Source organism: Argopecten irradians, chromosome 2, assembly GCF_041381155.1.
Source record: "Argopecten irradians isolate NY chromosome 2, Ai_NY, whole genome shotgun sequence".
Taxonomy (NCBI): Eukaryota; Metazoa; Mollusca; class Bivalvia; order Pectinida; family Pectinidae; genus Argopecten; species Argopecten irradians.
In genome coordinates, this window is record NC_091135.1 from 55,250,927 (window position 1) to 55,395,105 (window position 144,179).

At 35.7% G+C, this 144,179-nt stretch overlaps 6 protein-coding genes across 14 annotated transcripts in view; 2 read left to right on the plus strand and 4 right to left on the minus strand.

The window, feature by feature from the left end:
- Positions 1–746: 746 nt before the first annotated feature.
- Positions 747–15,230, minus strand: LOC138315994 (carboxypeptidase B-like). Its single transcript, XM_069257450.1, has 12 exons — positions 15,117–15,230; positions 13,058–13,140; positions 12,711–12,786; positions 12,086–12,222; positions 11,636–11,720; positions 10,235–10,333; positions 9,258–9,371; positions 8,236–8,346; positions 5,162–5,285; positions 3,985–4,187; positions 1,181–1,265; positions 747–984 (listed from the first exon to the last, which is right to left on the minus strand). The coding sequence occupies exons 2-12, from the start codon at positions 13,132–13,134 to the stop codon at positions 791–793; spliced, it is 1,305 nt and encodes a 434-aa protein (XP_069113551.1). The 5' UTR covers positions 13,135–13,140; positions 15,117–15,230; the 3' UTR covers positions 747–790.
- A 13,491-nt stretch (positions 15,231–28,721) lies between these two features.
- On the minus strand, positions 28,722–88,005 carry LOC138315995 (protein MTSS 2-like). 5 transcript variants are annotated; one of them, XM_069257453.1, is made up of 16 exons: positions 87,584–88,005; positions 79,602–79,663; positions 66,102–66,175; positions 65,345–65,429; positions 63,090–63,181; positions 62,277–62,357; positions 61,945–62,102; positions 60,890–61,045; positions 59,130–59,273; positions 53,074–53,196; positions 44,012–44,417; positions 43,575–43,702; positions 39,894–40,007; positions 37,472–37,655; positions 34,849–34,974; positions 28,722–33,814 (listed from the first exon to the last, which is right to left on the minus strand). In XM_069257453.1, the coding sequence occupies exons 1-16, from the start codon at positions 87,650–87,652 to the stop codon at positions 33,072–33,074; spliced, it is 2,745 nt and encodes a 914-aa protein (XP_069113554.1). In that variant the 5' UTR covers positions 87,653–88,005; the 3' UTR covers positions 28,722–33,071. The 5 variants fall into 5 exon arrangements, with proteins under 5 accessions (XP_069113554.1, XP_069113552.1, XP_069113555.1 ...); XM_069257451.1 differs by having other exon boundaries at positions 53,074–53,199; XM_069257454.1 differs by lacking the exon at positions 39,894–40,007 and having other exon boundaries at positions 53,074–53,199.
- An 8,578-nt stretch (positions 88,006–96,583) lies between these two features.
- Positions 96,584–112,433, minus strand: LOC138315996 (protein VAC14 homolog). Of its 2 annotated transcripts, XM_069257458.1 has the most exons (18): positions 112,235–112,433; positions 110,248–110,398; positions 108,874–109,041; positions 108,441–108,503; positions 107,456–107,563; positions 106,909–107,018; positions 106,629–106,735; positions 106,195–106,333; positions 105,778–105,972; positions 105,168–105,294; positions 104,872–104,937; positions 104,168–104,457; positions 103,432–103,606; positions 102,814–102,932; positions 102,478–102,557; positions 101,972–102,128; positions 101,523–101,677; positions 96,584–98,714 (listed from the first exon to the last, which is right to left on the minus strand). In XM_069257458.1, the coding sequence occupies exons 1-17, from the start codon at positions 112,339–112,341 to the stop codon at positions 101,530–101,532; spliced, it is 2,310 nt and encodes a 769-aa protein (XP_069113559.1). In that variant the 5' UTR covers positions 112,342–112,433; the 3' UTR covers positions 96,584–98,714; positions 101,523–101,529. The 2 variants fall into 2 exon arrangements, with proteins under 2 accessions (XP_069113559.1, XP_069113558.1); XM_069257457.1 differs by having other exon boundaries at positions 96,584–101,677.
- Positions 112,434–112,628: 195 nt separating this feature from the next.
- LOC138315997 (uncharacterized) lies at positions 112,629–122,615 on the plus strand. Of its 3 annotated transcripts, none has more exons than XM_069257459.1 (5): positions 112,629–112,731; positions 113,836–114,090; positions 114,929–115,126; positions 115,560–115,694; positions 118,465–122,615. In XM_069257459.1, exons 2-5 carry the CDS (start codon positions 113,839–113,841, stop codon positions 118,591–118,593), a joined length of 714 nt encoding a protein of 237 aa, XP_069113560.1. In that variant the 5' UTR covers positions 112,629–112,731; positions 113,836–113,838; the 3' UTR covers positions 118,594–122,615. The 3 variants fall into 3 exon arrangements, with proteins under 3 accessions (XP_069113560.1, XP_069113562.1, XP_069113561.1); XM_069257460.1 differs by having other exon boundaries at positions 112,637–112,748; XM_069257461.1 differs by lacking the exon at positions 115,560–115,694.
- A 1,074-nt stretch (positions 122,616–123,689) lies between these two features.
- Positions 123,690–132,002, plus strand: LOC138315999 (glutathione S-transferase omega-1-like). The gene is made up of 5 exons (XM_069257466.1): positions 123,690–123,846; positions 128,558–128,663; positions 129,381–129,600; positions 130,083–130,212; positions 130,527–132,002. Exons 1-5 carry the CDS (start codon positions 123,735–123,737, stop codon positions 130,769–130,771), a joined length of 813 nt encoding a protein of 270 aa, XP_069113567.1. The 5' UTR covers positions 123,690–123,734; the 3' UTR covers positions 130,772–132,002.
- Positions 132,003–134,314: 2,312 nt separating this feature from the next.
- LOC138315998 (uncharacterized) overlaps positions 134,315–144,179 on the minus strand; it is a 44,304-nt gene continuing 34,439 nt past the window's right edge. Inside the window, exons 2-4 of one of the 2 annotated variants that reach the window (XM_069257464.1) lie at positions 139,059–139,433; positions 135,876–136,092; positions 134,315–135,559 (exon numbers count right to left, since the gene is read on the minus strand). In XM_069257464.1, the coding sequence (XP_069113565.1) occupies positions 135,381–135,559; positions 135,876–136,092; positions 139,059–139,433 (771 nt within the window). In that variant the 3' untranslated portion in view covers positions 134,315–135,380. The remainder of the gene's footprint in view (positions 135,560–135,875; positions 136,093–139,058; positions 139,434–144,179) is intronic. The other variant, XM_069257465.1, reaches the window with a different exon arrangement.

The window sequence follows — 144,179 nt, forward strand, 5'->3', positions numbered from 1 at the left end:
TCTTCTAAACCTATCGTGCGTCAAAGACAGTGTATTGTTAGAGACTCTGTGAAATTATTATTGAATAAAATGTGACCGATATCCCTGCTGTCGAAAAATATTGTGTCGAGGTGTTTGCATTATCTGAGCTAGTTTGACGATATTTAATAGCTTCATAGAATCTCCAACAATACACTGTCTTTGACGCACTATAGGTTTAGAAGATGCATTGCTTTTATGTCATAATTTCAGCCGATTTTCATCTTGAAGCGGGCGTTTTTGCATTGTTTTTGTGTGCCCGATATCACTTCCGGTGACGTAGGTTGTCCCCATTGTACAGAGACTCATATGAAGCCTACAGAAAAGCAACGCCCAACTTCAAAGTAAACCGTTTTTTATCAAGCTACATGTATTTCTTTTTATATGTATCATATGACTTATATAGGTGGAGGATAACCATACTGCTAGGTTTCTTGTTGCTACTTAGACGTTTTCAATGTCGACTTCATTGAAGATAGTAATCGATTTCAGAGGACGTTTTTAACTCCATCCATATAATCATATTCTAAGTATTAGAGACATTTCATACATTTGACTTCGTTAAACAATCGTAAACTTATAACTATTCATGATATTGAACGATTTTTTAAGTTTCAGTTTTATTTAAAGCATCCATTGTAACGTAAAGTGCAAGCAACAAATTTAATTGGATTGTTCTTATAACAATGTCTCAAAACAAATTGCTTATTATGAAAATAGAACAAACATTCAAATAAAACTATTTAATACTATCTGTATAGGCATCAAGCACTTAGAGACTGTACTTTTGAATCAACTCCTTAGCCATAGCCTTGACGCCCGCCCATATTTCCTCACCGGAGGACTGAATGTAACTTTCAGGAAGAAGGAAACCATAACGGCCAGTATCTCCCATCTCTACTGTGTAGGCATACTTAATGCCTGAGTGGCCCTTGGCGTAGTCGTCAGCACCACCAGCCGCGGCATCTGTAACACGACAGCATTCATTGATTTCTAGAGACAAAGTCAAACAAATTGTAAAGTTACAATAAACTTCAGAGATGTCACTGGATTGTAAGGTACACGTTCATTTGCCTGAAATGCCAACTAAGAAAGCTGTCTTGATCAGAGTGGACAAGACTGATCACATTTACCTTAGAAACATACAATATCAATCACTTACACAAAACAACTGTGTCTTCTCCTACAGTGTAGCGATGTCCATGTGTATGGTAGATGGCGTTAGCAGCGACACGGCCGAGGTGATCCTAAAGAGGGAACGTAGCATTACATTTTCCTAATCTAGGTTTGACAGTTATTAAGTCCAACGTAGACACAACCAATATATTCAAACCGACATTGTAGTTGGAAAGTTACGAAAGAAAACTTGATATTATTAAAACATTGATAAAATAGGTATTTCATGGATATGATACATTATTAATGCGATAATATTACGATATTAGGAAAATTTGCATTTTATTTCATTTCTTTATTTTCCTTATGAACCTTTATTTACCTTAAATATGTTGTAATATATACAGTTTCCTTTACAAAACTTCTACATTCTTTGTAATTGTTGTCTTGAGAACTGATATCTTAATCTTATGGGAAATGTCACCACCTTGAGTATAAAAGTATTTTTGGGTTTGGTCAGTCTTATTAAGCTAGGCTTTTCATATTTTCTTTAGTACATAATCCTTAACAGAAAATTATACATCTGCTATTTACCGAAAAGCTCAAACCGCAGTGACTCTTCCGGTCAGTTCTGACACCGAGAACAATTTTTATTGTCCGAGAATTAAAACAAGGTGAGCACTTGCAATTAGTCCCGGTCAAAGCCATTAGCATGACGTAACAGTATTAGTGACGGGTTGAGTTGAAATATTTGGGCGTAAAACCCCAGCTTACGTTTGACCAATCAAAGTTTTGTCATTGATATTTGTATTTTGAGTTAATTTTTATTATCCAATCAAATTCTCGTCTTTTCGCGGACAGTCACGTTAAAGTGTCTCTAGTGCCCAAATTCATCACTTCTCTCTGGGACAGAATAAAGACCACAGTAAACTTAATCGGCTGTCTCCTCATATTTTACAGGTGAGCATTTTCTATTTTATTGTATCTAAAACATGTACATTATTTTATAAAGTTTGTAACGTTAGCCAATATGCATCAATACTTTTTAGTTATTTTGTATCACGTCTCAAGAAAATACAATAATATATTTGAAATGTTAAATGCATTATATTTGACATTGAATGAATTCAGATATGATTTTTATATATTTTTTAATGTAACTTACAATGACCGTATATAAGCGATCAGTCTACTGATTTTTTCCGTATTATCTGTTTTTATGCACATGTTGTGAATGAGGAATATTTAGCGAAAACTATATCAAATGCTTTGCAAAATTTATTTGTATATCACGGCATTGATTATGCATCAAATTAAATATTAGTAGTGTGCTACCTACTCTAAAAGTATAGCTGTTCAGAGTTATCGCCCTTTGGTTAAATGCTGCATCAGCAACTGTAAACATGGCAAGAGGTTTCAAAATATCCTTTATTCACAACTACAGATATTCTGTCCTTGTTCGACATGTATTTCCTTGTTCAGGTACCTGTTTGTTTTATGCGTAATTGATTATAACCTTCTGAACCTATGATTTATTCAAATCAACGCTTATTATATTTGAATACTGCTTTTCGCCCATTCACCTTTTACACATGCAGATTCTGATATCTGAAATAACCATTGCATTGTTAATAAGCTGCATATATAAATACTTGGGTTCAGAATGTTATTATATTTCTTGCCATACTTATTTTATGTGAATACATATTTTATAATCTGAAACTGAGGTACTGTCTTAGTGTCAGGTTTTGAATATTATAATACTTATGCTTTTGTTTGTGTACATATAACATTATCTTTGGAAATTGTCTTTTGTGAATCTAAAATCCTATTTTTCGAATACTTTATGAGCTTGAAACATTTTGTTAATCAGAAGTAAGCACATTCAAAAGTCAATTATTTCAAATTAAATAAACATTCACTATAAACATTTATTCTGTTAATGAGTTAAAATTAACTATTTTATCACAAGACAATTATTATGTTTTGTGTAATTCAAGATATTTACAATTCTCATTTTGTTATTTTGCTGAAGACTGAGGCATTAACAATACCTCTCACTGCAAGTGAACTCTACCACATCTAATTTCCCCCCATTTAAATATATTGATTATTCCCCTTTGTTCAAAGCTAAAGCCTTGACCTTTGAATTATTGTAAAGTCTCAAATTTAACAAGATCTTAACTTATGTTGGATTAATTTCAATGTAAATACAGCTCATTCATTTATTTTAATTCTACAATTGTAAATGTTCAAATAATCCTTATCATGTCCTTGTCCATTATTTGTAACTGACAATTAATCTCTATTAAGTCAATTGTCCATGTCCATCTTAATCTATAACTATGATGTTCTGTAATGATTTATATTTTGTATTATGACTTCTCTCTGGGACAGAATAAAGACCACAGTAAACTTAATCGGCTGTCTCCTCATATTTTACAGAAACTACATAAAATAAAGAACACCGAACACCAAAACGCGATAATATTACGATATTAGGGTTGTTCTAGCCCGCTAAAATAGTTACTTTTATATTATATAAAGGTAATATTGATCCTTATTCCATGGTGACACAAATGTAAGTGAAGAAACTTTGCGTTGCATGTCACAATTTGAATACATTGATTTACTCTACACTTAAAATACTTTGAAACCATCATGATAAAAATCCATGATTTTATTCCTTGGTGATATTGTTATATCTGGAGAGACTTGGTCAAGCATTATTGTTCTTTACAACGAGTCAATAAGTTTATTTATATGTTGCATTCGATCAATGAATTAACCTAATGACCGTAAGAATAATTGCGTTTCTGTTATTTGTATAGCGACTTAGCGATATCATACCAAATCAGCAGCATCAGGAGGGAGCTGAGCGGTATATCCCCAAGGATAAATCATGTACTGTCCGTAACTGTGGATATTTAGGTAGACTAAAGCGTGGGAAGCAACAGAGTCGATCGCATGCGCCATAGCCTGCGTTTCCGGTTCCGACAAAGCATGAGGTCCAGCGTAAGTCTCTTGACATTGGTCATAGCTTCCACCGTTTCCTGGAATTAAATTGTTTTTAAATATCATGACTGATCATTTTGGTAGTACCCTGTTTGGTTGGCTCCCCCCCCCCCCCTAAATATTTTGACAAATACACCGATTCTTCAATAACAATAATTATTATATTTTTCTTTATTATTATAAACTCGTGTCAATCATATACATTTTGTATAAGCATAGTTAGTATAATTCAACAATGCATCTTATAAAAGGATATAGATTCCAATGATGTGATGAATATCGATAAACTCTTCATTATACATCGCATTCAACTATTGAAGAGCCCATGTTAAAGTTAACGTTAACTCAAGAAAACTCCTTAAAGGCCCACTACCTTTCCGGAGCAAAATATAAAGGTTTTTTAAAAAACATTAATAACATCAGAAAATGCATACCGATGACCTAAAATAAGGTTACGACACCAAACATATGCAAGATTTCTTGCGTAATATATGAAAACAGTGGAGAGTCAATTCGCTGTTTTGCCGTCTGGCGCAGTGATAGTCAACTACCGTGCGGTATTTATGACGAAGGCGGGAAACATAATACGACCCGCGTTATGAAAATAAACATTTTATTTATTTTAATCAAAACGTTCAGAAGGTGATGATGAATGTAGTATTAACGGTAAGTTAATAATTCTGAAGACCCTACAAAATTATCGATCTTGTTTTACATTCCCATTTTAAGAATTAAAAGCCGTTTCGGTAAGGTAGTGGGCCTTTAACTTTATATTCGTCCTAGAAACTTATAGAAATGTTAAATTACCTTTGAGTAAGGAAATGTCCTAAATCTCTTTCATGTTTTTCTATGAGGAACTTAATTTACAGAGTTTCGTTTAAGATCAGCAATATTGATGGGACATTTATTCAGTACACACATTTTCTGGACCTGAATCCCTTTCTAACCAGTCTGTCCCGGTTACACAATCAGTTCCCAGTTTAATAGCCGCGAAAATCGATTTATTTCTCACCTGGATTCCAATGATGTCCGAAGTTCCTGTTGAGATCTACTCCCATCTCGTCCGAACCACATCTACCAAAAATTGAATGATGTGTTCCATAGCTACTCGCCATGTTCTTCCTCCACATACGATCCTGTAAAAAACAACTTTCTAGTCCTCATTTTGAACATGCTAATATTAATTTTAAGTGGTATTTTATCACGACTAAGGAGGAATTTCAATTTCCAAATATTTTATTGACAGAAAGATGTCAGTGTCAATTGGATTAGACATCAGGCGTAGCCTATCTTAGTCTTCTCCTGATATTGGTGGTACAAACAAATGATTATATAAAACATATATACATGGTGAGGTTTATGAAAATAAGGGGAGGCAACTCCTAGATGAGGTACGACATAACTTTTGATCATATTTATTGTAACTCCATAAATTAACAGTTAATTTTCATTTTTTTATATAATAACCAAATATTATCACATAATTCTAACTATACTTGATAGTATGTATATTTTGTGATATTGGTCCTATTCGCCACAACAGATACAGGCTATAAAGTCCACATGTGTTTAACACAATTAGCCATCCACTGATGGGCATCAAGAACCAATCTCACAGAATACACATATATTTGATTTGTGGAGTTACAACTATATTTGTAATTACTAGTGTTTACCCATAATTAGTTTCTTAGGAGTTACCCTACTTAAATATTTGATGATTTTAAAATAACACAAGAAAAGAAGAAGAATGATAATCATATTAACATATTAACAGAGAGACAATTCAACAAGAGATCCCAGAGGGATCTTGGCGCCCACCAAAGAATGATCTATGTCTGACAATGGAAAGAGGGATCTTTTCTCTGCTTTTCAAACTTTTGCAAACATACTACATATAAAATTTGAGACAGATCGCTTCAGTACTTTCTGAGAAATAGCAGTAACAAACTTCAACTATCAAAATCCAAGATGGCTCCTTGGCGGCCATCTTGTAAATCGATCGGTCCCAAATCGAAATATGCACAACTAGGGCCATAGAGGAACCTATATATGAAATTTGAGACAGATTCATTCAATACTTTCTGAGAAATAGTGATAACAAACTTTAACTATCAAATTCCAATATGGCAGCCTGGCGGCCATTTTGTTGACCGATCGATCCAAAAACGCATTATGCACAACAAGAGCCCTAGGGAAACCTACATATGAAATATGAGAAAGATCCCTTCAGTACTTTGTGAGAAATAGCGATAACAAACTTTAACTATCAAATTCCAAGATGGCAGCCTGGCGGCCATTTTGTTGACCGATCGATCCAAAAACGCATTATGCACAACAAGAGCCCTAGGGAAACCTACATATGAAATATGAGAAAGATCCCTTCAGTACTTTGTGAGAAATAGCGATATTAATCTTTAACTATCAAAATCCAAGATGGCTGCCTGGTGGCCATTTTGTTGACCGATCGATCCAAAAACGCATTATGCACAACTAGGGCCCTAGGGGAACCTACATATGAAATTTGAGAAAGATCCCTTCAGTACTTTCTGAGAAATAGCGATAACAAACTTTAAGTATTAAAATCCAAGATGGCTGCCTGGCGGCCATCTTGTTAACCGATTGGTCCCAAAATGCAATATGCACAACTAGGGCCCTAGGGGAACCTACATATGAAATTTGAGAAAGATCCCTTTAGTACTTTCTGAGAAATAGCGATAACAAACTTTAAGTATTAAAATCCAAGATGGCTGCCTGGCGGCCATCTTGTTAACCGATTGGTCCCAAAATGCAATATGCACAACTAGGGCCCTAGGGGAACCTACATATGAAATTTGAGAAAGATCCCTTCAGTACTTTCTGAGAAATAGCGATAACAAACTTTAAGTATTAAAATCCAAGATGGCTGCCTGGCGGCCATCTTGTTAACCGATTGGTCCCAAAATGCAATATGCACAACTAGGGCCCTAGGGGAACCTACATATGAAATTTGAGAAAGATCCCTTTAGTACTTTCTGAGAAATAGCGATAACAAACTTTAAGTATTAAAATCCAAGATGGCTGCCTGGCGGCCATCTTGTTAACCGATTGGTCCCAAAATGCAATATGCACAACTAGGGCCCTAGGGGAACCTACATATGAAATTTGAGAAAGATCCCTTCAGTACTTTCTGAGAAATAGCGATAACAAACTTTAAGTATCAAAATCCAAGATGGCTGCCTGGCGGCCATCTTGTTAACCGATTGGTCCCAAAATGCAATATGCACAACTAGGGCCCTAGGGGAACCTACATATGAAATTTGAGAAAGATCTCTTCAGTACTTTCTGAGAAATAGCGATAACAAACTTTAAGTATCAAAATCCAAGATGGCTGCCTGGCGGCCATCTTGTTAACCGATTGGTCCCAAAATGCAATATGCACAACTAGGGCCCTAGGGGAACCTACATATGAAATTTGAGAAAGATCCCTTCAGTGCTTTCTGAGAAATAGCGATAACAAGAATTGTTAACGGACGGACGGACGGAAGGACGGACGGACCACGGACAAAAAGCGATTTGAATAGCCCACCATCTGATGATGGTGGGCTCAAAAATTGAGTTTGGATAAGTCTCATTAGGCTGCCCATAGATTTATAACCAGAATCTGAAGTTGAAACCCAATAGTTCAGCTAGTGAGCTAGTGACTTGAATGCTAGTGGCATTTGTAGCTGGTGCCGTGATGGTTTAATTAATAATGATTTACCAGCGGCCTAAACTTTATTTTTGTGATATGCGAGTTGAACTGCTTAAACACTGTTTTACACCATATACCAAAATATTCTGTAAGTCGTACACGTTTGAAAAAAAAGACATGGTATCATGTTTTGGTCTTGCAAAAAGTTGGGGTTTTTTTTATCTTTGACCCCAAATCTTACACCCTAGTTAGGGAAATAACCCACCATTTTCTTTATAATAGTTCAAAAATAGTGTCATTGAATTGTATCATATGGCGTGATTGTATAAATTGTAGTTTATTTTACTACAGACATGAAAGGTACTTTTAGTCATTTTATTTTTAGATACTTGATTTAATTTCGCACTACTTACGCCACTTCTTGTGTATTCGTACCCGTCTGGGTTGACGAGAGGAACAAGGTAAAAGTCAAACTTGTCCAACAAGCTGGCGATGTCTGGGTCGTTATTGGGATTATTAGCCAGCTATAGCGAAGAAATGATACAGTATGTAGGTAAAGTTAAATTCGTCTAGTAGATTGGCTTTGTCTGATCATTATTAGGATAATTAGCCAGCTATATTCAACCGATAGGATAGTATTGAATAATACCCTTCCTGAAACGTATGTCTATTTAAAGATGCTCCACCGCTGACAAATGGTATTTTTTCACTATCAAAAACAGGAGCAGACGATTTAGTATTTTTCTTCAGTTACAAAAGTTACTTACTTAACACCTTTACCACCACTAAAAAGTTTGAGCTTCTAATTTTACTTCAAGTTAAAAATATAAAAAATAATTAATTGCATCCCGAAAAAATTCCGTGGCACTATATCCTATATGGAATGAAGTACTGATTGCGCACGCAACAAAGGCAAACTAAATTATTTTATGATATTTTTTGTGTTAATAAGACATATGTATACACGATTAAACACCAATCGTTGTTCAAATGATGAATATCATTTATGGTCTGTCGGCGGTGGAGCATCTTTAAACAATTTGTATTTAATAATCCTGACAGTATGGAAATAAAAAGCTTGAATATCAAGATTACTGCAATACGAAAGCCGATTGTGCTCATTTTTGAAGAAAAAAAATCGCGTAATTATGCAAAACTTTGGCGTTATTACGCGACATTTTTGGTGTTATTATGCGAAACTTATGTATATAATAACATTAATATCAAAATTATTCTATTTTTTATTTGAGAAGACGGATTATAAGTTTAAAACTTTTGTGTCTTATCCCATTTGTATATAATGTGCAAATAAAATATGTTTAAATCAAATCAAACTTTTAAACTATTAATATTTGTTTTATGGTGTTATACCACTCCGACTTTCATAATATATGATGCTAATGTCCTTATGTTATATATTATAAAATCATAATACCTGATCAATCATATAGAGAACCACGGCTGGAGCTATCCATTCCCGGGCGTGAATACCGCCATCCATAAATATACTCCTCTTGTGTGCTCCGCTGGAGGTTGTTCCCGTAGAAAACTGAAGTATATGACTTAATTATGCTAACTCTATAATTCATAATCAGGTACAATCTAGAATCCCTTTTTTCCTAATGGTAACTCAACATATAAAGATATATAAAGATGCAGTGCATTTGTTTTCTTTATCTACTTAGAGTGTAAATGTATGTGTTGACAAGTGTTCAGGCTGTATTTCCTACAATGGGGATCTATTTATGATTTTATTTTTCTTTCCATAGAGGATATTTAAAGTCTTCATCTGGTAATCTGCCATCCTTATTTCAACTAATCAGAGAGATAAAAAAAGTCGGAATTAAAAAAACAATGGATTTGTACAGGGTTAATGAAAAAGACAGGAAAGCACGAAGTAAGTTGTCCCGTAAAAGTTAGATGACAGCACACATATCTAATAACTTTTTAGACAAATGTTTAAACTAGTAAGATTTTCCATGCCAATATTTCACTTCTTAGGTAAACTTGAACATGAGTTCATCAAGTGCACATAACAAATGATTTGTAGTCATGGGGAATATTACTAAGGCCAAAAAATAATATGTCTGTTTAGGGTTACCCGACCGACCCTAATTTCTTACCCCCGACTTTTTTTTCCACTTTGTACGAAAAAAAATTAAAAGTCGGGATTTCGATCTTAGACTCCGGTTCCGGCCATTATTTTAGAGTGAAAAATCCTCTCGACCTTCCGACCCTATTTTTTGCCAATGTAACCCTAAACAGACTTTTTTGGTCTAATTGAAACGGTGGATACTACCTAAACAATTCATACAAGGATAGCAATTACGTACGCCTGCACTATTATTGATTTACGTCATTGTTTGAGGTGTCTGTGCATCCCTGCCGACCACGAGGTGGTTAGCGACCTACCCTGATGAGGTTGATAGATCTGCCCTGTAGCGAAGTCCCCAGCTTGTAGACGGTGGCGTGGCTGTTCGAAGCTGCGATGGCACTCAAGAATCCATTGATCTTAAAACAAAGGTTATGTTAGGTTAGGATTGGTTTTATATCAGACACCATTTTCATTTTATTTTCATAAAAATAAAGCAAATAAAAAAAAATACAAACAACCTCAATAGATGCTTACATGTACCGTATGACCCCCCAAATATGAAATAATGGACATTAAATCCTTGTTAGATCGGTGTCATTGGACTTGTGGAAACCCTGAGATAAATTTGACAAATGCGGGTAAAAGAGCTTTTGTAAATATTAATTGTTTGAAATAATATAAATTACTATATCATATGGCATTAGTGTTCATTGGAATCAAGATAACGAAATGTTATATATCTATTTTCTTTAAGACAGCGTATGTATGCTTGGCATAAAAGAATACATTTATAATGCTTCGGTAACGTTCCCTTCCGATTAGGCTTAGTACTCCCGGCACGATTTTGAGCCATTTTAGCCCGGTTCCCGGTTGGACACCGAACATGGCCGGCCGGTTGTCGGGGCTCTCAAGCATTATCGGGGAAGTGCCCGAAAGGTTTTAACTCGAAGTTAAAATCTCTCCGGTGTCCGTATATTTCCATAACCGGCCAAATATCCTTCACACATTGTTTAAGTATCGTCCGATATCCGGTCGGGAATCGAGCGGCAATCACACCGCCCGACATTCGGCCGGGCCTGGTACAACTATCGTTCATTATCCGTAAGATATCCGTAAGATATTCGTACAGTGTCCGGAGAATAGGCCGGACATCTTATGATAATCGGCTGATTAGTATTAGATGCTCGGTCGGTATTCACTGCTTCGTTGTCCCTTAAAAAATCTCTTTGGAAACAGACGCCGTGCGTACCGCACAGCCTCCTTTTTCTGTAAATGACATGCGACACATTTTTGACCGGTATTGTCCGATGTCGGGAAAACAGCCAAAACCAGCGGTGTACTCCCGATTACCCCATCGGCCGATCATTGTGATCCAAGCATAACTGTCAACGTGAACTGAAAATATTCACTGTAACTGAATTCGCTATGTAGATGGAACTATAAACAATAATAACCAAGATAAATCGAAACTTTACTGTATGCATTAAAACAATCTCATTAAATCATATCTTGATCTCCACGCCTCTCCATCGCCATTGACGGAACAGATTGGTATTAAATATTTCACTATTTATACAATAATACATTTACACACGGAACGTACTGTTGACTGCTATAGAGTCTATTTCAGGAAATGGTCGACATCCCTGTAGCTCTTCATAACATTAGTCGCTGTAGGTTTTGAGGATGAGATAAAGTTGTGATTAGTTTAAACAGACCTGTGCGTACGAGTGGTAGTGCTGCATACTGATCATCCCCGCGGCTCGTTCTTGGCGATCACTGGGTTTAGCTTCGTCTATGATGCTGGAAAACAAACACGCATCCATACTGCTGATGCCAGTTTGTGAAGTATTAAGAGATTAAGGGGACGCTTTATTAAGAAAATTAAACATCCTTGGTAACTTAAGCTTCCACTTTTCGGGGGGAACAGAATATCTCCTTCAGATTTTATTGCGTCGACCGTTAAATTCACTAACAGTATTCATCAACAAATGGCTTACAACTACCATATACAAAGTCATGTATCGTAATCGCGGGGTTGATTTTTTTTTACAATTTCTCGGATCCGATTCATCCGCAAATTACGTTAATATATTCTTTTGTGGATTCAAAAACACTTCTCTAATTAGGGCAACATAACGAATAAGCGGCTATACGCTGAGTCTTACGACTGAAGATCTTGGATCCAAACGCTAGTGTCAGCGCCTAGGAGTTTCAGATCATTGAGAACGTCAGTGATTTGATCAGGTGATACCTGGATGTCAAATGTTCCATTCTGGTGTTTTGGGTGGTGCCAGAAATCTAACTGGAAACAAGAGTAAGAAAATTATGAGCTAGAATTTCACTGCGCCAAGAGACTTTGGTAATGATAACCACATTAAAATGAACATAGCTTCAATGTCTTATTTCAAGATAGATTGTTCTAAATGCGTTACCCCGAATACCAGCAAGTAAAACTAGTACACAATCAACAATCTTACACAAATATTTATCCCATCATTAGAAGTCTTTAACATAACGTACTATGCTTGAGATATCTAGCCGCCATATTACTATATGATAGGATGTTAAATTATTTTAATTCAATCACAAGGAATAAAACCATTGCGTTCTCTGCTGAATCGACGAATCAAGAAAATTTAGGTCAAATTTCTGCCAATTTTCAATCTGGAATTAGAAATTGTTGACAACGGAAAGATATGAAAATTACGTTTAGCACCATACAGTATTGATAAAGAAATATTGTATTATCTAATTTATCAGAGCGAAAATGATCAGAAATTACAATCTTACATTGTACTTCTCTCCTAATGCTTCTATATTCTTGAAATTTTCCAGGAGATTTGGGAAGACCTTCAAAACCTGATGACTGAAGAAATAATCAAGGTAATTTGAATTCATAAGTCTACTTCAAATGTATATACTGCTAGAGAAGACAAAAGTACATTTTACATTGCCTGTTTTCATTATAGCGTTACCAATACTTTTTATGACAAAATAGACAACTTTAACACGACCAAAAGCGCTATTGAAGTTTAGAAGGAGAACTTCCAATCTTGTTTCATCTACGTAATTTATGACTTTATTTCCTTTGTGAAAAATTCTAAACAAACAATGTGGCTCATTACCAACAAACTTACCCATCATAACGTTTCTCTCTCGACTCCGGTCTACAGCTCACACAGCCGACTAATAGAGCCAGCAACAAAGTCTTCATAATTACCTAAATAAGAAGCAAACAGTCTTCATATTGATATTGACCTAAATTAGAGACGAACAGTCTACATAATGACCTAAATTAGAGACGAACACAGATCGCCATCAATGGTCAAAAGGTCAAATTCGGTAACATCAAGGAGACATCGATGGGTAGAGTCTAGGATATGTGATAAAATATGAGGAAACAGTAAAATACATGTTTATAACAGATACAGAGGAGAAATGAAAACATGGTTGTAACCTAAAGGGCGTCAAGGAGACAGAAGTTGCATGAACATGTCGAGTATATGCCCAAACTATCTTATTTAATTTAAAAATCCCATACACGAACCATCTTCATCCCAGAAGCAATGAAGTATATTTCAAAATTTTCCTTATCAATAAGTAAAGTACGAATTACATTTCTTAGAATAAAACTTGTTTATTTGCTTCCCTAAAAATACTTATTTTGTTTTACACATAAGTATTAAATAATATTTTGACATTTGACATTCAGTTTTTGCCACAGATTACACATACATGGGTCCAGAATCTTCATTTACAACTTTGAAAATCGCACACCGTAATAGAACGTGTTGAGTATAGAAGAGAAATGCACACAAGTGGCACCAAAGGGGGTATTGTATCGTATAACTACCATGTTCAATGTAGTAACGAGTGGTTGTTTCAATTTCATTATTCTACTGCCTTTGGGTGGGTTATCTGTTCCGTTGAAAACTCTGATGTTTTCATCGCAAAGTATATTCCTCGATACAAAGTTTCGTCTTTTTAGAGTCTTTCAATGCCAGTGATGCCTTGAGGGAAAATGATAGTTGATGGCAATCCAATTGGAATTTTGAAAAAAATGATCAAACGAAACCATCAATTAGGGCATTTTTCAGAAGCAACCAAATCATATTGTTATGTATTTTACAGACCAATGAATAGGCCCTCCTGGGCAATTGATAAATACATTGTAATTACCAATACATATCACACGGAATATGGCTTTATGAGGCGAACGTAGTAGCCCTTTCGGTCCATCAAAGATGTTAGGGGTCAAAGAACGCCCTTAAGGATTATCTTAATTCTGCTCGTGATAGATACCTCTTCTCAGGTCTTTCGAGATTTATCACATCCGTTGACAAGTATTAAAGATATTGAATTAAAATCGGTCTTCAGCTTCTAATAAGGTTTTGACACGATTTCTGAATTTTCATACAACTTCTCTTATTACCTAGTTATATGGTCTTTAGTGTCTCCACTGCTGACTTAAGGAATTCAAAAACGAAAAAGAAGCTTTATTTTGTAATTGTTTTCTTAAGAACTAATTTGTTTGTGTTCTTCCTTTATTAACCCCCTAATATGACATTTACGATTATGTTCTATGATCAATGAGAGTACCACTGCCCTGTGATGTGCTATCAACACCACGTCTCAAGATAAGCCATCTGTACATTTCTCTGGGCTTGTACATATTGTAGCTAGTTCGCTATGTAATTTTACGTCATCATATGCAAACGTACATTTTACATTTTAAGTTGTGTATTGTGTCCGTGAAATTTTACTTTGCGGATTCTAATATAACAAAATAAAATGTCTAATAATATGAACCACTTTATACCATGTGACGGCTATTCTTATATACTTAAAACACACAGTGTGAAAACGCTTATACATCGGGGATACCAATGTTTAGGCCAACAAAATAATTATGTCTGTTTAGGGTTACAATGGCCAAAAAATTGGGTCGGTAGGTCGTAAGGATTTTTTTATGAGATCTGAGATCGAAATCCCGACTTTTATTTTTTTCGTAGAAAAGTGGAAAAAAATAAGGGTCGGGGTAAAAAAAATAGGGTCGGTCGGGTAACCCTAAACAGACATTATTTTTTGGCCTTATCAAACGCCGCTTAAAATAGTCAACCGAAACAATTATATAAGATACAATTAAAATTCATAACAGGATTTAAATGAACTTGAAAAGCATAGGTCGTGTCTTACCGTCTCGTGAACCGGAGAGTCAAAGAGAGTTATGCAGTGGCGCTATCTTATCTTCGAGGACGTAATAACTTGTGGCTCACCCATCTGACCTATGGTAACGTGTGCAAAATATACACAACTCCAATCGTTCTGATAATATTCTTCAGTGTTGTTGAAAAGAGTTCCAATATTTTTTACATTTCGGGAAGCCTTTCTATGAACAAGTTCCTCGGAGTATTCTTACTGCAAATTTTTTTCTTCTGAACATATTTATTTTCTCACTTTCTCATTTCTGTCTCCAAAACTCACATGAAAATTATAATATTCTCGGAAAATAAACGAAGCTTATCATCAAATATGTTCCACATTCTTTACTTGTATCTAGTACCCAGTATTCCTTCCAATCATTTTATTTCAGTTGTTATTTTTCAGGCTTCGATTCTGGTTACTTTAAACAGTAAGCACCTTTAGCTCAATGACGAGTTAAAGAATCACTGCAACGATTTCAATAGTCGAGGACAATTCATAGTAGCAATTTAAAAACGTCCCAAGAATCCGGCAACTTTAGAATGATGAAACAAATTACAGATGAATAGCTTTAGAAGGGTTGCATGGTGTTTTAAAAGCACTGACAATCCCTTGGCGGCAAAAAACACAAAACAGTTTTATGGTGTACCTGAAAGTACTGATCATTTCTAAAAGGTAGGAGGGTCAAACAGCTGTATGGTACATGTAGTGGCAAAAAGATCCTCAAAACCACTGGTGATACCTCAACGGAAGCCGGGGATGTAAAAGCGCTGACAATTCCTAGAGTGGTAAAACAGCTGTGTGTCTCTCAACGAACGGATATAGTCTTGAAGGGCGAACAAATGTGCTGGGTTCCTAAAAGTACTAGTAAATTTAAGAAGGATAAAGCAGATGTATAATATCCTTAGAAGTACTCACAATAATTCGCTATAACTTTCCAAGATTTATCAAAATCCTCAGAAGGTGAACAAGTTAAATTTGATGGATAGAGTCAGTACCGTATGTAGGCCCAGTCCTGTTGTAGTGATACAGTCAATAAGTGTATTACCTATAAAACTGTAGTCTGTGTATCACCGTTTGTGCCATGGGCAAAATTAATGACTATTAGCATGTAAGGTTTAGTATAAGGAGCTGTATGATTGTTTTAACAAAAATCTAGTTATAGATTACGCCGTGGGTTGTTGTTTTCTAAGTGTTATTCGACTGGTGACTGATATGATCTATCAGTAACGTCAGATAGCGATCGAGAGAGAGATGTACAGCCGGAGGAGTGATGGCAATATCTAACGTAGACCAGGATATTACTTCGAGGATTAATTATTTACGCCAGAAATTATTTAGACCAATGTTATCCTGTAATCCTTTCATATAAGTTAAAATAACAGTCATGTTTAGCAAAGTAGGTCAACCGAATACATACAATTATATTCTTGAATTCGATTGAACCCTCGATTTGCTGTAGTTTTAATGTCTACATGTTGATGATGCTAAAAAATGTCAATGTTATATCAAATATTATTAAATACAAGTTTAATAACCATGTAAAAGTTTTAATCATCACTACCGACAATGTAAAAGTTTTAATCATCATTATCGACCATATAAAAGTTTTAATCATCACTACCGACAATGTAAAAGATTAAATCATCGCTATCGACCATGTAAGTATTAATCATCGCTACCGACCATATAAAAGTTTATATCATCACTACCGACCATGTAAAAGTTTTAATCATCACTACCGACCATGTAAAAGTTTTAATCATCACTACCGACCATGTAAAAGTTTTTATCATCACTACCGACCATGTAAAAGTTTTTAATCATCACTACCGACCATGTAAAAGTTTTTATCATCACTACCGACCATTAAAAGTTTTAATCATCACTACCGACCATGTAAAAGTTTTTAATCATCGCTACCGACCATGTTAAAGTTTATATCATCACTACCGACCATGTTAAAGTTTTAATCATCACTATCGACCATGTAAAAGTTTATATCATCACTACCGACCATGTAAAAGTTTATAGCATCACTACCGACCATGTAAAAGTTTTTATCATCACTGCCGAGTATGTTAAAGTTTTAATCATCACTACCGACCATGTAAAAGTTTATATCATCACTACCGACCACGTAAAAGTTTCATATCGTCACTACCGTCCACGTAAAAAGTTTTAATCATCACTACCGACCATGTAAAGTTTTAATCATCACTACCGACCATGTAAAAGTTTTAATCATCACACTAACCATGTAAAAGTTTATATCATCACTACCGACCATTTAAAAGTATTAATCATCATTACCGAAATGTAATTTTTTAATCATCACTACCGACCATGTAAGTTTTAATCATCACTACTGACCATGTAAAAGTTTATATCATCACTACCGACCATGTAAAAGTTTTTAATCATCACTACCGACCATGTAAAAGTTTTAATCATCACTACCGACCATGTAAAAGTTTATATCATCACTACCGACCATGTAAAAGTTTTAATCATCACTACCGACCATGTAAAAGTTTTTATCATCACTACCGACCATGTAAAAGTTTTAATCATCACTACCGACCATGTAAAAGTTTATAATCATCACTACCGACCATGTAAAAGTTTTAATCATCACTACCGACCATGTAAAAGTTTTAATCATCACTACAAACCATGTAAAAGTTTATATCATCACTACCGACCATTAAAAGTTTTAATCATCATTACCGATCATGTAAATTTTTTAATCATCACTACCGACCATGTAAAAGTTTATATCATCACTACCGACCATGTAAAAGTTTATATCATCACTACCGACCATGTAAAAGTTTATATCATCACTACCGACCATGTAAAAGTTTTTATCATCACTACCGACCATGTAAAAGTTTATAATCATCACTACCGACCATTTAAAAGTTTTAATCATCATTACCGATCATGTAATTTTTTAATCATCACTACCGACCATGTAAAAGTTTTAATCATTGCTACCGACCATGTAAAAGTTTTATCATCACTACCGACATGTAAAGTTTTAATCATCACTACCGACCATGTAAAAGTTTTAATCATCACTACCGACCATGTAAAAGTTTTTAATCATCACTACCGACCATGTAAAAGTTTTTAATCATCACTACCGACCATGTAAATTTTTAATCATCACTACCGACATGTAAGACCGACCATGTAAAAGTTTTAATCATCACTACCGACCATGTAAAAGTTTTATCATCACTACGACCATGTAAAAGTTTATATCATCACTACCGACCATGTAAAAGTTTTAATCATCACTACCGACCATGTAAAAGTTTATATCATCACTACCGACCATGTAAAAGTTTTAATCATCACTACCGACCATGTAAAAGTTTTTATCATCACTACCGACCATGTAAAAGTTTATATCATCACTACCGACCATGTAAAAGTTTATATCATCACTACCGACCATGTAAAAGTTTATAATCATCACTACCGACCATGTAAAAGTTTATATCATCACTACCGACCATGTAAAAGTTTTAATCATCACTACCGACCATGTAAAAGTTTATATCATCACTACCGACCATGTAAAAGTTTATATCATCACTACCGACCATGTAAAAAGTTTATATCATCACTACCGACCATGTAAAAGTTTTATATCATCACTACCGACCATGTAAAAGTTTTAATCATCACTACCGACCATGTAAAAGTTTATATCATCACTACCGACCATGTAAAAGTTTAATCATCACTACCGAATGTAAATGTTATATCTCCGACCATGTAAAGTTTATCATCACTACCGACCATGTAAAAGTTTATATCATCACTACCGACCATGTAAAAGTTTATATCATCACTACCGACCATGTAAAAGTTTTTATATCACTACCGACATGTAAAAGTTTTTTATCATCACTACCGACCATGTAAAAGTTTTATATCATCACTACCGACCATGTAAAAGTTTTTATCATCACTACCGACCATGTAAAAGTTTTAATCATCACTACCGACCATGTAAAAGTTTTAATCATCACTACCGACCATGTAAAAGTTTTAATCATCACTACCGACCATGTAAAAGTTTATATCATCACTACCGACCATGTAAAAGTTTATATCATCACTACCGACCATGTAAAAGTTTAATCATCACTACCGACCATGTAAAAGTTTATATCATCACTACCGACCATGTAAAAGTTTTAATCATCACTACCGACCATGTAAAAGTTTTTATCATCACTACCGACCATGTAAAAGTTTATATCATCACTACCGACCATGTAAAAGTTTATATCATCACTACCGACCATGTAAAAGTTTTAATCATCACTACCGACCATGTAAAAGTTTTAATCATCACTACCGACCATGTAAAAGTTTATAATCATCACTACCGACCATGTAAAAGTTTTAATCATCACTACCGACCATGTAAAAGTTTTAATCATCACTACCGACCATGTAAAAGTTTTAATCATCACTACCGACCATGTAAAAGTTTATATCATCACTACCGACCATGTAAAAGTTTATATCATCATCATAGCTACCGACCATGTAAAAGTTTTAATCATCACTACCGACCATGTAAAAGTTTATATCATCACTACCGACCATGTAAAAGTTTTAATCATCACTACCGACCATGTAAAAGTTTATATCATCACTACCGACCATGTAAAAGTTTTATCATCACTACCGACCATGTAAAAGTTTTATCATCACTACCGACCATGTAAAAGTTTTATCATCACTACGACATGTAAAGTTTTCACTACCGACCATGTAAAAGTTTTAATCATCACTACCGACCATGTAAAAGTTTTAATCATCACTACCGACCATGTAAAAGTTTTAATCATCACTACCGACCATGTAAAAGTTTTAATCATCACTACCGACCATGTAAAAGTTTTTAATCATCACTACCGACCATGTAAAAGTTTTTAATCATCACTACCGACCATGTAAAAGTTTTAATCATCACTACCGACCATGTAAAAGTTTTAATCATCACTACCGACCATGTAAAAGTTTATATCATCACTACCGACCATGTAAAAGTTTTAATCATCACTACCGACCATGTAAAAGTTTTAATCATCACTACCGACCATGTAAAAGTTTTAATCCATCACTACCGACCATGTAAAATTTTTAATCATCACTACCGACCATGTAAAAGTTTTATATCATCACTACCGACCATGTAAAGTTTTAATCATCACTACCGACCATGTAAAAGTTTTTATATCATACACTACCACTACCATGTAAAAGTTTTAATCATCACTACCGACCATGTAAAAGTTTATATCATCACTACCGACCATGTAAAAGTTTTAATCATCACTACCGACCATGTAAAAGTTTTAATCATCACTACCGACCATGTAAAAGTTTTATATCATCACTACCGACCATGTAAAAGTTTTAATCATCACTACCGACCATGTAAAAGTTTTAATCATCACTACCGACCATGTAAAAGTTTTAATCATCACTACCGACCATGTAAAAGTTTATAATCATCACTACCGACCATGTAAAAGTTTTAATCATCACTACCGACCATGTAAAAGTTTTAATCATCACTACCGACCATGTAAAAGTTTTAATCATCACTACCGACCATGTAAAAGTTTATATCATCACTACCGACCATGTAAAAGTTTTAATCATCACTACCGACCATGTAAAAGTTTTAATCATCACTACCGACCATGTAAAAGTTTTAATCATCACTACCGACCATGTAAAAGTTTATATCATCACTACCGACCATGTAAAAGTTTTAATCATCACTACCGACCATGTAAAAGTTTTAATCATCACTACCGACCATGTAAAAGTTTTAATCATCACTACCGACCATGTAAAAGTTTATATCATCACTACCGACCATGTAAAAGTTTATATCATCACTACCGACCATGTAAAAGTTTTAATCATCACTACCGACCATGTAAAAGTTTTAATCATCACTACCGACCATGTAAAAGTTTTAATCATCACTACCGACCATGTAAAAGTTTTATATCATCACTACCGACCATGTAAAAGTTTAATCATCACTACCGACCATGTAAAAGTTTTAATCATCACTACCGACCATGTAAAAGTTTTAATCATCACTACCGACCATGTAAAAGTTTTAATCATCACTACCGACCATGTAAAAGTTTTAATCATCACTACCGACCATGTAAAAGTTTTAATCATCACTACCGACCATGTAAAAGTTTATATCATCACTACCGACCATGTAAAAGTTTTAATCATCACTACCGACCATGTAAAAGTTTTAATCATCACTACCGACCATGTAAAAGTTTTATCATCATCACTACCGACCATGTAAAAGTTTTATATCATCACTACCGACCATGTAAAAGTTTTAATCATCACTACCGACCATGTAAAAGTTTTAATCATCACTACCGACCATGTAAAAGTTTTAATCATCACTACCGACCATGTAAAAGTTTTAATCATCACTACCGACCATGTAAAAAAGTTTAATCATCACTACCGACCATGTTAAAGTTTTAATCATCACTACCGACCATGTAAAAGTTTTATATCATCACTACCGACCATGTTAAAGTTTAGATCATCACTACCGACCATGTAAAAGTCTATATCATCACTACCGACCATGTTAAAGTTTAGATCATCACTACCGACCATGTAAAAGTTTTAATTATCGCTACCGAACATGTAAAAGTTTATATCATCACTACCGACCATGTAAAAGTTATATAATCATCACTACCGACCATGTAAAAGTTTTAATCATCACTACCGACCATGTAAAAGTTTATATCATCACTACCGACCATGTAAAAGTTTTAATCATCACTACCGACCATGTAAAAGTTTATATCATCACTACCGACCATGTAAAAGTTTTATATCATCACTACCGACCATGTAAAAGTTTTAATCATCACTACCGACCATGTAAAAGTTTTAATCATCACTACCGACCATGTAAAAGTTTATATCATCACTACCGACCATGTAAAAGTTTTATCATCACTACCGACCATGTAAAAGTTTTTAATCATCACTACCGACCATGTAAAAGTTTTAATCATCACTACCGACCATGTAAAAGTTTATATCATCACTACCGACCATGTAAAAGTTTTAATCATCACTACCGACCATGTAAAAGTTTTAATCATCACTACCGACCATGTAAAAGTTTTAATCATCACTACCGACCATGTAAAAGTTTTAATCATCACTACCGACCATGTAAAAGTTTTATATCACTACCGACCATGTAAAAGTTTATCATCACTACCGACATGTAAAAGTTTTATCATCACTACCGACCATGTAAAAGTTTAATCATCACTACCGACCATGTAAAAGTTTTAATCATCACTACCGACCATGTAAAAGTTTATATCATCACTACCGACCATGTAAAATTTTTAATTAATCATCATTACCGACCATGTAAAAGTTTTAATCATCACTACCGACCATGTAAAAGTTTTAATCATCACTACCGACCATGTAAAAGTTTTAATCATCACTACCGACCATGTAAAAGTTTAATCATCACTACCGACCATGTAAAAGTTTTAATCATCACTACCGACCATGTAAAAGTTTTAATCATCACTACCGACCATGTAAAAGTTTTAATCATCACTACCGACCATGTAAAAGTTTTATATCATCACTACCGACCATGTAAAAGTTTATATCATCACTACCGACCATGTAAAAGTTTATATCATCACTACCGACCATGTAAAAGTTTTAATCATCACTACCGACCATGTAAAAGTTTTAATCATCACTACCGACCATGTAAAAGTATATTAATCATCTACTACCGACCATGTAAAAGTTTATAATCATCACTACCGACCATGTAAAAGTTTTAATCATCACTACCGACCATGTAAAAGTTTTAATCATCACTACCGACCATGTAAAAGTTTTATATCATCACTACCGACCATGTAAAAGTTTTAATCATCACTACCGACCATGTAAAGTTATATATAGATTATTTATCATCACTACTACCGACCATGTAAAAGTTTTATCATCACTACCGACCATGTAAAAGTTTTATCATCACTACCGACCATGTAAAAGTTTTTAATCATCACTACCGACCATGTAAAAGTTTTAATCATCACTACCGACCATGTAAAAGTTTTATCATCACTACCGACCATGTAAAAGTTTTTAATCATCACTACCGACCATGTAAAAGTTTTAATCATCACTACCGACCATGTAAAAGTTTTAATCATCACTACCGACCATGTAAAAGTTTTAATCATCACTACCGACCATGTAAAAGTTTTAATCATCACTACCGACCATGTAAAAGTTTTAATCATCACTACCGACCATGTAAAAGTTTTAATCATCACTACCGACCATGTAAAAGTTTTAATCATCACTACCGACCATGTAAAAGTTTTAATCATCACTACCGACCATGTAAAAGTTTTAATCCATCACTACCGACCATGTAAAGTTTTAATCATCACTACCGACCATGTAAAAGTTTTAATCATCACTACCGACCATGTAAAAGTTTTAATCATCACTACCGACCATGTAAAGTATCAAACCGAATGTAAAGTTTTAATCATCACTACCGACCATGTAAAAGTTTTATATCATCACTACCGACCATGTAAAAGTTTTAATCATCACTACCGACCATGTAAAATTAATCATCACTACCGACCATGTAAAAGTTTTATATCATCACTACCGACCATGTAAAAGTTTTAATCATCACTACCGACCATGTAACAAAGTTTTAATCATCACTACCGACCATGTAAAAGTTTTTAATCATCACTACCGACCATGTAAAAGTTTTAATCATCACTACCGACATGTAAAAGTTTTATCATCACTACCGACCATGTAAAAGTTTTCATCACTACCGACCATGTAAAAGTTTTATATCATCACTACCGACCATGTAAAAGTTTTATCATCACTACCGACCATGTAAAAGTTTTAATCATCGTTACCGACCATGTAAAAGTTTTAATCATCACTACCGACCATGTAAAAGTTTTAATCATCACTACCGACCATGTAAAAGTTTTAATCATCACTACCGACCATGTAAAAGTTTTAATCATCACTACCGACCATGTAAAAGTTTTAATCATCACTACCGACCATGTAAAAGTTTTAATCATCACTACCGATCATGTAAAAGTAAAAGTTTATATCATCACTACCGACCATGTAAAAGTTTTAATCATCACTACCGACCATGTAAAAGTTTTAATCATCACTACCGACCATGTAAAAGTTTATATCATCACTACCGACCATGTAAAAGTTTTAATCATCACTACCGACCATGTAAAAGTTTTAATCATCACTACCGACCATGTAAAAGTTTTAATCATCACTACCGACCATGTAAAAGTTTATATCATCACTACCGACCATGTAAAAGTTTTTAATCATCACTACCGACCATGTTAAAAGTTTAATCATCACTACCGACCATGTAAAAGTTTATATCATCACTACCGACCATGTAAAAGTTTTAATCATCACTACCGACCATGTAAAAGTTTTAATCATCACTACCGACCATGTAAAAGTATATCATCATCACTACCGACCATGTAAAAGTTTATATCATCACTACCGACCATGTAAAAGTTTTAATCATCACTACCGACCATGTAAAAGTTTATATCATCACTACCGACCATGTAAAAGTTTATATCATCACTACCGACCATGTAAAAGTTTATATCATCACTACCGACCATGTAAAAGTTTATATCATCACTACCGACCATGTAAAAGTTTTAATCATCACTACCGACCATGTAAAAGTTTTAATCATCACTACCGACCATGTAAAAGTTTATATCATCACTACCGACCATGTAAAAGTTTTAATCATCACTACCGACCATGTAAAAGTTTTAATCATCACTACCGACCATGTAAAAGTTTATATCATCACTACCGACCATGTAAAAGTTTTAATCATCACTACCGACCATGTAAAAGTTTTAATCATCACTACCGACCATGTAAAAGTTTTAATCATCACTACCGACCATGTAAAAGTTTTATCATCACTACCGACCATGTAAAAGTTTTATCATCACTACCGACCATGTAAAAGTTTTAATCATCACTACCGACCATGTAAAAGTTTATATCATCACTACCGACCATGTAAAAGTTTTAATCATCACTACCGACCATGTAAAAGTTATATCATCACTACCGACCATGTAAAAGTTTTATCATCACTACCGACCATGTAAAAGTTTTAATCATCACTACCGACCATGTAAAAGTTTTATCATCACTACCGACCATGTAAAAGTTTATATCATCACTACCGACCATGTAAAAGTTTTAATCATCACTACCGACCATGTAAAAGTTTTAATCATCACTACCGACCATGTAAAAGTTTTAATCATCACTACCGACCATGTAAAAGTTTTAATCATCACTACCGACCATGTAAAAGTTTTAATCATCACTACCGACCATGTAAAAGTTTTAATCATCACTACCGACCATGTAAAAGTTTTAATCATCACTACCGACCATGTAAAAGTTTTTAATCATCACTACCGACCATGTAAAAGTTTTAATCATCACTACCGACCATGTAAAAGTTTTAATCATCACTACCGACCATGTAAAAGTTTTAATCATCACTACCGACCATGTAAAAGTTTTAATCATCACTACCGACCATGTAAAAGTTTATATCATCACTACCGACCATGTAAAAGTTTTAATCATCACTACCGACCATGTAAAAGTTTATATCATCACTACCGACCATGTAAAAGTTTTAATCATCACTACCGACCATGTAAAAGTTTTAATCATCACTACCGACCATGTAAAAGTTTTATCATCATACACATGTAAAATTTTATCATCACTACCGACCATGTAAAAGTTTTATATCATCATAGACCATGTAAAAGTTTTAATCATCACTACCGACCATGTAAAAGTTTTAATCATCACTACCGACCATGTAAAAGTTTTAATCATCACTACCGACCATGTAAAAGTTTTTAATCATCACTATCGACCATGTAAAAGTTTATATCATCACTACCGACCATGTAAAAGTTTACATCATCACTACCGTCCGAGCATGTAAAAGTTTTAATCATCACTACCGACCATGTAAAAGTTTTAATCATCACTACCGACCATGTAAAAGTTTTAATCATCACTACCGACCATGTAAAAGTTTTAATCATCACTACCGACCATGTAAAAGTTTTAATCATCACTACCGACCATGTAAAAGTTTTAATCATCACTACCGACCATGTAAAAGTTTTAATCATCACTACCGACCATGTAAAAGTTTTAATCATCACTACCGACCATGTAAAAGTTTTAATCATCACTACCGACCATGTAAAAGTTTTAATCATCACTACCGACCATGTAAAAGTTTATATCATCACTACCGACCATGTAAAAGTTTTAATCATCACTACCGACCATGTAAAAGTTTTAATCATCATTATAGCTACCAACCATGTAAAAGTTTTAATCATCACTACCGACCATGTAAAAGTTTTAATCATCACTACCGATCATGTAAAAGTTTATATCATCACTACCGACAATGTAAAAGTTTTAATCATCACTACCGATCATGTAATTTTTTAATCATCACTACCGACCATGTAAAAGTTTTAATCATCACTACCGACCATGTAAAAGTTTATATCATCACTACCGACCATGTAAAAGTTTTAATCATCACTACCGACCATGTAAAAGTTTTAATCATCACTACCGACCATGTAAAAGTTTTAATCATCACTACCGACCATGTAAAAGTTTTAATCATCACTACCGACCATGTAAAAGTTTATATCATCATTACCGATCATGTAAAAGTTTTAATCATCACTACCGACCATGTAAAAGTTTTAATCATCACTACCGACCATGTAAAAGTTTTAATCATCACTACCGACCATGTAAAAGTTTTAATCATCACTACCGACCATGTAAAAGTTTTAATCATCACTACCGACCATGTAAAAGTTTATATCATCACTACCGACCATGTTAAAGTTTTAATCATCACTACCGACCATGTAAAAGTTTTAATCATCACTACCGACCATGTAAAAGTTTATATCATCATTATAGCTACCGACCATGTAAAAGTTTTAATCATCGCTACCGACCATGTAAAAGTTTTAATCATCACTACCGACCATGTAAAAGTTTTAATCATCACTACCGACCATGTAAAAGTTTTAATCATCACTACCGACCATGTAAAAGTTTATATCATCACTACCGACCATGTTAAAGTTTTAATCATCACTACCGACCATGTAAAAGTTTTAATCATCATTACCGACCATGTAAAGTTTTAATCATCACTACCGACCATGTAAAAAAATTTAATCATCACTACCGACCATGTAAAAGATTTAATCATCATTATCGACCTTGTTACAGTTTTAATCATCATTACCGACCATGTAAAAGTTTAAATCCTCGCTACCGACCATGTAAGTTTAAATCATCGCTACCGACTATGCAAAAAGTTTTAATCATCACATCATCACTACCGACCATGTAAAAGTTTTATCATCACTACCGACCATGTAAAAGTTTTAATCATCACTACCGACCATGTTAAAGTTGTTATCATCACTACCGACCATGTAAAAGATTTAATCATCATTACCGACCATGTAAAAGATTTCATCATCATTACCGACCATGAAAAGATTTCATCATCATTACCGACCATGTAAAAGTTTTAATCATTAGGCTATTGCCGACCATGTAAAATTTTCAATAATCATTAACGACCATATAAGTTTATACCGACCATGTAAAAGTTTTAATCATTAGGCTATTGCCGACCATGTAAAATTTTCAATAATCATTACCGACCATATAAGTTTAATTCATCGCTATTGACCATGTAAAAGTTTTTATCATCACTACCGACCATATAAAGTTTTTTTTTTAAATCTTTGTTACCGACCATGCAGAAGTTTTTGGTTTGTTGACAATTTGTAAATCTCGATCATTATTATCATTGTTAAAGCTTTCCTTGAAAAAAGTGTACAATCGTTTTCGTTCTTTAAAGATGCTCCACCGCCGACAAATGGTATTTTTTCACTATCAAAAACAGGAGAAGACGATTTAATATTTTCCTTCAGTTACAAAAGTTACTTATTTTACACCATTACCAACATTGGAAAGTATGAGCATCTAATTTTACTTCAAGTTAAAATTATGAAAAATAATTAATTGCATCCCGAAAAAATTTTGTGGCACTATATCCTATATGGAATGAAGTACTGATTGCGCATGCACAAATGGCAAAATAAATTATTTTATATTATTTTTTGTGTTAATTAGACATATATAAACACGATAATACACCAATTATTGTTCAAATAATGAATATCATTTATGCTATGTCGGCGGTGGAGCATCTTTAAATGGTTCTACGAAAATGGCAATGTAAAAAGGCTTATATGTTAAACAAGAATCACGGGAAAAAACAATTTCAAAATGCTCCAACATAGTGTGAAATATTTTACTAGAATAAACATCCTGATCCTTACAAGGGGGTTACATACAAGTAAAACACGTCACAGACATACACTGTATAGCTTATTACCAGGGAGACGGCTCCAGGCGCTCACCAGGGAGACGGCTCCAGGCACTCACCAGGGAACAACATATACAGAACATTATTTTGTTTTCTGAGTCAGGTTTAAAGATTAAATAGAACAAGGACATAGTCATTCAGATCCCCCGCCAATGGAGATATCAAAGCTGAAGTAAGTTTGATTGTGGAGACTTATGTGTATGGAAGAAAACAGGAAAAAGGAAGTTGAGCTAAAGAAAGATGGAGTATAATTCAAGTAGAGCGGGGCTGCAATTGTTGAATCAGGTATACAGCCTTGACATTTATATTAGACTATATACACAAAGATGGGTGGAGTTTTGCAAAGTAACATTTACCATTTACAATGATATTTTCAGCAATGTTTCCATGGTAATGGAAAAAGTGCAAAAAATGATAACCTAAAAATAGCAAAAGGTACTACTAGACCATAAAAAGAATGTGTCTATGAAGTTTCATGGAAATATCTCTGCTGGTTTTAGAGTTATGCTCCGGAAATGAACCTGCTACAAAAATATGATATTTTCAGCAATGTTTCTATGCTTACAGAAAAAAGCACAAAAAGTGAAAACCTAAAAATAGCGAAAGGCACTACTAGACCATAAGAACAATGTGTCTATGAAGTTTCATGGAAATATCTCTTCTGGTTTTAGAGTTATGCTCCGGAAACGAACCTGGTACAAAAATATGATATTTTCAGCAATGTTTCCATGGTTATGGAAGAAATGCAAAAAATGAAAACCTAAAAACAGCAAAAGGCACTACTAGACCATAAGACCAATGTGTGTATGAAGTTTCGTGGAAATATCTCCACTGGTTTTAGAGTTATGCTCCGGAAACCATTCGTACGGACGGACAGACGGACGGATAGACAGAACCCATTTGTATATCCCCCGCCAACTTCGTTGGGCGGGGGATAAAAATTAGACTTGAAGAGGAACTCAACGGGTCAAGTTTTAGAAAAACCTTCTTATACTCCATGAAATAATATTAGCTAACAACATCAAAGAAGCTAATTACACAATTTGCTCATAATTTTTAGTTTTTTCCCCGATCAAACTTAAAATCATAGAACCAACAGAAAAACACCTTCTATAAAGCTTGAGAAAAACAGTTCTCAATCCTTTCACGAAATACTGACAGCAAGGTTCAATTCTAAAATATCAAAGATGGCTGTCTATTGCTCATATTATTTTCTAAAACTTAAAATTGACTGACAAAAACGCACATATGGGAACGTTGTTTACCTTGCCTATATAAATATCTTATTAAAGTTTGAGAGAAAACTAACTTGAAGTCTTCTCAAAATAGTTGTAACAATGATTTTTATAACAGACGAAGGATGCAAAAGGCAATTTGTATAGCCTGTCATGATTGGCAAAAAATAGACAATATAACATATTTCTCAGCCAATCAATATTCTCTTCTGAAAATAAAACTGACAGCAAATTACTAAGTTTCGATTACTTTCATGCATTTCATAATATACAACTGTACGAGTAGAATAAGTTAATATAACTTATCTAATATCGATAAAAGAGAAGATCCAGGAAATATCTTGTTTCCCCAAAATGAAGATTTTTAGATCCAGGAAAGACTTCACTACGTCACTTTTCTCTCGCTTACTCTAAACTCTAGAGCAGCGGTAAGTGAAGTTATGAGACGTCCAAGTACTTTAAGAAATTATAAACTGTCTCAATGTCTATAGATGGATGACAGACTGTTAGAAGTAAGGCAATTGGAACAGTCCAACATCCAATAGTCTTAAGTTAAAAAGACAGAGAGTAAAAACATAAATGCATCTAGGAAAACAATTAAGAGTAAATATCTAAAGTTTCAAAACATTTGCCTCTTTAGCTTTTTTTCTTTAAAATTTTTTAACAAATATCAATAAAATAATTGAAAATATTTCTAAAAGTATTTCCATTGGGTAATGAAACATCTGGTGTTTGAGGAGTATCAAAACAAGACATCAGTTCTTAAGTACAGATAATCTGATTGTGCAGAGGATTCTCATATAGCTATAGGATATATATTCAACATGTTTCCATGGTAACCGTTTTTGTGACAAAATCCATTGATGATTATAGATTATTGAACGGTAACAAAAGTCTTGATTATTGATTAAGCATACCTAGAATAATTTGTCAAATTTCCAAATATAGTTCATAAATAATTTTCACTTTTCGGGTTTTTCTGATGCTGATTATATTTAGGGGACTTGATAGATATGTTTTTTGTTGCCTGATTCAATATTGTAATACATAAAATGAATACAGGTTTTTGTATGTAGATGATACCCGATACATCACAGTAAACACAAACTAGTGAAACATACTGTAGAAAATTACCATTTTGTCTGATAGGAAAGGAATGTAGAAATTATATCCACAGAAATTAACCAACACAAAATTTTTATCCTACAATGAATAGCATGAAATATAAACGACATGGCGCCACAATGTTCACAAACATTTGGAGACTTCAGCTACTATTATGGACATCACTGTTTATTTTTACACAGATTGTTTAAGACCTCTAATTTCAATTCACAAAAATTATTTTAAAGCAATATTTTAAAAACAAAGTTCACCTTAAAAATATCCTAACAAATATAATATCATTGCACAATGTAATTATTGAACAAAACACAAAAAAAATGTCTTGTAAAATTGAATCACACGTGAGAAAAATTCAGGAAGAAACTGTCTGAAGAAAGTAGAAAGCTGTATTATGCCAAATTAGTGCAAGCAATTCATTTCATACAAACACAAAATTGTCAACAAAACCAAGGACTATAAAGAATGGCACAAAAATGTAGTGGTGGAGAAAAATCAGTACTGACAATCGCTGTGAAAGAAAAAAAAATCAGCCAATCAGAACCTGTCTAATTACCCTAGATAAATCTTGGCCTATCAGAACCTGTCTAGATGCTAGGGGCAGGTCTGTATGAGGAGGCAGGTTAGAGATATGTTTTCTCTGATGGGTAATTATAAATTGTGAGAAAAAAAATTAAGCCGTACGTAACACAATAACACACGAACACACAAAACTGACAAATTATTAACATGATTTGTCATAAAGCAAAATGGCTATGTACTTGTTGGCATTTATCTATATTTGTACTAACAATTGGATTAATTATGCATGATTAAACAAGAAAAACTGATAAGTCAAAAACTTATTCGGTCATAAAGCAAAATGGCTACCTTACAGCATTCCTTATCAAAACATGCACATCAAGGATTCCTAACAATAATAAATAGTAGTAAAATACTTCAGATGACACTTAATTAGACTTTACTAATAAGTGGTAGACAATTAAATGTACATTATTTACAGTAAATACTCTGTATATTTTATCATCAGTCTCATTAAAACCATATGTTGCTTCACTCTCCCAGGAAATACCAACACTACCTGTAGGTCACCTCAGCATGACATTTGATCCTGAAATATTAGCCAATTATGGAAATCAGTAACTGTCTCCATTAGTCAGCCAATCAGAAGACAGCCAATCAGAAGACAGCCAATCAGAAGACGGTTTACAAGGTATACTTTGCATCTTTATAACATCTATATTTCAGGTGCTTAATTGTAATTTTCATTTCCTCAGAAACTGCTCAAATTCATTGAAAGAAAACCAGCATATTTTCAATACAAATATTAGGTGTAATGCTTAAAGCTATTGTGATAAACATTTAGATCACCTTGTCAACATTCCAAACACATTTATATATGTACTGTAGTGATCACTACAGCCATTCTTAAGGCGATGCTCTGATTTGTATAACTAAAGGTCATACTGAGACGACCTATGAGGAGTTGATAGATTGTGTATTGAGTGAAGTGTAGAGATGCATGAGATAAATCTTAATTAGACCACTTCTATCACTTCAAAGTGGTTCAAGGACATCATTCCTTTCACAATCTTGGGAGTTCATTCCAGTAAGTTACTTTTCTGAATAAAGGCTGACGACTTGTCCTTCTTGTATTTGAGAGTAAGCAAACGTTATAGTTACAGGAAAATGAACCATTGAACTGATGCCACACTGTTGAGTAAGCTCACCTAGTCAAAAGTACCTAAGTCAGCCAAAAGTTAAATGCCTTACATAGTTGCTGCAAGCAAGAAGGAGAGCCATCAATATATAAACCAGTAATCCTGGGCACGCATTATAAATTGAACACTAGTTAATATTTAAAATATCAGGTAAAAACATCATCACAAAGCACTTCCTATCCTAGCATTCCGACCCATCTTCAGAAGTCACTCGTCGAAGTTTGGGTCCAAGTTTAAGTTCTGACAATAAGGAAGCCCGGACATTTTCTGGATTTGATCCCTGTGGAGGGGGCTTCGGTCTAACAGGTGGGGGAGCACTATACACCTTCTCTATCTCCTCCAGTTCCCACTCTGTTGGGGGTGGGGGCAGATCTAAGTCTGTATCGGGTGGTGCATACTGTGGGGGAGTACTCTCCTGTCTCCTCCTTCCTGCCCCTGGTATACCAGGAGGAGGATTTGTTGGGGCTTCAGTCCCACCTACTTTTTTACTATGTGGAGCTCCAGTGGGTGGAGGATGATGTCCTCTTTGATTGTTGACGCTGCCCGGTGGCAGCGGCTGTGGCATGTGTTGTGAGGGCGTTGGTGGTGCCGACATCGTGATGTGCTGGTTACCAGGGGTAGCGTATGGATTAGCCTGAAGGTGGTGCTGCTGCTCTTGTTGGTGACGTAACTGGATACTTTGTTGTATCGTCTGTAGCTCAGCATAGGCTGGCTCGGCCAATCCCCCAGAACTGCTACTGCGACGGTGGCCTGCAGAAACAGGTTGGCCTGATTTGTCGGCCATATCCCGTGGTGGAGTTTTCCTCAATCGCTGCACCACAGGCGGGGCTGCAGCAGTACTGATTGAGGAGGAGCGACGTACAGGTGGCGGCGGTTTAGGAGTGTTCATTGAGGCGCGTCTGGCTACCTGTGACACAGGAATACCTGTAGGGATAGAAATATTTAGAAATCAGATCTTCATTGTCATTTGAATTTTTAGGTCTTGTAATGGTTGTTTATTTAACTATTTGTATGTATTTTTTCATTGGTTTAAAATGGAGTCGTTATTATGCTTTGACAGTTATGAATAATTGCTACTGAAGGAGAAAATTGCAGTATCTGTCTGGTATGCAAGTACTTGGTACCTGAATCAATGTTTTGTGATATCTAAATACTCTGTAACCAATATATTGTAATCTGACACACAGGGGACAACTCATGAAGTTGCACATCATGCCATTAGTAATCATCACAGTTAGATTGGGTTTGTCATGCTTATATAGTACTGGGGTATCTTACCATTGTTAATTCAACATTGTATATCAAAATACCTGGTGAAACTTTCTTTCTTCATTTCAGAAAGACAGTAAAGTATAATATTTTATAAACCAAGATTGAGCCCATTCTGAAAGCTAACAGGAAAGTTGTGCATGCTAATTAATTCAGAAGTATTGTAATCCCATCAACCAGACATTCTACTTACAACGGTGCTATATATTATACAGGGAGCTACATATAGATATTAATTCACTCATAATCATACCGCAATATATATATTCAGATAGGTTGTTTTTTCTGGCAAGAACTGATGAAGTTGTCTATCACTGATAAAAGATTTATTAATGATGTTAATTCAGCTAAAACACATAGATACCTGTATACAAATATTGAGATTAACATCTGCTATGTAGACAGGGTACAAGGCCTGTACTGTCTGTTATATTATCAATTTACCCAAAACCAATTAGTATACTATTAATGATAGTTATATATCAGTGGAAGGCCATGTTAAATTGTTGGTCCTAATTAATATAGATTAATGAACCATGTTACTTTACCAAAACTAAGCAACACTGTATTAGATTCAGACCTACTTTGATGGTACAGTGCGAGGCCTGAAACTGTGATTGATATACATTTATTGTATTAATTCATCCAAAGCCAGTAAGTAATACATCAACATATACAGAGATTCAGACCTGCTAGGGAGGCAGGACGCGAGGCCTGCAACTGTCTGTATACATTGCCCATCTCTGAGTTACGGGGAATGGTATAGTACTTCTCGATTTCCGGCACATAATCCTGTTCTGTTGATAAATCATAATCTGTAAAGGACAAACACACAGACAACATACACAAGCAAGTCAAAACGTGCAAAGAGAAAGAGAAAGGGGTGCAAACAAAATCAAAATACATCATGCATAGCAGTATACAGAGTACTCATATTCTGATTCTTAAATATTGTCGATAGTCATATTCAGGTGTGTGATCTAGTGAATATCATTCAATTGTCTAGTACACAAAGATTCCATTTCTAAAATCAAAGGGGAATAACTTTTGCAATTTTTTTTCAGATTGTAAATATATATATGTGTGATTTTTACACTAAGTTTCAATTGGCGACTCAATACAAAATTACCAGTGAAGGTGAGAATTGTTGATACAACCTGAAAATATTATTGATTGCATGCTATTTATTTTGTTATAAGTAGGATTCTGTGTAAACATATAGTATATTTACATTACCACTGCACAGATCCTATATGTTGCTACTAACCCCAATGTATGTTATTTTCCAATATTAACATTGGCAGTTAGGCTCTGGCGTACTACTACCACAATCAGAGTTCAAGAGGTCACAAAAATACTGGGTTTTAGTCAGTGTGAGAATTCACTAAAAAAATGCTAAAATATTCTTAAGATTGATCAATGTGAAAATATATTCTAGATAAAATATTTGAAATGGATCGAAGTGTTGTATCTATCTTTGTATATTTGGTTTGTTGGTAGGACTATTTCATCTACTGCTATTGTTAAATCGGTTGTTCAGGACAACAGACCGGAAACCAGTGCCACCTGGTATTTCCCGCCAAATATTAGGCTGTTCAATCGACTGTTGTTTTTCTCAGTACAGACCATAATTTAAAAAATTTGCAAATTTGAAATCTCTATAGTTTTCCTGAAAAACTATTATATGTGACAATACAAAGAAAACAGCTAGGTAGCAAAAGAAATAGTTGTCTATGTGTTCATATAAACATGTGACAATACAATCATAGACACTAGCTGTTACGGAGGATTACCTAAACTGAAATCAACATAGCATTTTATAACCTAATATTTTTCTACAGAGGATTAACTAAACTGATATCAACATAGCATCAGATAACCTAATCTTTTTCTACAGAGGATTACCTAAACTGATATCAACATAGCATCTGATAACCTAATCTTTTTCTACAGAGGATTACCTAAACTGAAATCAACATAACATCTGATAACCTAATCTTTTTCTACGGAGGATTACCTAAACTGATATCAACATAACATCTGATAACCTAATCTTTTTCTACAGAGGATTACCTAAACTGATATCAACATAACATCTGATAACCTAATCTTTTTCTACAGAGGATTACCTAAACTGATATCAACATAACATCTGATAACCTAATCTTCTTCTACGGAGGATTACCTAAACTGATATCAACATAGCATCTGATAACCTAATCTTTTTCTACGGAGGATTACCTAAACTGATATCAACATAGCATCTGATAATCTAATCTTATTCTACGGAGGATTACCTAAACTGAAATCAACATAACATCTGATAACCTAATCTTTTTCTTCGGAGGATTACCTAAACTGAAATCAACATAACATCTTATTACCTAATCGTTTCACAGATAAAACATCAGTACCATTCACGATAGGATGAGTAATAGAAACAGATTTAATTTACAATTATTAAATTTCAATCATTCTATTAAAAAATTTTCAATTTACTAATTAACATTTAGGGTATTCAAAACGGGAGTTTGATATATCAAAGCAACATGAGGCTTGATTTACTGTCGACCTGTCCAATAACATCAAAATATGATGTCACAATCACTGGAAGGTAGGACTAATACCATGGATGGTAAACTTTAACCACTTTGTTTTTGTAAACCTTAAACAAAAGTTCCGGTTGAAAAAAACAAAATAATATTCTTCTACGATTGGTGCCTGGCAATTGCCCCATGAAGACATTGAAATCGCAATGCCAGAATGGAGAATTATATAAACGTGTTCACTCCTCAACCATTTTGGCCCTTATAAATATCTACTAATATCAATTCAAAACTTCTCAAGAAACAGCAATAGCAAATGTCAACTGACAAAATATAAGATTGTTGCCTGTCCACAAATCTGTTCTTCTGATCGAACACAGAGTTAAATTGGAGTGAACACAAAAGTTGGAACCTTGAGAAAGCTTGGAATGAATGTAGAAATATCACTATAGAATTTCAGCAATAGTTATGTCATGAAACTGACAGTGGAATATCAACATCTGAGGAGGACATTTGATCTTAAATACATTATCTGTAAACTTTATAAAATAATAAGCAAATCATATCAAAGCGTTTGTTGTTATAACTACAAGAAACAACATTCAAGACTTTTGTTCATCCTATTTACGTTAGTAATAAAACAGCCAACTTATTTGATGAACAAACATGCCTCATTTCTGTTTTAAGTAATCCTTCCAGCCACAGTGACATGCTCACAAAAGAAATCTACACGAAGCCTCCAATGAGATTACAAATAAAGCCTTACCACCAGACGCTATGGTATCCTTGGACCCCGATGGTGTGCTGTTCATGGTACCATAACCGCTAGAACACTGCAGCGAATTCTGACTGGTCGTGCTTGATGTGTCGTACGACGATTGCAGTGCTGCAGTTGATGCCTCTAACTCCTTAATAGCCTCTGCTAGCTCCAGCGAGTTCTGTTTTATTTGCTATCAAAGAAAAAAATACATTTTATAGAGGATTGATAGATAATCAGATTAATTGTTCTCTAAAGTTTGAACTTATTTTGTTTGACATTGTAATGGAATTTTAAAGGTTTATTCCTTCTTCTTCTGTTTTTTATTACTATTGTATTTCACATATCATTTCATTTATTTGTTCCCTGGGCACATTTTTAGTTTTCACAAATCTGTGACCATATAAAGCTATTTAGTACTAAAGATAACATTCAAAATTGATTAAGGGTTTTCAAAAGAAGTGAAAATGAAATTGGTTTATGAATGAATGATATTTTACAACAGGTGAAATGTTCACTTGGAGAGTTAGATCCCCTGTCTCTTAGGTATCAGTACTATGATTAACACAGAGAAACTTTATCAAACAGATATTCAGAGAACAAGTGATTGAGCTGCACAACCATAACAGTGAACAGGTACAAGGAGTGTGTAACACACACAATGTTAGTTCTGTGTAATCCCTTCTGAATCTCAGATTCTCCAAAATCCCTGACCTTGACCCCTTTAATCCCCTTTAATAGGTTAAAAGATTGTTAGGAAACTTATTAAAAAGATCTCTTATTTAAACCTCCTTAGAGTTTGAGAACCAAGTTTGAAATCTTCACCATGACAAAAACACACTGGCATTTCTTGCTACGCAAGCTTAACTTTTCAAATATAACAAAAGGTATAAAGCATGCCAAACCTAATTGTGATGATCATTACAGCTAAATGTTTTACCATTTTTTTTAGATTTTAGAATCTGCACAAAATGAAATCAAGAGATACATGTATGATTTGACAGCCTACCATCTTTTGAACTTTAAAACTTGAAGCTGCTTAGAAACAAACTGAAAATTGCAGAAATATCTAAATATATCACAGATATAATAGTGCCATTATTGGTAGTACATTAAATGTACCCATATATGTTGATTATAATGTGTATATAAGCATTAATGACAAACAAAACCATGCAATAAAACACATGCGACAGATGCTAGGGTTATACATGTAATACTGATCTATACCATCTGAAACAAAAAATACTCTGTATTGCTCACCTGCCATATGTATCTAGTGATCATATAAATACATATATTAACATATTTTTAAGTAATCATGTTTAAATCTTAATTCTGAGAAGAATCAATTCAAAGGGTAAATTTGAGTATGGATGACTAGAAGACACTCAAAAGCATTATGAACTTGCTTGCCCTTCAGGGGACAAGAGGTAACACTACTTTGATATAAACATATCAAAACTCATAACAGGTTAAAGTAAGCAACAGTAGGCTGAAATACTGGCTCTCTTGTAATTGTTTGCTCATTGGCTTTAAGACTTATGTAGAGTCTTAGGTAGAGACGACTAAAGGTAAAGATTTAAAGGTGAATTTCAGAAGGGGATAAGGAAGCTTCATTTGGAGGTGATAAATACACCAATCATAAACCAAACAGAAATACATTATATAGACTGGATATCTGGCCACCAAATCTACAAGGTCACCTCAGTCAGCTATATCTTCAAACATTAAAGTCCATAATGGTTTTGATTCTAGCTATAATTTTCATTGTCTCAAAAAGGTAGAGACAATGTAACTGCCATTAATGTTTAAATAATGCATCCTAGAATGTTAAACCTTAAGTTGTCTCCTTAGATTCTGCAACTAAGAAATTGTTACATTGGCTAACATTAAATAATTTGGCAAAAATAATCATTAAATTGAAATGTATTGTTATCATGGAGCAGATTTACAATTTTTATGATGAAATATGAAAATTATTTAAGTCTATAAATGTATGTAAGACATGAATGACCACCTCCATATGCAATTTAGATAGGTTTGAGGGACGTGGGAAACAATAAATGCATTTGATCTCCTCTCTTTCATTGCAGATGCATGAATAAATTATACATACATGTAGATTACATGTATTTTGAGACTTTGTCTCAAGTAACATACTCCCAAAAATAATAAAAGTGTCTACATGCTACCAGTGACAGTATATACCAATTCTAAATATAGATTAGGGTGAAAACCAGACACTAAATATAGATGAGAGTAAAGTTTAATAAATTCTAGATATGGATGAAAGTGAAAAAAATTCTAAATGTAAAAGAAAAACAAACTCTAAATATAGATGAGAGTGAAAACCCATTCTAAAAATGTAAAAGTGAAAACTATAAATATGTAGATGTCATGATGGGGTAGATGAGAGGTTGTGCCTTGCCTGCTGTTCTGTGTTCTGACTGGCTGGACTATTCGGGTTGTAGTCCGTGTGAAGTGCCGCTGTACAACTGTCGAGATCGCGGATGGCCTCCTCCAAGTTCAGACGGAACAAGGACTAGTGTTTATGTGTAACCAAGGTAACAATTGTAGCAATCCAGTCGAAAGCACAGAAAAAAATCACCACATATGGTTAATATTATTACATGCTGAAAATATATTCCAAGAATATCTTTATATATTTTGACAAAGTAACAAACATCAAACAAATTGCTTTAAAATATAGTAATATCCTTCTTGATATCTCCAGATTTCCAGACACACTTGAACAATTATAGCACTTTAATTTGGTTGATAAGAGGACAGGGCTATGACAATTACCAGTGACACAGTGGATTAATAATTAGGCCATCTAGAATTAGGAAAGTCTCTAATCAGTTAAAAGGACCAAAGAAATGGTAGTCACTATACCAACCCCATTAAAATGCTATTATTGTATTACAGTTGTAACAGACGATGCATTCTTGTTATAAACAGATTTCTGTTGCCATGTAAATTAAAGCAAAATGTATATGTAAAGTAGACAGATAACTACAGTCTGAAGCTTGTTCATCATTCTTTGCCTAAAGCACCTTTAATCGCCAAAGTCTTGCAGATGATGGTTTTTAGAAGGTTTTTGCCTAGCATGGCTTAAATCACTTCAGCCTTGACGGCTCTTTAGCAGGACTTAAATTGCTTCAGCCTTGACGGCTCTTTAGCATGCAGATACATTCACAGTCAACATGCTTTATTAGTTTCTCCTCAATACAATAATGGTCATGTCACAGTGCTGAACATCCACGGGCAGAAGTGATAAAGCATGTCAGTAAAACAGGGGTAGAAATAGCCAGCCCAAAACCTAGAGATAAGACCAGACATGTTAACCTTTGGTGAGCAAAAAGAGGTAGATTTTTGAATCAAAAGCGGTAGCATTATAGCGGCATTTTTCGCGACGCGTCAGAGATATATAAATATCAATAATATGCAAAATAATTACAAAAACATATTTTGTTAAATTATAATTTAACTTTATCTATCACCATAGGCCTTGCATTGGTGGCTCATTTTGTATTTTTTAAATGTTAATTAAGGCTTACATTACATTTAGAAGATGAAAAATGCCAATAAATACATTGTATACTTCTATTTCAATGCTATTTATCACATTTTTTTTATTATACATTTTGGCTATTTGCTTGGTTTTTTTTCACTTTTTTTTTTTTTTTTCCGGCTCCTTTATTAGAATCACCCCATTCCAAAATGGCGGCCATTACGATTGCAAAGTTTATGACTTTCAGCAGACACTGTATGCCTATTTTACATTAAAAACGTGAGTAAATCATTTCATTATAAGTAGTTTTTGTTTTTGAAATGATGCTAACTAGTTTTAAGCACAAAATTTATTGAAAGGCCAGATGATTGTTTCCTTACGGTAGGCCTACGTAATACACATTGTTACACTCGGACACCAAGCCAAGGTGGAACTAGCCCCAGGCTGCTAATTAGCACCAGTGGGTGTTGGTCAGGGAGTGTTCACACCTCCTTTGTTTACTTAATTATGAAACCAGTTCCCCTACTCAGTCTGGTATGCATTTTGAAGCCACCATGGCAGCCCCAACCGACTATAAAAAAATTCAGAAATCGGAAGAAAAAAATTGAAGACGATGTTTTGCAGAAATCGGAATATTTGGATATTAAAGCGGTAGGCGGATTATCAGTCTCAAAAGCGGTAGACTTCCGCCAGAATCGGTAGGGTTAACATGTCTGGATAAGACTGCCTAACAAGCTGGTAAAATAATAAACATAATGGTAAAATACTGGATCTATTGTCCCAACAGATGGTAAAATACTGGATCTATTGTCCCAACAGATGGTAAAATACTGGATCTATTGTCACAACAGATTGGTAAAATACTGGATCTATTGTCCCAACAGATAATACTGGATCTATTGTCCCAACAGATGGGTAAAAATACTGGATCTATTGTCCCAACAGATTGGTAAAATACTGGATCTATTGTCCCAACAGATTGGTAAAATACTGGATCTATTGTCCCAACAGATTGGTAAAATACTGGATCTATTGTCCCAACAGATGGTAAAATACTGGATCTATTGTCCCAACAGATGGTAAAATACTGGATCTATTGTCACAACAGATTGGTAAAATACTGGATCTATTGTCCCAACAGATAATACTGGATCTATTGTCCCAACAGATGGGTAAAATACTGGATCTATTGTCCCAACAGATTGGTAAAATACTGGATCTATTGTCCCAACAGATTGGTAAAATACTGGATCTATTGTCACAACAGATGGGTAAAATACTGGATCTATTGTCCCAACAGATGGGTAAAATACTGGATCTATTGTCACAACATATTGGTAAAATACTGGATCTATTGTCCCAAGAGATGGGTAAAATACTGGATCTATTGTCACAACAGATGGGTAAAATACTGGATCTATTGTCCCAACAGATGGGTAAAATACTGGATCTATTGTCACAACATATTGGTAAAATACTGGATCTATTGTCACAACAGATGGGTAAAATACTGGATCTATTGTCACAACAGATGGGTAAAATACTGGATCTATTGTCACAACAGATGGGTAAAATACTGGATCTATTGTCACAACAGATTGGTAAAATACTGGATCTATTGTCACAACAGATGGGTAAAATACTGGATCTATTGTCCCAAGAGAAGGGTAAAATACTGGATCAAACTTAACACACAAGTAGATTTAGCTTGCCAAACATGCTGGTAAAATATCTAACCAATCTATGAAGTATTAAATAGTTTTTTCTGCAATGTTATAACATTTACAGCTGCTCTTTAACATCAAGAACTCATTCTACATAATTTCTGTAGTTAAACTTGGAAAGACAATGATTAACTACATGATGAAGGCTATCATAAAACTAACAAAAAATGGATACCTACCCTACATATATAAATTCAGATTGAACAAAGAGTTTGAACTGAAACCAAAACTGTTCCTGTCAGGCTATCTACAGTAAAACTTCTAGAAGTCAGTAGTACAATGGTAAAAGCTATCCGAGTATTCAAGTTTGGCTTACTTGCATATTTAGTGAAAAAATTCTGTAAACGTACTTATTCTAGTGCAGTCACATTTTAGCTCAAATGCGTAAAAAATGTAAATTACAATTCATTACCACTGATATAAACGGACGAAATTTGGTAATTCAATACTGGAAATAACCTTTTACAAAATTAGCATTGTACAAGAATTAGCGTTTAAAGGCAGTATGAAAAGCGCTAAAATAAAACAATCGTTTACACTACTTTGAATTAATGATGCTGCATGACCATGTAACACAAGTTTGAGTTAACAATGTTAGGTTATTAGATTTGTAAGGGATTCGAAGGAACGGATTGTCATAGAGAATGATATATGTCTTCCTCCATTTCAGGTTGAGATATAAACAGTAGCGGAATGATATATAACTCTGTAAATCTCCTCTTCTCTATGTATGAGGGCCTTGTGGTTATAACTACCCCTGACACTGACCCTATTTGTGGTACACACATGCCACTTGTCGTGTCACACACAGTTGTGTCACACACTGTCTTGACACACACAGTTATACTGTAGCATAAAGCAGCCGTTTTACCTGCTGGTGCATGGTAGAAGGGGGACTCCGTTCTGTGGGGGTCATGTCACTATCTGTACCCTGGTCCTTCTGCTGCTCTGCATCCGACGCTAAATCAGTCAGGTTCACATACAGTGCCTGGGGTTCTCCTTCGTAATACATAAATAACATGGTTAGCTGTAAGTACCTTTTTTATTTTTTCTTTCAACAGCATCAAAATTGAATAAAAGCAGTTTTAGTCAGCTCCTTAAGGCAACAGATCATTTAACAATAATGATAATAATAAGTTTATTCAAACTTGATTACAACATGAGTAAAAGATTCATCTCAGTTTTGGTAATTAGAAGTTTACATATAATATATATACAAAATTTCAAATGACAGATCATTTTAGCAAGGTTGACTAAAAGCAGATTTAAATTACTTTTTATCAACGTTTATTCTTTACCAATTCTTACCTGCAACAGGGACCTTTGGGGGAGCTACAGCGCGAGATTTTGGTTTCGGGGCCAGCGGGGGCAGCATGGGCTGAAGTTTGTTTATTGTAGCTGACTGGGGACGAGCATAGGGATTGGAAGAATTAGAGGATGTACTGTTTGACCTCTCATGTCTTATAACTGGGGGCTCTGATGGCTGGTCTTCTCCTTCCGGTAACATTGGCTCGAATAATTTGGATGACAATGCCGGGCGTTTCTGAGATTTCTCATAGGCTGAAGATATGGTGTGAGGACGCTGGGCCTCCGACTTTCCTTCAGGATTGGGAGGGTTTGGCCATGTTGTCCAGGTGGAGCTCGCTGATGGAGTATTGTCTGACGGCGTTGACGCCTCTGGTGTTTCTGCTCCTACACTACGACTATCCACATCCTTTAATAAAAGGAAACAAGAATATCCAAAATTAATCTGAAGACTTATAACAAACAGCCATGGAGACAGCCGTTAGGTGTTTTGTGGTAATTCACATGACATGTATCACTACCATGTTTGCATGCATTTGCTAAATATCTCTGTTCCCTTAAATACAGCATTCATAACAGCATATAACTGGAAAATAATCACCATCAAAGCCAACTTCTTTAATATACCTTACTTGACATACAAGTGTCCTTGAATTAAGTTCTTAGTTGTTAAAAAAACAAATCTTGGATATACTGTATACTTTTAGTATTGTATGTTGTGATGATCCAGCTATGGGTGAGGAATTAATGAGAACTTCATTAGATTACAACACATATGTCAACTCAAATGTTTTTTATATAGAAAAATATAGAATGCAGGAAGGGTACAACAAAGAAAGTTGAGAGAAAAAAAACATGGGAAATGTGACATAAGCATCCATGGAGCTAGTAATAAATTAAATAAGAAAATAAAATGCTTAGATTTGATTGCTTGATAAAATGTGAACAGCCTAGAATAAGGGATACTTACAATAATTGGTATGTACTGTACCGATGTACTGATATATACCGGTAATGGAAAGGGAGCGACAATTATTCACAAAATATTTCATATTTTCTATTTTTGCATTTAAGAATATTGAATCAACATAAACAAATATGTTTACATGTCAATAAAAATATATGATCTCTGGTAGGCTACCCGCTCAACAGAAAATGTGCGATCATTGCGTGGCTGCAGTGTACTTATGTGAACTAGCTTACAGAGATAAAGGATCGGAAGTGTACCCTATAGTGTGATTCATTGTATAGCGAACAATTAATATTCAAAAAGTACAAGCAACCTATGTGTGAAACTTTATATTTTTATTCATTTCCTGAACTTCTCTCCACACCTCATTTTTGTGCTTAGATAAAGTCGAGTATATTAGTATTCATTACACAAAATTTTTGACTGATTAAAGGAATATACTTAAAATATATGGAAAGTTTAATAAATGATGGTTGCTCCCCTTCCAAAACGTATATACATATACAGATACTGCTTATTGTAAGTATCCCTATTACTGGGAAATATTCGTCTTTAATATCAATTTCTGACTAAAGATCAAGTCAAACCTAGGAAGAACTTTTTCTCTTCTTTCTGAAGATCTTAATCAATATTTCTTACTTTGCCATGAATGATATGATGGTTTAGTCAAATTTTAGTATGTATACAAGAAAATGAAAATATCTGTATTCATAAGTATAATGATGAAGTTGGCAGACAATGAATAAAGCCCTGGGGTGTCAGATAAGCATGGAGTGGGAAATGGAAACAGTCAATGGGTAAAAAGTGATGTTTAATACTGGCAAACACAGATGTAATATTTATCAAGTATTAATAATGGAACTAAAGATTATCTTATGCTATAAAGTGCTTACAGGGTGTTACATTAAAATGCAAGGAGGATGCATATGCTTGTATTAGTTACAAAGTTCAATAGGCTATGTGGTGCCTTACTGGTATCAATAACTGATGGCAAGTGGTGCCCTATGTTTTAGTTAGAAAGGAACATACTATGTGGTGCCCTACAGGTGTTAGTTGCAGTTACATACTATGTGGTGCCCTACAGGTGTTAGTTACAGTTACATACTATGTGGTGCCCTACAGGTGTTAGTTACAGTTACATACTATGTGGTGCCCTACAGGTGTTAGTTACAGTTACATACTATGTGGTGCCCTACAGGTGTTAGTTACAGTTACATACTATGTGGTGCCCTACAGGTGTTAGTTACATACAATTACATAATATTTGGTGCCCTACAGGTGTTAGTTACAGTTACATACTATGTGGTGCCCTACAGGTGTTAGTTACAGTTACATACTATGTGGTGCCCTACAGGTGTTAGTTACAGTTACATACTATGTGGTGCCCTACAGGTGTTAGTTACAGTTACATACAGTTACATAATATGTGGTGCCCTACAGGTGTTAGTTACAGTTACATACTATGTGGTGCCCTACAGGTGTTAGTTACAGTTACATACTATGTGTTACAGGTGTTAGTTACAGTTACATACTATGTGGTGCCCTACAGGTGTTAGTTACAGTTACATACTATGTGGTGCCCTACAGGTGTTAGTTACAGTTACATACTATGTGGTGCCCTACAGGTGTTAGTTACAGTTACATACTATGTGGTGCCCTACAGGTGTTAGTTACAGTTACATACTATGTGATGCCCTACAGGTGTTAGTTACAGTTACATACTATGTGGTGCCCTACAGGTGTTAGTTACATACAGTTACATACTATGTGGTGCCCTACAGGTGTTAGTTACAGTTACATACTATGTGGTGCCCTACAGGTGTTAGTTACAGTTACATACTATGTGGTGCCCTACAGGTGTTAGTTACAGTCACATACTATGTGGTGCCCTACAGGTGTTAGTTACAGTTACATACTATGTGGTGCCCTACAGGTGTTAGTTACAGTTACATACTATGTGGTGCCCTACAGGTGTTAGTTACAGTTACATACTATGTGGTGCCCTACAGGTGTTAGTTACAGTTACATACTATGTGGTGCCCTACAGGTGTTAGTTACAGTTACATACTATGTGGTGCCCTACAGGTGTTAGTTACAGTTACATACTATGTGGTGCCCTACAGGTGTTAGTTACAGTTACATACAGTTACATACTATGTGGTGCCCTACAGGTGTTAGTTACAGTTACATACTATGTGGTGCCCTACAGGTGTTAGTTACAGTTACATACTATGTGGTGCCCTACAGGTGTTAGTTACAGTTACATACTATGTGGTGCCCTACAGGTGTTAGTTACAGTTACATACTATGTGGTGCCCTACAGGTGTTAGTTACAGTTACATACTATGTGGTGCCCTACAGGTGTTAGTTACAGTTACATACTATGTGGTGCCCTACAGGTGTTAGTTACAGTTACATACTATGTGGTGCCCTACAGGTGTTAGTTACAGTTACATACTATGTGGTGCCCTACAGGTGTTAGTTACAGTTACATACTATGGGGTGCCCTACAGGTGTTAGTTACAGTTACATACTATGTGGTGCCCTACAGGTGTTAGTTACAGTTACATACTATGTGGTGCCCTACAGGTGTTAGTTACAGTTACATACTATGTGGTGCCCTACAGGTGTTAGTTACAGTTACATACTATGTGGTGCCCTACAGGTGTTAGTTACAGTTACATACTATGTGGTGCCCTACAGGTGTTAGTTACAGTTACATACTATGTGGTGCCCTACAGGTGTTAGTTTACAGTTACATACTATGTGGTGCCCTACAGGTGTTAGTTACAGTTACATACTATGTGGTGCCCTACAGGTGTTAGTTACAGTTCACATACTATGTGGTGCCCTACAGGTGTTAGTTACAGTTACATACTATGTGGTGCCCTACAGGTGTTAGTTACAGTTACATACTATGTGGTGCCCTACAGGTGTTAGTTACAGTTACATACTATGTGGTGCCCTACAGGTGTTAGTTACAGTTACATACTATGTGGTGCCCTACAGGTGTTAGTTACAGTTACATACTATGTGGTGCCCTACAGGTGTTAGTTACAGTCACATACTATGTGGTGCCTACAGGTGTTAGTTTACAGTTACATACTATGTGGTGCCCTACAGGTGTTAGTTACAGTTACATACTATGTGGTGCCCTACAGGTGTTAGTTACAGTCACATACTATGTGGTGCCCTACAGGTGTTAGTTACAGTTACATACTATGTGGTGCCCTACAGGTGTTAGTTACAGTTACATACTATGTGGTGCCCTACAGGTGTTAGTTACAGTTACATACTATGTGGTGCCCTACAGGTGTTAGTTACAGTTACATACTATGTGGTGCCCTACAGGTGTTAGTTACAGTACATACTATGTGGTGCCCTACAGGTGTTAGTTACAGTTACATACTATGTGGTGCCCTACAGGTGTTAGTTACAGTTACATACTATGTGGTGCCCTACAGAGTGTTAGTTACAGTTACATACTATGTGGTGCCCTACAGGTGTTAGTTACGTTACATACTATGTGGTGCCCTACAGGTGTTAGTTACAGTTACATACTATGTGGTGCCCTACAGGGTGTTAGTTACAGTTACATTACTATTTGGTGCCCTACAGGTGTTAGTTACAGTTACATACTATGTGGTGCCCTACAGGTGTTAGTTACAGTTACAATTACATAATATGTGGTGCCCTACAGGTGTTAGTTACAGTTACATACTATGTGGTGCCCTACAGGTGTTAGTTTACAGTTACATACTATGTGGTGCCCTACAGGTGTTAGTTACAGTTACATACTATGTGGTGCCCTACAGGTGTTAGTTACAGTTACATACTATGTGGTGCCCTACAGGTGTTAGTTACAGTTACATACTATGTGGTGCCCTACAGGTGTTAGTTACAGTTACATACTATGTGGTGCCCTACAGGTGTTAGTTACAGTTACATACTATGTGGTGCCCTACAGGTGTTAGTTACAGTTACATACTATGTGGTGCCCTACAGGTGTTAGTTACAGTTACATACTATGTGGTGCCCTACAGGTGTTAGTTACAGTTACATACTATGTGGTGCCCTACAGGTGTTAGTTACAGTTACATATACTATGTGGTGCCCTACAGGTGTTAGTTACAGTTACATACTATGTGGTGCCCTACAGGTGTTAGTTACAGTTACATACTATGTGGTGCCCTACAGGTGTTAGTTACAGTTACATACTATGTGGTGCCCTACAGGTGTTAGTTACAGTTACATACTATGTGGTGCCCTACAGGTGTTAGTTACAGTTACATACTATGTGGTGCCCTACAGGTGTTAGTTACAGTTACATACTATGTGGTGCCCTACAGGTGTTAGTTACAGTTACATACTATGTGGTGCCCTACAGGTGTTAGTTACAGTTACATACTATGTGGTGCCCTACAGGTGTTAGTTACAGTTACATACTATGTGGTGCCCTACAGGTGTTAGTTACAGTTACATACTATGTGGTGCCCTACAGGTGTTAGTTACAGTTACATACTATGTGGTGCCCTACAGGTGTTAGTTACAGTTACATACTATGTGGTGCCCTACAGGTGTTAGTTAGTTACAGTTACATACTATGTGGTGCCCTACAGGTGTTAGTTACAGTTACATACTATGTGGTGCCCTACAGGTGTTAGTTACAGTTACATACTATGTGGTGCCCTACAGGTGTTAGTTACAGTTACATACTATGTGGTGCCCTACAGGTGTTAGTTACAGTTACATACTATGTGGTGCCCTACAGGTGTTAGTTACAGTTACATACTATGTGGTGCCCTACAGGTGTTAGTTACAGTTACATACTATGTGGTGCCCTACAGGTGTTAGTTACAGTTACATACTATGTGGTGCCCTACAGGTGTTAGTTACAGTTACATACTATGTGGTGCCCTACAGGTGTTAGTTACAGTTACATACTATGTGGTGCCCTACAGGTGTTAGTTACAGTTACATACTATGTGGTGCCCTACAGGTGTTAGTTACAGTTACATACTATGTGGTGCCCTACAGGTGTTAGTTACAGTTACATACTATGTGGTGCCCTACAGGTGTTAGTTACAGTTACATACTATGTGGTGCCCTACAGGTGTTAGTTACAGTTACATACTATGTGGTGCCCTACAGGTGTTAGTTACAGTTACATACTATGTGGTGCCCTACAGGTGTTAGTTACAGTCACATACTATGTGGTGCCCTACAGGTGTTAGTTACAGTTACATACTATGTGGTGCCCTACAGGTGTTAGTTACAGTTACATACTATGTGGTGCCCTACAGGTGTTAGTTACAGTTACATACTATATGTGGTGCCCTACAGGTGTTAGTTACAGTTACATACTATGTGGTGCCCTACAGGTGTTAGTTACAGTTACATACTATGTGGTGCCCTACAGGTGTTAGTTACAGTTACATACTATGTGGTGCCCTACAGGTGTTAGTTACAGTTACATACTATGTGGTGCCCTACAGGTGTTAGTTACAGTTACATACTATGTGGTGCCCTACAGGTGTTAGTTACAGTTACATACTATGTGGTGCCCTACAGGTGTTAGTTACAGTTACATACTATGTGGTGCCCTACAGGTGTTAGTTACAGTTATTACTATGTGGTGCCCTACAGGTGTTAGTTACAGTTATTTACTATGTGGTGCCCTACAGGTGTTAGTTACAGTTACATACTATGTGGTGCCCTACAGGTGTTAGTTACAGTTACATACTATGTGGTGCCCTACAGGTGTTAGTTACAGTTACATACTATGTGGTGCCCTACAGTGTTAGTTAGTTACATTACTCTATGTGGTGCCCTACAGGTGTTAGTTACAGTTACATACTATGTGGTGCCCTACAGGTGTTAGTTACAGTACATACTATGTGGTGCCCTACAGGTGTTAGTTACAGTTACATACTATGTGGTGCCCTACAGGTGTTAGTTACAGTTACATATATGTGGTGCCCTACAGGTGTTAGTTACAGTTACATACTATGTGGTGCCCTACAGGTGTTAGTTACAGTTACATACTATGTGGTGCCCTACAGGTGTTAGTTACAGTTACATACTATGTGGTGCCCTACAGGTGTTAGTTACAGTTACATACTATGTGGTGCCCTACAGGTGTTAGTTACAGTTACATACTATGTGGTGCCCTACAGGTGTTAGTTACAGTTACATACTATGTGGTGCCCTACAGGTGTTAGTTACAGTTACATACTATGTGGTGCCCTACAGGTGTTAGTTACAGTTACATACTATGTGGTGCCCTACAGGTGTTAGTTACAGTTACATACTATGTGGTGCCCTACAGGTGTTAGTTACAGTCACATACTATGTGGTGCCCTACAGGTGTTAGTTACAGTTACATACTATGTGGTGCCCTACAGGTGTTAGTTACAGTTACATACTATGTGGTGCCCTACAGGTGTTAGTTACATACAGTTACATACTATGTGGTGCCCTACAGGTGTTAGTTACAGTTACATACTATGTGGTGCCCTACAGGTGTTAGTTACATACTATGTGGTGCCCTACAGGTGTTAGTTACAGTTACATACTATGTGGTGCCCTACAGGTGTTAGTTACAGTTACATACTATGTGGTGCCCTACAGGTGTTAGTTACAGTTACATACTATGTGGTGCCCTACAGGTGTTAGTTACAGTTACATACTATGTGGTGCCCTACAGGTGTTAGTTACAGTTACATACTATGTGGTGCCCTACAGGTGTTAGTTACAGTTACATACTATGTGGTGCCCTACAGGTGTTAGTTACTGTTACATACTATGTGGTGCCCTACAGGTGTTAGTTACAGTTACATACTATGTGGTGCCCTACAGGTGTTAGTTACAGTCACATACTATGTGGTGCCCTACAGGTGTTAGTTACATACAGTTACATACTATGTGGTGCCCTACAGGTGTTAGTTACAGTTACATACTATGTGGTGCCCTACAGGTGTTAGTTACAGTTACATACTATGTGGTGCCCTACAGGTGTTAGTTACAGTCACATACTATGTGGTGCCCTACAGGTGTTAGTTACAGTCACATACTATGTGGTGCCCTACAGGTGTTAGTTACAGTCACATACTATGTGGTGCCCTACAGGTGTTAGTTACAGTCACATACTATGTGGTGCCCTACAGGTGTTAGTTACATACAGTTACATACTATGTGGTGCCCTACAGGTGTTAGTTACAGTCACATACTATGTGGTGCCCTACAGGTGTTAGTTACAGTTACATACTATGTGGTGCCCTACAGGTGTTAGTTACAGTTACATACTATGTGGTGCCCTACAGGTGTTAGTTACAGTTACATACTATGTGGTGCCCTACAGGTGTTAGTTACAGTTACATACTATGTGGTGCCCTACAGGTGTTAGTTACAGTTACATACTATGTGGTGCCCTACAGGTGTTAGTTTACAGTTACATACTATGTGGTGCCCTACAGGTGTTAGTTACAGTACTAGTTGCCACAGGTAGTTACATACTAGTGGTGCCCTACAGGTGTTAGTTACAGTTACATACTATGTGGTGCCCTACAGGTGTTAGTTACAGTTACATACTATGTGGTGCCCTACAGGTGTTAGTTACAGTTACATACTATGTGGTGCCCTACAGGTGTTAGTTACAGTTACATACTATGTGGTGCCCTACAGGTGTTAGTTACAGTTACATACTATGTGGTGCCCTACAGGTGTTAGTTACAGTCACATATTATGTGGTGCCCTATACATGTAGGTTTTAATAACAGATAGTAACATCTGTTGTGCCATAAGTGTAAGTTAAAGAGAGTAAGAAGTTATCTGGTGCCCGGCAGTGTTAGGTTTAATGATAAACAAGCTATGAGGTGCTTAGTGTGTTAGGTGAAGGGACTAACATGCTACAAGGTATATAAATTCAGGGTTGTTATTTAAATGATTTATTTACTAGGACTGTCCATCTACAAGGTGACATTGAGGTATCAGACATAGGTACTAGCATGCTACTGGACCTAGGGTTTGGTCATCAGCTGAACACAGGGACTGGCATGCTATGTGGTGCCCACTCCCTACAGCCTGGGAGGCCTACCTTCTGTCGGATACTGAGTGAGTTTGGGGTAGTCGGTCGCAGGAACAATGTGTCTTGAGATGTGAAGCCGGAGTCCTGTGATGACACACTAGTTAGGCGTACTACCCCACCTACTTGGGGGTGCTGCTGGACGAAATGGAGACATGCATGTATGACAGTTCTGATTACAAACATATAGTATACTACATGCAAAGCTCACATGATCTGTCAGGGTGGGTAATTATTATTTCTATTTTTTGGAGTTTGTTTGGTTTTTATTTTCTGTTTAACTCTATTTCTTTCTTATATTTATTCATTTTTGTTTCATTAATAATAGGCTATCCGAAGAATCAAATGAAAAAGGAAAATCTTCCATACAGAACTGAAGAAATCATATTAAAACATTTCAGAAGAAAACCAAAAATTGAAATCCAAGATGACCACTTGCCAGGCCTTTTTCCATGCATACAAAGTAAGAAAGCTTAAGTCACTAAGAGATATATGCATGAGATATAAATGGCTACCTCAGTCTTACATTAAATCGTGTCTGAACAATAAAAAAATGTAAAGATAGGATTAACATGATATTCTGTTTGATTTGTTTAGAGCTTAACATTGTACCACATTTACTTTTTTCTTTAAGACCTACCCAGTACACTTCATGTGCGAATGTAGCAACACCTGTGTTCAGAACAAATATATATATATGTATTTATATGTGTGTGTTTTCAGTGTAACTGCATGTGTGCTGAAGGTAGATGCATGTGTGTTCAGAGGCTGCATGTGTGTTGAGGGTGTCTACATGTGTGTTGATTGTGGCAGTATGTGTGGCTGCATCTGTGTTGAGGGTAGCTGCATATGTGTTGAGAGCAGCTGTATGTGTGTTGAGAGCATCTGCATGTGTGTTGAGGGTATCAATATGTGTGTTGAGGGTGGCAGCATGTGTGTTGAGGGTATCAGTATGTGTGGTGAGGGTAGCAGCATGTGTGTTGAGGGTAGCTGCTGCATGTTGAGGGTAGCTGCATGTGTGTTGATGGTAACTGCATGTGTGTTGAGGGTAGCTGCATGTGTCTTGAGAGCAGCTGAACGTGTTGAGGGTAGCAGCATGTGTGTTGAGGGTAGCAGCATGTGTTTTGATGGTAGCAGCATGTGTGTTGAGAGTAGCTGCATGTGTGTTGCTGGTAACTGCATGTGTGTTGAGGACAGCTACATGTGTGTTGAGGGTAGAAGTATGCATTTTGAGAGAAGCTGTGTGTGTGTTGAGGGCAGCTGCATGTCTGTTTAGTGCAACTTCATTACTTCCTCCTGGTAATAGCAAAATAAATGTCAATACAGGTATGGTAATGTGATAACATAAATAAAGTTTGTAAAGGGGTACAAATCTCGTGGAATCTACATTCATCAAAAATATTTCATTCCCAGATCTACAATTTGTTATGATTGTTAAGGTGCAATGAAAGTGCATGTTGATTAGTCATGTGTGACAAATTAATTAGCATCATTTTTAATCACGCATGACAAAATGTTAGAATCATAAGTCAAAAAGCACTTTGAAGGCAAATTTTCAGCTATTGCTCTAGGCATAGTTTTTTTCTATGAAAAGATTACACATGATATGAAAGCTATAAGAAAGCTATTTTTACACACCCAAAATATATCACATGATTACAAAATGTATGAGATTTTAGAGCAAAAAAATCAATACTTAGATAACCAAGGTAAAATCACAAACAAAACCTATGTGAATGTTCAGTTTTTCTAGATAATTACATTGGAAAGTCATTTTACATGTAAATCAGACACTTTCACAATTCCTGCCTGTCATTCAAGATTTAATTCCAATATCAAGGTTTAATAATGTGGTAAAATTTAGGCCAATCAAGAGCTTTTGTGGCCATCTTGGATTGCTGATAGAACACTGAGATTAGCAACAGAAACAAGAGGCCCATGGGCCTTAACAGTCACCTGAGTTAGAACATATAATGGAACAAATTAAAGACATATAAACACTATAAGCTGGTCCTTGAAGTTGGTCAGTGATTTATAAATTTGACTTTTTAGACTATAAAGAGTATTTGCTTCCATCAAACCTGTGAACTTAGAGGTATTTTTTGAAATTTTAATCATTTTGACCCTGTTTGGTCCTGCCCCTCTGGTCCCCCAGGGGATCGAGGACAGATATGGATGTTAAAATGCTATATATTAGGCTAATAATTCTAATCAAGTTTGACTAATTTCCTACGAAAATTGGGCAAATAATGTTCACAAATATGTTTTTCCTATATAAACTAAAGTAAACTTGACCTCTCCCCAGGGGGTAACGTGAGACCCCAAGGTCATATAATTCACAATTTTTATAAGACACCTTAAGACCTTTGCATCTATAATTATTTGATTCTACTATATCCAGAATTTTAGAAGATTTTTGAAGTTTTAGCCTATTTGACCCTTTTTTAGCCCCGCCCCTCTGCCCCCAGGGGGTCGGCCAGGACCTATGTGGATATGATATTAAAATGCTATCTCAGGCTAATAATTCTAACCAAGTTTGACTCATTTCCTATGAAAATTGAGCAAAAAATGTTCATTAATGTGTTTTTCCTATATAAACTATAGTAAACTTGACCCCCTCCCCAAGGGGAAACAGGAGACCCCAGGGTCATATAATTTACAATTTTTATAAACAAACTTTAAGACCTTTTCATCTATAAAGTGTATTTGATTATACCATTTCCAGAATTTCAGAAGAAGATTTTTGAAGTTTTAGCCTATTTGACCCTTTTTTAGCCCCGCCCCTCTGCCCCCAGGGGGTCGACCATGACCTATGTGGATATGATATTAAAATGCTATCTCAGGCTAATAATTCTAACCAAGTTTGACTCATTTCCTATGAAAATTGAGCAAAAAATGTTCATTAATGTGTTTTTCCTATATAAACTATAGTAAACTTGACCCCCTCCCCAAGGGGAAACAGGAGACCCCAGGGTCATATAATTTACAATTTTTATAAACAAACTTTAAGACCTTTTCATCTATAAAGTGTATTTGATTATACCATTTCCAGAATTTTAGAAGAATATTTTTAAAGTTTTAGCCTATTTGACCTTTTTTGGCCCCGCCCCTCTGCCCCCAAGGGTCGGCCTGGACCAATATGGATATGATGTTAAAATGCTATTTCAGGCAAATAATTCTAACCAAGGTTGACTCATTTCCAATGAAAATTGAGCAAAAAATGCTCATAAATGTGTTTTCCCTATATAAACTATAGTAAATTTGACCCCCTCCCCAGGGGGAAACGTGAGACTCCAGGGTCATATAATTCACAATTTTTTGTAAAGGACCTTAAGACCTTTCTATTTATGAAAAGTATTTGATTCTACCATTTCCAGAATTTCAGAAGAAGATTTTTGAAGTTTTAGCCTATTTGACCCCTTTTGACCCCGCCCCTAAGGCCCCTGGGGGTCAGTCATAGAAAATTTGTTAATAGGATTAAATGGCCATTTCATACTCATAATTCTGACAACATTTGACTCATTTTGCTATTACAAATGACCAAATAATGCGCAAAAATGTGTTTTCCCAATATAAACTAAAGTAAACTTAACCCCCTCCCCAGGGGGAAACTAGAGACCCCAGGGTCATATAATTCAAATTTTTTTATTCTACCACATCTGTGTGTAGAGAAGAAGATTTTTGTAATTATACTCAATTTTACCCCTTTTGGCTCCTCCCCCCTGGGGGGTGGGGACCATATTATTCACAATTTTGATTGGCCTTATGCCTTAGAAGGTTTGTGCAAATCTTCATTGAAATTGCTTCAGCAGTTTTGGAGAAGAAGTCGAAAATGTAAATTATTTATGGACATACGACGCACGACGACGGACAAAAGGCAATTAGAATAGGTCACTTGGGACTTCGTCTCAGGTGACCTAAAAACTGGAAATGAACTGTGGAGGTAAAATTCTAAGAAAAATGTATAGATCACCAAAATTACCATGAAAGATAGTTTATCTCGATGGAAATTACAGGATGAGAAAAAACAATTTTGAATATCATGGTTTATTATTAATTGTGACTGCTATTAGTATTTAATGCATTAACCTATTCTGTCATAGACCTGGTTAAATTCCTAGTCATATGTTCAATGTAGGACCTAACACAGAAGACAATCTGTCATATCACTTTATCATTACAAAATGCTTTTTCTGTGTAATGAAATGCAAACATGCTAAAAAATACTAGAAATAATAACGGAAATAGTATGAACAAGATCCTCTCACAGAATCAAACCTGTATTGAGGAGCCATCACTGATAAACAAATGATAACCTTATATTGTAAAATAATCTTCTTTCTCAGCCACTTTTCAAGATTTTGATATTAAAACAACTCAGGCAAGATTCAAAATAAAAGATAACAAATTTACAAGAATTCCACTGAAGTGGATGCGTCGCCTGCACAGCATCACAAAATATATCTATTTACAGTTGAAAATATTTTTAATAATTAGAGGTGAAGTTATAAAGTCCTGTAACTCTTGCAAATATTGATGATCTAGGATCTCATTGATACAAAGAAATCAACCAATTTTTTTTTTAAATGTTGAAATCAGACAATAAAACTTAAGTTATTAAGCGGAAACCATGGATTTATCTGTTTTGACGATTTTAAAGTCCCATAACTCTTGCAAATATTGACAGATTTTGACCATTATCAATCTCATCCGAGATCACATTGATATAAAGCAATATACCCAATTTGGTTGAAATCAGACAATAAATACTTAAGTTATCGCATGAAAACCTTTTCCCGGACAGCAACGACACCGACATAGTGATACCTAAGTGTCACTTGTGTTGCAGGCGACACAATAAACTGAATGGAAATACCTTTCAATATAACATAGGTAGATATTTATTTGAGATCAACTTCCATGATTAACTTTGATCATGAAATTTGGAAAAATAAACTGCACATGAAAGTTTAGAGTAATTATAAAGCTTTGTATCACCAGACATAAAGGTTTTTTATAAACTATAATCATTTTTGGTGGTTTCTCAAACAGGTTTAATTGTACCTTACATAGCTAAACTGCAGACATCATGCAGGAACTAACAACTAGAAGATAGACTATCAGGTAAAAAACTTTTTTTGTGGGAGAGAAATGAACAGTTATGGTTCCTTAGGATAACCTGCTATTCACAAACATATTGATATTGACAACTACTGACCTATACAAATTTAAAGCCATCATCATTTATATCTACAAACATTTTATGTTACAATTCCTTATGGATACCAACCTTTACATAGCTATGGTTCCTGACTGGCCACCAAAAACTCTTTCAGAGTTATGGTTCCCAAGTGGTTACCAACCTTTACAGATAGTTCCCAATGGTTACCTTTAAGAGTTATGGTTCCCAAGTGGTTACCAACCTTTACAGAGTTATGGTTCCCAAGTGGTTACCAACCTTTACAGATATGTTATGGTTCCCAAGTGGTTACCAACCTTTACAGAGTTATGGTTCCCAAGTGGTTACCAACCTTTACAGAGTTATGGTTCCCAAGTGGTTACCAACCTTTACAGAGTTATGGTTCCCAAGTGGTTACCAACCTTTACAGAGTTATGGTTCCCAAGTGGTTACCAACCTTTACAGAGTTATGGTTCCCAAGTGGTTACCAACCTTTACAGAGTTATGGTTCCCAAGTGGTTACCAACCTTTACAGAGTTATGGTTCCCAAGTGGTTACCAACCTTTACAGAGTTATGGTTCCCAAGTGGTTACCAACCTTTACAGAGTTATGGTTCCCAAGTGGTTACCAACCTTTACAGAGTTATGGTTCCCAAGTGGTTACCAACCTTTACAGAGTTATGGTTCCCAAGTGGTTACCAACCTTTACAGAGTTATGGTTCCCAAGTGGTTACCAACCTTTACAGAGTTATGGTTCCCAAGTGGTTACCAACCTTTACAGAGTTATGGTTCTTGAGGGTTCCTAACTTTTATGTATGGTTCCTGACTACCATTTTACCTGTACCGATGGATCATTCTCTGAAGAATCACAGTTTCTGTTATATATTTACCTGTACAGAGTTGCGGTTCCTGGTTAGGTGACTAGGAGAATGTGACTTGAGGGAGCCACTAGATGAACTATTGATACTGTTGATGCTGCACATACTGGATTTCCTGGAGCCTAGAGAACTGGGAGAGCTGGGTGGGGACTGTTGCTGCAAAACAATACAAACCTCAAATTATTGACTTTCTAACAAAAATCAATGAAAATCAATATACCTGTCAATCTTCCAAATGATCTTTTACAATAATAAGACAATTTATTACATTTACATAAATGTAAAGGTTACCTCATCTTCAGTCAAATCTTTCATTACACTACATTATGTACACTATTCATGAAGGTCTAACGAAGCCCCCTAGGTCTTTCTATAATGACCGATCTAGTGTACATGTTTTAATAGTGCAATGAAAGATCTTTATGTTAAAGCTGACAATGCAAGTTGAAATTATTAAAATGATTTTTTTTTAAAAATAAGTATACTCGTTTTTCAAGAATCGTTTATGAGACATTCCCCGGTTGAGGACAGCCATTTTTGTTTTACATTCCGACGACTCACCGACCCCTATATAAAGCGTGTGACTAGACACACGTGCGCTCATTCATGTACCTATACACCTAGCAGTCCACAGGTTATATCACCTACAAATAGGTAAACAAAACCCTCACCTGTAAAACTATATGGGACTTTTTTTTAGCAAGAAAATATGTCAACTCCTCTAAGTTGTCATTTAGATGTTTCTCAAAATAAAATTCCAACGCAAGTGAATAGAAATCCAAACAATAATCCGTCCACATATCTCCACGTATATCATCGTACCCGATGCACTCAACTGACCATATACACGTAGCTACGTACCTGACCCGAACGAGCGACAACTATCAAGGACACACACGTGTCGTTGTACATGTACGTGTAAAACTTAGTGTATATTGAAGTGTTTTATTAGTTCGTATTGGACATATTTTGGGATATAGCTGACAACACATTCATCTATTACTTCAATGAAATATTGTCAGGTGAGTGCCAGTGTTTATTTTCAATTTGACATTGTTATTTGCAATATCGGGGCATGTGTACATTATGTACCTCAGACAAGACATGTTTAGAATGATACACGTGTGTCGAATCCCGTGCTTTATATAGGGGGTTGGCCAGTAAAGGTTACCAAGCAGAGCAACAGAAAAATGGCTGCCACTTCCCTAGATACCACACTGTCATAACTAGGGGATGTCTCAGAAACAATTTTTGAAGAAAAAAAAATTCGTTAATATATCTTTTTTTTAATTTCAAATGCATGTTTTTAACTTGACTCATTGTCAGCTTTTAAGCTTTACAATGTTGTAGTGACAGAAACAAGAATTAAGATTTTTAATCAAGTAACAGCAAATGTTTGCGATATAGTATGCACATTATCTGAAGATTGAAGGAGACAATATCAACTAATTTTCAGGTGAAATGTAGCTAACTTTTCTAAAACTAAAAATCAGGCGGGAAAGATAGAGTGAGCAGAGGGGGGAGAGAGTGACTTCATACCTGGGCCTAGTTTTATGAACATCCTTAAATTTAAGAAATTTCTTAACTTCAAATTCTATATAGGAAAGCATTACAAATTTTAAGGAAGACTCCTTCACTTTTTAGATTTTTTTTCCATAACTTCTAGAATGCTTTCCTACGTGGAATTTTAAGTTAGGAGATTCCTTAAAGTTAAGAAATATTCGTGAAACTGGGCTCTGGAAATCTTGGGTGAGTGGAGGGGGACATCATACCTGGAAATTCCATGTGGATGAATCCTGGCCTTTGATATCATTGATGCATTGTTCACTAGCTGTTGGTAGTTTGTCTGGCTCACTGGCTCCGTAACACAGGCTATCCATGATCTCCTGTAGATGAGTGATCTCTGTCAGCAATCCTATCTCGTGTTCCTGTACACAGGTGAAATTACAATAATACATACTATGTGGTCTAAGCTGGATTGTTTCATCTATTACATACAACACAATTACAGGAACATCTCAAGTTAAAATATAAACTTTATTTCTTTTACATCGATTATGAAACAAGTTATACAACTTATGCAAATCACTCTTGATGGCCCGGATGTAAGCGTGCGAGGGGTCTTAGTGTGGGAGGAAACTGGAGTGCCCAGAGAAAACCCACGTGATCGGCAGATGACCCCTAACCTTTTCACGTCCGTGCGGGGGATTGAACCCCGGCCGACTAGATGAAAGGCGAGCGGCTTAACCTCTACACCACCCGATCACCTAAAGTTAGTCACGTTTGTGTCCCAAAGTGGTAACCTACAAATAGCTATCGGACATGGGAAGGTTACCCAACAAGTTCCTGATAAAATGAAATTCAGGTTTTGATAGGAACACTGATTTGATTATTTCACTTTTGCTTAAAGATGCTCCACTGCTGACAAATGGTATTTTTTTCACTATCAAAAACAGAAGCAGATGATTTAGTATTTTTCTTCTGCTACAAAAGTTACTTACTTTACACCATTACCACCATTGAAAAGTTTGAGCTTCTAATTTTACTTCAAGTTAAAAATATGAAAAAAATTAATTGTATCCCGAAAAAATTCCGTGGTACTATATTCTATATGAAATGAAGTACTGATTGCGCATGCACCAAAGGCGAAATAAATTATTTTATATTATTTTTTGTGTTAATTAGGCATATATATACACGATTAAACACAAATTATTGTTCGAATGATGAATATCATTAATGCTCTGTTGGCGATGGAGCATCTTTAACCAAAATTAGATTGACACAGTTCATAAAAAGTTGACAATTTATTTCTCGTTCGTCTTACCACAAAAGGCCGGAGACAGCTTATGAAGAGACAGAAGCGTCCCCGTTCCTCGATGAGAGCTGTCCGTACTGCATTCTTCTCCGTCTCCTCCAATAGTAGATATTTATCATTGACATCCTGCATAGCACTGTCTAACTTCATTTGCATATCACTCTTCCCTGGAAACATACATTAACGGTACAACAAAGTTCAACACTGTACCTTATAGAAAGTCAAATCTGGAACTTCTGATAAAGTCAAGTTACCTTTAATAGTACAATTTTAAATAAGTTAATATGTCAGCTATGATCCAAAATTTCATTTTGTGAAAAAGATTTGATGAGAAGATTTACCTGTAGTCTTCTTGGCCTTTTTCTGTAGTCTCATGGTGTCTGATGCTGCTTTCTTTATCTCCTGCCTGGCACGCTTGTATTCTAGGTAACAAAATCAATTATTTCAGTTATACCAACTTCAATTAACAGAATTGATCAACTTGAATATCAACAAAATCATGGTAAATCTGTAATTTTAATTGAATTTTTCAAATGTGTCACTTCACTATGAAACAACTCATTTTCTCGGCAACTTACCGTAATTTCATGTTTTCATGTGTAACTACTTTCCTGTGACTATATCTAATTTTTTTTTTTTTACGTTTCTGTGACTACGATATTTAATTTTGTTTAGTGATAAGGTTCTACTGCAATTATATGCCTAGCACATTTTCAGGGTATTATTTTCATGGTTTCTAGAATTATGCCTAGCACATTTTCAGAGTATTATTTTCATGGTTTCTACTTGCACATGAAATAGTTAGCAGTATTAAGACACATTGTAACTTTTCTTTCACACATAAATCATACAAACAATGAAAGGATTACACCAAGGGAGACTACTCCTTCTTTAGTTTTTCATTGTCTTTTGTAAGTTTGTTTCAGTTTTATTTCTCTGATTATGTTTTAATGCCTTTACAAATGTTGTCAATCCTGCCTCAGATTTCTCAAAAGCAATCTACATATGTACATCAAATTCAGACAGAAACCAACGAAACCAACCAAAGAAGTATACAACCTTTGGACCTTACACTTTCATGTCCCTGACCTATGGACCTTAATATTTCACCTCATTACCTCTGAAACTTTTCAACTTTCTTGTCTGACACTTACCTTTTGCATGTTCTTTATCTAATTGTGATACTGTTTTCTTCCAGTCTTCTCCTTTTTCTTGTAGAGGGTTCACTAAGTTATCAATGATTGATCTGTCAAAAAGTTCAAAGGCCATAAAGCACATATATCTAATATCTAAACAAAACATTACAACCTTTGAGATTAACATATTAAAACATGTATCATATCAACAATTGAAACATTTTAATCATAATGCTGAAATAGAATTTATCTCCAATAGAGCATGTCATCTAACTTTTCAAATTAAGTCATAAGCTTCTTCTAAATCAAAGACATTATGAAGGGGTGAATAAAGGATTATTTATTGTCTTCTCTCTCTGAATTAATTTAAAGAACTATAATGGATGACCCTGAATGGAGAGTTCACACTACATGTATATAGTGGGATCAGTGGAACCTGAGATTGATCATTGCATGATGGAGAACCAACACAAGAGGCCCAGAGGGCCTGTATTGCTCACCTGTTTTCTTGTTAGTAATTATCACAAGACTCTGATAATTAGAAAAATCAGCAAAATTGACTCCCAAAGTTTAATTTTGAATACAAAATAGTAGCCTAATTGACCTTTTTGACCTAGCATCTATTGCCGTTTAAGGCCCCGGGGGTCAGCCCTATCATTTGTACAATTTCAAATCCCAACCCTATTAGGATGCTACCATTGCATTATAAGTGCTCTTCCATTCTTAGTTGCAGAGAAGAAGTCGTTTATATGGAAATAGCCAAATTGAACCCTTTTGACCCCACCCTTCAGGCCCCCGGGGAGTCAGCCCCATCATTTGCAAAATTTTGAATCCAAACCCTATAAGGATGTAACCATTGCATTATGAGCGCAATCCCATGTTAAGTTGCAGAGAAAAAGTCATTTATATGGAAATTGACCACTTTTGACCCCGCCCCTCAGGCCCCCGGGGGTCAGCCCTATCATTTGCTCAATTTGGAATCCCCAGCCTACAAGGATGCTACCATTGCATTATGGGTGCTATACCATGCTTAGTTGCAGAGAAGAAGTCATTTATATGGAAATAGCCAAAATGTACCCTTTTGACCCCGCCCCTCAGGCCCCCGGGGGGTCAGCCCTATCATTTGCACAATTTTGAATCCCCACACTATAAGGATGTAACCATTGCATTATGAGCGCAATACCATGCTTAGTTTCAGAGAAGAAGTCGTTTATATGGAAATAGCCAAATTGACCCATTTGACCCCGCCCCTCAGGGCCCCCGGGGGGTCAGCCTCATCATTTACACAATTTGGAATCCCCACCCTATAAGGATGCTACCATTGCATAATGGGTGCTATACCATGCTTAGTTGCAGAGAAGAAGTCATTTATATGAAAATAGCCAAATTAACCCCTTTTGACCCCGCCCCTCAGGCCCCCGGGGGGTCAGCCCTATCATTTACACAATTTTGAATCCCCACCCTATACGGATGCTACCATTGCATTATGGGTGCTATACCATGCTTAGTTTCAGAGAAGAAGTCGTTTATATGGAAATAGCCAAATTGGCCCCTTTTGACCCCGCCCCTCAGGCCCCCGGGGGGTCAGCCCCATTATTTGTACAATTTTGAATCCCCACCCTATAAGGATGCTACCATTGCATTATGGGTGCTATCCCATTCTTGGTTTCAGAGAAGAAGTCGTTTATATGGAAATAGCCAAATTAACCCCTTTTGACCCCGCCCCTCAGGCCCCCGGGGGGTCAGCCCCGTCATTTGTACAATTTTGAATCCCCATCCTATAATGATACTACAATTGCATTATGAGTGCTATCTCATGCTTAGCTTCAGAGAAGAAGTCGTTTATATGGAAATAGCCAAATTGACCACATTTGACCCCGCCCCTCAGGCCCCCGGGGGGTCAGCCCCATCATTTGTACAATTTTGAATCCCCACCCTATAAGGATGCTACCATTGCATTATGGGTGCTATCCCATGCTTGGTTTCAGAGAAGAAGTCGTTTATATGGAAATAGCCAAATTGACCCCTTTTGGCCCCGCCCCTCAGGCCCCCGGGGGTCAGCCCCATCATTTGTACAATTTTCAGTTAGTAGCCCATAAGGATGCTACCAGTCAAATTTTGTTGAAATCCGACCAGCGGTTATGGAGAAGAAGTTGATTGTTGACGGACGCCGGACGACGGACGACGGACGCCGGACGCTGCGGTATCCCATAAGCTCACCTCGGTCCTTTGGACCAGGTGAGCTAATAAACTAGAAGAGCTGAATGTCTTACGTAGTAAGGCCTTTGAGTTTGGACTCTATTGTCCTGTGTCGAATACAAAGTCTTGTTAGAGCTGAGCCAATGTCCTTTGTAGCCCCTGGAAAGACATAAGATGGTGTAAACAATGGACACGTTAATACAGGGTAAGAATATATAGAGTTGTCTCCATTCTTTTCCTCATATTTACCTAGGTAAAGCAGAATACATAATCACTGAGCAGAATGGTGCCGGTTAATTAGTAATACAGGTACATATATAGCACTGTCAATATTAAATGTGTTGGAAAATTACATTCTTTTTTTACAATTCATTTGTTGACAAAAGGAAATGTGTATACAATGTTGTTTATTATCTTGTGTTCAACTCTATAAGTCACAAAGCTGCAGTTACATGTATATAGTATATACATATCAAATCCTGCCTTTAATTGAAAATGACCAAAATATATCAAAATGACCATAATATATCAAAATGACCAAAATATATAAAACTAAGGGATTATGCAAAAACCCTGGCACATCACTAAATCACTCTAGCTATTAATAACACACACAAAATAACCGACCTGAACTAAAATTTACAGACAAACACATAATCACTCAGTCTGAGGTGATGCTCATGCTGGGGCAGATTTAATGGTACAGATGGTGGTACATACCTATATCTAATGTAAGCTGATAATCAGAGGTCCTTCAACCCAGTCTCTGGGTTTTAAGTTGCTTGAAAAGGCATCCTATCTGTCTATATGCTGGTATAAACATAGACTTACCTCTGGACCCTGTAGCCATGTCTGCAACTTTCTGAAAGGCATCCAGGAATGCTCCAATAGCTCCTAGGGTGGCTCTGTTAAGAAATAGATTTAGGCTTATACATCTAAATATGAACGGTTCATCACTTTAATTCATTATCTATTTTTATGATCACAATAATTCTCTGGTAAAGAAAAGTCAATACTATTAGAGATTTAATAATATTAGAGATTTCAGACAAAGTATAAAGTCTCCACAAAATTCATTCATTCTTAATACCATATTTGACCCAATAAGTGCCCCCATCCCTGTAAGTGTCCATTCCCCTTTTTTAGGATTCAATATAATTTATTTACTTTGAATTAATTAAATGAAAACTAAAAATATTATAACTTTGTTGGTTTTCTTTTGCAAATTAATATGGCTTACCTCATAGAATAATTTATGAAAGGCTTGTCCAAATTTTCCTATTAAATGCCCCTTTATTTGCTTCATTTTTAGCGCCCTGGTCGCTTATTGGATCAAATACAGAATATAAAGGAGGTGTTGCATATAGGGTGAAAATCCGCCCACAATAATTTTTTGATTTTTGAATTTAAATTAGTTAATTGCATTAATACACATATTTCTATAATACTTTAAACCCGATTGGACCATTATTAGGACTACAGCGCCCCCTACATTAACACAGGTTATCATCGTTTTACCATAAACAGCTAAAGTTGATGAATCATTGGATATGCCACGTTTGTTTAGGTTAATTTCGTCTACCCCCTGTTTTTTCCATAATATCAAAGTACTGAGAGAACACTGTCTAATATTACCGACTTTACTGTTGGAGTAGAATGTGATTATGAGGTGCGTATTTCGACCAAACCTTGAAATTATCATCATAAACTCATGTTTAAATAATATTTTTCAGAAATTCTACTTATCCGTTTTGAAACAGTGGGACGCATAAAACTGACAGTTATGATCTAGCATATACACAATGCCATGTTGCATTCCAGAAACTGTATAAGCATTAAGGTAATAAATACGACAGTATGTGTCCTTTGCCCATTGATATTTAAAGGGAACCATCAATGTTGCAATCGTCTCAGGTAGGGTGTTAGAATTGCACCTGCTATACCCATTGCATGATCGTAAAAGGCAACTAAATTTAGTACCTTTTTTGCTGGCGTCAATCAGACATCAGACGAGGCGCTATTCTCATTTTACCTTTAGTAACCTATAGGTATCGCGAAATAATACCACCAAAATGTTTACCAGGTACTGATTACAAGTTATAAGTTTTTTTCTCATCCAACAACCTTCATGAAAGTGCATGCTTTCTAGCAGCTTCATTTTGCTAGATATTTTCGTCTAACTTCTTAGAACAAAAGGAGACCAAAATACCTATATCAATGAGTTTAGATTAGAATTTGTCGGTTAATGTTTATATCAGATTCACTATTTTCAAAACAAGAGGCCCAGAGGGCCTGTATCGCTCACCTGGTTTGTAATGCCAAGTAATGTTCTGAATACAGGTTCATTGTTTCTTTTCTGAAGGAATTTTAATATTAACCTCTAAATCCCCTATTGGGCCCCACCCCTCCTTCCCCGGGGGGTCAGAGCCAAAATTTATACAAGTTCTGTTTCCCTTTCCAAAAAAGGATTTATTTATGGCCAAATTTGGTTACAAATTCCATGCAGAACTCTATGACTAGTAGCGATTTAAAGGATTTACCTTTATTTCCCCTATTGGGCGCCCCCCCTCTCCTGCCCCCGGAGGGTCAGAGCCAAAATTTATACAAGTTCTGTTTCTCCTACCCCCAAGGATGTTTATGGCCAAATTTGGTTACAATCCATGCAGAACTCTAGGACAAGTACCGATTTTTAGGATTTACTTATAATTCCCCTATTGGGCCCCGCCCTTCTGCCCCCCGGGACCAGAGCCAAAATTTATACAAACTCAGTTCATATTCTCCCAAGGGATATTTCTGGCCAAATTTGGTTACATTCCATGCAGAACTCTGACTAGTAGCGATTTAAAGGATTTACCTCTATTTCCCCTATTGGGCCCCGCCCCTCTTGCCCTTGGGGGATCAGAGCCAAAATTTATACAAGTTCTGTTCCCTTTCCCCCAAGGATGTTTGTGGCTAATTTTGGTTACAATCCATGCAGAACTCTAGGACAAGTAGGGTTTTAAAGGATTTACCTCTATTTCCCCTATTGGACCCTGCCCCTCCTACCCCCGGGGGTCAGAGCCAAAATTTATACAAGTTCTGTTCCCCCTCCCCCAAGGATGTTTGTGGCCAAATTTGGTTACAATCCATGCAGAACTCTAGGACAAGTAGCGATTTATAGGATTTCCTTTATTTCCCCTATTGGGCCCCACCCCTCCTGCCCCCGGGGGGTCAGAGCCAAAATTTATACAAGTTCTTTTACCCCTCCCCCAAGGATGCTTGTGGCCAAATTTGGTTACAATCCATGCAAAACTCTATGACTAGTAGCGATTTAAAGGAAATGTTGACGGACAAACGGACGGACGGACGACGGACGGACGACGGACGGCGGACGGACGACGGACGCCGCGCCATGACATAAGCTCACCGGCCCTTCGGGCCAGGTGAGCTAAAAATACTATTGTTACTAAATTAATTATGGGGAAAAACTTTGATGAAATATCTTGGTTCTGTCCTTTGATGGGGCAACACCATAGAATATATGAAATGACTATAGCTGTAGTAGTACGTCAATAAAAATCAGCGAATCAACCAGTTTACTTTTGCAGTAGACCAATTCCTGCATTCGTGACTCTATAAAATTGTTTTCATTGTTTGTTTGATTAAATCAACGCCCTATTAATAGCCAGGATCATGTAAGGACGGCATCCTATGTATGCAGTGTCCTGAGTGTATGAAGTGCGTAGTGTGCGATATGGGAGACTGCGGTATATTCATGTTGTGTCTTCTTCAATAGTGGAACTCTTGCCCTTTTCATAGTGCTGTATCACTGAAACATGCCCCCGAAGACACCAATCAACACATCCCCCAGTCACATTATACTGACAACAGGCGAACAACTCGTCCTACTCCCTTAATGCTGAGCGCTAAGCAGGGTGTGTCTCCGCCAGGTGACAGAACCCAGAGCCTACCTCACAGGGGCGAGCTCTCAACCGAAGGCCAAATGTGAGACAGTGTCAAGGAAGACGTTAGGAAGTATAAATTAAGTTAGGAAGAAGAGATGCTATATGATACAATCCTAAATTTAGTCGCCTTTTCTTATCATGCGATAGGGGCAGTAGGTACAATTCTAACGCCCTACCTGCAGGACCGTGTTTTCATTATTATTTCATTTTAATGTTATAAGGTCATCTAACCGGAAGGGTCAGGATGACCTATAGTCACCATGCTTTGCCCATTGTTGTACGCTGTTTGCATTTCGTCGTTCCTATAAACTTTTCATTCAAACGACTTCTTCTCAATATCCGAAAGGCCCAAGAAACTGATATTAGGTATGTAGAATGCTGAAAGGATGGACCACCAAGTTTGTGGAAATGAATTACCTTGACCTTCATTCAAGGTCGTAGAATTCAAAAAGGTTATTTCTTGTGAATAACTTAGATGCATAGATACCTGATATCAGGCATGTAGTATGCTGGCATGAAAGACTACCAAGTTCATTTAAGGTTACAAGGGTCAAATAGGCTAAAAACTTTAAACGACTTATTGTGAATATCTAAGAGGCATTGGAATCAAGGTCGTAGAATTCAAAAAGGTTATTTCTTGTGAATAACTTAGATGCCTAGATACCTGATATCAGGCATGTAGTATGCTGGCATGAAAGACTACCATTTTTTTTTGGTTTGTTTATTTTTACGTCCTATTAACAGCCAGGGTCATGCAAGGACGTGCCAGGTTTGTTGGTGGAGGAAAGCCGGAGTACCCGGAGAAAAACCACAGGCCAACGGTCAGTACCTGGCAACTGCCCCACATGGGATTCGAACCCGCTTCCCAGAGGTGGAGGGCTTGTGGTAATATGTCGGGACATCTTAACCACTCGGCCACCGCGGCCCCTAAAAAGACTACCAAGTTCATTTAAGGTTACAAGGGTCAAATAGGCTAAAAACTTTAAACGACTTATTGTGAATATCTAAGAGGCATTGGAATCTGATGCCTAGATACCTGATATCAGGCATGTAGTATGCTGGCATGAAAGACTACCAAGTTCATTTAAGGTTACAAGGGTCAAATAGGCTAAAAACTTTAAACGACTTATTGTGAATATCTAAGAGGCATTGGAATCTGATATTGGGACTGTAGAATGATAGCTTAAACGACTACCAATACAAGTTTGTCTAAATGAATGACCTTGACCTATCTTCATGGTCACATGAGTTAAATAGACTAAAATCTTTAAACGACTTCTTGTGAATAACTAAGAGGACTAGAGACCTGGTATTGTACATGTAGCATGTTGGGATGAAAGGCAAATGTTCCTAAATCATCTTGCCCGATAGGTCAGGGTGACCTTTAGTGATCGTACTTCGTGCGCCGTCGTCCATAAACTTTTCATTCAAACGACTTCTCAATAATTGGAAGGCATCAAACATGATGTTAGACCTAACATATTCTTAAATAAAGGGCTACCAAGTTGTTTGTCAAATGAATGACATTGACGTTAATTGAAGGTCACAGGGTTCAAATTGGCAAACATAAACGACTTCTTAACAATAACTAAGACGCAGTGTTTTTTTCACTTACTATTTTCAACAGCCCATGCCTTTTCAATTGGGAAAATAACTCGGAATTTAGAAGAAATTGGGAAAAATTTCAGGGGTGTAAAATTTTTTCAAAACTACTGGCCCCGGGCAAGTAGAGCCCAATTATTACCTTGCAATTGCCCAAAATTAAATTCCATTGCCTCCAAAATATACCATATTTTTATCGCAGTACTGTACTTACTAGAAAATTGAAAATCAAAAACTTAAGAATTAGCTAATAAATATTTCTGATGCTATTTCACAAGATATTTTCCTTCTATAATTAGAAGAAAAATAAAACAATTAATTTTCAGAACTATTTGCATTTTTAAAACTTTTTTTTTCGTTTCACTTTTACATTTTTTCTAAATTCCTGAATTCCGGAAACCGGATTCCGGCTCCATTATTAGATCCCAAGTGCTACTTTCTACCTTGAACAGAGATCGTTTTACACAGAAAAACTCCTTGATTATGTCGAAAAAAATAATAATTAGACGACTAAAAATGGAAGTTAACTCTGGAAACATTGTTGTATAACTTAAAAGCAGTTAACTATTGATTTTATCAGCTTGAATGTCTGTAAAACGTCTCTGAACTGAAGGTGCACCTTGCGACCTAGTTTATGCTAGTTTTTGTGAAATAAAAATTGTTTCTAATCCCAAATCATTTGTTTAAGTAATGAAGACTATATTTCCACATTTTCGGAATGAAAATCTGTTACAAATTATCAACACAAAAGTCACTGAATTTGATCAGTTTTTATTGGGAAATTTGATTTCAAAATTGGGAAAATAAGGCATTTTTTGGCTAGGGGAAACAGCCGAAGTTCGGCTGTAGATTCGACCAAAAAAACCACACTCAGACGCCTTGCAGTATGCTGGCCTAAAGGGCTTCAGACAGGTCAAATGTATGAAAATCTTCAAACAGTTTGAACATGTTTTATTGTGTGAATATTAGTCCGAGATGGGCTGTTTGGCTGAAGAATGAAATCCTAATTATCCATGACATGTTGATGACATAAAAACAACAGTATATTCTTTTGAGAAATATCTAAGGTCAACATATGAGTTACACAGATATACCATAATACGTTTCGCTAAACGGAACATTTGCTTATTATTAAGTAAATAAACCCATGAAGACAGAAATACTTCTGACGATTGGTGTAGGAAATATTATAGGACCTTATTTAACATATTGTCTAGTTCAATATATGACCCTAAAATTAACATTTTGTGATATATAGGCAAAATAAGTTTTTATTTAGATGTAGGTCAAATGTCAATATATATGTCAGTTTGACCTAACTTTGGTACACCAACTTATATAAGATACGTTTTACTCAAGTATGAAGTCGCTAAAGCGGCTTTTGATACATGATAGAGCCTAGAGAAGGACAGCTTTCGTTTAACATTTTTAACTCTCAGTACTCTCAGTACTTTGATATTGGGTAAGAAATAAAGGGGGTAGCCGTACAAAAGTTGCAAAAAAGTCGGCATACCCAGTGATTCATCGACACAATATCTTCTTGAGTCAATAAATGATATATGAAGATATTTTTGATTGCTGAAATTTTAGGGTACTCGGGGTTTGCCATTGTTATATAAGGAATCAAAATTTTTAAAAACTAATGAAATGAAATTCCTCTACTTTCATGAACAGTGATAACAAACTTTAACTATCAAATTCCAAGATGGCAGCCTGGCGGCCATTTTGTTGACCGATCGATCCAAAAACGCATTATGCACAACAAGAGCCCTAGGGAAACCTACATATGAAATATGAGAAAGATCCCTTCAGTACTTTGTGAGAAATAGCGATAACAAACTTTAACTATCAAATTCCAAGATGGCAGCCTGGCGGCCATTTTGTTGACCGATCGATCCAAAAACGCATTATGCACAACAAGAGCCCTAGGGAAACCTACATATGAAATATGAGAAAGATCCCTTCAGTACTTTGTGAGAAATAGCGATATTAATCTTTAACTATCAAAATCCAAGATGGCTGCCTGGTGGCCATTTGTTGACCGATCGAGTCCAAAAAACGCATTATGCACAACTAGGGCCCTAGGGGAAACCTACATATGAAATTTGAGAAAGATCCCTTCAGTACTTTCTGAGAAATAGCGATAACAAACTTTAAGTATTAAAATCCAAGATGGCTGCCTGGCGGCCATCTTGTTAACCGATTGGTCCCAAAATGCAATATGCACAACTAGGGCCCTAGGGGAACCTACATATGAAATTTGAGAAAGATCCCTTCAGTACTTTCTGAGAAATAGCGATAACAAACTTTAAGTATTAAAATCCAAGATGGCTGCCTGGCGGCCATCTTGTTAACCGATTGGTCCCAAAATGCAATATGCACAACTAGGGCCCTAGGGGAACCTACATATGAAATTTGAGAAAGATCCCTTCAGTACTTTCTGAGAAATAGCGATAACAAACTTTAAGTATCAAAATCCAAGATGGCTGCCTGGCGGCCATCTTGTTAACCGATTGGTCCCAAAATGCAATATGCACAACTAGGGCCCTAGGGGAACCTACATATGAAATTTGAGAAAGATCTCTTCAGTACTTTCTGAGAAATAGCGATAACAAACTTTAAGTATCAAAATCCAAGATGGCTGCCTGGCGGCCATCTTGTTAACCGATTGGTCCCAAAATGCAATATGCACAACTAGGGCCCTAGGGGAACCTACATATGAAATTTGAGAAAGATCCCTTCAGTGCTTTCTGAGAAATAGCGATAACAAGAATTGTTAACGGACGGACGGACGGAAGGACGGACGGAAGGACGGACGGACCACGGACAAAAAGCGATTTGAATAGCCCACCATCTGATGATGGTGGGCTAAAAACTAATGAAATGAAATTCCTCTACTTTCATGAAAAATTAAGAGCAAAACTGGAAATTGCAAGGAAACCCCAACAGATCTAATGACGTATTGTATATCGTTAAAAAGATAATATGAAATACTATGTTATTACACCAAAATAATTTATCTTTTGGTTTTGTATGCCTTAATATGATACATTAAAGACGCACAAGTAGGAATCGGACATAAAACTTACAAAAGGTGGCACTGTAGTCGCATGATTAATCTATTCATGGAATAAGTACTGTTCCGATACGTATTATGTGCTGATTGATGTATTTGCACCAAAAAATTAACAAGAGGCCCAAGGGCCTTAACGGTCATCTGACTACCTTGGCAATAGCTGTATAGGGAATTAATTAGATATATGGTGTCATGGTTAAAAAATAAAAACACTTGGTCATGACCATGTAAGGATCATTTCATGCAAGTTTCAGTCAAACTGCATGGGTAGAACTTTAGAAGAAGTTCAAAATGTGTTTTCAAGATGGCAGCTTTGGTGGCCATCTTGGTTTTCGGGTCAACCCGTCAAACAACAACACTTTGTTGGGACAATGTCAGTATCCTTAAAATTATTCAGAAAAGTTCCAGCAAAATCACACTGGAAGAACTTAAGAATAAGTTCAAAATATATTTTCAAGATGGCGGGACTGGTGGCCATCTTGGATTTCAGATCAACATAAAATATAAAAACACTTGGTCAGGACCATGACAAGGATCATTTCATATGCAAGTATCAGCTAAATCACACTGGCAGAATTTGAGAAGAAGTTCAAAATTCAAGATATTAGCCTAATTGACCCCTGACCTTGAAAGAAAGTCAAGGTCATTCATTTCAATAACTTTGGTAACCCTTCATCCCAGCATGCCACAGGCCAAATATGAGTACCCTGGACCTTTCGGTTAGTTACAAGAAGTCATTCAAAGAATTGAGCCTATTTGACCCCTGTGACCTAGAAAATAAGTCAAGGTAATCCATTTTCACACCTTTAGTAGGCCTTCATTACAGCATAAAACAGGCAAAATATGAGTACTCTGGGTCTTACGGTTATTGAGAAAAAAATGTTCAAAGATTTTAGCCTTTTTTACCCTTGTGACCTTGACAGCAGGTCAAAGTCATTTATCTTCATAACTTTGGTAACTCTTTATCCCAGCATGCTACAGGCTAGTGTTGTATTGATGATTGGCAATAATCGATTAACTACTAGATGATCCTCAACCGATCCGATAATCGATTAAAATTTTTATTATCGATTAATCGGGTAAATATTGGAACTTATTGTGATTTTAACAATTTTCCAATAAAAACACAAATTGTGTGAATGCCTCCATACATTTCTCCATTACAATAATTTTCACCTTTTATAGTAAAAAAAAAATTGTAAGAAAAACATTCAACATTCTCTTCACTGCTTACAATGAAGACAAAAGTAGCCATAAATTGGCAATTTGACTACAATAATGAACCGATCATTTTGTGCGATTATCAGATCGGATGGGTCATCTGATTTGAACTGATGATCGATTGTCATTTTTAGCCGATTATACAACACTACTACAGGCCAAATATAAGTACTTTGAGCCTTACAGTTATTGAGAAGTCGTTCAAAGATTTAAGCCTATTTAACCCCTGTGACCTTGAAAGTAGGTCAAGGTCATTCCTATTCATAACTTTTGTAGCTCTTCATCCCAGCATGCTACGGGCCAAATATGAGTACTCTGGGCCTTATGGCTATTGAGAAGAAGTCGTTCAAAGATTTGAGCCTATTTGACCCCTGTGACCTTGAAAGTAGGTCAAGGTCATAAATTTTCACAACTTTGGTAATCCTTCATCCCAGCATGCTACAGGCAAAATAAGAGTATTCTGGGCCTTATGGTTATTGACAAGAAGTCGTTCAAAGATTTTCGCCTTCTTGACCCCTGTGACCTTGAAAGTAGGTCAAGGTCATTCCTTTTCACAACTTTTGTAGCTCTTCATCCCAGCATGCTACGGGCCAAATATGAATACTCTGGGCCTTATGGTTATTGAGAAGAAGTCTTTCAAAGATTTCAGCCTATTTGAGCCCTGTGACCTTAAAAGTAGGTCTAGGTCATAAATTTTCACAACTTTGGTAGTCCTTAATCCCAGCATGCTACAGGCAGAATATGAGTACTCTGGGCCTTATGGTTATTGAGAAGCAGTCGTTCAAAGATTTTAGCCTTTTTGACCCCTGTGACCTTGAAAGTAGGTCAAGGTCATTCCTTTTCACAACTTTTGTAGCTCTTCATCCCAGCATGCTACGGGCCAAATATGAATACTCTGGGCCTTATGGTTATTGAGAAGAAGACGTTCAAAGATTTGAGCCTATTTGACCCCTGTGACCTTGAAAGTAGGTCTAGGTCATTAATTTTCACAACTTTGGTAGCCATTTATCCCAGCATGCTACAGGCCAAATATGAGTACTCTGAGCCTTACAGTTATTGAGAAGAAGTCGTTCAAAGATTTCAGCCTATTTGAGCCCTGTGACCTTGAAAGTAGGTCAAGGTCATAAATTTTCACAAATTTGGTAGCCCTTCATCCCAGCATGCTACAGGCCAAATATGAGTACTCTGGGCCTTATGGTTATTGAGAAGAAGTCGTTCAAAGATTTCAGCCTTTTTGACCCCTGTGACCTTGAAAGTAGGTCAAGGTCAATAATTTTCACAACTTTGGTAGCCCTTCATCCCAGCATGCTTCAGGCCAAATATGAGTACTTTCGGCCTTACGGTTATTGAGAAGAAGTCGTTTGAATGAAAAGTTTACGCACGGCGGACGCCGACGGACGGTGCATGATGACTAAAGGTCATCCTGACCCTTCGGGTCAGATTATCTAAAAATCGATCGAGGGCGGCCATGCAACACCTCCTTTACAGATACATGTCAATAAAGGCTGATGAAAACATTAGCTAGCTAGTGCCTCATAACCAATTCTGATGGTAATATGAAGCTTTATATTAACTTCATTTAGGATCACAACATAATCAGTTTGCTTTTAATTGCCTTTCAAATACATACTAAGGCAAATTACCCTAACATATTTAATGAATTAAATAATGCAATTTTAAAAACAAAACTGCACTACAATATTATGAGATTTTAATGTGAAATGCAAAACTGGTATAAAGCTAAATCTCAATTCAAGTTATAACAAAATTAGGTTTGACCACAGCTAGGTTTGTTGGTTTACAATGTTGACTCCTGTATGATACATTGGAGTAATAAGTACAGCGTTGTTCCCTATTCATTTATTCTACTTCTAAAGCCAAGAGGCCTTCAGACTGATTGAGAGATGCTCAGATATTCTTGATTGTCAAGTATGGCCACTTTAGTTTGTCGTGTTACGGCTATAAATTGGAGGAGCCTGCAGGTTACACAATGTGGTATACTAAGTACTGGCGTGGCGTGGCCCACAACTGCTCAGGAAGTGCTGAGAGGCTCAAGATCACTCAAAATATCACATGGCAAACAGTTTCCTGTACAAATGGCTGATTGTAAATATAATTGTAACAAGGATACTGTACATGTATGTGGGCCTGTTGTACTCTGAGGTACAGATATTTAACGATCACAATCATCAGACACTGGATACTGTCTCCTGTCTCTAGTTTAGATCAATATATTTATATGTGCATGCATATATGTATTGATCTACAAAAGAGGTCCGATTGCAAGGACTTTATACAAGTACCACTACACCACTATATTGGTCGTCTGAAATCCGAAACACTTCCAACATATCACCATACATGTATATCCATTTTGGCACTCAGTCTGTCAGGAACACATATATAAGAGACAATAAAATAAACTAACTACCATATAAATCATGCATGGAGTAATATGACACCCATTGGGATAATAAAATTCACAATCTTAGTAAAGGACCAAGTCATCCTACTTTGGCCTTGAAGAAAATAATGTTAGAAAAATATACATACTAGTAGCCCATTTAACTTTTTTTAAGAAATGTACTACAGCTTTATATCACCTTGGAGTCAGTCAGGACCAACACTTCATAAAAATTAAACTATTTATTTTTTAAATTATTTTAGATTATTGAATTGAACCCATAAAATTCAAAAATGTTGTCATGATTTTCTTTATAACCTTTCTATACATGTACATATCTTAAATTTACTACATGTACCTGTGTTTCAAGGGACAAATTAAAGTTGAGATGTTTATACTCATGAAATTATCACAATTGGTAAGACTAATTTCATGGGGATTCAAGCTTTCTATCTAAGGGTAGTATTTTATTACAGGAAAAATAATAATTTGAATATTGTACAAAATAAAAAAAATCATAGGTTGGTGACATTATTTGTTTACCTGTACAGCATGCATGCACATACAGCTTGTATGTCATGCCCTGATAGTAGTGTTGGAAGTTAGAACAAACATTTGCCACTACATTTAAAAGCAGCCTCGAGCTTGCATACACACACACATATATATACATTGCAATTGGTATATATCATGTGTGTTTGCCAGACAGAATTTTAAGTGTTTTCACATCCAGTGACTTGGATTTGGTTCTGTACATGTTTTCTATTTTTTCCCCTTTGGCCAGACATCATAGCCTGTGCTTCTACCTGGGTTATTAACCAACATTGTACAAATTCTGTGCATTTTACTTAAAGAACCCCTGTAAAATACTATTTTTAGAGAAATTTATCACCATATTATCTATAATTATATTGATATTATATATAGCACCAAATCCTCCATCTGTGGAAATCCCTTATATATCACTACAAGTAATTAATTGTTCTTCCTGTCATTCTAGATCTCTGGACTGAAGAGATTTCTACTTACATGTGGATAATAGCATATTATGTTTCTACTTATTCCATCTGATGTACATTGCATATATATATATATATATACAAGTAGATTACTCAGAACACACTAGCTTTTACTTACCTCTTCCGATGCTTGCAAATTTAATTTGTTTGCAGCAAATTTTTAGCCTTTAGATTCACATATATAATGCATTGATGAAAACATACCACTTGACCAGAAAAGTACAGTACTGTATATATATACACTTTAGAGGACTTAGCATACAGCTTTTTGTAATATTTTATGCGAGGTTTGACTGAATACCCTAGAGAATTAAGATTCATTCAAAGTTGTTTTCAGTATTTTGAATACCCGGGGCTATCATATATACATGTTCTGTTGTAAAGAAAATCTTGCAAACTGACTTTCTATTATCGTATTTACCTAATTTGTTCAAATTAACTCAACACCTTGTAGATGACTTTAACAAGCAATATGATGCATTCAGCATTTGTATATTATATATTATAGTTATTTGTCCTTGCAGAACGGTAGTGATTGCTACATCATGTTTTGTGACTCCCAAGGACGATAATTAATATTAACATTAATATCTGCAGCAACAAGGATCATTTTGAAGACAGGCGGGCATGACGCCGACTTTAAAGACCACGAGTTCAATAGTCTTGAAATTGACTAATTTATTTGGACCAGAAGAATAAGGTCATTGTACAAAGGGTGTTACTAAAGGCAGGTTTATCAGTAGATGTTGTTTTTCATAATTCATGTACGTGTATAAACCGGGTAATATTAATGGAGAATGGTAGACAGCTTAAGGTAGATCTTTTTTTTCCAACTTGTATCTTATATTTGCCACAATGGCCCCCTGGTCTATTATCTTGGCACTCAGATAAACATAAAGTCTGTACATGTGATGACAGTAACTTTTGTTGAGATGAAGAGCTACTGTTAAACAGATATAACCAGCTGTATGTAGCTCACACAGGCATGTACAGCCTGCCTACAGCAAGCTAAAAATACTGGAGGGTTTGACCTGCTGACTGGTCAGCTGGTAGCTAGCTACTTACTTGAGGGAGGAGTGAAGTTTGGCTGCTTTACTGGTGAAGTCCTCCCAGATAAACGTACTGCCCTGAAACACAAGATTAACACAAACCAATCAATACAGTTAGAAGCAATATGAAAGGCTAATAATTAAATTTGTGATGGCAAACTGAATATGATTCTTTTTAAACAAAGTACTGTAAAATATAGAATTTGTAAAGACTTTGAGATGGTTTTGCACTCGATGACCTATAGTCCTTGTATGAAAAAAAGACCACAAAGGTCATATCATGATCGCATTTGATAAGTCGTCCCTGTATGTACGATATATTATAATCTTCCAATATCAGGATGCATGCAACCAACATCTTTATGTACCTAAATGTGTGTGTATTAGTGTCAATAAACTAGATTAATTAATTGTAATAAGGACAATGCAACTAACTAGCATACTAATTCAATACTTACTGTCCTTAATTACAACGAATCATTCACTGATTATATTTCATTTTTATGATCCTCTATAAGGTGGTTCACCTTCAGGAAGAAACCTTGATGGGAAATGAATTTATCAAATTTTAACCATGAATGTGTTTTAAGTGTGTTCTATTTTGTTATTCAAAGTTGTTTTTACTGAAAAACCACTTTAGTTTGGTAAGGTGCACATATACCAGTAGTGGCCTCAAATTAAAAGAGACTGTTTCATGACTATACATCATATGGTCTATATATATGCATTTATTATTCATGAATATAGACCATTCATATTTTACAAAAATACTTCCCATTCTTAACAAATAAGCCTAAGACTGTGTAAGAGTACTGTCAGAGATATGGACACAAAGAAACGATACATAACCAATCACACAAGCATCTGGCATTTAAAACAAAGATGGCCTTTCTGATTTAGACTGGAGCAGCTGACATATCTTGAGCTGAGAAGTTAGAACAGAAGTTTCCTACAGAGGCTGATGTGTGTGGAGATGAGGAATGTAGATAGAGTGACTTATCAACAGGAACCACCGGCCAGGATATGAATCATAATATATAGCACTATAACAGCTATATACAGTATTTAATATGTCTTACATAAAGCAACTAATACTGTCTTTAGTACAAGCTTTATACAGTAGCTATACAGAATTGCCAACATGTGTCACCTGTACAAGTGTAATAGAGACAAAGAAGCGCGGCACATATATATGGCTGAAAAAAATGCCTTTACAGCAACCACAATTGGGGCAATGTCATATGTTGTGTATGCTTTGTGACATGTATACATATTTAAACACATACACATGTACTGAACTTCTGGTGACATAACCCTAACTCTTTATATTTAGACCACATTAAAACAAAATGCACTCTTGCAGCTGCTACTATATGGGGAAATTGGGAAAGGACAACTTATATTTTAAGGAAGAAAATTGCCACTGTTCAGAATTACAAAATAAAACAGTTTGGGAGCTTAGCAAAAAAATAACCCTTATGGGTCATTTAAACTTGCCCAAATCTAATTATAAATTCCCTAGAATTGAAAGTGATATAATGTTCTGAAACACTTACAGGAACAGTAATATGCATAGCAAGCTTACTAATAGATTGGATTTTAACCCAGGCCAGCGACCTTTTAACCTCTAGAAAAGGCATTTTGATCTGCAAATTCATGTGTATTGCCATTTAGAGTTAGATCCTCTTGCAGGTAGGATTTGATTGTGACAATATTATGAATATATATTTTAAGTTATGTAATTACATAAGAATTAATATATAGACATATCTACACCCAATAGCATTTCATTTCAAAATATTTTATTAAATCAAAAAAATTCAATTTTGGATCGGGCAGCAAAGCCTCTATGTGTCTTCTCCACAGTGACATGATTTGACACCTGCATATATATATGTAAATTTATTTAGAAGCTTAAGCTTAAGAGCAGATAACTCTTTGATCATATATCCTTTCGACGGCCGGCAGGATTCGAACTGGACTCTATTTTGATAGTAGGTTATTACAAATGCCATCTATGAAATCAGTTTACATCTAGATTACGGTTTGATGCCATTTTCACGATGATAACAAACAGCACACACTACAAACAAGTAAAAACAGTCACCGGAAGTCCCCTAAAGGTCACCACGCACAGGTCATGGAAGGCAGAAACCTGCGCGTGGGACTTGTTTTTTTTTTTGTTTTTTTTTAAATCGGTGCTATTTTCCCCTTCCTTTCCCCTTTCTCTCTATTTTCTCTTACTTTGATATCTCTTCTATCGTTTAAGACCATCTGCATGTCTGTATCTTGATAATTAAGCTCACAACGACAGGTTTCCAGGCACACACTAAAATCCGGGTTTCAGACCTCAATTTTTGACTTATTTGGGCATGTTCAAAGGTGATTTGTGACGTCACTAATGCAATGACCGAATCGATATTGACATGCTATATAGGGATGAACATCTTCTTTTCAAAAAACTAGTATTTAGTTTTCAACGGTCTCAGTGGGGCTCCAGAAGGGTGCATGAAATGGGGCAAATGCATAATTACGCATAAATACGTTACGGCCGTCCAAAGGATATAGTGATGTCCGGATAATGGAAAATCTCCCGGTTTTCGAGTCGAAATCATAATAAACCATTGTGTAGACACATTTTATGAAATAAAAATAAGTTTCTAGCCGATTTTGAGTTTTTCTGTATATCCTTTCGACGGCCGGCAGGATTCGAACTGGACTCTATTTTGATAGTAGGTTATTACAAATGCCATCTATGAAATCAGTTTGCATCTAGATTACGGTTTGATGCCATTTTCACGATGATAACAAACAGCACACACTACAAACAAGTAAAAACAGTCACCGGAAGTCCCCTAAAGGTCACCACGCACGGGTCATGGAAGGCAGAAACCTGCGCGTGGGACTTGTTTTTTTTTTTTTTTTTTTTTTTTTTTTTGAAATCGGTGCTATTTTCCCCTTCCTTTCCCCTTTCTCTCTATTTTCTCTTACTTTGATATCTCTTCTATCGTTTAAGACCATCTGCATATCTGTATCTTGATAATTAAGCTCACAACGACAGGTTTCCAGGCACACACTAAAATCCAGGTTTCAGACCTCAATTTTTGACTTATTTGGGCATGTTCAAGGCAAGGTGATTTGTGACGTCACTAATGCAATGACCGAATCGATATTGACATGCTATATAGGGATGAACATCTTCTTTTCAAAAAACTAGTATTTAGTTTTCAACGGTCTCAGTGGGGCTCCAGAAGGGTGCATGAAATGGGGCAAATGCATAATTACGCATAAATACGTTACGGCCGTCCAAAGGATATATACCAACACTCGAGAGCAGATAACTCTTTAATCACTTACCTACACTCAAGAGCAGATAACTCTTTAATCACTTACCTACACTCAAGAGCAGATATCTCTTTAGTTATATACACTCAAGAGCAGATAACTCTTTGATCATATGTATACCTACTCTCAAGAGCAAATAACTCTTTAATCCCTACACTCAAGAGTATATAACTCTTTAATCATTTACCTACACTCAAGAGCAGATAACTCTTTATTAATTTACCAACACTCAAGAGCAGATAACTCTTTAACCCTTTACCACATGTAAGCGCCTTTGGGCGCAGATAACTCTTTAATCATTTACCTACATACACTTATAATTAAGAACACATAACTCTTTAATCATTTACCTACACTCAAGAGCAGATATCTCTTTAGTTATATACACTCAAGAGCAAATAACTCTTTAATCATTTACCTACACTCAAGAGCAGATAACTCTTTAATCATTTACCTACTCTCAAGAGCAGATAACTCTTTAAATATACCAACACTCAAGAGCAGGTAAATCTTTGATTATTTACCTACACTTATGAGCATATAACTCTTTAGTTTATACCTACAATCAAGAGCAGTTAACTCTTTGATCATTTACCTACACTCAATAGCAGCTAACTCTTTTGTTATTTACCTACAATCAAGAGCAGATAACTCTTTAATCATTTACCTACACTAATGGGCAGGTTACTCTTTAGCTATATACCTACACTCAAGAGCACATAACTGTTTAATCACTTATATAATTACCTACACTCATGAGCAGATAACTCTTTAATCATTTACCTACATACACTCAAGAGCACATAACTCTTTAATCATTTACCTACACTCATGAGCAGATAACTGTAATCATTTACCAACACTCAAGAGCAGATAACTCTTTCACACAAATAACTGACTGAATTGAGCAAAAGTAGATATAGTTTTATACATAGAATAGTTGCATTGATTATCAGCCATGGTCGGTTTTGACAGTGACACTGATCATATAATTACCACATATGTATATACTCTTCTGTATCTATATAATTTTTCACCTTTGAGTAGTTAAAGATTCAATGTATCAGTATCAAAACCAAGAACTAAGTATCCTCTTGACTTGTCACAATCAATGCAAACTTTCACAACTCTTGAAACAATTTTTGGTCTATGACATGGAAAAGATACACATATCCAGACCATAGTTCAAACCAGACTGATGTTATAAATTAAATTGATCTTAAGTAATATTTATACATAGATATAAATTAAGATTGGTTATTTTGCAAGTCTCTAGAAGATCAATTTAAAATTGTCACAGAGATATTTTGCTGAATTATTTTTGTCTCTAGATAAGATCAACTCGCCTAGGGGAGATAATCTAGTACAATCTATCAACAAATTCAGTTAAGAAATTAAACTCTATCAACAACTTGAGTCTGGTGGCCATGCATGTCCAGTCTAATACAAATTATATAACCTTCATCTTTATTTGTAGGTACAGGGGCCTGGCAAGTTGAGATCTAGATCTCGTATTATAACATTTATGGTACATGTATTTAGTTGCTATATACAGGGCGTATTTTATAATTACCATACTGCAGACCATGAACCAGTAATGAAAGGATGGGTCTTGCAATACACTTACATGGTCTATTGCCTTATTGGGCGCTACTCCAGTTTGCTCCTGTCTATCACAGTATTCGATCAGTCAGTTGGCCCAGCTGACATGCACCAGATCTTATTTCTACCATATGTAAAAACCTACTTCATCATTATTAATTTGATGTGGATTTGAAGAGGATAGATGCCTACTTAGCAAACCTATAACAACATTACCGTATTATAGATGCCTGAACCCCTCCATGCTTCCATGCAGCCATGGGATAATATATAGGTAACAGTACATTGTATATGATTAATTTTCTATTTCTAGTTACCGCAACAATTGTAGGATGTTTTAGGGCAAGTTCAGAGCACTTATTTTCAAATTTTGATGAGTCCCAGTGCAAAGAAATATTGATAGTTCAGAAAATTTTGTTGAGTTCCAAAGGAAAATGTTGAGTCCAGGACTCGTCTATGCAAGACTAGTCCCATAAATCGCAGTTAGGTGAAAAATATGCTACATTTTACCATCTATATCAAGTGATATAGATAATGAGTGTCTATGTTTATGTATATTGAGAAGCTGCAGTATGTCGGTATTTGTCCAGGTGATATTTAATTTAAGCAGTATACAATATATTCCTGGCTCGAGACAAAATATTTATGGCTTTTTTTTTGCATCATAACTAAAGGCTGAACATGAGACATTACCAAAGGCGATATAAAGGGAGAAGAAAGACACTCATAAACAAGAATCAAGGGAACAGAAAGCCAGAAACTGAATCATGGTCTCTGACAAAGTTGCCCCTACCACAACTTGCAACTGAGAGCCAATACAAAGAAGTATTCTTTGTCATTTGAGTGACAGAGACCAAATATATAACTATACGTACAAGCCCCACCAACTGACTACTGGAGCTTTAACAGAGTAAAGATGGTCTCAGTTTTAGTTTCCTTGTTAATGCAATGTGGATGGTGTTGGTGGTAGAGGGTAAGATTCTCAGTTTTTTTGCATTATTAGTCTACAACTACAGAGAATCAAACTGTTTATTACAGTAACAAGGACATCACAGTGATTATACAAATATATGGGAAATGAAAACTAACAAGAGACCCATGGGCCTTAACGGTCATCTGACTATTGGCACAATACAACACCTCAAAGAATATAGTAATGGCAAACAATATTACAAAAGAACTCTTTTATTAAAAGAAGTACAGGTTCTGATATATTTGATGATTTAGACCATGAATGAAGGTCCCTTGATCCCCACCATGCTACAAATCCAATATCCAGTCTCTAGGCCTCTTAGTTATTCACAAGAAGTCATTTGAAAGATTTTAGCTTATTTGACCCCTTTGACCTTGAATGAAGGTCAATGCAAGGTCATTTTTTTAACAAACTTTGTAGCCTTAGCCCTTCAACTCAGCATGCAGCAGGCCCAATATCAGGTCTCTAGGCCTCTTAGTTATTTACAAGAAGTTGTTTAACTTTTAGATTTCAGCCTATTTGACCTCGGTGACCTTGAATGAAGGTCAAGGTCATTTATTTGAACAAACTTGGTAGCCCTTCATCCCAGCATGCTACAGGCTAAATATCAGTACCCTGGGCCTTTCGGTTATTGAGTAGAAGTCATTTGAATGAAAAGTTTACGCAGGGAAAATAGCGCATGACAAGTTAAGGGACGATGCATGATGCCTGACCCTTCGGGTCAGATGACCTAAAAATGTCTAAGACTTAAGATGCCCACAATTTCATATATGGAATATCAAACATAGACTAATTGGAAAGAGTCGGACGCGATAAGATGAACAGACACACTGAGTATTTATAAATATATGTATTTGTGGGGTGGGAGTAGGATGGCACTGGAGTGCCTGAGAAGGGGGGTGTTTAATATAAACTAGGTAGCTAGGCGGGGGGATAATTATTCCATTTAGGTCTGATAATGCTGCCAGCTATCTACCAATCCTTACAATGGTGGGTACATAAAAATGTCTTGACTTGTGCTGAACAGCTGATGCATGGCCTCATCAGTGATACAGCAGAAATATTTGTGTTTACCTGTAATAAGACTTTACCTGCTGATGTACCCTGTATAACTGTGTACACCTGAGTTATTACTTACCTGCATCTCTGCAAGCTACCTAAGGTAGAATTGTCATTGTGACCTATTTACAGCTGTCACTTCAATAATCATTATCTATATGGCCACACACCTCTTTACATATTTACGAAACAGTGGTGACCTAAAAAGCGCCAGACTACCACTACCCATATTACTTGTCACAACTTCTACGTGCAAAGCATAAATCAATTTCTCTACTGTTTAGATCTTAACGGCTGGCTTTTCAATTTAACTATCAGCTGACTTCTACGAGCTCTCAAGGCGCTCTGAACGTACCTTCAGCTGGTACTTATAATGCACATATATGTACCATATTCATCTGGGCGACAGTCTGAATGCTGTAATATTATGCACTTCTATTACTAAGATCTATAACATAATTACAAATATCAAGATATGTGCTAGACCAGGACAGATTGTCACTTGGTCACATTAAATATTCACCAATAATAAAAGAATCATAGCTATCGATATTAGCAAACCTGGTGGTTGGAAGGATATAATTTGTGTCTTATCTGGGACTTGATCAATTCTAGTATCTGGGTCGGGATTTAGATGACAATCCAAACTTCCGGAAACCTCTCAAGTTATGAGCATAGCAGTTTACACACACAGGAAATTCTGTTTCCTTGGAAAGTTGTATGTAACCATGGATTCACAAAGGCGTATGATATCTCAATACGGTTGCAGCTAGACACAGCACTCAGTAAACCTACCATTCAAATGTACTTGGGGAGCTGGGGGGATTAATGTTATCAAAAGAGACTGGGACTAGAACACGGGGTCTCTAATGCCTTCGAGCTACCGACGCTGTCAATGACATGCAACTCCCTCATCGTACCCCGGGGAACACAGCGGGCCCACAAAAGGGGCGGCACCCTTGCAGCGCGACCCCCGCGGAGTGAGAGGAATCTGGTAATTCGTTACAGTGTATACGTACCCTCATATCGTTGACTATGGTCTGAAAAAGACCTCCGAGTGCTGTACAGTCTTTGTCTATACACTCCATGGCGAATCGTTAGGTATGAAACCCAAAGGAAACCGGTGAAGTTCTTTACGCTTGATCCGTGAAGAACATAGGCCTAATATACACACACACTTCCGTTCCAAACAAAGATGAAGACGTTGATTTTTACGTAATAATCCACATAAAACAACCGATACACTGTTTCCATACAGTCGAGTTATTAAATCACCTCAACGAACTACACTGCCTGTATAGGCAGAGTGACAGATCGGCCATATCTGATACACACAGTTTATCCATATTTTCTGAACAATCATGCATCAGTGCTTCGTGTTCGTGTTCCTCCGTTTCCGCTGGGAGAATTACACACACACACATACACACACGACTGTAAACCACGTGATGCCCTGGTGATGTTTTGATTGGCTGAGCCGGAAAGTGACGTGAGGACTGGCTCTCATTCATCGAGCACACGAGCCTGCTAATTAATTGACTTTTAAAATAATACTGTTAACGGCCTTAAAACAAAATTAATCTAATATAGCTGGATAAAGTAATGGCAAATATTTAACTTTTCAACCAAATTCATTAGAACTGAACAAATTCAGTAGTCCGGAGAGGATTACGTACAAGTCAATCCTACATGAAGACATATCCATGTATGTGCAATATTTGGGATAGGCTTAAATAATGATATAACATAAAAGTACCTGTGCATTTCATTGTTTGCTTTGTCGAAAGAAAAAAGAAGACACGTGAAAGGAAAAAAGAAAACACGAACATTGTCCCTTTCCGTGCATTTTTTGTGTGAACGTGAATGGAAGTCCATGCAGTCTCCGCTACACGTTTGATCTATTTAATTAATTATTAAACGCGCACCTGTTGTCCTTTCTTATAAATATGACAAATTGTGCTTATTGAATTAATAAGATCTGATAAAGACTTAATATTTTCTACTATACCTCATTACAAATATTCCCTGACGTGAGTAATATTGAGTGTTTATAAATAGTTATGCTTTTTTACTGTGGGGACGATAAGATATTTTCGAGGGCAAGGAACCAGTTAGAATTATTTGAATATTGTGTTGTTCGAATCTATATATTTTCAACACACTGTGACACGTTGAAGATGAAATTTAAGCGATATATATCATATCAGAAACATGTATACATATGTATATATGTTTCTGATCAGTATACAACCTACATATGTTTCTGCCTACATACAGACTTGGATTTACATATGATGCAGACATGTGGTTTGTTTCCCCAACTAAAAAAGTACATTTTTGCATGCCGAACATAACTTGATTGTGACGTCACATTACAGACAATCAACCTGGGACGATCCCACTACCGTCACCGAGTCCGTTTCAGCCAGAAACATATTTTATGTATGTATGTTTCTGTTTACAAAGATTTTTTTTTTATTAAAACATACATGCATTGCATAATGCATCTAAATTGTGCTCCTTTATATATTCTATGAAACTCTATTCGGACAAAAGCTACTAAATGTTATATGAAGCGATGATACTAATTGATGACTACGTGTATTTTACACACGCGTACGATACGTCTTTAAACTGCTACATGTATGACCGAAAAGTCCGTATGATTGTTTGATTAATTAACGTCCTATTTATATACTATTGCCTTCTTTCGAGGTCACTGTGGCATCTCACCATATTGTTGTCGAGGGATGGCATAGTACCCGAGCCGGAGGCGAGGGTTACTATGCCATCACAAGACAACACTCGATGAAACCATAGTGCCCTCAAAAGAAAGCAATAATGTTTTTAGTACATAACGAATTGAAAAAAATGATAGGACAAACAATTATGTACGATCACCAATAATAATTTATTTAAACGGGTGCGGCCACGTCTACTGTAACGTTTAGAAATGTCATGGTTGGAGGCGTCTAAATACATTTTCCGGGCACGGAAATCTTTGAAAATACTCACTGCATATATTTCGTTGCCTGCTCAGTTCAATTTGCTATTTGTTCTTTTGTAAATTCGTCAGCATTCAAGTTTCCAAACCGTGACATTTATGTTTGTAAAACGTCGTCCGCACACAGCTTGTTTGCCAGTGGACAGCGCAGATAGCGACAGTGACGTCATTTTCTTCAATATGACGTTCGTAACACAAAGCGCGCCAAACCATAGTCCCGCGGGAAACCATAGTCCTGCGGGAAACCATAGTCCCGGGACTATGGCTAAATAATGCCCGGGGGCTGAGCCAATGAAAACGCGAAAAAAAAGTCACGTTATGTACTAATAACAGAGCTCTATGGTCATGTAAGGACGGCATCCCATGTATGCGGTGTGTTGCGTGTATGTTGTGTGAGGTGCGTGTTTTGGGAGACTGCGGTATATATTCAGGTTGTGTCTTCTTGTATAGTGGAACTGTTGCCCTTTTTATAGTGCTATATCACTGAAGCATGATTTTGAATGGCTGAGATGTGTTTTACGATGTATTTTGATTTGCGAGCACCGAAGGCGTGATATTTTTGTTGTTTTGGGGTCGTGATATTTTTGTTGTTTTGGGGTCCTGGGTTCTCCCCCTGGAAAAAAATTACGATTTAGAATGGCTTAGATGAGTTTTACGATGTACAAAATACTGTGTTACACATACAAAATACTGTGTTACACATACAAATTTATATCTATAGAGGTGTCCGTATATATATATCTATAGAGCCAAAAGCCAGTGATCAAACACAACGAAGTCTCATGGTCTGCAGCAACACAAGGTTCCGTGTGTGTGTGTGTGTGGGGGGGGGGGGGGGTGAAGGGGGTGAAGGGGGGGGGGGGGGGGGGCAAAGGTCCTCAATATTTCGTAACACCTCCCCCTCGCGCGCCCCTCACCCACAGGAGATACTTGATATATTTTTTTTCATGTGTCATTACATATAATCCTTGTACACATCTATAGACAGTAGTGTCGCTAACACATAATTAATGAATACGCAAAATAGCGTGCGAGTTTGGGGGGGGGGGGGGGGGTCGTGTTAACCCCTGGAAAAATATTACGATTTAGAATGACTGAGATGAGATTTACGATGTATTTTGATTATTTCTATGCGAGCGCTGAAGGCGCGAGATTTTGGTGCCGGGGTCCGGGTCTCCCTCGGGAAAAAATTATACGATTTTGAATGGTAAAGTTGAGTTTAACGATGCATTTTGTTTAATTTGGTGTTTGGGGATCCGGGGATCTCCCCGGGAAAACATTTTACGATTGAAAATGGCTGAGATGAGTTTTACGATGTATTTTGATGAATTTGTGAGCACCGAAGGCGTGAGATTTTGTTGTTTTGGGGTCCTGCATAGGTTCTCCCCCTGGAAAAAAAATTACGATTTAGAAAGGCTGAGATGAGTTTTGCGATGTATTTTGATGAATATGCGAGCGCCGAAGGCGCGAAATTTTGTCGTTTGGGGGTCCGGGGGTCTCCTCCGAGAAAAAATATTACTATTTTGAATGGCTGAGATGATTTTTACAATGTATTTTGATGATTTTAAAGCGTTCTTAATATGGTAATTTTTCGATTTAAAGTTACCTGCATTTAGAAATGATAATTGTGAGTGACGTCATACCATTATGCAACCCAACTCGATCTGAACATACACGTTTCACACCATCGGCACATAGTTGTGTAACTCAAAATAATAATGAGTTGATTGCCTTGCTAAGACATGTTATAAACATATTAATCTTTTAAGAAGCATTTTCTTAAATAGTATACTCCCTTGATGGACATTTTAGTCTAGTTCGTGTGTATTGAGAATTTATCATTGCCCCTCCCCCCCGCGCTTCCTAAACCCCTGCTATAGTACCCTGCTTCAAATGACCAGACTAACAAAGATTTCGCTAGTAAACGTGTACCAAATGGTAACGAAATATAACTTGTAGTAGCAATGTACATACTTACTAAATATAAGAAAATATATACGTGTACCAAATGGTAACGAAATATAACTTGTAGTAGCAATGTACATACTTACTAAATATAAGAAAATATATACGTGTACCAAATGGTAACGAAATATAACTTGTAGTAGCAATGTACATACTTACTAAATATAAGAAAAATATATACGTGTACCAAATGGTAACGAAATATAACTTGTAGTAGCAATGTACATACTTACTAAATATAAGAAAATATATACGTGTACCAAATGGTAACGAAATATAACTTGTAGTAGCAATGTACATACTTACTAAATATAAGAAAATATATACGTGTACCAAATGGTAACGAAATATAACTTGTAGTAACAATGTACATACTTACTAAATATAAGAAAATATATACGTGTACCAAATGGTAACGAAATATAACTTGTAGTAGCAATGTACATACTTACTAAATATAAGAAAATATATACGTGTACCAAATGGTAACGAAATATAACTTGTAGTAGCAATGTACATACTTACTAAATATAAGAAAATATATACGTGTACCAAATGGTAACGAAATATAACTTGTAGTAGCAATGTACATACTTACTAAATATAAGAAAATATATACGTGTACCAAATGGTAACGAAATATAACTTGTAGTAGCAATGTACATACTTACTAAATATAAGAAAATATATACGTGTACCAAATGGTAACGAAATATAACTTGTAGTAGCAATGTACATACTTACTAAATATAAGAAAATATATACGTGTACCAAATGGTAACGAAATATAACTTGTAGTAGCAATGTACATACTTACTAAATATAAGAAAATATATACGTGTACCAAATGGTAACGAAATATAATGTAGTAGCAATGTACATACTTACTAAATATAAGAAAATATATACGTGTACCAAATGGTAACGAAATATAACTTGTAGTAGCAATGTACATACTTACTAAATATAAGAAAATATATACGTGTACCAAATGGTAACGAAATATAACTTGTAGTAGCAATGTACATACTTACTAAATATAAGAAAATATATACGTGTACCAAATGGTAACGAAATATAACTTGTAGTAGCAATGTACATACTTACTAAATATAAGAAAATATATACGTGTACCAAATGGTAACGAAATATAACTTGTAGTAGCAATGTACATACTTACTAAATATAAGAAAATATATACGTGTACCAAATGGTAACGAAATATATATAGGCACGCTGTGGCATATTGAAAAATAGCGTTCTCCGTCAATTGAGGCTTTCGTTCAACAACATTGTCATATTGTCATATTTATGTTGTATATCATAATATTTTGAACCTTTTGGTTTTGTAGATTAATCACTCATTTATATCAGAGATTTATCTCTGTTTATATGGGTATCTTGACTTTGTGTTATTTTTATTAGCGTTTCAAAATTATTCAGGAAATGTTCATATTCTTGCTCGCAAAGCTCACAAATTTAATAAAAATGAAAATATTGCCCTATTAAGGATCAAACCCAATATCTTTGGCATTTTAATTTAGCAGTCAAACGTTCAGTTGATTAAACTGACATTGTTTTACAAGACAACAGAAAATAAATGTAAATTTCCACAGAGTGTGTATAATATAGTACAAAAGAACATTCTATACATATTTATCTTCACATATGAAATGATGATTTAATTTCACGGACACGTTCTTTCACTGACAGGATACATTATTATTTTTATAACATCGACAGGATATGTACATGATTATCCATGTGGTACATGTATATATAATATACATAGCTTGTGAGACAACATTTTGTAATTCCCCTGATACATTTTTTGTATATCTTTAACAACGCTCTTAAGATTGTCTCATAAACATGATGATGTCAAGGAAACAATGCTATTGGCTTACCTTCAATATTCAATTCAATCGCTCTTTATGGGACATTTAATATAACATGAAAAATGTAGATTTTATCATTTGTTAGGTAAAAACAAACCTGGTGATCGATTTTCTAAATATTGATATAGTTCGTGAAGAGATTTATCGATGTTTTTACAAACTTTGGTATGCCCTTTTAGGACTATAGATGTCCTCTGTGTCAAAATGTCCTTATTTCCGAAGTACACCCATAGTACGACTTTACTCTGGCCTTGGCAGCGGACTCTGACATCTTTGACTTTTATTATATATACATGTAATAATAATATTGCTATCCGCTATTTTGGCTATGCAGACACGGATTAGGGGGTCAAATCGCTTTTTATTTCATGTGTATTTTATCGACGATATAATGTTTATGTATTCGATTACATTAATAGCATTTCTACAAGTTGTATCTTTGTATCAAACGTTATAAGCTTGTCGGATACGAATTATTCCCGAAAATACTAGAATTAATAACATTGGCTACACGTTGGCAAACATGCAAACAGTCGATGTGACTTGTACAATATTGCAAAGCGTTACAGTATGTTAAGGTCATCTGACCCGAAGGGTCAGAATGACATATTGTCATCATGCACCGTCCGTCGTCGTGCGCCGTGTGCCGTCAGTAAACTTTTCATTCAAACGACTTCTTCTCAATAACCGAACTGCCTGTGGTACTGATATTTGGTCTGTAGCATGCTGGGATGAAGGCCTACCAAGTTTGTTCAAATGAATGACCTTGATCTTCATTCAAGGTCATGGGGGCCAAAAAGGCTAAAATCTTTAAACGACTTCTTCTCAAGAACCAAAAGGCCCAGAATACTCAAATTGGGCCTGCAGCATGCTGGGATGAAGGGCTAACAAGTTTGTTCAAATGAATGACCTTGACCTTCATTCAAGGTCACAGGGGTAAAATAGGCTAAAATCCTTTAAACAACTTCTTGTGAATAACTAAGAGGCCTAGAGATCTGATATTGGGCCCTTGACATGCTTTGATGAAAGGCTATCAAGTTTGTTCAAATGAAGGACCTTGACCTTCATTCAAGGTCACACGGGTCAAATATGCTAAGATCTTTATACTACTTCTCAAGAACAAAAGGCACAGGGTACTCATATTGGGCCTGCAGCATGCTGGGATGAAGGGCTATCGAGTTTGTTCAAATAAAGGACCTTGACCTTCATTCAAGGTCACACGGGTCAAATATGCTAAGATCTTTAAACTACTTCTTCTCAAGAACAAAAGGCCCAGGATACTCATATTGGGCCTGCAGCATGCTGTAATGAAGGGCTACCAAGTTTGTTCAAATGAAGGACCTTGACCTTCATTCAGGTCACATGGGTTAAATAGGCTAAAATCTTTAAACGACTTCTTCTCAAGAACCAGAAACCTCAGGGTACTGATATCAGGCCTGCAGCATGCTGGGATGAAGGACTACCAAGTTTGTTCAAATCAGAAACATATATACATAGAGATTGGCAACTTCGCTATTTTTACGATCGGCAGATGTACCTCTGTATGTCCCTAGGGGATTTTAGATAAACTCTTAAATAGTTAAATACAGCAGAATGATTTTGATATGTTATAAAAGTTAAGAAATTTTCAGATGGTTTGAGTACGATTTTGGAAAGAAAAAATAATATTTTAACTTATATATTAATAAAACAAAATGCACTTCCGCTTTTGAATGCCTAACTTTCGAAAAACCAGGTAAAATTGCAAATTTTCATACTTTCAAAAATCATATTAAATAACTTAAATTGGAAAAACTGATCACGATCACATCAAACCATGATATAATGTTTAAATTTTGTGTTGATGCAAAAATATCATGTTTAAAAGAGTACACTTAAAAGAAGTTTACCAAAGGAAAATGCCTATAAACCGGAGGTCCCTCTGCCTGTCAACAAAGAAGGAGTTTCCAAATCTCTATGTATATATGTTTCTGTTCAAATGAAGGACCTTAAACTTCATTCAAGGTCACAGGGGTCAAAATGGCTAAAATCTTTAAAGATGCTCCACCGCTGACAAATGGTATTTTTTCACTATCAAAAACAGGAGCAGACGATTTAGTATTTTTCTTCAGTTACAAAAGTTACTTACTTTACACCATTACCACCATTGAAAAGTTTGAGCTTCTTATTTTACTTCAAGTTAAAAATATGAAAAATAATTAATTGCATCCCGAAAAAATTCCGTGGCACTATATCCTATATGGAATGAAGTAATGATTGCGCATGCACCAAAGGCGAACTAAATTATTTTATGTTATTTTTTGTGCTAATTAGGCGTATATATACACGATTAAATGCCAATTATTGTTCAAATGATGAATATCATTTATGCTCTGACGGCGGTGGAGCATCTTTAAATAACTTCTTGTGAATAATTAAGAGGCCTAGAGACCTGATATTGGCCTTTGACATGCTGGGATGAAGTGCTACCAAGTTTGTTCAAATGAATGACCTTGATCTTCAATCAAAGTCACAGGGGTCAAATAGGCTAAAATCTTTAAACGACCATGTTGTGTTGTACTAATAGTCAGATGACCGTTAAGGTCCATGAGCCTCTTGTTTAAAATAGGTCTTCTACAAAGTGACCTTGACGCTTATTTATTTAAATGTGTTTGTAACATTTCTTGTACATGGCCAAATTCCAAGAACACTGACAAAGCTAATGCCAGATATACATTCGACACCCGTTCATGGGTGCTGATAAACTTTCTTGCACCTTAACACATTTTCTGTAATCACTTCTTCCACGTACGAAAGAACCTGACAAGTTAATGAAGTTTCCAGTACTGTAGGTTCAACTTGTCAGACTCAAACACGTTTGTATTTCTTGTTACATTTAACAAAGTTTCAAGTACGTTTACAACCCCGTGTTGAACAAATTTTTAAGCATGCTAACAAATTATCGCTGCACTCACTTTGACACAAATTCAAACATGTTTGCATTCCTTTGTTGCATGTTGACAAAGTTTCAAACAAGTTTACAACCCTTTTTCGCAATGTGACTGGAGACTCTTGGAACATGAAATCAATGGTAAGAATTCAGCGATGTATGTGATCACTCTCATCTCAGTTTAATGAGAAATTCAATATAAATTAAGTCTTAAAATATGTAATCTTGGTCAAGTCGTTTATTTAAATTAAACATAATAAATAATATGTGATTCATGTATAAACAATAATAAAACAAGAAATGATGCAAGAAATGGTACAACATTGACAGAGCATTACACAGAGTATATTCATACACATCCTTGATAATCCAGGGGTTACTACCCTTGTCGTATATCAAATCCACCCCAATGATTATGGCATAACAAAACTGAAGGCAGTTGAGGAGAAGAAAAAAAAAGCCACTAAGAGGCCCACAAAGTCTTCCGTTGAAGAATATGTGTGAGGGATGCCCAACAGTCAATCACAGTGTAACATTGATTCATTCTTTCGATGTACATCGAAGGACAAAACTACCTGTTGCATCAGACAGCCTTCAGATTGTCATGATTCCAGGGGCGGATACCAAAAAATTGATGGTAACCTCTGGAATATCGAGAATGACTCGTACAACTCTTTAGAATTTAAAGATGCTCCACTGCCCACAGAGCATAAATGAATAAATGATACTCATCATTTGAACAATAATTGGTGTTTAATCGTATAAATGTAAAGTAAGTAACTTTTGTAACTGAAGAATAATACAAAATCGTCTGCTCCTGTTTTTTATAGTGAAAAAAATACTATTTGTCAGCGGTGGAGCATCTTTAAGTTGAAATATCTATAAATATCTTACTACATTTTGTATTTAACCCTCCTTCTCCTCCTGTTTAGATGATCAAGTTCAACACGGATTAACACATAATAGATATGTGTATAATGACAAAATCAAACACTGAACTTACATTACATGCTTGTAGCTAACACTGATTTATAATAATAATAATATTCATTTGAAATTTCATTAGGTCAACCCACAACATCTGATGATGGTGGGCTTACTAGTAAACAACTAGAGTGATAAGCTGAGAACTAACTATTACCCCTCATATAAAACCATATGACAAACCAAATGTCATTTTTTTTAATAAGACCATTGTATTTGTCATCCCTCAAAAGTATACAACTTGCTCACCAACCATCCACACATACATCAACACAAATCGGTGGTTCAATACCTGAAATAACCTTTTACAAAATGTAGCGCTGTACAAAATACACATGAATTGGCACTTCAAAGACAGCACAGAAACCACTAAAATAAAATAACCATTAAAATAAGTACTTTTACAGTACCATTGTATTTGTTATCCTTCATAACTATATTCCAATTTTCAGCTTAACCAATGAAATGATTATATTAAGTTTTGATACAGATTCAGCATAAGCTTTATTTTGATTTTTACATGATTGACGTTCATACCCCCAAAAACCTGTATATAATTGTAGTCTATCCTTAAATACATGTACAAATGCAGATAGAAAATTCTATTAACTTCTATAGGCAGATTGTTCTAAATGTTTACAGTTCATGTCGACATGGACTACCGTATTTGTTTCTTGATTTTTTTTTTGGTTTTTCCTGAAATTGAACTTGATGGATCTTCAGCAGTTAGGTAGCCTAGAAATTTAAAAAAAATATTTGGTCATGTTGATTTGCAATTTTTGTGCTAATATTCTATGTAAATTTTTAGCTCTTTAAACAGAACTTAATTGACAAAGATATGAGGATATTTCTTGCACATTGCCCGTTTCTTGAGATTGCTTGCACAAGCCTGCAAGAAAAATTGACTTATTCATTCAAATGACACATTGCATATTGGTGAATATTTTTTGTGGTTATGAGTTTTCAATCATTTTATGGGAAGTAATAATGGTGGTTAGCCAATGAAAAAATGTATAACATATTGTATATACAGCAAATTCTATGTAAACCAAGAAATTTTCTACCCATTCTTTTAAACAGTATCTTCACGTTGTACAGATATGAAGTTTACCACTCCCACAAACTATGATGATCAAGCTATATCACAGATAATCCCTCTGTACACCAACTTATTTCTGGGTCATTTCTCAGCTAAAAAAATATCTAAATCATTGAAATTTGAGATTTAGACTCATGTAGCTCTATTTTGCCTGTGCTCGAATCTCCAGTGCTGCAATTAGTTTTCCTGATTTCCAATCTCCTCTGACCAATATTGCTGTTGGGGCTACTAGACAGATCCAGTTTACATGTAGTTCACCTTAAAGGTTATTCTGAAGTAAAAACACACATATCAGTTATACGGTATAGTGCTTAATTTGGTTTGTTTAGTCTTATGTCCTATTAACAGCCAGGGTCTTGTAAGGACCTGCTAGGTGTGTTGGTGGAGGAAAGCCGGAGTACCCAGAGAAAAACCACCGGCCAGCGGTCAGTACCTGGCAACTGCCTCACATGGGATTTGAACCCGCATCCCAGAGGTGGAGGGCTTGGGGTAATATGTTGGGACATCTTAACCACTCGGCGATACGGGTATAATGCTTAAAGTCTGTGGGGTCAATATTTCAGTTTTCCAGGGACATATTTGCGTTTTACCAATCCCTACATTTCATAATTTAAACAAACTCTGTGAAAACTATTTCTCAAACCAAGTCACCGACATCTGGAACAGTTTATCAACAACAGCAGTAACTGCAAAAACCCTGAACATGTTCAAATCGCGTCTGAATACAGCCTGGAAACAACACCCTACAAAATTCAGTCCATCATTTCTACAATACAGGAACCATCAGAGCAACCACACTGGTACAACCATTAGTAGAAAAAGAAACATCAATAGTAGTCACAGACTAATGGTGTGACGTTATAAAAAACGTGGTAACAGTAAGTTATGAATCTAAACTGTTGTTGTCAGGTACATTACCGGGAAATGATTTCCTGAATATTTCTGCTGGTGTTAACTTTGGTTTGGTTGATATGCTTAATGTCATATTAACACCTAAGGTCATTTAACGTAGACCGTCCCTTCTGTGACGTCATACGTTTGTTACGTCGCTATCCGAATCCCGGCAAACGTATTTTATTTCCCCGTACCCATCTATTACAACCCGCTTCTGAAATCGGCATTCGAGCAAGTATTTCGTCTAGAACGTTTTCCAGTGTTAACTTGAAGTGTATCAATCTAATGACTAACAAGGGTAAATGAATAACACAAAACGTTGAAAAGTGCTACTTATTCGTCTATTTTTTAACATTTTCAGGCCAAAATTTAAGGGGTATTAGAAAGCAAATCGGTCATAATTTGAAAAGTAATGCGGTGAGGTGTACTTTTTATTGGCTTTTCGTAATGCAAATAAGCCAATCTTCATGGAAATTCTAAAAAATCGATTTTTCTTGAGATCATTTTTTCAGAAGAAAAGAAAACATGACTATTTTTATGCAATTTCTCACTAAAATTGGGTCCGAACTTAATTTTAAGATAACGATATTTCGTTTTATTGTGGAAAACCCAGCTTATTGGATATAGCAATGAATTCTCTATCACCTACTGATGGTATGACCATGTTACAGGCATATTATTTACATGTTAAGGGATGCTACAGGGAGGAAATATTATTTATTTAAAAATCCTTAAAATCCGGATTATTAAGTCATTTGTACATATCTTTAAGCAACCCTGGAAGAAAAGTTAACCCGGTGACATATGATTTTTATGCGGATTTTGTGATCAGGGTATACTTAAAATCAAAATATCAAAAAATGAACGAAATCTATGAGAGGAAACCAGAAGGGACGGTCTACCTTAAGGAATTGGTAGTGTTTAAAATTTGTGGATTTTAATGAAAACACAAATATGGCAAACATAAACCACAAGTGAAGTTAAACCACTATACAGTAATCTTATCATTTGTGTGTTGTAATTATAACATATAATGTGAGTATGTTAAGTTACAATGTCCAATCCATCACATAGTGCCAAAACCTGCACATCTAAAATCCTTCAAAATTCATCTCGGTATACAATGTATATTAACATAATGAAACACAAAAATGAACAAAGAATTTTTGTTTCAACATATTTGAAACGGCTAGTAAGGGCTGTTCCAGAAAAACATCCATGGTAGGGGGGGAAGGCACTTTGAAATAGGGAGACCCATCGATAGAAGTGATTTTTAATTTTGTTGACCCAACCACATATCTATTTTTTAGTGAATGATACTATGGCATAGAAGCAATTTTTTTTTTTTTCTCCAATATCTTTTTGGGTTTACATATTTTGATTTCTAGCATCACCGAAGAGTCCTAGGACAAATTGTGCCATATATGGTGCAGTGAACTATTGTTTGATGTGCTGCATCAATTACTAGATTTGTATAAAGGTACAATCTTCCTAGAACCAGTTGAAAATCTAAAGATGCTTAAGTGTTGCACAAGGGTACTGCAAGAGTAGACATCTGGACATTGACACTTAAAAGCTTGTGAACTTCCACTCTTTCCTCAACTTAATACCAGTGAATTTAAATGAAGATCTTTTGATGACTTCAGTATTTTGCCAATACTAATCAATTGTTTCTCTGTACCATTGCCAAGTTTGATTGAATATGATATGTTTCAAATAAATATTCTGTCATTATTATATTAAAACACCCAGAATTTTTTTTTTTTTTTTTTATTGAATAACATATTAATATTGTTTTCTCGACAGTTATTTTTATAGTCAGGATGACTGACAACAACATTATATTAAACCACAAATTTTGCATTTTATTTCAAAAGGTTACAAATTCTCTCAGATAGACCCACCCACTGAAGTGATTTTATTGAAACGCCACCCTGGCACAGAAGTGATTTTATTTTTAACCCACCATGGCACATACTATTTTTTAAAGTGCCTTCCCTGGGTGCCATATATGTTTTGCTGGAACAGCCCTAAGAGGCAAGTTAATATCTATTGATAATATTTGTAAGCTTCTATTCTTCCTATTGAGATCAAATACTTTGTATTTGGCCATTCCAACCTGAATCTAATGAAAAGGTGTTTTTTTTGTTTGATTCTCTTTCCAGTCACTTTGTGTTATATTCACCATTTTATCATTTGTGTAATGCTCGGCCTCGGAAAGCCAATTTGTGTCGTGCTTCTCGATGCTTTTCCTGGACTCTCTGAAAGTGTTTCAGTAGATCTGTGAAGTTGATCTTTGACACCAGAGGGCGCTGATCCACGAGAGATTTTCCTTTGCTCCTGTTGATATATTGCAGGTAAAATAAATTCATTGATTGTATATATATACATCTCTCATATTTAATAATTTCAAAACACACTCTTGGAAGTCTTTATATATGATAAGCTAAATTTAAACTTAAGTTCAGCTATGTTTTATGATCCTGGAGATTGATGTTGGAGCCAGAGAAAATTTGAAGTAAACATACATTTGTATATTTTCAATAATCACAATAAAAATCAAACAGCTGTTTTTTTAAAGATAAATGATGGATGCAGACACGGAATAATAGAGAATGTTGAGTAAAAACTTACTTTTCAGTAATGGTGGCTAGTTGATAGTGTGGTATACAGTCCAGTCGGTAACGTAGAAGTTTGAAAGCTTCAGACTGAGGCAGTAACATAAGCAGGCCATACAGACTCTTTATCAGATCCTGGTTGTTCTGCACATCTAGGAGTTGCAGTCGTAGATCTGGAAATCATTACGGGATTGTTGATAAACTTTTATCAATAATACACTTTTGGAAAGGTTAATTTGATATTATATCAACATCATAAGAACAAATATCAACCTCATATTTACGTGTAATGAAACAAAAGTTTTTCAAATTACCATAGATTTTAATTTCCCATAAATGAGATAGATTTCATTAATGAGCTTCGATTTGCCATTGTTCTAATTTTTCATCTATGTAGTGAGGATTACAAACAGCCATGTAGGGCCATAACCGGTAGAAGATTTCCCATTAAGGACTTTGTGATGACCTCCATTACGTAACGATAAGAAAATGTTTTGTACAGCTTTTATTGGTAACACTTACAAGCAAAAATAGGCGATTCTATTAGCTGGACTAATTTGTCAATCTCTTTTAAAAAGTCTACTGTCACTTCAAGGTTCCCACTGAGCTGGAGTCAAGGAATGTAACAAAAGGCCAAAAGTACCTGTATCTCTCACCTGGAGCTACAGAACTATTTGATGATCTCAGTGACCTTAACTTCATTCTCAAACACAAATGGTAGCACATTACACAAGCAAACTATAGACTAAAAAAAATTACATTTCTTGGCATTTTTGAGAATTTGGCATAAAATAAACAGCTCCAGCGGATTAAGAAATTGATGGCAATCACTAGACCTTGATTGAAGTCAAAGGATACAATGATAGCAGCAGGTCACAAGCGTGTTTGTAGTTCTGGGACAGATAACACAATGAAACTGTGGCAACTGGACTGTGGCACCAGGACTGATATAGACAGCAAAACAGGACACAGCTCTCCTACAAAAGAAAACATTCAAATCATCAACACTCTCCTACAACAAAAACATCAAAATCATCAACACTCTCCTCTCCTACAACACAAAACATCAAAATCACTTACACTCTCTTACAACAAAAACATCAAAATCATCAACACTCTCCTACGACACAAAACATCAAAATCACTTACACTCTCCTACAACACAAAACATCAAAATCACTTTCTTACAACAAAAACATCAAAATCATCAACACTCTCCTACGACACAAAACATCACAATCATCAACACTCTCCTACAACAGAACTTTTTATGACACTTGGGTCTAGTGACCTTGAATTGCCTGAAATAGTACAATTTTATGTATAATACACATGTACTGAAGAACATCATACTATATTTGAACTTTTGTAATTTGAATGATGGTTGTGTTCTTTCAGATTGAAACTCTAGCATTTTATGTTACTGACTTCTGAAACCTTGAATGACCACACTAAATAGAACTTAATAAAGGATACCTGTGTGCTGAGTGATTTCAGTTGATTCCTCATATCAAACAGTTCTGTAGATGTGAGGAGGATAGTGTTGAGGCTCTGTACCATCTTACAGGCAAAATTAACGTCTTCTTCCTCCACTAGAATCTGTGACAAGGATTGGAATACATCTACCGCATTTAACAGCTGTGACAACTGTCTGAAATATACAACATTTAACATCTGTGACAACTGTCTGAAATGTACAACATTTAACAGCTGTGACAACTGTCTGAAATATACAACATTTAACAGCTATGACAACTGTTTAAAATATACAACATTTAACATCTGTGACAACTGTCTGAAATATACAACATTTAACAACTGTGACAGTTGTATGAAACATACAACATTTAACTACTGTGACAACTGCCTGAAATATACAACATTTAACAGCTGTGACAGTTCAAGACTTGTCTGAAATACATGATGAATGCAAATAAAATATTAAGATACTGTATAACACAAAACCACTTAATTGCCAATTTCTGGATAAAAGTTTTTGAAAATAGGCCATATGTATTGAATCAATCTTCATTTTTTAAGCTATTTAGAATTAAACCATACGAAAATCTATTTGACTTGTTATATTTAGCTGACAATTGAAAATATTGAAAATTTTCTGATATATTCAACGCTTTGTTTGATCCTAAATATCCCTTACCCTGAAACACCTACCTTATAATCTACCTAGATGACTATTGATAGTCAAACTTACCTGATAATAAAATATCCCCTCTCCTCAGGCTCCAGTAAATTCTGATCTTTTTTGAACAGATCCAGCAAAGCCTTCATAAACTTTGTGAAGTACTTATTAAGTCCTGATTTACATTCACTAGCTTCTTCCTCCTTGGTTTCTGTTTTGTTCCCTGATTTGGACGGAGTTGTCTGCCCTTCCTTACTTTTGCTATTTGATCCTAATTTTTGTCCTGATACTTCATTTGGAACAAGATGTCCTGCAGGGTTGGAAGAAATTTCTGCAAGTGTTTCTAAGTCTAGAAGAACAACCTGCAAAAGAGAGAATATTTTACCTGTATATCATAGGCTTATTACTTCACCCATACAGTAGGTCTTTCTTGCTATCTCCGACCTAATTTATAAGTTATGTCTACCTAGTCCTTGACAAGATATCAACCTTAAGCTACTATCTCTCAGATTCAGTACAATCTGTTAAACTATCAATTTTCAAAATTGTGTATTGTCAGCAATAGTTACCTGTTAGAATAGTCACTAAAACATTCACCACAAAGTTTCAGTTAATTTCTCAAGTAGGCACCAAAACCCGCATTTTGAAGCAACATCTAAAAACTTGACGTCTCAACCATAGACTACCAGAGAGACAGTCATAAACTGCCCTCAATCATTAAAATGTGTTGGTATGGTATGGTTGGTAATATAAGGCAGGCAGAGAATATCACATACCTCTGTGGAAGTATCAGAGAGGGTTTCCAAAAGGACGGGGAAAAACCGGTCAACATGTTGAAATGTCTGGAATAACAAAGTGAATAGAAAATTATTCCAGGTACAGGTTATACCCAAACAAAATGAAAGTCATAAAAAAGGCAAAGATGATACTAAAGGTGATGAACAGTATGACATCTTTTCCTGTTGTTCGAAGTCCACTATGTACTTTGAAAGAGTAGATGTCTTTTTGACCAAATGTGGAAAATCGGTTTTTAGTTCTTGCCTAATTTTTTAAATGTTAAGTCTTTTCCTACCTTATTTGGTACTTTGAGTAACAGATGTGAGAGCCATTCTAGTGCAGCAATTCTGGTCCTTAAGCTCTGGTGTTGTAACATTCGGCACAGCACAGATATCACATTAGCTACATTCAGTCTAATTGTACTGGAATATATAACACATCATAATACAATATCAGTTCAATTGTTTTATCACACAGATATTATCTAGCCGCTTCATCCAGTCGACTGACACTACAATGTACTGAGCTTCAAAGGAATATCAGATCTGTTGTTTTACATATAAAACAATAAATATGTAATGGAAGGAAATACATGTATAAAGCATACCACTGATTTATGAGCATATGTGTTATTAAGTTTATTAAAATGTTTGCTATGTTAAGATTTTATCAAATTACCATTTTGTCAGAGTGCCTATCTGAGTAACATTTTAGCCTGAACATCCTACATAACAAGTATTACATTGGTCCCAACCAAAATTTCACAATACATTGAGGTACACTTAACTCCAATACTCATATATGTCAGAGGTTTTCCATCATCCTGTTAACTTTGGGTTAAAAAGGAAGTTTGACTGTAACCTGAAATTGTATCAATTGTATAATACACTTTTAATTGTACCTACCTGCCTGTTGTTACCACTTGACTGCCATCAGGATTTTGTACCTTTGAGTCTGGACTTTGAAGGTCTGAGTTAATAGGACTACTAGGAGCTGGGTCGGAGTTGACTGGACTCCCTAGGACTGGAGTAGGAAGGTCATCCTCCTCACAGATCAGGTTCAGTAAGGCAAGATTTAGGTGTTTAGCCGCCTCACTCACACTATCAGGGTTAAGTTTATATCACGTTATAAATCTGGTACAGAGGCACAACAGAAAAAGACTGAAATACAAACAGCTGTCCATCTCAATTTTTTTTTTAATTAAGGATACTTTTGTTTGATGTGACCCTCTGTAGCCAGACTAAATTATTTTGTAATTAAGGATACTTTTGTTTGATGTAACCTTCTGTAGCCAGACTAAAGTATTTTTTAATTAAGGATACTTTTGTTTGATGTGACCCTCTGTAGCCAGACAAGGCAGCACTGCGTCTATAATTCCAGATGTGTACTGTAACATGGTGCGCTCAGCCTGGGCCACAAACTCCTGGAGCCAGCAGATAGCTGTGTACTGGATCAGTGGACCTGGTTAGGGTGAAACAATCATCAGGTGTTCAGTTGTAATACAACCCATGAAATAGCTCTAAAATTATCAATGTGATTTTTAATGATACAAGCACCCAACAAATAAAATAAGAAATTATACTGATACCTGTTACCACTACCAGTAAACAACTTCTGGCATTGATGTTATCTAATTTTGTAAGGAACCATAATTTACATCAAAAGAAATTGGGGAGAGGTGATTAGGGAAATGGAGGGGGTGTTACATTATAGGTAGTGGAGTAACTACAATCCCGATAATGATAAATATACATACGATCAGAGAGACTATGAGTTATCAGGATGTTGGCCATTCCCTCATAGTTAACACCACTCTGTGTCTTCTTGATACCGTTTAGGAACTCTTGTAGCACGTCTCGGCACCTAGGTAACATAAACAACATTACAATCTACACCAACGTTTAGGAACTCTTGTAGTACGTCTCGGCACCTAGGTAACATAAACAACATTACAATCTACACCAAACACACTTGACTCTATTGCAAAACTACATTTCATCAAGACAAAATATAAAACCATAATAAATGTTTCTTACATTTTACTGATTTCTGGGTTTGGATCACCAAGAATCTCAAAAAGACCGTGCAATATTTCAGGTAACAGCACAAGCATATTGATGTCTGGCACAGCATCCAGGACAGCAATCTGTAACACACAAACTGATAACTGGAGACCATACACTCAAATACTCCTCAATTCAAACAATAATATCTACTACAAGATTATGTATATCTATTTACTTCCTGTAGTTTCTTTACATACGGGTATTTAAAATTTGAATGTCCTTTTTTCAAAAATGCCTCTGACAAGATATTGTCAAAATCTCATTATCAGCGCATGATATGAAGTGTTTTTAACTATATCAAACAGTTTATATATTGTATCTCTTTAAAGGTCACATAAAGAAAAAGTTTAACAGACTTCAGGTGACAGGTCATGTAAGCTAAATGTTAATACAGATACATGATACTATTGAGTATATGTATTTACAATTTTACCTAAGTAACAAGACATTATCACAATTTATTATTTTTCTTTTTAAATAGCTGATAAACCAGACGGTAATTGGCAGAGAAACTTACCCATGACACGATGAATTGGCGTGGATATTGTTCTTTCACATATAATTTTTCTCTCAGAATTGGTATGAATGCCCGGAGGTCAAATGCCGAACTTTCTGTTACAATGTCCTGTGGAGATAAGAAGTTATCACATCCTTATGCAAAGAGCATAAGATAATGAATAAAAAAAGATACCGTAAAAACTGGTATAATTTGCGCACCAGTGTAATTTGCGCAGGTACTTGTTAGGGCTGAAAATGCTGAAAAAAATCTACTATCAGTATATTTTGCGCATCAAAAAATTTGGAAAACAAACAATGTCCAGGGAGTCCCAAAATCGATGTACCTTTTATCATATAAATAGGTTACCATAAACAGAGCATTACCTCGACATTCATAGATCGTCAGCCCCTCAGAATTGACAGATTTTTTCCCGTAAAATTTTTAAATCACCTCTATCAATGTATTTTGCACACCCCCAACTTCATATTTTATTTTTGCACAGAAAAATTGCGCAAATTACACAAGTTTTTACGGTAAGTAATTCATTATCTTCATATAGTTGGTATTATATATGATAAACATGCTATATATAGCGTAATTTTTGAGGATTTTTGAAACAACAGATATGACAATGTAATACATAGAGTACAGAAGTTAACAGAAACGATACCTTTTGATGACATATTGGAAATAAAAGGCAGGTATAAAAAGAAATTTTACCAGTCCAAGGATAATTACTACCATAAAAATTCACACATAACTGGCATATTTTTTTCAATATACATGTATACGAACTTTGATTATTTTAAAACCTTTGTAAAACCCTTTATAGTGGATTTGTATTTGAGAGTTATTTCTGAGTCTGGTCATAATATAATGTGCCTTAGGTGTGGTGATCTGGTAAGAAATCTATCTATTTACTAAATAACAGTACCTCTCATATTCTTGTAAATTAGTTAATCAACAACATTGCATGTATAATGAGGTACTAATAATAACTTACCTTGATAAGTCTGTCAAGTAGCTCTGTCCCATTCTTGACATTCTGATCGGTGTCTGAGGATAGCTGTCAAATAATTAATAACAATATATATAATCATCCTACTGGTGCCCATATTTACACATGTAACTGATGGATCTCACCTTTAACTCATAATTTGTCCAAAAGCTGACATAAGTTAATGACAATTAACTAGCTTTAACTCCATGAGCTGTATCACTAGTGGATCCCAAGATGAATTGGAAGTGATCCCAACACAAAAGCGTGATCTAATACTAACTTCCTTAATAAGTGTGATAGTGATATAGTGTACATGTTGTTCCCTATAAGTCCAGTTTTATGAACATTCCAGTGGGAAAAGTAATTTTTTGTTGGTAAATAGATTATCATTGCATTAAAGAAAAGTAAGGAAAGGTATCTAGGCAAATGTTCATACCTTACTCAGTCCATCAAAGATCTCGTTGAAGTAAGGCAGGACAAAACCACGACAGACTTTAGAGATGTTGTATAAAGCTTCACAGGCGTAGTACCTCACTCTGCTATCCTGGTCAGTGAACGAGTCCAGAACTGGCTTGACCAGCTCAGCCACATAATTAGTAGACTCCTAGCAGCAAAAAACACTAAAGGTTATACATATGACATATCAATATCAATTTCATATACAGGTATGTATGATCTGAGGGATTCACAGTGTAGTGTATTCAATTAAAAATTAAAAATGGGAAGTTTCCCTAGTAGATATAAAATATATCAACATGACAAAAGAATTGTATGCATATACAAATGATTTCTTTGAGAAATAATCCCAGTAATGGAATAACAGTATGCTTATAAGACTAACAAATTCACTATTGATGATTAAAAATTCACAATTAAAAAGGCCATAGGCCTCAATTTTGCAAGCTGGAAGATGGACCATGCAACTGAAATAAGGTCAGTTATGGTAAATGCTACAAGATACATGTCAAGATCAGTGTGCCAGTGATATGAGGGAACTTTTAGCATCATCAATCTTAGAAAATTTAAATTAAACAATTAAGTTAGGAGAAGCAATAATTAACCAAATAAATAAACAATGTATGGACTTAAATTAAGATAGACTGTCCCTTCTAGTTTCCTCTCAAGAATTTTGGTTATTTTTTGATAGTGAAAAATTGCATCAAAATAGTCATATTTTCTTTTTTTCGCAAAAAAAATGATCTCAAGAAAAATCATTTTTTAGAATTTCCATGAAGATTGACATATTTGCAATAAGAAAAGCCAATAAAAAGTATAACTCAGCACATTATTTTTCAAAATATGACAGATTTGCTTAAATTGGCTTAATACCCCTTAAATTTTGACATGAAAACGTTTATAAGTGAAGATTTTGATTAAAAACCAAAATGAAAATATTTTCCAGCAATTTTATTTCTGTATTTTGTTTGTCCGTTTCCGGATGAAAATTAGTATATCGGTAAGTTACGAAGAGTGCCTATTGAAGCTCGAAACTTGAATGTTTCCATTCAAAACACCAGCAACTAGATAGGTACAGAGAAATAAAATATGTTTGCCGGGCTCCGGATAGCGACGTTACAAACAAATGACGTCACAGAAGGGAGGATTCTACGTTTACTCTTTTGAATTTCAGCAAAAACATCACCTGACAGAACCAATAAAAGCGGCTAGCCTAATTAGCTTTTCACTTGTCATTTTATACCACTAATTAATAATAAACCAAAAAGTAGTAATCTTTGGACACCTATGAACTGTTTGACTCTTTCCCCTTCGACTTTATCATTTCAACCTTTCACTAAAACTGGAAACCTACCTTGCCTAAAGCAATGGCTGTAGCTGCTAAACCTATGACACCACCTTTACGTGAATTAGGGTTGTGAGACAATGCCAGATCTTCTCCAAGAACTTTCAGGATTCGCTTAATCTGGATGGTCTGGCCATTAGTGGAAAAGTCTCTCACCATCCTGGAAGTAAACAATATTTGCCTATTTGAAATAAAGAGTTAATTCCGCTTATTACAATATTCTTATCTACATACTAGAGAAACTATAACAACAAAACAAGTTTCTAACAAACAGACTACACAGCAGATTCATAATTATGACATACATATATTGTAATTTTCATTCCTCGCCAATGTTACTATTACTACGAAATGGAAATGCATGTGGAATTCTTCAACATAAATATGTATGCATACACAAATGTGTATTTACATACATATGTCCGATAGAATCAATGGAAAGACAAGATAAATAGTTTAATTAGTTTTTAGGCAAAATTGAATGTTTTTCTATACACTAAATACTCTTTAATTTGCCTACTACAAAATTGATCAAGCAATGTAACACATGTCTCTCTCCTTGTTTGGCACATTGAGAAAAGGTGCCAAATGTTTAGCTTCAAACTATTTTGCCCAAAACAAAATTCTGTACCATCTTAAAATTTCAGTATCCAATTTATTTACCATGGTAATTTGCCCCTAAAATCATAATGCCAAAACCAATGTCACAGGGTGCAGGATTTATAATAAATTTAATCACATGTCTCTGCCAGGATCAAACTCAGGACATCTAGATTACTAGTCTGACACTCAATCAATCAATCTAAAGAGAATATCTCTCTATCTGAGTGGTATATTGCGTCTAGTAATAAGTATTGACCAGGGTTGCACCAATTTGTAATTTTTGTTTTGTTTTATTTTTTTTTTATTTCTTTGTCTTAGTACATATAGTTGTATTAAAGTTGTATTTCTGGTAATTTTCACTGTAACGATATGTCGTTTTAACATTTGATATTTGAACATGGACATGTAACTTGATGATTTAGCTCCCCAAAAGCATATGTCGGCCTATAAGAGAGCCGAAATCTAGGGATAATATATTCCTGGTTTTGAATAAAACACCTCCAATCTCCGCCATATTCAGTACCTTCGGGTTTTGTCGGAATTCCGAATCGTATCACGTGACTGGCGTCAACACATCCTGCACGTGGAAATCCAGATAACTAGCGTAAGCGCACATATGTTTGTTTACGTTTTCCTTCTGGCTGCATAATATGAGCAAATTGTGCTGGTTTATGTCCACAGAGCGATAATTTGAAACATCTCATTCACACATTGCCGTAATTCAATATTGTGTGTATCAAAAATTGTAATGTTTCAGCATTAATTTCTTTGTAGATCCAGTCAGCTGAGGTCGACCACGTGTTTTGTTTACAAAAAATGGTCGACATTTCTCTTGGTTTCACAACTCTCGTATAACTTTGAGATTGTCGCAACGATGTTCGGAAGAGTTCGGAATGATTCGGTATCTTTCGAGCCTATTTTTTACCTGTACACGTTAAAAAGATTTTTTTACTTTGGTAAATAAAATACTTCCATTGCTGCAACTTTATAAAAAGTGGTAAAATTAGAAAGTTTAAACCTCGGACAGACGGAGAAAAATGTGTATAGCACCTATACAGTTTTTACTATGACAAAAAGAGCGAAAGTGATAGACCATACAACTTTAAATTCCTCTACGGTATCGATCGTTACCACACAAAATGTAACAGTTGTCTCCCCTGATATCATATTTGGTGCATTTGACAGTTTGAACGATCCAAAGGACCAAAACAAATGATTTTTGGGCATATATTTGCTAATCTGGAACTTAATGATTAATTATTGGGCAGATTTGAGTTACATTAATGACGAAATAGTTTGAGACAAAACAGTTTTGGGCTGGAACACCAGTATTTTTCAGATTCGATTGCCTGCTACAGAAAAGTTCTACTTAATCGACCTACTGCAACGTTACCTTTCCACTTCCAAAGCCCCCATTTTGCGCTTCTCGTATAATTTATCATTCAGATTTCGCACACATAGTGCCGTTAGAGGCGCAAAGTCTTTGTCGTTTCCACTCATGGCGCTATTTGCGGCATGTGTTGCTGAATGTACCGATTTGCCGGATGACAATCATAGAATAATATTTCCACTAATGGGGGCTGCCATTTTGATTATCACGTGATTTTTGCTGAGCCGCTTCTAACATTAAAAATGATTTATCTGTTTCAATCAGTTAAATACATATCTTTTTGGTGTATGGAATATAAAAATCAATATATAATAGACAAATATTAAGGTACAAAAGATGCCAGGTAAAGCAAAATTAATGAAGCGTGAAACCGATAATAAAATTTTGTAAATACTTAAGCGACATAAGTCGGCTGCTGGAACTGAACATGAAAAGATGTTGAACAGGAAGAAGAATTTGCCAAGAAGCATTTGATTTTCTGAAAAGGAAAATATCACGACGTAAGTTCAAGCTAAACGTTAGTATTGCCTTGCTTTTAGAGACCAATGCCCTTTGGATAATTTATGTTATTAAATAGGTCTAATAAATTAGATGCAGATTCTACAACGTGTAGAAGAACAGGGAAAATACACATTCCTGTCGAGTGCCCCGACCAGGAATCGAACCCGGGTCTCCGGCGTGGAAATCTACGGCTCTACCGACTGAGCCAAAGAAGCATGCTCCGTCAGCTTAGTGACAGAGACTGTATTTAACACTATGTACAAGTCACACTGACCCGCTCCTTTTACACTACTCCCCCTGTTTTTCTTGAGATTTCCTAAATCTCAACCCGAGACTCTTTAACCACCTTCCATGGGTTATTTAGTTGGGCGCCAATGTAGAAGAACAGGGAAAATGCACATTCCTGTCGAGTGCCCCGACCAGGAATCGAACCCGGGTCTCCGGTGTGGAAATCTACGGCTCTACCGACTGAGCCAAAGAAGCATGCTCCGTCAGCTGAGTGACAGAGACCGTATTTAACACTATGTACAAGTCACACCGACCCGCTCCTTTTACAAACGTAACGTGTTACATTTTTGAACTGAAAGGTTTACTTGCTGTACAGTAGGCCTATATTGTAACTGTAAAGCTTACTACAGTACACACTGTATACAGTACCGAATAAGTCACTGTACAGTACAACAGTCATAGAAACAAGTGGAAAGGGGAGGGATATGTTAAATTTAACCTTTTTTTTAACTGATGAAATATAATAGTCATGGTAACGCACAGGGCCATGTATAGTCTCTATATGAAAAAATAGCAAGAAAAACATATAGATAAATGTATTTCTGGCTATTTTTCATAAAGAGACTATACATGGCCCTGTGGTTAACGTTAAGTTTTAGCTTGACATTAAGTTAAAGTCATGAGTACATACTGTACAGTGTACATGTATGCACAGTGTATATACTGTTGTACTAGAAAGGCATAGAACTAAAGCTTTATACATTTATGACAACTCTGTTCCAGCTGTAAAATTCTTGTAGTGTATTACCAGTATGTTTTTCTGCTACATCCATATGATGATGGTGGTTATATAATGATGATAGATTCTATTTCAGATAATGGAGGAAAGTGATCCAGATCTTAGTCCTATACAAGAACGGACCAGTCTATGTGACTCAGAATCATCTAGTGTTGCTAACATGAACTATTCTGGACCTGGATCACCCCACAATGGGGTTAAACCAGATTTACGTGGCCAGTATCAACATGCCCCCAAAAAACACAGTTCAGAGCCAACAGAGGTTGTGGTCCTGTTCTGTAATAAGCCCTACTTTAAATCATGTACAGGAATGCTTCGCTTATTTCAAGTTGTAAGTACATCTCATGGGCCAAACACTCGTATGTAGTTTATATCCCTTTTCATTTGCATTTTTTATCATTTTTATTCATTTGTTCTTCTCACTTATTCTTTCCACATTTACAAATAAATTTTGTGTTTAAAACTGAAGGTAAAATTTCCTTTCCTGCAATTAGATTGCAAATTCTGTCCTAGCTCATGTCATGATCATTTAACTGATGCTTAAAAATAAAATATACATGTAAATGTTTGTAATAACCTGACGCCGACGTGACGTAATAGTCACTATTAACAGAGTCATGATAAACAAAGAAGAAGAAAACCTACCTAGATAAGTTTACTGACTCAGAATATTTTATTGTCACTCTATGGTTTGTTGGGATTTTTTTACTTAAATTGTTTCCTTGCAAGCACTACACACTTCTTACAAGTGAGTAAACAAGCTTAAGACACTGCAAGTTCTATGTCAAAATAAAATAAATATATTTTTAAATTTTAGAATAAAACTTTTTTTTTTACTTAGTACACCAACCTTCCATCATGGCAGACAAGCAATTTATTAATTTATAATTAGGTCTAAGTTAGTATGATCATTGACCTATGAGTATATGATGCCTTGATTGAGAGGTATTCAAATTACCAATAATATGAATTATCTTGAATCTGCAATCATTTTAGGTAAAATTTGTATATATACCTGTATATAGCAGTAGCTGTTTCTGAATATTCTTGATTATATAATTGCACCTGAATTATGAGACTTATTGCAATATAAAATATATGAAATAGATGCTTATAAAGAATTTGAGTTGAGAGTTTGAATTATGCCATATTTGATTTTTTTATCCCAGATTCTGTCAGTAATATCCTTGGTAAGTCTGACATCTTCTTTTGGACAAAATAGTGAAGACTTCCTCCAACTTCCTCTCAGCTGGCACTTCCGTGTGATGTTATTTGTCCTTGTCCTCACCATCACCACCAGCACCTTCCTCTGGTCCGTACACTGCACAGGACTAATATATATGTTACCTGTCAACTGGTACTTTATAGTGAGTATTCACCTGTCAACTTGTACTTTATAGTGAGTATTCACCTGTCAACTGGTACTTTATAGTGAGTATTCACCTGTCAACTGGTACTTTATAGTGAGTATTCACCTGTCAACTTGTACTTTATAATGAGTACATGTATTCACCAGTCAACTGGTACTTTATAGTGAGTATTCACCTGTCAACTTGTACTTTATAATGAGTTTTCACCTGTCAACTGGTACTTTATAGTGAGTATTCACCTGTCATCTTGTACTTTATAATGAGTACATGTATTCACCAGTCAACTGGTACTTTAATATATGGGTGTGTTGCAATGGTATAAGCAACAGGTAAGAAGTTTAAGCAAGCTCTTTGAGGCATTTGTTTTACTTGATAGAGTGTAATGTTTTGATATAAAACTTCAGATTGTACTTTTTTGTAATCCCTATAGGATATGGTTGTGTACTCTATATTTTCCTTCCTGTATCTGGTTGGATCTTCACTGGTGGCGAGCGCCTTCGACTTCTATCAGAAAATGGGCAGTGATGTGCCGAGCTCTACCATCCATAAACTCATATTGTGTGTGGTAGGTTACCATGTCAGTGCCCTGTATGTATGTCACTTGTATATTTGTGATGAGTTAAAAAAATGCAATAAAATACCTGGGTATTTGAATTTGTATAGGTCACAACTGATGAGGGTAGCTCACCATTTTGTGTATGGTAGATTTTGATATCATCATTGTGGTAATTTCACTAATTATAAGACACCATATCATAATTATGGGTATGGTAATACTTTACACAAACACAAGACAGACATGGGTACGATAGTACTTTACACAAGAACCGGACTGACATGGGTATGGTAGTACTTTACACAAGAACAGGACAGACATGGGTATGGTAGTACTTTACACAAGAACAGGACAGACATGGGTATGGTAGTACTTTACACAAGAACGGGACAGACATGGGTATGGTAGTACTTTACACAAGAACGGGACAGACATGGGTACAGTAGTACTTTACACAAGAATGGGACAGACATGGGTACGATAGTACTTTACACAAGAATGGGACAGACATGGGTATGATAGTACTTTACACAAGAACGGGACAGACATGGGTATGGTTATACTTTACACAATAACAGGACAGACATGGGTATGGTTATACTTTACACAATAACAGGACAGACATGGGTATGGTAGTACTTCACACAAGAACGGGACAGACATGGGTATGGTTATACTTTACACAATAACAGGACAGACATGGGTATGATAGTACTTTACACAAGAACGGGACAGACATGGGTACGATAGTACTTTACACAAGAACGGGACAGACATGGGTATGGTAGTACTTTACACAAGAACGGGACAGACATGGGTATGGTTATACTTTACACAAGAACGGGACAGACATGGGTATGATAGTACTTTACACAAGAACGGGACAGACATGGGTATGGTAGTACTTTACACAATAACAGGACAGACATGGGTATGATAGTACTTTACACAAGAACGGGACAGACATGGGTACGATAGTACTTTACACAAGAACGGGACAGACATGGGTATGGTTATACTTTACACAATAACGGGACAGACATGGGTATGGTAGTACTTTACACAAGAACGGGACAGACATGGGTATGGTTATACTTTACACATAAACAGGACAGCATGGGAATGGCAGTACTTTACACAAGAATGGGGCACACATGGGTACGGTAGTACTTTACACAATAACAGGACTGACATGGGTACGATAGTACTTTACACAAGAACGGGACAGACATGGTACGGTTATACTTTACACATGAACAGGACAGCATGGGTATGGTTATACTTTACACATAAACAGGACAGCATGGGAATGGCAGTACTTTACACAAGAATGGGGCACACATGGGTACGGTAGTACTTTACACAAGAACGGGACAGACATGGGTACGGTAGTACTTTACACAAGAATGGGACAGACATGGGTACAGTAGTACTTTACACAAGAATGGGACAGACAAGGGTATGGTAATACTTTACCCAAGAACGGGGCAGAAATGGGTATGGCAGTACTTACACAAGAACAGGACAGACATGGGTATGGTAGTACTTTACACAAGAACGGGACAGACATGGGTATGGTAGTACTTTACACATGAACAGGACAGCATGGGTATGGCAGTACTTTACACAAGAACAGGACAGACATGGGTACGGACCCTACGTTTCAATTCTATGACCGGGTCATAACAAAGAGTCCTAGAGTAGGATGACTAGCTCTATACAATGGATCGAAGGTGATAGATTGTATTCACAAGAAATCCCTTTCTGGTACTTTCTGGCGCAGCGTCCGTCGTCCGTCCGTTCCTCCATCAACATTTCCTTTAAATCGCTACTAGTCATAGAGTTCTACATGGATTGTAACCAAATTTGGCCACAAACATCCTTGGGGGAAGGGGAACAGAACTTGTATAAATTTTGGCTCTGACCCCTGGGGGCAGGAGGGGTGGGGCCCAATAGGGGAAATAGAGGTAAAACATATAAATCGCTACTTGTCCTAGAGTTATGCATGCATTGTGACCAAATTTGGCCACAAACATCCTTGAGGAAAGGGGAACAGAACTTGTATAAATTTTGGCTCTGACCCCCCGGGGGCAGGAGGGGCGGGGCCCAATAGGGGAAATAGAGGTAAATCCTATAAATCGCTACTTGTCCTAGAGTTCTGCATGGATGGTGACCAAATTTGGCCACAAACATCCATGGGGGAAGGGGAACAGAACTTGTATAAATTTTGGATCTGACCCCCTGGGGGCAGGAGGAGTGGGGCCCAATAGGTGAAATAGAGGTAAATCCTATAATCGCTACTTGTCCTAGAGTTATGCATGGATTGTAACCAAATTTGGCCACAAACATCCTTGGGGGAAGAATAAAAGAACTTGTATAAATTTTGGCTCTGACCCCCCGGGGGCAGGAGGGGCGGGGCCCAATAGGGGAAATAGAGGTAAATCCTATAAATCACTACTTGTCCTAGAGTTCTGCATGGATTGTAACCAAATTTGGCCACAAACATCCTTGGGGGAAGGGGAACAGAACTTGTATAAAGTTTGGCTCTGACCCCCCGGGGGCAGGAGTGGTGGGGCCCAATAGGGGAATTAGAGGTAAATATTCGAATTCCTTCAGAAAAGAAACAATGAACCTGTATTTAGAACATTACTTGGCATTACAAACCAGGTGAGCGATACAGGCCCTCTGGGCCTCTTGTTTATAAATAAATAAAATTCTTGTTTTCATACCTATCATAATCTTAGTGTAGATCGGTGATCTCATCTGTTTGTTATTTCAGGTTGTGGGGTACATCTGTATGTTTGTGTATGGTCTGACAGCCCTGGTTGGTTACAGGCGTTGGAAGATACAGCATCGGTTGTTTAAGAGGAAACGTCTGCTAGAAGAGGAGGAAGATTTTGAGATATAGTCCACATATTGTCCAAGGCTTGAGTTCAAATCTGTGAAAATTGACTGAAAGTGTGACACATTAATATGTCCATGTGTAGAGGTGTCCTAGAACACTTAGTAGAGCTAATGAGTGTATTTCTGTCCAGGGTCATTGTTGTGGTTTCCAGAACTGCATATAATTATGAACAGACATTATATAAAGAACTTTTGTATCAAGCCTGATATGAAATATATATCAGTGACGTTTACCTCAAACTGTATACAGCATTTGATGATCAGCAAAACCTTTTCAATTAGCGGTATATGTTCCAAAACCTGTGTAACATCCATAATGATGAAATGATAAAAGTCCACTGTGACAGCAGCAGTAGACAAGTGTGAACTTAAGTACTTATAAAGACTTAGTAGTGACAGCGTAATGTGTACGTGGATTAAAGGCCCACTACCTTTTGGAAGCTTTCGATTGTAAAATGAGATTGATAATTCTAGATTCACAATAGTTTATTGGCTTAACATTAATACTTCACTTATTATCATCTTCTGAACAATTTAATTGAAATAAATTAATAATGATTAATTATAATAAGTTAATTTTTACTACACAGGTCATCTTATGTTTCCCACTGTCATCCTAATACTGCACATTAGTTGACTATCGCTGTGCCAGACAGCATAACAGCAAAATTAATCTTCACTGCATGTTAACATTGATTATGCTAGGAAACTTGCATTTGTTTGGTGCTGTATACCTTAGATCATCGATATAAATTTTCTTATATTATCATTGTTTTTAAGAAACTTTTTTTTTGTTTAAGAATGGTAGTGGGCCTTTTAAAAGTGGAGTATTTACATATCATATAATTCATTGTTATAAATAATTAGCCTGCCATATGCATATTGTAGATTGTAGACATACTAAGTCACCCGAGACCAAGTCTTCAGTTTCGTGTGCTTCTGCCCTTTACCCCTCGTCATGTTTCCTCCTAAAGTTTGTATATGTAGTCCTTTGATCTACAACATCGCTAGGGTCAGATTGGCTTGAATTTCTTCACATTCACACAGAGACCTGGCATTTGATATTGTGTCAGTTGAATCTTGGAACAAACTTGAAGGGTTATGTATATTTTTTGATACAGACAATTTTAAGGCCAGAAATGACAAAAGTGTTAAGTATTTCAATAACTTCTTCTCAATAACCAGGAGACCCAGATCAATAGATGTGACGTTATGGAAGCAAGCTGAAGTGGAGGGCTAAATCCCCCAACCATATATTTTTTTTCCACTGAATGACCTTGACCTTTATTTTAAATCAAAGATGTCTTTAAATGACTTCATCTTAACAAACACATCCTGATCTATCAGAGTCAGTACTGACAGAGTGAAGGGAGGTAAATCTGATAGATGGAAAGGAACAAGAAGCACAGAGACCTCAATTGTATCATCTCAGAGTAATTTCCTTCGATTGCTGGAAATTTCTCCAATGTGATACAATAGACAGAGATCTAGACCTAGCTATCAATAGGTTGACATAATTAACCTTGACCTTTTTGGGTTTTGAAAAAAGCACTTTCCATACAACATGATTTTTAGATAGATTTACAACTTTTTAGCTTATTAGTTGTTATATTTAGATGTACATACTGGTACATGTGTTTTTCATTTTGAATCCTTTATTTTTGACACTTACATGGTCAAGGTTCAAAGCTAACTTTGGTACATGATGGACATTGATTGTTATATATCATAACACAAAACTCAAGTTAAAAACCATTGTTTTTATAACAGATTATGATGGAAGCCAACGTCCTACTCAGATGTCTTGATTTATGGTTGTGATATTATGGCTGTATGTTACAGCATAGCTTAACATGTTGTGATTTCATCATCATGTGTATCATATTTCATGTGACTTTCATGCTTTTTGGATCAAATACGATCATCTTATTTATACGGATGTGCTTTCATAATTGTCATGTCATTCATATTTTATAGTTAACATTAAAAATATTTTACTTTTTCTTGAACAGGATTTGTATGAATTACTTAATTGAGTGCAATGTATTCATCTTTTTATGAAAGAAGCCAAAAGGATATGGATTTCTGTGTTTCAAACAATCTTGGAAATACATAGAATTCCATTTCAATGTTATTATGTTCAAAGAATTGTTTTGAGGACTTGATGTCTTCCATGGCCAATTATTTACAGACTTTATGTTTTTAGCCGGTTTTATAATCCCACCGATGTTGGAGGAACAAATAATCTTTTCTTGTCTATAATTATAGGGCATTGTTATATATTTATAAAGAAATGATCACTTATTTATGATCAATTGTCTTTGTTTTGTCCAGTTTCTTATTGATGCTTTGCCATGTCTAGATCTGTAGTTGATGCATTTGACAGAATTTATCTCAGAGAATGTATTTCTTTGAAAGCGATTTCATTGAAAAAGAAATAAAAATGTGTAAGTATTTATGGCATCTTTTGACAGTTCATATTCTGTATTTTCCATAATTTCATGAGTGCTTTTGTTAAAGATGATCCACCGTCGACAGAGCATAATTGATACTCATCATTTGAACAATAATTGGGGTTTAATCATGTATATATATATGTCTAATTAAGCGCAATCAGTACTTCATTCCATATAGGAAATAGTGCCACGGAAATTTTTCGGGATGCAATTAATTATTTTGTTTATTTCTATCCCGAAGTAAAAAAAAAGCTCAAACTTTTCAATGGTGGTAATGCTGTAAAGTAAGTAACTTTTATAACTGAAGAAAAATACTGAATCGTCTGGTCCTGTTTTTGATAGAGTAAAAGAACAATTCGTCAGCAGTGGAGTATCTTTAATAAGAAAAAATACATGTATCAATTTTGAATTTAATTATTATTTTCTCCAGGTTATATATCAGGTATTGCATCATTTTAATGGATCATATTTCTGTGATAAAGGACTGTTTATGGTTTTGGCCCTTGTTGGCTTCCAAATCCATCAAATTTTCCAAATGGTTTTTTAGTGATGAAATTGTTGTATTTGACATATTTAGTATACCCTTGCTTCATATGTAAGGACTGTTTTCTAATTCCACAACTGTAGTTGCCATGGAAACCATGCAAAATATGCATAAATTATGAAAAATTATGAAATTGTGGAAATGTTGTCAGTTTTGGCCATTTTTGCTAAGTTTTTGTCTATAAACTATAGAATGCATCCTTAACAAAGTTACTATTTACTGAGAACATGAATGTACTGCCAATATATCTTTAGGGGAAATATAAAGGACTCAAACCATACATAGTCCTTTAGGGGAAATATGAAGGGCCCAAACCATACATAGTCCTTTTCTTATTTTTTGTCTTGTATAATAATATACATACCGTATTGCCGTAATTAGTGCCCAAGACGATTATAAAATTATAACAAATTGGAGCTCTTATTAGGGAAGTTAAATGTAGGTTGTGGACGAAAAAATCCTAAAAAACAAATGGTAGCCTATTTTAACTATTTCCGTACTTGTGACACACTAATTGTCACAGTAAACATGCATTAGATGCCTTCTTTCCTTTGAAACACTTTATTAAAAATGATTAAAATTTGAATGTTTATACACATGCGATAACTTGAATTTCATGTAATTTTGGATACAACGCAGATAAAATGTTGTAAAACGTTGTTTAATCCATGAGATGGGGATTGCTTATATAACTTCAACTCCTTCTCCATATAAGGGAAGTGGCGCTAGTTACAGTGAATACAGTATTTAATTTGCGGTTTCAAATAATTATAAGATCATCATTATTGCAATATTTTGTCTATTTTAACATTATGAGTAATGGAAAAGATGTACTGAAATGATAGTTTTGAAAGTAAGTAAATGGAGAAAAAAGACAAAACTGAATTAGTGGTTGGTGACATTTTGTAAGATTTTACTCTAGTAATTGGAAAATGAGATTTTGAGCATGTTTTGTTGTGAACAAATAACTCCACTTTCAAATAAAATAAACTGAAACAAATAAACTGCCAGTGAATGAGATGTGAATTGTATTGATGTGTTTTTATTCTAACAGACCTCTTGCATTTATTGTAATAGTTTTAACATGTCGAAAAAGGCTTTTTTTAGTGAGAAATATGGTGTTACCATCCACTTTCTCAAAATATAATATATTATTGTATATTGTTCAAAATTTTGACATTGAAAACCATCACTGTACATGTGTTTCAAACGAAAAAATTGTGCTAATTTTTTGGTCTAATATTGAGTGATGGACAAATGTTTACATATACATTGTAAATCCAAATTAGTGATAAAACCCATGTGAAACTATAGTTCAAAACACTTTCTTTCAGTAGGATTTACTGTACACTTGAGAATCCTCTACAATATTGCAAATTTCGCAGAACTGGTGCTGGCAAGGTATCTGTTTTGTCCTACCAACATCAATTTCTAGGTTGTGATTACCAAGGACGTATATCCTTGTGATTACTGATCCTAATTTTAAGTTTTGCCAGCAATTTTGGATATTCAAAATTTTGCAAAGAAAAAATAACATTCCTCTTTATAGTTTTGTTTGAGTTTACTATATAGAAATAGCTTATTACTTCAATCTAAAAGCTGCATTTTGCTTTAGAAGATAATGTCAAATCTACAATGTATATAGTTTTTTTTAAAATGACCGTTTTTATCTGCTCCTTCCTACTAAAAATTTTCTGTTTTATTTTCAAATGTGATGATCTTTTTTGTTGATAATACTTGATACGTATGAAAACCACGAATATGATCCACTTTCATGAATATTTTTACAGACCTTTGTAGCCAGAGCTTTGTAGACAATCATTTCATAGTGAGCTAGATCTAGTGCGCATTATGAAGATTGTCTGCAAAGCTCTTGCATCAAAATAGACCATAACAAGATGCTATAGCATGATATAGTTTAATGCTTAAATAGATCACGAGTTAGTACTGTTTAACATGACGTTACCCGTTTACACAAATTGTAGATTATGAACTCGTCTAGATTAGTATCGGCCATATATATACGTAGCTAGCTGTGATCAAGCAGAGTTCAACAGACGTCCTTTATATCTTTGTTATCTGACGATATAAGGGGGGTAACTCTAACATAATTTAGGTGACTATGATCTATAAACAGTGAGCGCGATGTCAATATCTAGGAGACTGCTGGTGGGACTGCTCCGAGTACCATCGACATTAGGGGTCCGTCAACTGTCATCAGAAGTACTTGGCATGTCACTAAAACACCTAGGGAAAGGTAAGCATTAAAACTTCACTTACATTCCGCTTTATGGTATTACATTTGAAAGCCCTGACCGGGTCGACAGTCTTGACACCCAATGACCCACGTTCAAGTTTTAGCATACACTCATAAACAATCAGGCCTGACACATGTATGTCATGGGTGCATATAAGATATATTATAACCGAACATTGCAATGTAGATTCTTTATACAGTCAATGACTTGCAAGTAATGTTTCCGCAGTTAATGAAGGACATTTTAAAGTTACAGTAGGCCTAATACATCCTGAATAGTCCAGGGGTTACTATCACTGTCGTGATATCTACCCTTGAACTACACTGATTGTGCTGTCCGCACAACTTCTTCTCAACTACTGGCTCGCTTTGTAACATCACAGTACCTATAATGTACATGTTACATCCTCCATACTCCAGGGGAGAGAGAGCTAGCTGATATTGGGCCTGTACCGTTATAGCATGCTGGGATATAAAGGGTTATATACAGTGTTGTCCTATGAATGACCTTGAGTTAAACTGACAAAGATCTGGCTTGATTGATTTCAGTTAGTAATAAATTGACCAAAAGGCCTTTTCAGATTGTATTATCTAGCATAGACTGAACTACCAGGTAACAGGTGAGCGATTCAGGCCTATTGGACCTATTGATGTTTTGTTATTCCATTGATCATGTTCAGCAACAGTTCTACATTTAAAAGTATGCCGTAATATAACTTGTACAGGGTGTCCCATAAATTATGTTACACTTTCAAAGTTCAATATTTTCTTTAATACAGCAGATAACGCACCAGGATTTCATCCCCAAAAAGTCTTCAATCATACATTTCATATTTTCATTTACAAACAAATCTAGGTAATCTTAGCAATGATTTTCGCAAAAGACACATTTTTGAAAAAAGTGGTATAAATGATGTTACCCTTGATATTTGAAGAACCTTTCAACAGTAGCATTGAAGATTTGTTCATATTTTTTAATGCCCATTTAATGCATTGAACAATATTTTTTGGTGTTGGTGATTATTTTCTGTACTTCTGGTAATACTCACACAGAAAAGATTTGAGTTATTGATAACTTGGGCATTACATGACCAAAAACACAGTTTTACTAATTATAAAACATTTTACAGTGCCTGTAGAATGTCCTCTTGATGTGCCAATATCTTAAAAGTGACGACGTCATTATGATGTCAATGGTTTTCAGCAGAATCAAATTATTATTTCATATTAAGCATACAATAATATATGACTCTTTCATATGTACATATGTAGGATAGAACTATTCCACCCGAGGGTACAGAATTTTGGGTCAGAACCGAGGCTTGCCGAGGTTTCTGACCCAAAATTCTGTACCCGAGGGTGGAATAGTTCTATCCTACATAATTTACATATGAAAGAGTTATTTTCTCACATTGCTTGTCGGGTTACTTGCACGAAAGGTGAATCAGCCATTTTGTGACAAAATCTTAACTTCTTAAATAATTGATCGATTTTAAAAATAAGAACGCCATTCGAAAGAGCTCATCAAAGTTTGGTTTATATTAATAAATATAAACAAGAAATCTTAGGTAAAACGGTTTGAAATGCAAATTAAACAAATGAAATGGTAAATAATCGCAATCAAACGTTTGATTACATGTCTTTCATATACCAAAATATCAAAATATCTTTTTTGTTGCTCATGTATGTCAAAAGTAATAACATTTTGAAAGTGTAACCTGATTTATGAGACACCCTATACAATTTAAACATTGTCAGGACAACTTCAATGTCAGTAAGTAGGCCAACTGGTTTGAATATTTAAATAGTGACATTAAGTTTTAAAGCTCTGAAATATATCTAACATGGTCCATATTGTAAACTTTATTTACTTATAATTACTATAAACTTATTTATTACCATTAAATCATCAGTCTAAATTGTAATCATGTAAACTAAATATGTGATTCTATTTACTTCAGCAGTTGACTTTGTTACTTATATGCTTTAAAATTCAGTCACCAACAAAGATAAGTTCAGTTAAACAGTCTAGATTGTGACCTTACCTGAATGTATAAACAATCTAAATTGTGACCCTTGTTATCACAGGTAGCTGGTGATAAAAGTCCTAAATTGTGACCTGTAAAACATAAGTTACTAACAGATAGAAGTGTGACCTTACTGGTGTTATTCTATGTACCATCATCAGAGGACTGGGCTATTCTAATCTCCTTTTGCCGTTGGTCCTTCATCTTTCATTCCATCCATCTATCTTTCCAAAAACATATATACATATGTATTTATGTTTCTGATCTTTCATCTGGTCATAAACAATGTTAATTCTTTTTACTGCTATTTCTCAGAAAGTAATGAAGGGATCTATCTCAAATTTCACATATATACTCTACTTATGTCAATATGTGCATTGAAAGATTGATTGGGAAACAAGATGGCTGACAGGCAAACAAATTAAATTTTGGCAATTAAAGCATATATGTGATATTACTATTTCTCAAGAAGTATTGAAGTGTTCTCTCTGAAATTTCATGTTGGTTCATCCAGGTCCCTAGAGTTCTGCCATTTCAATGATTTGTATTTTTTCTGCTTGGTTCTTAGTTCTACATACCTATTTATTTTGAAACAAATTGAATCACAATTTGGCAGACAGTGGCCATATTGAAATGGACAACAGAAGTATGTATGTAGACTAATGTGAAATTTCCCTATGTGTATAAAACAATTTCACTATTTTCATATGAAGGAAAGGCGGAAAAAAGGGGCTTCTTTTCATTGACTGAAATAGATTTCTTGTTTATTGACATTACTGATAATATATAAGGATAGTGCAGCCTATATTATGAACCCAGTAGGATATCACAGCCTACATTATGATCTCAGGATAAAACTGCAGCCTATATTATGAACCCAGTAGGATATCACAGCCAACATTATGATCTCAGGATAAAACTGCAGCCTATATTATGAACCCAGTAGGATATCACAGCCAACATTATGATCTCAGGATAAAACTGCAGCCTATATTATGAACCCAGTAGGATATCACAGCCTACATTATGATCTCAGGATAAAACTGAAGCCTATATTATGAACCCAGTAGGATATCACAGTCAACATTATGATCTCAGGATAAAACTGCAGCCTATATTATGAACCCAGTACGATATCACAGCCTACATTATGATCTCAGGATAAAACTGCAGCCTATATTATGAACCCAGTACGATATCACAGCCTACATTATGATCTCAGGATAAAAGTGCATCCTACATTGTATATTATGAACCCAGTAGGACAAAACTGCAGCCTATATTATGACTCCAGTAGGATACAAAAGTCAGTATCTAGTACGGACTGATTTAAGGACATGTCAACATGTTTGTCATTGTGTTTGGGTGCAGATGATATGCTTTAGATACAGATATCAATGAAGGATTGGTCCTAAATTATGACACAGGTGGTCTTGTAAGATCTAATGAGTAGAGTTCTGATATGATGATTTGTTTTCATACCTCAATGGATATTGGGTTTGTCTGTAAATAAAACAAATGCTGACATTTTTTCTTCAGTCTTTGTAACATGGTTATAATTGCATAGTCCCGACGAAGTGTTGTTATTTTTCGGGTCGATCCAAACTCCAAGATGGCCGCCACAGCAGCCATCTTGAAAACACATTTTGAACTTCTTCTCATGTTCTACCACATCGATTTGGTTAAAACTTGCATGAAATGATCCTGCATGGTCCCCACAAAGTGTTGTTATTTTTCGGGTCAATTCGAAATCCAAGATGGCCGTCTTAGCCACCATCTTGAAAACACATTTTGAACTTCTTCTCAAGTTCTACTGGTGTGATTTGGCTGAAACTTGCATGAATTGATCCTGACATGGTCCCGACAAAGTGTTGTTACATCTCTTGTTGATTCCAAATCGAAGATTGCTGCCATGTAACTATATCTTATTAATTTCCTATACGATTATTGCCAAGGTAGTCATATGACCATTAAGGGCCTTGGGCCTCTTGTTTTATATATATTGTTTTTTTATCGGCAATCTATTGAAAATCATAAGGTTTGATGAATTTAGCTATGAAAATCATTCAAATGGACAAACAAACATGTATGGTGCCTTAAAAACATAAGATAAAACACAGAATTTATGCACTGTACAATTATTGTTTTGTATGCCAAGGTCTACATGTATGTTTAAATGGAAACATACCAGCATAAATTACTTTATACTTAATAATAACACCGTATATTATAAACCACAACATGGCTTCATGGTCTGGCCGTAGGTACTCATATCACTGCACTGTAAAGTAATTCTATATATAATGATATTTGGCAGTACTGCCAAAAATCATTTTCAGAACTTTCTTGTACTTGTAAAATTAAAACCTATGCATTGTAAATATTTGTAATTCTCAAAATGTTGGTAAACTTGGTGGTAAATTACATACCGGTATTAAAAGATTTCCCTGGTATGACACAAATTATATCTTAAGATGTTTACATCTTACGTAATCACCTGAGGCTGTCAACTTTATTATCTTGTGTTACTGTATTGTTATAGATTTCAGGTTTAAACATATCAGAATGAGTTACAGTTTAGTTGTATCAATGATTTATCCAACTGCGGAATTTTGTAATTAATAATAGGAGCAATTAACCAATCACCAATCAGCCTGCCAGTATACATAAATGATAAATTTCAGGGACCACTTGTCCCCCGTTGACAGGAGGTCGTCTACGATTGTACAGCATGAAGTTCTGTCCGTATGCCCAGCGTACCAGACTTGTGTTGGAATACAAGAAAATTCCGTAAGTATCTTGTCTTTTTGGTTACCTCAAAAATATGTTCTATTTCAAAGTTTTCATGGTTTATGGTTACTAAGTTCTTCATTGTATTACTAGAAACAATTTAAACAGATAAAAATCTAAACAAAAAATTAAAGATTCTCTACCTCCGACAGCATATACGAATAACTAATAAGTAATCATTTAAACAATAACTGATATTTAATCATATATATCTGTTTAATTATACAGCATATTTACATATAACTAATACAAAAGTACATATAGAATAATTTATTTTGCTCTTAGTACATGCACAATCAATACTTTATTACGTATAGGATATAGTGCATATACAGCGTCGTGCCATGGATTTCTTTTGGGATGCAATTCATTATTTTTAATATTTTACCTTAAAGTAAAATAAAATGTTCAAACTTTTCAAAGTTGTTAATGGTTTTTAGTAAGAAACTATGGTAACGGAAGAAAACTACTAATTTGCCTGCTCCTATTTTTGATAGATAAAAAATACCATTTGTCAACGGTGTAGCATCTTTAAATTAACAGCATATATAACACTGAGAGATCAGAAAGAAAAATATTTTATTAGAATCTAGGCATCTATAATTTTACATCCAGTAGATTACTTTTGTACACCTTTATAGTTTTGGATTATGAAAGGAAACAAAATCCAATACCAATATGGGTGTACGTAAATTATTATTTGATATTTAATCACAGATATGAAACGGTAAACATCAATTTAAAGAGTAAGCCTGACTGGTTTCGAGATCGTTACATTAATGGTTTGGTGCCTGTCCTGGAGAAGGATGGCACTGTGATTTATGAGTCGACTGTTTGTAACGAGTATTTGGATGAAGTTTACCCCGAGCCACGACTCATACCCACCGACCCAGTACTCAAGGCCAAAGACAAGATGTTAGCAGAACAATTCGGGAAGGTTTGTAGTTCATTATGTCTCCCCCAAAGGAAATTGTATGTAGTAAAGTTATTGCCCAAAGCCCATACAGGACGATTATAAGTACATATGTACCAGTACTTTATTGATGTTTTGATATGTTTGATATTTTCACTCAGACACTTTCACAGTAAAGACAAATCGTACACCAGGGTTTGCCTTGACACAGTTTTTATCTGTCTCTTGACACAAAAAACTGCAGAGCACCCCTAAGATAACATAATGGTGGTCAATGAAAATTAGAGATCTGATATGAAGTGTACTTCAAGTTACAAAAGTGAAAAAATACATGTAGAAGTGTACATGCAAATTAAGTACAATGAAGTAAAGAAATTGAATTGAAATCAATTTTAACAAATGAAACTCTTTTAATAATGTTAAACAAGATAATCAAAATATTTTGTTTCATATCATAACCACGTTTACATCAGAAACATTACATAAGTGTACTTCTGTTCCTTTAGGTAACAGCCCTATTCTATGAAATACCTAAATCTAAGGGAGAGGACTCCTACGAAAAGAGTGTGCGAATGTTCCATTACCAGATGCAGTTCTATGATCGGGAGCTTAGTAAGCGAGGAGTATTCTTTGGAGGTAGGTGGGAAAGCTCTGATCTGCAGGGTTTATTATATAAATAATTTATCAAATGCTTGAATTTCTGATTATATAACTGGATGAATACACTTGATTTTAAATAATTGATAGCAAAATGGAAATGTATAGAGCAGATCCAGATTGATGATTAGACAAAGCTCCCACTGGCCATCTCTTCATTAATTAACAATGCTTAATCATGATATTTAGTTCTTGAACATAATTGAAGGTACTGTAGGAAATCCATAACACAGTAATTTATGTATGAATGATCACTTATCATTTAAATCATTTTAATGTCCTGTTTACTACAGGTTCTCAGCCATGCAATGTAGACTTTATGATCTGGCCTTGGTTTGAGAGGCTAGGTGTGATGACAGTTGTGGCTCCAGAGTCGGCTATTACTGCTGATAAGTACCCACACCTGGCCCCTTGGCAGGACCGTATGTACTCACTACCATGTGTCCAGGACACCTACGTTAAACCCGAGGACCACATCCACTTCTTCACCACCTTACGACAGGGGACGCCGGACTACGACTACGGAACTCCACTGTAATGCATACGACATGGGCAGGCCTAACTACGACTACGAACTTCACTACGCAGGTACAAAGTCTGGTCTGTACATGGGTCATAGTGTGTCTGTCAAATACAATCCAACTTCAGTCAGCAGGACCAATTTGATGCTTCAAGAAATCCGGATGTTCTAGTTAGGATTACAAAATGTTTTTTGTAATGAAAAAAATTTTGTTGAGACTAAAAAGTGTATTAAACCTACATGTTTGCAAGTTTCAGTTAACGAGGTTCATCTGTATTTGTATAGAAACTCTGAATCTTAGTGAAATATGACATTAATTATGCCATTATCAAAGAACTGAGAGGTTGCGAGCGATTCTCATCATATTTTAGATTAAAGACTTTTTTTAAGTATTTGAAGTTATGACAAAAGCTTATGACACAAGAGAATAATACATTGGTCAAAGAAATTAATATAAACGGTTGTATTCCAGATAGCATTAGATCCTTAAAATTGTATTTCTATAGGACACGAATTACTTGAAGTACTAAAAATACGGGGCAAAGAACTAATTCCAACAGTGTAAAAAAATATTGTCGAATATTTATCCCAGCCAAGCCTAGATCATAAAGTCCTCATTGAACAAGCGAATACATGTGTCAAAATTTTCGTAATTTTAATTAAAAACGAGAAATTTAAACTTTGATGGTTTTAGATGTTGAATGATTTATAATATTCACTGAACTCAACATTTCTGTAAAGATATTCTTAATGATGTCATGTTATGGCATACTGTCAGTATACTTATTTTGAAATAATGAATTTGCAGTAGTTTCTAAATAAATGTTGTGCACTGCGAAAATAAAAATTTCGCGATTATAATTTAGTGCAGATCTTCTAGCTGAAAAAGGTTAACATATGGTCATTGCTAAAATACAAAATTATGACAGTGAAACACACAGTCCTTCATATGAGCTTCAGGAAAATACTTTTCTTTAGATGAGCTTCAGGGAAATACTTTTCTTTAGTTTCATTTTGCTCATTCAAACAAATTGAAATGAGTAAATGTCCCTAATCTTTATGTACTAGATCAAATGACCTTAATCTTTGCCAGTGTAGAGGTATTTATTTGATTGTGATTAAATCAGTATTTTATTAATAATTATATGCCACTAAGGGAGTAATGAAAGTGAAGTGTGATATGCTATTATATTTGTTAACTATTAACTTATAACCAAATATTTTGTAATAAAATTAATTTGAAATTGTTTACTGGATTTGAATTATTTCTGGTGCTTATTTTAATTGAAATGCATTGAACATAGATAGATGGTACATTTTCTTTCGAGAAAATGGGGCTTTTTATACACTTTACAAATTGATCAAGCGAGTTTATCTACCTTAGTTGTAGCATCGCCAGCTATGTAAGTTCTTCCTTTGAGACAATACTTGGTTGTCATTCAGATGAGTTGTCATTCAGATGGATTCTTTCGTTTATTCTTCTGTTATTTCCAGATAGACTATAGGGTATAAAGACATTCATTTACTTTTATCCTCCTCTCCTCTTCCACTTCCCGGTATCGCCCGCTGGTCCTAAATATGCATGTATAATGCTTCTGTGAGAGGCGATTTTCTGTCCACATTGCCTTTTCTTCCAAAGTATCATTTTAATGTTCGAAAAGTTTGTCAAATGCCAAACACGGGATTCCTCTCGTCATGTACATTAGTAATTTATTCAAATTTGGCCAGGACAAACGTCATGGATTTACCGCATTCCTGATCCCCCCATTTCGGCAATCTGTTTACTTTCTTACAACGTTAACTAATTAGCTCTATATATTTGGTCAGTTTATGTATACTTTACATTCTAGCATTTCCCATGACCCATGCACAGTATGTTTCTGATGGCGTCTTGAAACTAAATAGTTCTTGATGATTGTTTCTCTTTGGTAGCTTCCCATGGTGACCGAACCATTTAGCTTTCTATCCTCTGATATCATCTGGTGGTTTTGTTTCGATGAATCTTACATCTTGCATTAATCTGCTCTCTATTGCAAACCCTATCTGTGAACTCATTGAGAAACATGTAAGTACGCCAATGAAGAGATAGAATTATCGGGGAACGTGTTAAATTCCTGAACTACATTATCAAGCTGTCGCTTGTGGAGGTCTAAAGATTGTGTATCAATTTTTAACAAGAGATCAGAGGTATCTTCGCGCCAGCCAAAGATCGATCTATGTGTGACAATTGTCAGGTGAATCTTTTCTCTACTTTTCAAGCTTCAACTATCAAAATCCTGTCGGCCATCTTGTTGACAGATCGGTTCCAAAATGCGTAATGCACAACTAGGGCCAAAGGTCACCCTGCATATGGAATTTGGTACAGATCCTTGCATTACTTGATGAGAAATAGTGGTAACAAATTTCAACTATCTGCCTGGTGGCCATCTTGTTGACTAATTGGTCCCAAAATGCAATATGCACAACTGGGGCCCTGGGAAACATGCAAATGAAATTTGAGAATGATCCATTCAGTTCTATCTGAGAAATAGCGATAACAAACTTTAACTATCAAAATCCAAGATGGCGGCCTGACTGCCATTTTGTTGACAGATTGGTCCCAAAATGCAATATGCACAACTAGGGCTCTAGAGGAACCTACATATGAAATTTGAGAACGATCCCTTCTGTACTTTCTGAAAAATAACAAGAAATGTTAACGGACGAACGGACGGACCACGGACGAAAAGCGATTTGAATAGCCCACCATCTGATGATGGTGGACTTAAAATGTATACTTCTACAAATTTTCTTTTTTTCTCCTTTCATATTGCTACACCTTTAAAAGAACAAAAAGACTTGAACGTGCAATTCCTTACCTCACACTGAAGACAGGTAGCAGTGCAGTAAATGCGAGTTGTTCTCTGATTATCATTATATAATAGATATGCTATATGCATATGTACATTGTATACAAATATACAACATAACACACAGCTCAAGATTTGTCCATCTCGGAAGAAACCATTGGGCTCGGTCATTTACCATTCTGACGTTCCTCCTCAATTTTATATATATATATCTTACCAGAAACTAGGAATATTATTTTATATACATATGCTAACTCAATCACACGTATAACTTTAAACCATATATTACCATATATCTATATAAGCCAACAATTGCTTTCCAATGATGTTTTGATCTTTTGTATGGCGGGTGTCGTCGAACAACTCTTGGTCTTTTTTGCTTTAATTGTCGACTTGTCTCGCGTTCGTCAACATTAAGTTATATCGATACTAGTCATAAAGTATAGGGATTCATTTGAATCGAACCGAAAATGCTCAGGATATTCCTTTCGGGAACTAACAAATTTTGTATAAATGGTAGCCCAATTCTTTTAGATGAAATATATGGCAAGTCTTTACATTACTCTTGTCATAAAATACTGAATCTGTTTGAATTTTAAATTGTGATAATCTTTTTAGGAATGGGAAATAACTTTTGTTTAAGGAGCGCACTGATCACCCTTGGATTACAGGGGCGTGATCCAATACAGGAAATAAATATTGGGATTTTCAAGAATTTATAAGCGAGAACTACGTCCGTGGTATTTTGAATCACTAATATATAATGAATGTTCCATTAAAAAAAGCGAGTCCCTTGGACCTCTTGTTTTATTGTAACGTCTTATAAAAATCAGTGCTTCATTTGTGAGCGCTACATTGCTATATTGACTTTGTGCATATTTAGATTGCTGTAATAAAGGACAATCTGACGAGGTTTACTACCTAGCAACTGAAGTATAGTCGAGGACCACCAGCAGCGCAAGCAATAGGGTCATTATATGTTGAGCCGCCGTCTCTCACCAACAATGCACTGACAAGAGGAAACTATCGTTGTCATACATTTGGTATGTGTCGGCTGTGACGCCAAGTCTTAAGTCTCGGTATTTGAAGCATACTAGATTCTTCTGATACCAATACTCAAAACTGTTCCTTCGGTCAGATTGTTTTATTTGTGTTGAAGTTTATTCAACATATTTAAAGGTGTAAAGAGTTACTAGTATTTAGAAAGAACAACATGAAAATTACTACATATACATACTGTGCGTAGCTTTTGTGGTGGATACAATTGCTGAAGGTTTTAAAGGCAACTCACACTGCCTAAAAATCCACCAAAATAGGATCAATGTTGATGTCGCCCTTTGTTCTTGTTCTAAATACGATTGGACGCTACTAAAATATGATTCAATTATAATATATTAGGTTGAATGTAGAGCAAATGTTACTCTTCATTACGTCATTATATCTACGGGAATGAAGTCAGTGCACAGAAAGCATTGGTAACAAGTTTCGTCAACAGACAAGAGGGATGTTCTTGTCAATCAATTTAATGAGATCTTCACTCCTATCAATAAGTTGTTTAGCTAAGGACGGATGCCACGTGGTGACCGCACCATGTCACAATAACAAGGGGACGCCCCATTTAAAGCCACGTGGTGACCGCACCATGTCACAGTAACAAGGGGACGCCCCATTTAAAGCTATACTCCGCGCCTTACAGGCGAGCACTCTATACGTACATTCGACATGACTGCCATATGTCATATTAATTAAAATCACAGATATAACGTCAACAACTGATGTTATGAGAACATAAACTCCTGCATTCCATCACGTGACAATGATGTGAATAATTTAGTGGAATGTTGCATCTTGTAGGCTAGAGCCGATGATATACTCTTCTCTGATTCGGCCCACGTGACCCTGGTAATAAACTGGTCCAGTGAATGCAGTCCCCGTATCCCCTGATTAATGTCCATACCTGGAACAAACCAATCATCGTGTTAGGTCACTGGATAATCAGTTGTGTGTGTCAGACCGAGCGAGGCTATGTCGCTGACGCAACAGGTAAATGGTAATGCTCATCATGTAAATATTTCACGAGATTCATCTCGAAATGAATATCAAATTGTATATCTATATACCATGTGGTTTACTCATGGTTTTTATCGCACGATTAGTCGATTATCACGTTTTTATCGCAAACTATCGGTGTATAACGTGGTTTATTATGATATCAGTTTTTGTTCAGTTGAGTACATTATCGGTAAATACGAGAACTATCCCATGTTTGTTACCTGTATGGAAGTTACAGGAGAGTGCCGCCTCCCCTTCCACCACCACAAACATGTCACAGTCATCGAAATACGCCACCGTCTCACACCTCTGTGTGTACCGGACCTCGAACAGGCGCGGACTGTACTTCATGTGGTTGAGGACGAAAGACTCACTTAAACACGGCTCTGTCTTCAGTTTGTACGTATTGAAACATTTCAGGAATATATTTCGCATCATCTGTGGAGAGAAGAGAAAAGTTCTTAGTTTTCCTGATAGGAAACTGAAATTTCAAAAATACATGATTAACAATACTTTGTGATAGAAAGTACTATCACCTACCATGCACCAGCACTTGCCGACCAATGTTTATTATAGCTTACGGACAATCTAGCCAAGCAATGGAGATTTGATATTACTGACACACATTATAACCAATAGGAGATTTCAGAAAAGATGGCGTGACGTCACAGAAAGTTTACATCCGGGTCCTCAAAGGTACAAGCACAGTATGACGACTAATAAAAACAATAACAGATACGTACATCCCATCTACACAATCGATACTTTGACAAAAGTAACCACATTCATACTTGCAAATTCCGATTTTAAAATTGTTTCTAATTTTTTCAGAGGTTACAGACATTTAAATTTTTATATTTACAATTGTTTATTGCTAAATATATTTGTGTAGATTTAGTGTTGAAGCCAGCTTGCGAAGCGGTGTCGGGCCGCCACAGTACCCGTTTTTTCTTAACAAGTAGAAATCCATGTTGTGAAAAAGTTATGAATAGATAATTGATTTTATTGTATAATGTTTCTGTTATACATGAAAAAGCTGTTCACAACACTATTTGATAAAACGAAATGTGAACCACCTTGCCAGACCACGGCCGCTCGTGCATGGCTTCGCTGGTAGATCACCTCAGGCCACAGCCCATAGTTAGGAATTTAATAATATAAATACGTAATTACCAACACATATCTCAATAAGTACTTGTAAAAGATATATATTTCGTTCTTTACCATGTATATCTTGTTTTAAAGGAATGATATAAACCACTGTGTTACACTTATATGCAGATCTACGCAATGTACATGTTTACGTAAACGTATGGCTGCTGATCGCGATATCTCGAAAAATAAAATGGTGAAATCGTTCAGTTTTAATGCTGTGAAGTTTATTTTTTTAATTTCAGTCGTTTTGATTCCATGGCTGCTAAGTGAAGTCTCAAAAATCCTAAAATACTAATTTTTTTGTTTAAAACTATGATAAAAAGTAACTATAAACTGACTCATTTGTATGTCATACACTAAATTCGAAAATTTCTGACGAAAAAATTATCCAGAATACGTAATTTTGTGACCCTGAAAAAGGACGAAATTCGAGATCTCGACAGCGCTGTACGTAATGGCTGCCGTGCGCTTGGGGTAATCTACGAAAGCAAACTTTAATTTGGTCATAATCACACATCGTAAGGTGTTTTACCAAGTAAGAAAACAGTAATCGCCTATTAAAATTTCAGTACGATATTTGCGGAACTTGGAATTTAATTTGTAATTTCAAGCTGATATTTACAATATTCTCTCAGTGTTTATACATAATGGCAGAGATTTAAATCTCTGATAATGACGACCGTATTTTTTCTCGTGTCAGTCGAAAATAGAGTATACTCATCGTAAAATGTATGATTACCATATGGTTATATCTATATATTATCGTTACATATTTTTATTTACACCTTTTGAAATTAAGATAAAGCAACAATTCTCGGATTGCCGTACTATTTATTACAATAAAATGTAAACAAACATCGAAGCGGCTGTGTTCCCACCTTGTTAATGTGTACAGATTATACGGAGTTGTACCTTTGAGCGCCCGGATGTACCTTTGTGTGACGTCATCGCCATCTTTTCTGAAATCTCCTATATGAGGCTCGCCGTAGCTACACACTCTCGTGTCAATCAACGATTGGGTTACAGTAAGCGAATTATAGCCAATCAGCGATTGTATAACGGAACTTAGCCAATCACTGGTCTGATCAGTTATTAAAGGTAGGTTTCGCCCAATGAAATATAAAGACTACGAAATTGAAATTTATCCTATACATAGATATAATCTTCAGATCATTTTCAATGCATACAGCGAACAATATGGGTGGTCAGTTGCCTAACTTGACCAGGAAAATACCCCTCTAAAAATAGAGCGAAGTCAAGCTTTACATAGAACATGACGTATTTTTTCCAAAACGAGGCCGCAGCAACAAACGGAAGCGTGCAACAAAATGTCAGATAGAAGTGACAGTCTTGCCACGGCATGTTTATTTAAAAAACAACAACAACAAATCGAAGTGCGAGGGACTGTTTATACATATCATATAATCTAAAACACGTCATGTTACTTACATACGCTCGCTAACTTTGTACACCAAATATACATGTAGTTAGTCTGCGGCTGTTTATGCGCTGGCATATGTGTTGAAATTTAACTCACCACTTGCAATGCCGTTACACGAGTCCCAACAGATCCCGGCAAGTTCCGCTTGAGATGTGGCTTCTGTTTCTTCTATTGCTACATGCCATCTCTGAATTTAATTCCCTATAGATATCCTAGGGTGCTACCGAATCCATTATAATTTCCTCCACTTTGTTGCCGATTCAGATATATTTTTTTCATCTCTCACACACTTTCGTTCAGCCATTTTGTTTACTTTTAGTGCGTGACAATGCGCATGCGCCAAACTTCGACAACACATCCATCGCAGCTTCATTTGCATATTATTTTGTCTGACGGACACCGTAATAAATCAAGGATTTCCTTCAATTTTGTATTCAAGACACATTTGTTCAATCTCAAACACATAAAGAAATTAAATTGAGATATTCTAATATGTTTTTTCATCTTTTCTTCCACTTATCGCATTACACAAAAAAAAAATGTTTATTTGGTTGGGCGAAACCTACCTTTAACAAACACAATTTCTAACCCACACTCCTTCTAGTGAACCAACGAAAATAAAGAAATGTCCTTGTTGCAAACTAAATCCTGCAAATAATACAAAGACACACCGAAAAATACTAATTTTAGTAAATTATAACTTATGATAGGTAGGAATATTTATTGCACGTGGTTTATGACTCCAACTCAAAATGGGATGAGAACAAATACATACCAAAAGTGAACATGTAATGATGACGATACTTACCGACCTATCTAGTATTGTACGTAAAGCCTTTAAAGTTGGCGAATCACATCTTCTTATCGCTAAACACATATATCTGTATTTACTATTCCCAAATATCTTCAAACTAAATCCAGACGTCCCATTTTGATCTTGACTATATGGTCCATATGCTGATAGGTCAAAGTTCAAATTATGTGCCCGTATTTCCTGTGTGGGAACTTCGCGCAAGTGCGGGCGTTCGATTCCAGCCATGGCGCCGAATGTATGGCATGATACTTGGTCCGTGAATTCGTCCAACCCCAGGAGACTGGCCGACTGTCCCTTCTTCCCATCACATACGATGACAAGTGTCCGGCCATTTCCTCTTTCCAAGTTCTTGCGAAGCTCTTTATCGAACTAAAACGATAAAAAATCAGTAACCACAAATATGAAATCATGAGAATAGCTATTTAATCGTGCGCAAATTTTATGTCAACACCACTTTGTTGACGAAATGATTAAAACAGACGAGGAACATGATGTTTTTATATTTACAGAAGCATTGACAAGAGTACACGGAAGTTTAACAAGTTCAAATATGATTTGGCAAAAAGTATTCACTCTAATATAAACCTGCTGAGATAAAATTACCACCAAACCACATTATTTCGATCTTAGACAATTATTAGGCCATGATACACTCGAGGTACTGTTTATATTTTCCTATCTTGTATTTTTGTATTCTAATTTCACTCAACTTTATTTGAATAATATTATAAGTATTGGGTTGCAGGCAAAACCTCATTAAATCTTCTCCAAGAATGCCAAGTAATCTTTGTTCAAATATTTATACATTGGCATCAAAGCATCTTCTGAATGGAAGGTCATGGACATTGAATCAGACTTCAGATAAAGTACACTGAAAACATCATTTTCCTGTGATAAAAACAAAACGTCGATAATTCCCAAATGTCAAAATCAAAGATGACCAATCATGTTGATCAGCTGTTTTCTTTAAATGAAGATTGACAAGTATTCGCTCTCTGTACGTGGCCTTATATTCCACACTGTCAGTTATCGTTCCCAGAGATCAAACTCGAACGCCCGGACATTCTTATACCAGTGGGGACGTGTCTGCCAGATTCTGTGTTCTAGGTGTAGTTAGGTACTTGTCCTCCCAACTGTTATAACTCATGTGTGTGTGTACCTTGTTCACACTCGGCTATAAACCAGTATAGAAGACACGGATTACATGCACACAGTATTTCCTATGGTATTACTTCTCTGTACGTGCTGTGCAGCAGTAAAATTTGTAATGAGAGTGAAAGTTATTTAGGTAAAGCACATATTGCTCAGACAAAGGACAGTCTGGTGAATTAAACTACAGTATATTATAAAGTCGGTGCTTTTGACACGATATAAAATCATGTCATCATTATTGACGCCGATTAATTGAATCCCTTCACGCGTATTATCTATGATACACCAGTCCGTGGTATTGATGGAGGTGTAAAAAAGACGATTTACATCTATCACGGGAATAAACCTTGCGGTAGTTATTAACCTTCTGAAATCGCGAAATGTTTGTCCACGAAAATTGCCATCACAGAGTTGATAACTGGCAGCAGATCGATTGTGTAGGGGTAAATGTGGTGTAGTGATTTAGTGCTGTTTTTATACAGAATCCATGTTAAGTCGACCGCAAAACGCAAATACCAATCTAATCCAAATTTAAACACGTTGATGTATTTCATTACAGCGAGGTGTGCCCATTGTCCGTTATTATTTGGTGCATGCATGAATTAGCATCTTACACTGATGAAAGCACAGTCTTTGTTACATGCATACAAATGTATATGTCCATGCCGTTTGGACTAGCCTTCTAGTTGCGGTGCATATGGTATCATTCATGAATGTCTGGTCTTTCTATCCACATGAAGTAAGAATGCAGCAGGAGCTGCCATTTGGACCACTAGTTTCCTAAAATAGAATGATATATATATCTGCTATAAAATTTTATTCTTAATACGGGGAAGCAAACCCTACCTTGCTTGGAACTAGCCTACCTTCGGTTGTCTACTATTATACTTGTACCAAAGTACATACAAAACTCGACGTGATACCTCGCATTTGATCTAATAATTCTCATTTAAATAAAGGCTTCTTCAGACTACCTAATGAATATACAACAGACAAAGATTAAGTACATGTTTAAGTACATCAAACGAACCCTAGCTTACGCGATCAATAAGGTGCGATTGATTTACACAACACGAGAGTTTCAAACTCCGCAGGCGATTTATTACTTCCGGTTAAATAACACAATATGAAAGCATTATTTATACCTTGGTGTTCAGCAACATAACAACGATTCAAGGAGAAAGTTAATCATTATCCGGGTTGCTGTTTTATTGTGGAGTAATAAAGCAGGTTGCTATGGTTACCTCACTAAACTTAAGACTAAATAGATCATGCTATTATGGTTACCTCACCAAACTTTAGACTGAATTTGAGAACATGTTGCTATGGTTAGAACATTCTGCTATGGTTAGAACATGTTGCTATGGTTATCTCACTAAACTTCAGACTGAATGTGAGAACATGCTGCTATGGTTAGAACATGTTGCTATGGTATCTCACTAAACTTTAGACTGAATATGAGAATATTTTTCTATGGTTAGAACATTTTGCTATGGTTAGAACATGTTGCTATGGTTATCTCACTGAACTTTAGACTGAATATGAGAATATTTTTCTATGGTTAGAACATTTTGCTATGGTTAGAATATGTTGCCATGGTTATCTTGTCAAATTTTAAACTGAAAACGAGAAAGATTCAAAATTCAAGAAATTGACAATTGAATGGTTTACAAAATATCACAGACATAATCATACACTGATAAACTTACAACGACAATGACATTTGAGATATCATAACAATTGAAGGAAGCATAGTCACATGGAGTAAAACAGTAAGTTAATATTGAACACAAGTATATCACATTGGCGTTATACTTATAGAGTATTAAGACACTGTAAAATGTTGCTATGGTTAGAACATGTTGTTATGGTTAGAACATGTTGCTATGGTTATCTCACCAAGTTTTAAACTGATTATTAGAACATATTGTTATGGTTAGATCATGATACTGTGGTATATTACATGTTGGTATGGTTAGAACATGTTGGTATGGTTAGAATATGTTGCTATGGTTAGAGCACAATGCTATGGTACGAACATGTTGCTATTATAAGAACATGTTGCTATCATAAGAACATGTTGCTATGGTTAGGGCATGTTGTTATGGTTAGGGCATGTTGTTATGGTTAGGGCATGTTGTTATGGTTAAAGCATGTTGTTATGATAAGAAAATGTTGTTATGGTAAGAATATGTTGCTATGGTTAGAACATTGTGCTATGGTTAGAACATGTTGGTATGGTTAAAACATGTTGTTATGGTAGGAACATGTTGTTATGGTTGAAGCATGTTGTTATGGTAAGAACATGTTGCTATTGTTAGACCATTTTGCTATGGTTAGAACAAGTTGCTATGGTTAGATCATGTTGCTATGGTTAGAACATGTTGCTATGGTTAGAACATGTTGCTATGGTTAGATCATGTTGCTATGGTTAGATCATGTGGCTATGGTTAGATCATGTTGCTGTGGTTAGAACATGTTGCTATGGTTAGAACATGTTGCTATGGTTAGATCATGTTGCTATGGTTAGATCATGTGGCTGTGGTTAGATCGGGTTACTGTTGTTAGAACATGTTGCTATGGTTAGAACATGTTGGTTGCTATGGTTAGAACATGTTGTTATGGTAAGAACATGTTGTTATGGTAAGAACATGTTGCTATGGTTAGGTCATGTGGCTGTGGTTAGATCATGTTGCTGTGGTTAGAACATGTTGCTATGGTTAGAACATGTTGCTATGGTTAGAACATGTTGGTTGCTATGGTTAGAACATGTTGTTATGGTAAGAACATGTTGTTATGGTAAGAACATGTTGCTATGGTTAGATCATGTTGCTATGGTTAGATCATGTTGCTGTGGTTAGAACATGTTGCTATGGTTAGAACATGTTGCTATGGTAAGAACATGTTGCTATGGTTAGAACATGTTGCTATGGTAAGAACATGTTGCTATGGTTAGAACATGTTGCTATGGTTAGATCATGTTGCTATGGTTAGATCATGTTGCTGTGGTTAGAACATGTTGCTATGGTTAGATCATGTTGCTATGGTTAGATCATGTTGCTATGGTTAGAACATGTTGCTATGGTTAGAACATGTTGCTATGGTTAGATCGTGTTGCTATGGTTAGATCATGTGGCTGTGGTTATAACATGTTGCTATGGTATGTTGCTATAGAAATGTTGCTATGGTTAGAACATGTTGCTATGGTTAGAACATGTTGCTATGGTTAGAACATGTTGCTATGGTTAGAACATGTTGCTATGGTTAGAACATGTTGCTATGGTTAGAACATGTTGCTATGGTTAGAACATGTTGCTATGGTTAGAACATGTTGCTATGGTTAGAAATTTGCTATGGTATGTTGCTATGGTTAGAACATGTTGCTATGGTTAGAACATGTTGCTATGGTTAGAACATGTTGCTATGGTTAGAGCATGTTGCTATGGTTAGAACATGTTGCTTGGTTAGAACATGTTGCTATGGTTAGAGCATGTTGCTGTGGTTAAAGCATGTTGCTATGGTTAGAACATGTTGCTATGGTTAAACATGTTGCTATGGTTAGATCATGTTGCTGTGGTTATAACATGTTGCTATGGTTAGAACATGTTGCTATGGTTAGAAAATGTTGCTATTATAAGAAAATGTTGCTATGGTTAGAGCATGTTGTTATGGTAAGAACATGTTGCTATTGTTAGAACATGTTGCTGTGGTTATAACATGTTGCTTTGGTTATAACATGTTGCTGTGGTTATAACATGTTGCTATGGTTATAACATGTTGCTATGGTTAGAACATGTTGCTATGGTTAGTTCATGTTGCTATGGTTAGAACATGTTGCTATGGTTAGAACATGTTGCTATGGTATGTTGCTATGGTTAGAACATGTTGCTATGGTTAGAACATGTTGCTATGGTTAGAACATGTTGCTATGGTTAGAACATGTTGCTATGGTTAGATCATGTT

Bases quoted from the DNA above. Each gene is read 5' to 3' on its own strand.
- LOC138315994 (XM_069257450.1), bottom strand. From the start codon at position 13,134: ATGAAGACTTTGTTGCTGGCTCTATTAGTCGGCTGTGTGAGCTGTAGA. The intron at 10,334-11,635 runs GTCTGTTTAAAC...CTTTGTTTTAAG, and splicing joins ACTACCACTCGTACGCACAG to ATCAATGGATTCTTGAGTGC. The intron at 4,188-5,161 runs GTGAGAAATAAA...ATTTAATTCCAG, and splicing joins CGGACATCATTGGAATCCAG to GAAACGGTGGAAGCTATGAC.
- LOC138315995 (XM_069257451.1), bottom strand. From the start codon at position 87,652: ATGGAGTGTATAGACAAAGACTGTACAGCACTCGGAGGTCTTTTTCAG. The intron at 79,664-87,583 runs GTACGTATACAC...CTTGTGTTTCAG, and splicing joins CCATAGTCAACGATATGAGG to GGCAGTACGTTTATCTGGGA. The intron at 34,975-37,471 runs GTAAGGCTTTAT...TGTCCTTTACAG, and splicing joins GGATACCATAGCGTCTGGTG to ATTATGATTTATCAACAGAA.
- LOC138315996 (XM_069257458.1), bottom strand. From the start codon at position 112,341: ATGAGTGGAAACGACAAAGACTTTGCGCCTCTAACGGCACTATGTGTG. The intron at 106,736-106,908 runs GTAAGAAACATT...TATGTTACCTAG, and splicing joins AACCCAGAAATCAGTAAAAT to GTGCCGAGACGTGCTACAAG. The intron at 104,458-104,871 runs GTATGTGATATT...TCTCTTTTGCAG, and splicing joins TCTCTGATACTTCCACAGAG to GTTGTTCTTCTAGACTTAGA.
- LOC138315997 (XM_069257459.1), top strand. From the start codon at position 113,839: ATGGAGGAAAGTGATCCAGATCTTAGTCCTATACAAGAACGGACCAGT. The intron at 114,091-114,928 runs GTAAGTACATCT...TTTTTATCCCAG, and splicing joins TGCTTCGCTTATTTCAAGTT to ATTCTGTCAGTAATATCCTT. The intron at 115,695-118,464 runs GTAGGTTACCAT...TTGTTATTTCAG, and splicing joins ATAAACTCATATTGTGTGTG to GTTGTGGGGTACATCTGTAT.
- LOC138315999 (XM_069257466.1), top strand. From the start codon at position 123,735: ATGTCAATATCTAGGAGACTGCTGGTGGGACTGCTCCGAGTACCATCG. The intron at 128,664-129,380 runs GTAAGTATCTTG...ATTTAATCACAG, and splicing joins TTGGAATACAAGAAAATTCC to ATATGAAACGGTAAACATCA. The intron at 130,213-130,526 runs GTAGGTGGGAAA...TGTTTACTACAG, and splicing joins GCGAGGAGTATTCTTTGGAG to GTTCTCAGCCATGCAATGTA.